This window comes from Caretta caretta, chromosome 20 (genome assembly GCF_965140235.1).
Source record: "Caretta caretta isolate rCarCar2 chromosome 20, rCarCar1.hap1, whole genome shotgun sequence".
Lineage (NCBI taxonomy): Eukaryota > Metazoa > Chordata > Testudines > Cheloniidae > Caretta > Caretta caretta.
In genome coordinates this window covers 3,027,402-3,147,816 of record NC_134225.1, presented here as the reverse complement: position 1 = coordinate 3,147,816, position 120,415 = coordinate 3,027,402, and the positions used below count along the sequence as shown (strand labels likewise).

Sequence of the window (120,415 nt, the reverse complement as noted above, 5' to 3'; positions counted from 1 at the left end):
TACAGTTTGAAACCGAAAACCGAAATGTTTTCATTTTGAACCCACAAAATTAAGGTTGCCAAAAATAGGGGGGGGGACAGTTTTGGAGTGTCTGGGATTTCAGATTGAAAACCTGGATAACTGAGTCAAAAAGGTTTGTCTATTCAAAACCAGTTTTTGACAAAGACAGTTTTTCAATGAAAAGCCTTTCATCGGTTTTTGTTAGAAACAGCCCTCCTGTAACGATCCGCACGCACGCTAGCATCATGACAGCGATGCCGACAGGATCTGAAAAGGACCCAGAGCATACGGCTGGCTGGATAGCTGTAGACACGGACCGAAGATGCAGGCTGCCACCGACGTAAGAATGGCGGCCCTCACTCGTCATGGGCTGAGAGAAGTGACCCCAGGATCCTGGCTTAACGAAGTAACAGTTTGCAGACCCCTGGGGAAACAGGAACCCATGGGAAAGCCCAGCCTGCCAGCCATGGCAGTGGGACACCCCGTTCCAACCATCCTCTGCACATACCCTGGGTGAGAAACATCCCCAGCTGGGTGAAGGGGTGGGCTTGCTTCCCTCCCCAGTGGTTGGGGGGCTGATTGTTGGCTGCTAGTCCCAAGGTGACATGTAGTACATCTGGGATTCCCAGCTGGCCCACAGGACCCAGCCTGGCAGTATGGGGCTTCCATCCGGACAGCAGGAGAGATGAGGTGCACGAGCAGCTGAGATAACCCATTCCAGCCTCTCTGTGGAAGCGCCAGCTCATGCCAGACATCGCAGGCAGGCGCTGGGGTCAAGCTCAGCTGGCCAAGCAGCTGTCAGTCTGCTGAGACCCACCCTGCAGCAAGGTGGGGTGAGGCGGGCCTCGCTGCTGTAGGGAGCAGCCTGTTTTCTCTCTCTCTGTTTTGGGGTTTTGCGCCTGAAGGTTCTGGATTGTAAGCAATAAAGTAGTGGGGGGGCATCACAACCTTCCCATGAGAGAGTTTGAGGTTTTAATGTAAGGTCTCAGTTTGTGCGTGTGTGCGTGTGCACAGTGAAACGTAACAGCACGGAGGTCGAGTGTCTGGAACTAACGCTCACGCTCAGTGCCAGCCACGCCGTTGTCTAAAATGCCGCATGGGTTAAAATCAAAACGCAGACGTGTGGCGGCAGAGACACTTGTCCCAAGCACACGTGACAGTTCCGAGGCCAGGGGCTCGGGAGCAGAATGGGATTAGACATTTACATGTAGCCTAACCACACCGGTGGCTGTCACAGTAGCTGGGATTGGCACTGATATGGGAAATCCGCTCAGGCGCGGCGGGGCACCCAGCTGCTGGGCGTTGGGGAATCTGTCCCCCGGAGGCATGTGAATGCAAACGCTGTGATGGGGCCCACAGCGCCCTGTCCTGAAACAGCTGCTTTGGCCCCTGGAGACGGTGCTGGCTGGACCTGAGGCTGAGGTGGATCTTAAAGTCGATTCTGTGGTCTCCATTATGTCCACTTAGGGGCCCTGCTAAACCCCAGGGAGGCCATGGAAAGTCTCCCCTAGACTTCGCCAGGCTTTGGCTGGGCTCCTTCTTACAGCTGGTGTTTATTCAGCTTGGTTGTACTGGTCGGTCTTTACAAGGCCTCGCGACCACATTCATGGGTACAGGCCCCTGGCTGCACCCCACCCTGCTGAGACCCGCTGCAGACAATGGCAAAGCCACGCTGGGGACAAGGGACGAAGGGTCCGGTCCCACACGCAGGAACGGGTCAGCAGGTAGAGTCCGGGTTCTGGGGCACAGGGGACACTGATTCCTCTCAATAGGAGTGTCTGTCTGTACAGGGATGGGGGATGGGGTGGGGGGCGTACGGGGGCAGAGCTATAAAGGAGGGTGTACAGGGATACAGTGATGGGGCTATAAAGGGGGGTGTACAGGGATGGGGTGAGGGGTGTACGGGGACAGAGCGATGGAGATATAAAGGGGGGTGTACAGGGATGGGGTGGGGGGCGTACTGGGACAGAGCTATAAAGGGGGGTGTACAGGATAGAGCGATGGGGGTATAAAGGGGGGTGTACAGGGATGGGGTGGGGAGCATACGGGGATACAGCAATGAAGGTATAAAGGGAGGTGTACAGGGATGGGGTGGGGGGGTGTACAGAATAGAGCGATGGGGGTATAAAGGGGGGTGTTCGGGGATGGGGTTGGGGGCATACGGGGATACAGCGATGGAGGTATAAAGGGGGGTGTACGGGGATGGGGGGGCGTACGGGAGCAGAGCTATAAAGGGGGTGCATGGGGCTAGAGAGGCAAAGAGACCAGCCGCTGTTCATTTTCCTCTCCTCTGGGGGGCAGCAGGCTGCCGTGTGACCTCACAGTGCAACCATAAAAATCACACTCATCTCTATGGCAACCTCTAGTGACCTCACGTCTTCGGAACGATGACATCACAGCCCCAGTGGGACCCCGGGAGCCGCGAGGGGGCCGGTGGCGGTGGGCACAGGGAAAGCGGCTTCGTGCCGCCGTACAGACGCCGTCGGGGCAGGACACTGCTGCACCAGCTGTTCCCCCCGGGCAGCGCCTGGCCCCCGGGGAGTGCTCACGCTGCCCGCCCCTTCACTGTCTGGGGCACGTCCCGTTTCCAAAGAGCAGGCCGGGGGCGGGAGGGGCGGGGGGGCAGGGTTACGCAAGCCCAGCTCTCCGGCCTTTGGAGCCGACGGGTGCTGGACAGCTGGTGAACGCCATTGGCCCAATTCCCATCCGCTCCCTCCGGGCCAGCCGTCCACCCCCGCATGGTCAGCAGCGAGGACGTTAACCCCGCTAGCCCCAGCTGCAGCCCACGCTCGGGCCAGTCCACGCTCCTAAAATGCTGCCCTGCTTGCCAGGGCCCGGCCTGAAAGAGCCCCATTGATTTGCAACGAGTGGACCCGAAATGCCGCCCGCCCATGATAATGGAGGGCTGGCATTTCAGGTTATTGATCCCTCCTCTAGTTCCTGCCTTCCCCACGCCACGACGCCCTGCTCTGTGGCGTTATGGGGGCTCAGCGGCATGGTATATTTACACCCCAGAGGTGGCTGCATTTTAGTGGTGGGGAAATGGATGCCCCTTCCCGCAGAGCACGGAAGGGGCCCCGGGGCCCCCTGCAGGAGGCCTCTGTGTTGCTCTGGGACCCTGCTGGTTTCAGGACAGCTGGTGGAGCATGGCAGATGCCCCCTGAGCTAGAGGAAGGTGAGCACCGAGCCGAGCCCTCAGCCGGAGCTGGCCCGGCGCTGGTATCCAAGCACCGCCCTGGGCGGTCATATCCCCCCGCAGGGCAAGTCACTGGCCGGCCCAGCGCCTGGGCCTTTGCCCTTCATGCCCAGGTCAATCCTTGGCAGGTTTTTCCCGCACAGCCCCCACCAGGCAAAGCTGGCGGCTGGTTGTACACCGGTCCCACTGGTCTGTGAGCAATGGGCTGATCCTGAGCCCCCTCCAGGCCACTGCCCGCTGCAGGATGGGGCTGGGGGCTGCTGATCCAGGACCCCGATGGGGCAGGGCAGCGCCTGAGCTGGGGCCATTTGGTCCCAGGCAAACCGAGCAGATAGGAGGGAGCGAAGAGAGCAAGGTTCAGAGCTCAAGGCCCATACAGCAGCGCTGGGTTTGCTCCCTCCCCACTCGCCCGCCAAGCCCTGCCTGGGGCTGAGGCCATCCCAGCGGCCCCTCGGGGGAATCTCTGGTGCCACAACTGGCTTCCCAGCTAGGATCCCTTGCAAGGACAGCCCGGCTGGCCAGGGGATCAGCTGTCCCCTCCAGCGCAGCCCGGAGTGAGACCGGCTGCCCTGACACACGCGGCCGCACGGCAGCGTCCAATTGCACCGCCAGGGTCCAATTTCAGAATCAGCACGGGCTCAGGGAACCGCCAGAGGCCTGGATAACCCCCCTGGGCAGAGGCAGTGAAAAGCCGGGGCTTGTTTCCCGAGGAGAGGCGAGGGAGAGGGGACAGCCTATAAGGCTATCAACTAAACGGTCTGGATGGAGAGGCCGGGGGAGATCATTCGGGAGCATTTGTTCTTTCCGTCTTGCAGCACAGGGACAAAGGGATGCTCAGTAACATTAAAAAGGTGGGAAATTCAAAATCGCTTGAGGGAAAGGCTTTCTCCACAGGATGTGTGATTAGCCGGCGGAACTCACTGCGACATGATGTCGTCGAGGCCAAGGATTTAGCAAGATCCAAAGAGGGATGCGACGTTCGTGTAGGTAACCGGAATAGCCAGAGGATAAAATGTCATGCTTCAGAGGTAAAGCCGGTATCTTACGATTTGGTATTAGATGAAACCTTCATGGGGGTGGATGATTCTGCGACCACCACTGCAGGGTTCTTACAGCTTCCTCTGCAGCGTCTGGCATTGCCCGCTGTCAGAGATGGGATACTGGGCTGGATGAGCCTCAAGTCTGACCCAGCCTGGCACTTCCTATGTTCCTGTGCAGTCCACCCGGCTGCAGAGGGTCTCACCCAAGGCTTTCATCCCCAATGCACACAGAGGGGAAAAATCTCCTTCCTGACCACTGCGGCCAGGGTGTCCTGAAGCATGAGATTACCCCACTCTGAGCTCAAAGAACTCCCGAGGCTGATCACTGGCCCTAAAACTCTCCAGTCCTTTTTTGAACCCCCACCCCAGCTCTGTGATCGGAATTCGCCTCCAGCCCCTCCCTTGCGTTATCTGGTTAGATGACACCCCCGGAATTTTTCTCTTTCTTCTTGCAGATGAGATTGATCCGTGGAGAGAGAAAAGCCCTGATTCCCAGGTCCGATCACATCCCGCATCCTCAGTTGTTTCACCATCTGATCCCGTATCATTGCCCCTTGCCGGAGCTCAGACCCACCTGCCTCTCATTTCCTGGCTCCTCCATCGCTGCTTTCTTAAAGATCTAACCGGGGGCACAGGGAGATAGGGTTTGATTCTTCCAGCCCCTTACAACGGTCCCGCTCTCCCAGAATCTATTAAAGGGGCTCCTCCCCCACCCTGTCCTTGTGACACCAGCCTCCCAGACGTCTCCCTCCGGCCTGTGCCGCTCTGCGGCTTTATCTGCCAGCAGCAGGAATTTCTTCCCCCTCTGGAGGCGGCTTCATTTGTCTCTCCGCAGGGCCCCAGCCCTGACATCTCGCCTTTCTTGTCCCTGCAACTGCAGGACCCTTGGGTGATTATTCCACCCGTTCCCTTTAAGATCGTATTGAATGCAGCTCACTTTGGGGCAGGTAGCTCAGGTGAGGGGTGGAGAAGGGGGCTTCGGGGCTGGGCCTGGTGTGACCAAACTGCCCACTGATTTCACTGCTGCACCAGACGCTGCTGCCACTAGGGGGCATCATTCAGCCCAGTTTGGGGAGCACACACCGCTCCCCATTGCCCAGCCTCACCTCCCCTCCCATTCGCCACCTTCAAGCGCCTCTTGTTAGAGCCACCTCGGGGCTGCTCTAACTTACACGCTGCGCCCTCAACCTGCCCCCTAGGATGGGAGCAGGGCTGACACAGAACCCTTATGCCAGCTGCATGCTGCGGGGCAGGGAAATCCTGCATGGGGGGATTTTTAGGGAGCTGTTTCCACCTGCTTTGAGGCCCCCTGAGAGGGACTGGGTGGGCCCCTGAGAGGGACTCAGAATCAGGCCCTATCTGCAAATAGCTCCCCATGTCATAGGCTCAAGAGGCTGAGCCAGGAAAATGTCCACTTCTGGGCGACCTCACCGGACTGGAATCACAGCTGAAGTCTCTCCATGAGCACCCCCCACCTTCTTCTTCACATGGTCACGTGCCTGGCAGCCCCTTGCTCCCAGCCCCATTCCCCCTCCAGCCCCAGATCTCAGCCTGGCCCATGGCTCAGGACCATTTCCCTGGGGTTAAGCTGCAGAGGGAGACATGGGGGCAGGGAAGGAGCAAACTGCAGAGATGAAAGGGGCCCGTCTGTACCCAGCGTGGGGGCTGCGGCGGGCCAGGGCTGACCCCCGGCTTTGAGCCCTGCCTGTGGAGAGTGGGCTGGAAACCTCGGCTCCCCAGTCGCTCTGCCGAGCCCAATCAGGCCCACTGTGCCAGCCGGGCAGACGGCACCGCGGCTGCACTGGCCTCACGGGACACGAATGGGCTGCGGGGCAGCCCTGATCCTTTGCCAGAGTCGCCCCCCTCCAGCTGGGCTGGGAGGAGCTGCCCTACCCCAGTTTCTGAGTCGCCCCACTTGGGCCAGGGCACTCACAGCCACCCAGATCTGGTCTCGGTGTCACCCCCCATTGGGCTGAGCGGGTAGGAGCCATCCTGGGCCGGTCTCCGGCATCCAGCCCGCTACAAACCCCGTGCAGTGTTACTTTCAGGAGGGACCTGCCTCCCGGCTCACTGGGCATGGGGGGTGAGACGGGCACAGCCAGAGACCCTGGCCCATCGCCGTGCCCCCGCTGCCCCTGGCCATTCACACGCCAAGCCAGTGCCTCGGGCCGCAGGTTCAATTCCAACTGGAGATTTGGCAAAGGGGTGACACTCCCAAGCTGTCAACGGGAGAGGACCTGCTTGGTCCTGCTGGGTGTGGGGGAAACCAGGCAGGTCGAGGCTGGAGCAGGGGCACCCCGCTTACTAAGGGGGAGGTGACTACAACGTGGGGGGGTGGATGACGGAGAAACCGCTGCAGGGGGAAGGGCGGCACCGCAGGCCACATCTGCTTCTCATAAAGGCCACGAGCGATGAACGTGGCAGCCCCGGCTGTGAAAAGCAATGCCAGGAATGTGGAGAATTGCAGAAAGGCTCAGCCATTCACACCCCCACCGCCTACCCCCACCCACGTGCCACCCCGGTGGGAACCGCTACGGGGTGTGAATGGCTGGGCCGCTTGGACCCCTCCCAAGTGCCAGGGGTTGGACTCACAGCTGGCCCCGGGGGCGGGGGGCCAGGAGACGGTTGTTTAACAGATTACATTTTCAGCGGGGTCGGCCTGTCAGAAATTCCTTCCTGAGGCTGCCGCAAACCGCCCCCGCCTCCCCGGTCCTGCTTCGGGAAAGGGCGGAGGCCGAGACGACGGCTGGGCAGAACAGCTCTGGCCTGTAGGGGGTGCTGCCCTCTGGAACTAGTAGCATCTAGAGGATCCAGCTGACATCAGGGCCCCGTTGTACCGGCGCGCCACAAATAGATAAGGGGATGGTGGGGAAACTGAGGCACGGCTCAGCCATGGGCTCTCCCAGCTCTGCCAGTGCCCCTAACTCCCGACCCGCAGCCCCCCCATGTGCTCACCTGCTTTGGCTCTCCACTGGACCAGCAGGAAGCCCTGTCCCCCACGAAACAAGCCAGCGCGTCTCGGAGTTGCCACTGAGTCGCTGGGGAGGGCAGGGAGCCCCTGCCCATACAGAGAGCTGAAGGTGCATGCTGCATTTTGGGGCTGCGTCTCCTCCACATCAGCACCCCCCCCTCCTCAGCCTCACTCCCCTGCTGCAGCGTGTGGGTGGCTGTGGGACCCCTCCTCCCCTTCCCCCCGCCATGCAGCTCTGCTCCGGCCTGGGCCTGTTTTCAAGCAGCCACAAGAGCGGCCCAAGGCCAGGGAGCTGGGACCCCTCGGGGGCGGCTCTAAGGAAAGGGGCACAAGTGCAGAGACCGGGGACCTGTCAGGGGCCTCCAGGGCTGGGCCGGTCCAAGGGGAGCCCCCAGAGTCTCTTCCCCATCAGAGGCCAGGTTGCTGGAGCTGGCAGTGCACAATCGCCCCCTGGTGGCATCAGGATGGATAACGAGGAGGTTTTACGGATGAAGGGAAACACAGGCCCGGGGGCGGCGGGGCGTAAAACCCTTTTCTGCCCGTGCCCCAGGTATAGCTGGCTGCTCTGCTCTGACAGCACTGGGCTGGCAGCTTCCCACAGGAGAGAGGGAGGAAGGAGAAACCAAGGAAACGAACAAGGGCCCATGGGTTGGAAAAACACAAGCTCCTTCCCTTCCCGAGATGCACCGCGGACCTCCTGCCGGGCTGGGAGTAAGGCCGCTTCGGCACAGGACAGCCACATGGCTTCAGCGTCACCTCTCGGGCCTCACCCAGAGTAAGCAAAGGGAGCCGCTCCAGCTGGCAGCAGTAGCGAGCTCTTAGCCTCTGAGTGGACCAGGCACGAGGAGGAGGAAGTGGGACATGGCTTTCGCTTTGCAACCCTGAACTACCCCGGCAGATGGAACCCCAGCTGACGGCAGGTCTTCATTAGCTTTGCTGGCAAAGCGTGGCTATCACAGCAAGCCCTCCTGCCGTACACACTCCTTGCACTGGCGTAAAGAGAGTTGGGTTTTGCCAGGATCATTTACGCTGAACGAAATCAACTGTATCAGCAAAAATGCCTTTCTGCTGGTGTAATGGTGGCTGCATTCGGGCTTTTTTCGGGACAGAATGGTTGCAAAAAACTCACCCCTTTCCGCGCCAGACATTGCTATACCGGCAAAAGCTTCCAGCGCAGAGAACTTAATTCACGTGGGGTTGCAAAGCAGGGATTTTGGTTTATTATTTGACCTCTGTTTAGAAGTGGGTGGGGACAATTCTGCTCCCCCCCTCCGGCCCCCCAATTAAGAGCTCAGCAGAGTGCATGGGGGTGGGCGGGGGACACTCCATGCCTTAAGGGAGGGCATTGTATTCGCATTCCTAAAACTCCCACCCATGAAACAGGGAGGCCGGGGGAGTGGACTTGGTAGGACCTTAATGATTCGAGGTTTGGAATAAGCCCACTAGATGTCAGCATGGAGCTAAGCCCAGGCCTGGGGGAGGGGTGTTTTTACAAGGCTGCTGATGCAGCCCGTGGGTGTCATTTCCCACCCCCCGGCCACCTACGCCACCCCCATTGCCTGGCAAATACAAACAGAAGCACTTGGCACGGGTGTGAAGGGCACTAGCTAGGTTCTGGGCACTGGGCTAGCTAGGTTCTTATCTCAGCACCTGTGCCGAAGTGGGAGATCCGTGGGTTGTGTTTTAAAAAGCATGGGGCACACCCCCGGGGGTCTGTTCAGGGTGGGTGACTTGCTGTGGAGTTAGAGCCAAAGGGGTTGTCAGGAGCGGTAAAACCAGAGAGCACCCCCACCCAGACACGCGCCAGGCCCGGTGTATAGCCCCAGGGGACGGTGGTTTCACCCTGGCTAGAAAAAGAAAAGGAGGACTTGTGGCACCTTAGAGACTAACACAGTTATTTGAGCATTAGCTCTCCTGAGCTACAGCTCACTTCATCGGATGCATTCAGTGGAAAATACAGTGGGGAGATTTATATACACAGAGAACATGAAACCATGGGTGTTACCATACACTGAGCTGTAGCTCACGAAAGCTTATGCTCAAATAAATTGGTTAGTCTCTAAGGTGCCACAAGTCCTCCTTTTCTTTTTGCGAATACAGACTAACACGGCTGTTCCTCTGAAAACTGTAACCAGAGTGATCAGGTAAGGTGAGCTATTACCAGCAGGAGAGCTGGGGGGTGGGGGGCGGTGGTAACACCTCTGCCCAGGAATGTGAACAGAGGCTGCAGGAGAGAGCCTGCTAAGGGGGGTTTAGTTTCAGTTTGGTGCTGGGTGGTGGAACGCAGGGAACCCCAGGGCTGGGGTCTAAGCTCCCTGCTCCCCCAGAAGGACTTGACTGAGGAATACTGGTTGTACCCACAAGCTCTGTTTGAGACTGTCCCTGTTGTCCAATAAACCTTCTGTTTTACTGGCTGGCTGAGAGTCTCAGTGAATCCCAGGAAGAGGGGTGCAGGGCCTGGACTCCCCCACGCTCCGTGACAACTGGTGGTAGCAGTGGGATCTACTGCACCGCCGTGGACGACGCTTCCTTCAGTAAGTGACTGGGGAACAGTAACACGAAGGGGGATTGACGGGGACCAGGTGTCCTAAAGATTCAGAGAGATGATTTCAGGGGGCGGTTAACCCCTGGGAGTGTGTGACCAGAGAGAAGGACTTTTGCAGTAACAGGGTCCCCCGTGGGATTGCAGCGAGCGGTCCCAGGGGTGGAGGAGTCTGCTGCTCGACCCTGGCAAAGAGGTGGTGACCTCAAGAAGGACTGGCACCCTAGGGGTTTTTCCTGGAAACCGTGGGAAGCTGCCCAGGCCTGCGAGTGGCCAGCAGGGAGACGTACGCTAAACACCTTAAGAGTGACCTGGTGGAGCTGTGCAGGCAGAGGGGGCTGCGCATTGAGAGGTCCACCAAGGAACAGCTGATTGCCCAGTTGGAGGAGAGGGATCGCTTGGATGACCCGATCCCTGTCCCTGAGGGAAGCCCAGCGAATACCGAGGGCACCCTGACCCCGGCAGCCAGCAGGGGATCCTCCCACTGGAGCTCCCCATCCCTGGAGCGGAGGCGGCTGGAATGGGAGAGGGAGATGAAAATGAGGGAGCTGGAGGATCATGAAAAGCAACGTCAACATGAGGAGAAACAACGTCAACATGAGCAGGAGGAGAAGGAGAAACAACGTCAACATGAGCAGGAGGAGAAGGAGAGGGAGCGTCAGGAGAAGGAGCGGGAACGTCAGGAGAAGGAGAGGCAACGTAGGCATGAGCAGGAGGAGAAGGAGAAACAAAGACAGCATGAACTGGAGGTGGCCAGGCTGAAGAGCAGTGGGGCCCCGGCTGTGGTGAGTGCGGGGGGACCCAAGACTGCAAGGAGCTTTGATAAGTGCTTCCTGGCCCAGCGTAAGGAGGGGGAGGACATAGATAGCTTCCTGACGGCCTTTGAAAATGCCTGCGAGCTGCACAGGATTGACCCTGCAGACAGGCTCCAGTTTCTCACCCCCTTACTGGACCCCAAAGCCGTGGAGGTGTACAGCCGAATGACAGGGGTGGAGGCAGGGGACTATGAACTGTTCAAACAGGCCCTGCTCCGTGAGTTTGGGCTGACCCCCGAGATGTACCGGAGAAGGTTCCGGAGTCAGCGTAAAATGCCTGAGGTCACCTACCTACAACTGGGTCAACCGGATGCAGGGATATGCCCGCAAGTGGACAGCTGGGGCCCAAGCTAAAGAGGACCTGCTTGACCTAATCGTACTGGAGCAACTGTATGAACAGTGCCCTTCCGACCTGAGGCTGTGGTTGGTGGACAAAAAGCTCGAGAACCCGCAGCACGTAGGGCAGCTGGCCGACGAGTTTGTGAACAGTTGGTCAGGGGGTAGCCGGGAGGAGTCCCAAAAGAACAGCCCCCCCCCCCCCCCCCCCCTCGATGCAGAGAGAGAGTCACCATGGGACCTCCCAGCGGGGAAATGTGGAGAACCACTTCCCCAGGGGAACGCCTGGCGTCAGGACCATCTGACCCGCTCGAGGGGACCAACGTGACCTGAGCTGCTATCACTGTGGCCAGAGAGGCCACGTACGGACCCAGTGCCCCAGGCTCAGGGACAGGCTGAGCAGACCCAACCTACCCAGGGTTAACTGGGTAGGGACCCAGCTGGATGAGGGGCAGACGGCCCAGGCAAGGGGGGCTGCCAGCTTACCACCTGCTCAGGAGGGAAGAGGACCCCAGGGCAGCTCCACCAGAGGGAAGGAGGCTCTGGTCAGTGGCCCAGTTCTGGCAAACCCAGACTTTGACAAGCCCTTTGTGGTGTTCACCGACACCTCAGACACGGGGCTGGCGGTGTTAATGCAGGAGGATGGAAAGGGGGAGAGACACCTGTTAGGGGGCTTATTCCTTCACCCACTCTCTTCCCTGGTCCTTCTCGCATGAACAGAGAGCAACAATACCCGAAGTCCAAAGGTGCAAACAATTTGATGTTTATTGGGGTGAACTTCCAGCAAGCATGATTCCAGTTTCCTTCCGTAGTATCCTCCTTCCCAGCTCTGACACCACAGAGCCTTACACCTGTGTCCCTGTTCCCATTCCTGCCCTTAGCCAAACATGATTCCAATTTCCTTACCCCCATTCCCTGTTCCCATTTCCCCCACCCGCATGCCCACCCCCACCCCCCTACTTCCTGATTGACTGCAGACTATATAATAAAACTTGACTTCTGCTTTGCTATACCTTAACCAATCATGTTCCTGAAATTTAACTAACCAATCCTAACATATTGTAACATGATTATGCACCCAATTATATCCCACCACCTTAATTAGTTTACACCCAGCAAAATTAATTATACAGCAGACAGAAACAATCACAGAACCAGACAGAGATTATACAGACAAACAACAGCAAAGTGGGAACTATAATGACAAAACAATACAGAAGTGAGGATTTCACATCCCAGCTATTGATAAGTGAGTTCTTGCCAGACAGGATGCTATCAAACTAAGTTTCCTTTTACATTTTCTAGGCACTTCCCTTTCTCTGGAGGCGATAGGCATTATCAGGACAGGATTGTGTTCCTAACAGCCCAATAGCACCTTATTTCAATGTGACCGTTCACTTCCCTGCTTATGGCTGCCTCTGCTGCTTAGCCAAAGGCCTTAGCCTAAGAACAGGGCCTCAGACTGTCACAGTAAGAGAAGGCCTTTACATCGGCAGACAGTGATTTTGATTCTCTTTTGTACCTCTATAACTAGCCAAGTGATAAGAATACACCTAAATTCTTAGAGCATAGGCCTTTACAGACAGGCCTGAATATCTATATCCTAACAACACCCCATCGTGTACCTGAGCAAGAAGTTGCTACCCCGGGAGCAACACTACGCGGCCATCGAGAAGGAGTGCCTGGCCATGGTGTGGGCCCTCAAGAAACTAGAGCCCTATCTCTTCGGGCGACACTTCACCGTCTACACCGACCACTCTCCCCTGACCTGGCTGCACCAGATGAAAGGAGACAACACCAAACTCCTGAGATGGAGCCTGCTCCTGCAGGATTACGACATGGACGTGGTCCACGTGAAGGGAAGTGCCAACCTGATAGCGGACGCGCTGTCCCGGAGAGGGGCCCCCGAACTTCCCCAGGTCACTGGTCAGAGTGACCCTGCTCAGTTCAGTCTCGAAGGGGGGGGAGATGGTGTGACAAAGTGGGACTGTTCTTAATGTTTCCTCTGAATAGTGTGGGGGTGCCTCAGTTTCCCCTAGGCAGTTCTTGAGTGTCTGGGTGGTGGGGTAAGGGTGGATGATCACTGCAGAGCCCTAGAGGGCAGGTGTGTGCAGGAGTCTGGACACAGAGAATGGCCGACACCCTGTTTCCTGGCCACTGATGGCCTGGGCCCTTCCCCCCTGCAAGGTGAGAGCTGAAGGGTGGTTGTGACGATGTGACTCAGCAGGGAGGGGGGAGTGTTGACCTGGGAATGTGCCCTGGGGATGGGAGACCTGAGAGCCTGTCACCTGAGCCAGGAGGGGGAGGGGGAGGTAACACCTCTGCCCAGGAATGTGAACAGAGGCTGCAGCAGGGAACCTGCGGGGTGAGTTTAGTTGGCAGTTTGGAGGCTGGGGGGGAGGAACACAGGGAACCCCAGGGCTGGGGTCTAAGCTCCCTGCTCCCCCAGAAGGACGTGATTGAGGGGTCCTGGTTGTACCCACAAGCTCTGTTGTGGACTGTGTTCCTGTTGTCCAATAAACCTTCTGTTTTACTGGCTGGCTGAGAGTCTCAGTGGATCCCAGGAAGAGGGGTGCAGGGCCTGGACTCCCCCACACTCCGTGACAACTGAGGACTGGCCAAGCAAGCCCCAGACCGCCCTGGTTGTGACCCGTAGCCAGAGCCGGCGAGGGCCACTGCTCCCTGACCTCGGGGAGGGTACCGCACCGGAGGCGCAGGACCCTACCCTGGTGGGAAGGGAGGGCCGAGGGGCACGGCTCAGAGAGGCTGAGGCCTCAGACCTGGCCACTGAGGGGGAACCGGTCCCCATCCCTTCCCCAGCCGCTGAGTTCCAGGCCGAGTTGAGGAAAGATCCCTCCTTGCGGAAGCTCAGGGACCTGGCCGACCTCAGGGTGGTACGGACCATGAGCAGAGGCTGCCAGGAGAGGTTCCTGTGGGAGAAGGGGTTCCTATACCGAGAATGGGCTCCCACAAGGGAAGTAGAGTCCTGTGGGATCAGGAGGCAGCTGGTGGTCCCCCAGAAGTATCGCCGCAAGCTCCTGTACCTGGCCCATGACATCCCCCTCGCAGGGCACCAGGGAATCCGGCGCACCCGGCAGAGGTTGCTACAGAACTTTTACTGGCCCGGGGTCTTTACCACGGTCCGGCAGTATTGCCGATCCTGTGACCCCTGTCAGAGGGTGGGGAAGGCCCGGGACAAGGGGAAAGCGGCTTTGAGACCTTTGCCCATCATAGAGGAGCCTTTCCAGAAGGTGGCCATGGACATTGTGGGGCCTCTCAGCAGGACGACCCGGTCGGGGAAGAAATACATTCTGGTGGTGGTAGATTTTGCCACCCGCTACCCCGAGGCAGTGCCCTTAGCTTCCATTGAAGCAGACACCGTGGCCGATGCGCTCCTGACCATTTTCAGCCGAGTGGGGTTCCCCAAGGAAGTCTTGACAGACCAAGGCTCCAACTTCATGTCGGCCCTGCTCCGGTGCTTGTGGGAGAAATGTGGGGTCCGGCACGACTGGGCCTCAGCTTATCACCCCCAGTCCAACGGGCTGGTGGAGAGGTTTAACGGGACGCTAAAGATGATGCTGAAAACCTTTATGAACCAGCACCCACAGGATTGGGACAAGTACTTACCTCACCTGCTGTTCGCGTACAGGGAGGTGCCACAGGAGTCTACCGGATTTTCGCCTTTCGAACTGTTATATGGAAGGAGGGTGAGGGGCCCCCTGGACCTGATGAGAGACGAGTGGGAGGGGAAGGCCACTCCCGATGGAGAGTCAGTGGTGGAGTATGTCCTGATCTTCCAAGAGAGACTTGCTGAACTCATGGGCCTGGCCAGGGAGAATCTGGCCATAGCCCAGAAGAAGCAGAAGGTCTGGTATGACCGCACGGCAAGGGCCCGTGCCTACGCCACCGGGGATCCGGTGATGGTTCTCATCCCAGTGAGAAAGAACAAACTACAGGCCGCCTGGGAGGGCCCTTTCAAGGTCGTCAAGCCGCTCAATGAGGTAAACTATGTGGTGGAGCTGTCGAACCGGGCGCACCACCGCCGGGTGTACCATGTGAATATGATGAAGCCATATTATGCCAGGGGGAATGTGGTGTTGGCCATGTGTGGACAGTGGGAAGAGCAGGGAGATGACCCTTTAGTGGATCTATTCCCTGGGACTAGAGCTGGTTCCCCCCTGGAAACAATTCCCCTCTCGGATCAGCTAACCCCTGCCCAGCAAGCTGAGGTCAGGGGGGTGCTGCATCCGTACCGACAGCTGTTTTCCAACCAGCCTGGACGCACTAATCTGACTGTCCACCGGGTGCAGACAGGGTCGCACCCGCCGATAAGATGCTCCCCCTTCCGAGTCACAGGGAAAACTGCTCAGGACCTGGAAAGAGAGGTCCGGGACATGCTGGCTTTGGGGGTGATCCAGCCATCTGCCAGCCCTTGGGCCTCGCCGGTGGTGCTGGTCCCCAAAAAGGACGGGTCAGTCCGGTTCTGCGTGGACTATCGGAAGCTCAATGCCATCACTGTATCTGATGCCTACCCCATGCCCAGGCCGGACGAGCTCCTAGACAAGCTGGGAGGAGCTCGGTACCTTACCACCATGGACCTTACAAAGGGCTACTGGCAAGTGCCGCTGGATGCAGATGCCCGGCTGAAATCGGCCTTTATCACCCCTCTGGGGCTCTACGAGTTCCTGACCCTGCCTTTCGGCCTCAAGGGAGCGCCGGCCACCTTCCAGTGCCTGGTGGACCAGCTCCTGAGGGGGATGGAGAGTTTTGCCGTGGCGTATATTGATGACATCTGTGTCTTTAGCCAGACCTGGGAGGACCACGTGTCCCAGGTTAGACAAGTGCTGGACCGACTCCAGGGGGCTGGGCTGACTGTAAAAGCGGAGAAGTGCAAGGTGGGGATGGCGGAAGTGTCTTACCTGGGCCATCGGGTGGGGAGCGGCCGCCTAAAGCCGGAACCAGCCAAGGTGGAGGTGATCAGAGACTGGCCCGCTCCCCACACCAAAAAGCAGGTCCAAGCCTTTATTGGGATGGCAGGATACTACCGAAGATTTGTGCCTCACTTTAGCGCCATAGCCACCCCCATCACTGAGCTATGCAAGAAGGGGAAGCCAGACAAGGTGGTCTGGACCGAGCAGTGCCAGGAGGCTTTCCGGGCGCTGAAGGAGGCTCTGGTCAGTGGCCCAGTTCTGGCAAACCCAGACTTTGACAAGCCCTTTGTGGTGTTCACCGACGCCTCCGACACGGGACTGGGGGCGGTGTTAATGCAGGAGGATGAAAAGGGGGAGAGACACCCCATCGTGTACCTGAGCAAGAAGTTGCTACCCCGGGAGCAACACTACGCGGCCATCGAGAAGGAGTGCCTGGCCATGGTGTGGGCCCTCAAGAAACTAGAGCCCTATCTCTTCGGGCGGCACTTCACCGTGTACACCGACCACTCGCCCCTGACCTGGCTGCACCAGATGAAAGGAGCCAACGCCAAGCTCCTGAGATGGAGCCTGCTCCTGCAGGATTACGACATGGACGTGGTCCACGTGAAGGGAAGTGCCAACCTGATAGCGGATGCGCTGTCCCGGAGAGGGGGCCCCGAACTTCCCCAGGTCACTGGTCACAGTGACCCCGCTCAGTTCAGTTCGAAGGGGGGAGAGATGTGACGATGTGACTCAGCAGGGAGGGGGGAGTGTTGACCTGGGAATGTGCCCTGGGGATGGGAGACCTGAGAGCCTGTCACCTGAGCCAGGAGGGGGAGGGGGAGGTGACACCTCTGCCCAGGAATGTGAACAGAGGCTGCAGCAGGGAACCTGCGGGGTGAGTTTAGTTGGCAGTTGGGAGGCTGGGGGGGAGGAACACAGGGAACCCCAGGGCTGGGGTCTAAGCTCCCTGCTCCCCCAGAAGGACGTGATTGAGGGGTCCTGGTTGTACCCACAAGCTCTGTTGGGGGCTGTGTTCCTGTTGTCCAATAAACCTTCTGTTTTACTGGCTGGCTGAGAGTCTCAGTGGATCCCAGGAAGAGGGGTGCAGGGCCTGGACTCCCCCACACTCCGTGACAGTGGTAGAACAAAGGAATCCGGTGACCTCCTGGCCCGGGAAAGGAACAAAGCCCAGAGGAGGAGGGGCTGGAGGGAGAGGCAGTTTGGGGCTAGCTGGGACATGGAGTGAAGTGCAGACATGGTTGTCTGGCTCACTGCCCCCCAAAATGGACCCAGCTGATGGGTCCTGTTCTCTGCACCTGCAAGCTCTGTTTTAGACCATGTTCCTGTCGTCTAATAAACCTTCTGTTTTACTGGCTGGCTGAGAGTCCCGTCTGACTGCGAAGTTGGGGGGCAGGACCCTCTGGCTTCCCCAGGAGCCCCGCCTGAGCGGACTCGCTGTGGGAAGCGCACGGAGGGGCAGAGGATGCTGAATGCTCCGAGGTCAGACCCAGGAAGGTGGAGCCGGGTGAGCTGTGTGTCCTGAAGACAGGCTGCTCAGAGAGGAGACTTCCCCAGAGTCCTGCCTGGCTTCATGGGGAGCAGTTCCAGAGCATCACCCGGGGACGCCCTGACAGATGGGACGCAGCAGGGAGGGGGGAGTGTCGACCTGGGAATGTGGCAGGGGAGTTTCAATGGGAGACCTGAGAGCCTGTAACCTGAGCCAGGAGGGGGAGGGAGAGGTGACACCTCTGCCCGGGAATGTGGACAAAGGCTGCAGGAGAGAGCCTGCTAAGGGGGGTTTAGTTTCAGTTTGGGGCTGGGTGGTGGAACGCAGGGAACCCCAGTAAGCTCCCTGCTCCCCCTGAAGGACTTGACTGAGGGGTCCTGGTTGTACCCACAAGCTCTGTTTGAGACTGTGTCCCTGTTGTCCAATAAACCTTCCGTTCTACTGGCTGGCTGAGAGTCTCAGTGAATCCCAGGAAGAGGGGTGCAGGGCCTGGACTCCCCCACGCTCCGTGACACACCTTCAACTTCCCCTGCAGCCCCATCCTTTGCTAGGAGGGCTGTAAAAATATGTGTCAACAGTGATGGCTGTTGGTGTGTGGAGATTCCTGCCGCTTGCACGGATCAGCACTGTCTCATTGTTTGCTTGTACTCCCCTGCCTCTCTGCGTCCATCTAGATTGGAAGCTCCTTGGGGTAGGAACCATCTTTATGTTCTGTGTTTGCCTGGCACCGTAGAGTTCTGGCCCGTGAGCGGGGCTTCTAGGACTTGGACACAGAGACAGGATACCGGGTTCATGGCCCCTTGGTCTGATTGCATCTAGACATTCCCATGCCCAAGGGGACAGTCAGATAAATGGTAAGGCAGCAAATTTCAAACCGAATGCCTTCTTCACGCAAGTAGCCTGCGAAACTCACCGCCACAGGACATTGTCAAAGCTGAGACCGCAGGCAAGATTCAAAGAGTCACTGATGAGGACAGCAAGGATATCCAGTGTTGGAATAATTAATACTAATTTAGCCGCTGCCTTCTCAGCTGCCAGCCTGGGGATTGAACCGGGGACTTCCAAAGCAGGAAGGATGAGGTGCTGGAGCTTGAAGGCTCTCTAGCTGGGGGCAGTGAGGGGGAGTCATCACATACGCTCAGCAGTGGGTTGCACTAAAAGAGCTTTGGGTTGGAGGGGGAGGTAACAGGGCCTGCAGAAGTGCATTGAATAGATACTTCATGGCTTACCCAGTTGAACTGTTGGGAAGTCGAATGAGACCTTCCTGTGGGTGGGGGGGGTGGATTACCCCATCTCTGCCATTTTGGGGTTCTGACACAGTCTGTGGTGCTAGCCGCAGTCGGGGACAGACAAGTGGCTCTGACAGATGTGGCAACTTCCTGCAACATCCTTGAGATACCTCACTGAATTCAGTGTCTCTGGGGTGCCTTGTACTCCATGCATAGGTTCTGTATTGCAGGGGGCCGGGCGGCACTTTGTTTGTAATGAAAGAGGTGCCAGGGCTCAAGCAATTGTTTTACACTCATAACTGATGTGGCAAGCTCAGAGGTGCCGGGGCTACAACCCGCCAGGGCTCTGAACCGCCAGGCCCAGAGGCGCCGGGGCTATGTGACGAACTTGGACTGTTCTTAATGTTTCCTCTGAATAGTGTGGGGGTGCCTCAGTTTCCACTATGCAGTTCTTAAGTATCTAGGTGGTGGGGTAAGGGTGTATGATCATTGCAGAGCCCTAGAGGGCAGGTGTGTGCAGGAGTCTGGACACAGAGAATGGCCGACACCCTGTTTCCTGACAACTGATGACCTGGGCCCTTCCCCCCTGCAAGGTGAGAGCTAAAGGGTTGGAGAACAAAGGAATCCGGTGACCTCCTGGCCTGGGAAAGGGACAAAGCCCAGAGGAGATGGGGCTGGAGAGAGTTTCAGTTTGGGTTTGGCTGGGGACATGGAGTGAAGGGCAGTCGTGGTTGTCTGGCTCACTGCCCCCCAAAATGGACCCAGCTGAGGGGTCCTGTTCTCTGCACCTACAAGCTCTGTGTTAGACCATGTCCCTGTCGTCTAATAAATCTTCTGGTTTACTGGCTGGCTGGGAGTCCCGTCTGACTGCGAAGTTGGGGTGCAGGACCCTCTGGCTTCCCCAGGACCCCGCCTGGGCGGACTCGCTGAGGGAAGTGCACGGAGAGGCAGAGGATGCTGAATGCTCCGAGGTCAGACCCAGGAAGGTGGAAGCTGTGTGAGCTGTGTGTCCTGAAGACAGTCTGCTCACAGAAAGGAGACTTCCCCAGAGTCCTGCCTGGCTTCGTAGGGAGCAGTTCCAGAGCATCGCCTGGGGACTCCATGACAACTGGTGGCAGAGGTGGGATGTACTGCACCCCGCGGATGGCACTTCCTGCAGTAAGTGACGGGGGAGCAGTAAAACGAAGGGGGATTGACAAGGACCAGGCGTGCTGAAGGCTCAGAGAGGAGTGGTTTCAGGGGGCGGTTAACCCCTGGGAGTGTGTGACCAGTGAGAAGGACTGTGCAGTAATGGGGTCCCTCTCTCAGGGGCGGAGGAGCCTGCGGCTTGGCCCTGGGAGAGAGAACGACTTTAGTAGTAACAGGGTTCCTTTGGGGATTGCAGCGAGCGGTCCAAGGGACAGAGGAGTCTGCCTCTCAACCCTGGCAAAGAGGTGGTGACCTCGAGAAGGGCTGGCACACTAGGGGTTCTCCTTGAAAACCGTGGGGAGCTGAGAGCACACAGGCCTGTGAGTCCACAACAACTTGGGAAGAGCGGAGTGATGGCCTGTCACCGTCTCCTTAAGAAGGACATTGTAACCCTGTGCAGAAAGAGAGGGTTAAGCATTGGAAAGTTCACCAAAGCACAGTTCATCGTGCAGCTGGAGGAGGATGACCGCTCTAAGAAGCAGATTCCTGCCCCCAAATGGGGCTATAGCAGGATCAGGGAGCAGCTGGAGTAGTAGCCAAGACTCCTGTCCCCAACCAGACGGAGGTCTTCACGATCGGGTTCCCCATCTGGAGATTGGAGACGGATGGGATTGGAGCTGAGTCCGAGAGAGCGAGAGGACCGTGAGAGCCAGCGAGAGCCCAAGAAAGAGCTGCAGAAGCAGCAGCAGCATGAACTGGCGGTGGGGGAGCGGAGAGGCCTAGGGGACCTCCCAGGGGTGAGTGGGGATAGACCCCGGGGGGCCAGTTCCGCAGGGAACCTCGAGATTAAATTGCTGCCCCTGGTTAAGGAGGGGGGGATGTGGATGCCCACCTCACTGCCTTTGAGCAGGCTGGCGATCTGAACTAGGGGGACCCTGTGGAACAGTCCCGGTGTCTAGCTCCCTTGCTGGGTCCCAAGGCCATAGACTCCGTCAGCCAGATGGGTGGGGAGGTGGACGGGCTCCCACTCCTGGTCCCAACCGATATGTCTGTGTGGAGTCTCCTGGCCGCAGGCCCCTCGGCCCTCCAGTGGGAGCGGAAGGTGATGGTCAATGGGGAGACATTCCTGGGATGGCGAGATCCTGGGACAGAGAGAACTGTTGTCAGGCCCGGGTGGTGCAGCCTCAGATGCTGAGGGGCTGTGTGAGCTGGGTGAGGGTCCCAGGGACGAAGCCCCTCGCCCTGCCTATGGCCCAGATCCCTGTGCAGACCCAGGAGGGGTGGGGCTGGCTGGTCGTTGGGGTTCTCCAGGATACCAGCTGCGAGACCCTGCTGTGGGGTGACTGTGTCTCTTTGGGACAGGATCCAGGCCCTGCTCCTGTAACGGCCGAGGGTTTGAATTTGAATCCAGGGAACCAATCGGTGGAGAGGGAAATGGTCAGTGAAAATGCAGATGACCTGGCTGGCGGGGGGAGGAGCGGCTAGGATCAGGATACCTGCCTGCCTGTAAGCAGACCCCTGGGGCTGGGTGGGACAGAGAGATGCTCCCCGCCCCCTTGCACACCGGAGAGGGGGCTCAGGGGGCTCACGCTGGCTCTGATGCAGTGAGGAAAGCAGGGAGCTCGCTGCCTACTCCCACTGGGACAGCAAGGGCAGCGCTGAGCACAGGGGAAGGGGAGACCCCAGCTGAGTGGGGGGAGACACAGGCAGGGCAGGGGATCTGTGGGGAGTGGCAAGGTGCTTGGTAAGGAAAGTTTGGATGAGCCTAGGCAGCCTTGTGAGCTGATGGCTGTGTCTAGTCAGCAGGGTGGGAAGGCGAGGAGGGTGGAAGATGAGTGTCCCTGGACCTTACCTGTTAGCTGGGTGGAGAAGTGTGACAGGGAAGGAAACGTGCGTGTGTCTATCAGGGGTATTGACTTGCCTATGGAGGGAGCTACCCCGGTCTCCAAGCAGTTGTCTGTGACCAGCCTTGTGTGCTGGGACAAGGGGAATGAGATCCCAAGCTGTGGGTCTGGGAGAGGAGAAAGTGTGTCCGGCTCTTCTTTGTCTGTGGAGCAGACTGAAGGGGCCTTTCAGCCTGTGATGGTTGAGAATAGTGCAGTTGTCTCAGCCCTGGTCTACACTAGGACTTTAGGTCGAATTTAGCAGCGTTAAGTCGATGTAAACCTGCACCCGTCCACACGATGAAGCCCTTTTTTTCGACTTAAAGGGCTCTTAAAATCGATTTCCTTACTCCACCCCGACAAGTGGATTAGCACTTAAATCGGCCTTGCCGGGACGAATTTGGGGTACTGTGGACACAATTTGACGGTATTGGCCTCCGGGAGCTATCCCAGAGTGCTCCATTGTGACCGCTCTGGACAGCACTCTCAACTCAGATGCACTGGCCAGGTAGACAGGAAAAGAACCGCGAACTTTTGAATCTCATTTCCTGTTTGGCCAGCGTGGCAAGCTGCAGGTGACCATGCAGAGCTCATCAGCAGAGGTGACCATGATGGAGTCCCAGAATCGCAAAAGAGCTCCAGCATGGACCGAACGGGAGGTACGGGATCTGGTCGCTGTTTGGGGAGAGGAATCCGTGCTATCAGAACTCCGTTCCAGTTTTCAAAATGCCAAAACCTTTGTCAAAATCTCCCAGGGCATGAAGGACAGAGGCCATAACAGGGACCCGAAGCAGTGCCGCATGAAACTTAAGGAGCATAGGCAAGCCTACCAGAAAACCAGAGAGGCGAACGGCCGCTCTGGGTCAGAGCCCCAAACATGCCGCTTCTGTGATGAGCTGCATGCCATTTTAGGGGGTTCAGCCACCACTACCCCAGCCGTGTTGTTTGACTCCTTCAATGGAGATGGAGGCAACACAGAAGCAGGTTTTGGGGACGAAGAAGATGATGATGATGATGACGTTGTAGATAGCTCACAGCAAGCAAGCGGAGAAACCGGTTTTCCCGACAGCCAGGAACTGTTTCTCACCCTGGACCTGGAGCCAGTACCCCCGAACCCACCCAAGGCTGCTTCCTGGACCCGGCAGGCAGAGAAGGGACCTCCGGTGAGTGTACCTTTTAAAATACTACACATGGTTTAAAAGCAAGCATGTGAAAGGATTAATTTGCCCTGGCATTCGCGGCTCTCCTGGATATGCTCCCAAAGCCTTTGCAAAAGGTTTCTGGGGAGGGCAGCCTTATTGCATCCTCCATGGTAGGACACTTTACCACTCCAGGCCAGTAACACGTACTCGGGAATCATTGTACAACAAAGCATTGCAGTGTATATTTGCTGGCATTCAAACAACATCCGTTCTTCATCTCTCTGTGTTATCCTCAGGAGAGTGAGATATCATTCATGGTCACCTGGTTGAAATAGGGTGCTTTTCTTCAGGAGACACTCAGAGGTGCCCGTTCCTGCTGGGCTGTTTGCCTGTGGGTGAACAGAAATGTTCCCCACTGTTAGCCACGGGGAGGGAGGAGGGTTGAGGGGGTAGCCACGCGGTGGGGGGAGGCAAAATGCGACCTTGTAACGAAAGCATATGTGCTATGTATGTAATGTTAACAGCAAGGTTTACCCTGAAAGAGTGTAGCCACTGTTTTATAAAATGTGTCTTTTTAAATACCGCTGTCCCTTTTTTTTTCTCCACCAGCTGCATGTGTTTCAATGATCACAGGATCTTCTCCTTCCCAGAGGCTAGTGAAGATTAGAAAGAAAAAAAACGCACTCGTGATGAAATGTTCTCTGAGCTTATGCTGTCCTCCCACTCTGACAGAGCACAGACGAATGCGTGAAGGCAAATAATGTCAGAGTGCAGGAAAGCACAAAATGACCGGGAGGAGAGGTGGCGGGCTGAAGAGAGTAAGTGGCGGGCTGAAGACAGGGCTGAAGCTCAAATGTGGCGGCAGCGTGATGAGAGGAGGCAGGATTCAATGCTGAGGCTGCTGGAGGATCAAACCAGTATGCTCCAGTGTATGGTTGAGCTGCAGCAAAGGCAGCAGGAGCACAGACTGCCACTGCAGCCCCTGTGTAACTAACCGCCCTCCTCCCCAAGTTCCATAGCCTCCACACCCAGACACCCAAGAACGCGGTGGGGGAGCCTCCGGCCAACCAGCCACTCCACCACAGAGGATTGCCCAAGCAACAGAAGGCTGGCATTCAATAAATTTTAAAGTTGTAAACTTTTAAAGTGCTGTGTGGCATTTTCCTTCCCTCCTCCACCACCCCTCCTGGGCTACCTTGGTAGTCATCCCCCTATTTGTGTGATGAATGAATAAAGAATGCATGAATGTGAAGCAACAATGACTTTATTGCCTCTGCAAGCGGTGATCGAAGGGAGGAGGGGAGGGTGGTTAGCCTACAGGGAAGTAGAGTGAACCAAGGGGCAGGGGGTTTCATCAGGGAGAAACAAACAGAACTTTCACACTGTAGCCTGTGCAGTCATGAAACTGGTTTTCAAAGCTTCTCTGATGCGCACCGCGCCCTCCTGTGCTCTTCTAACCGCCCTGGTGTCTGGCCACGCGTAACCAGCAGCCAGGCGATTTGCCTCAACCTCCCACCCCGCCATAAATGTCTCCCCCTTACTCTCACAGATATTGCGGAGCGCACAGCAAGCAGTAATAACAGTGGGAATATTGGTTTCGCTGAGGTCTAAGCGAGTCAGTAAACTGCGCCAGCGCGCCTTTAAACGTCCAAATGCACATTCTACCACCATTCTGCACTTGCTCAGCCTGTAGTTGAACAGCTCCTGACTACTGTCCAGGCTGCCTGTGTACGGCTTCATGAGCCATGGCGTTAAGGGGTAGGCTGGGTCCCCAAGGATACATATAGGCATTTCAACATCCCCAACAGTTATTTTCTGGTCTGGGAATAAAGTCCCTTCCTGCAGCTTTTGAAACAGACCAGAGTTCCTGAAGATGCGAGCGTCATGCACCTTTCCCGGCCATCCCACGTTGATGTTGGTGAAACGTCCCTTGTGATCCACCAGAGCTTGCAGCACTATTGAAAAGTACCCCTTGCGGTTTATGTACTCGGCGGCTTGGTGCTCCGGTGCCAAGATAGGGATATGGGTTCCGTCTATAGCCCCACCACAGTTAGGGAATCCCATTGCAGCAAAGCCATCCACTATGACCTGCACATTTCCCAGGGTCACTACCCTCGATATCAGCAGATCTTTGATTGCGTGGGCTACTTGCATCACAGCAGCCCCCACAGTAGATTTGCCCACTCCAAATTGATTCCCGACTGACCGGTAGCTGTCTGGTGTTGCAAGCTTCCACAGGGCTATCGCCACTCGCTTCTCAACTGTGAGGGCTGCTCTCATCTTGGTATTCATGCGCTTCAGGGCAGGGGAAAGCAAGTCACAAAGTTCCATGAAAGTGCCCTTACGCATGCGAAAGTTTTGCAGCCACTGGGAATCATCCCAGACCTGCAACACTGTGCGGTCCCACCAGTCTGTGCTTGTTTCCCGAGCCCAGAATCGGCGTTCCACAGCATGAGCCTGCCCCATTAGCACCATGATGCATGCATTGGCAGGGCCCATGCTTTCAGAGAAATCTGTGTCCATGTCCTGATCACTCACGTGACCGCGCTGACGTCGCCTCCTCACCCGGTATCACGTTGCCAGGTTCTGGTGCTGCATATACTGCTGGATAATGCGTGTGGTGTTTAATGTGCTCCTAATTGCCAAAGTGAGCTGAGCGGCCTCCATGCTTGCCTTGGGATGGCGTCCGCACAGAAAAAAGGCGCGGAACAATTGTCTGCCGTTGCTCTGACGGAGGGAGGGGCGACTGACGACATGGCTTACAGGGTTGGCTTACAGGGAATTAAAATCAACAAAGGGGGTGGCTTTACATCAAGGAGTATTTCAGGCAGGACTTCACGGAGGGTTCCAATAAGAAATGGTGCACCTAAGTAATTGTTCTTATTGGAACAAGCAGGTTGGTCTGGCCTCTGATTGATACATGACTAGATTTACCTCGCTGCACCTTCTCTGTGAGTGACTGCAGTGTGACCTAGAGGAATGAGTCCCCTAGACAGGGGAGGGGGGGAAGCAAACGAGTACAAAACAAATCTGGTCTATTTCTTGTTTTGATCCACTCCATCTATCTTTTACATCTTTGGCTGGCAGCAGACGGTGCAGAAGGACTGCAAGCCATCCACATCTCATGGCTGCTCGGCAGAAGACGGTGCAGTAGGACTGCTAGCCATCCTCATCTCTTGCCTGCTTGGCAGAAGATGGTACAGTAGGACTGCTAGCAATCCGTATCGCCTGCCTGCTCACCATAAGATGGTTCGATAGGACTGACTGCAGGACTAAAGAGAATGACCTGGTCAAGTCACTTCTAATGTAGTCCCTGCACCCATGTCTGGCCAGGAGCACCTCGGACATGACGATGACGGCTACCAGTCCTACTGCACCGTCTGCTGCCACAAGGCAAGGGGTTACTGCTGCTGTGTAGCAATGCCGTACCACGTCTGCCAGCACCCAGGAGACATACAGTGACGGTTACCTGAGCGGGCTCCATGCTTGCCGTGGTATGGCGTCTGCACAGGTAACTCAAGAAAAAAGGCGCAAAACGATTGTCTGCTGCTGCTTTCACGGAGGGAGGGAGGGAACGGGGGCCTGACGATATGTACCCAGAACCACCCGCGACAAAGTTTTAGCCCCATCAGGCATTGGGATCTCAACCCAGAATTCCAATGGGCAGCGGAGACTGCGGGAACTGTGGGATAGCTACCCACAGTGCAACGCTCCGGAAGTCGACGCTTGCCTCGGTACTGTGGACGCACTCCGCCGAGTTAATGCACTTAGAGCATTTTCTGTGGGGACACACACACTCGAATATATAAAAACGATTTCTAAAAAAACGACTTCTATAAATTCGACCTAATTTCGTAGTGTAGACATACCCTCAGAGTTGGTTCTGGATTCAGCTAAAGCCCAGGAAGGGAAGGGTCCTAAGTTTGTGTCTGGTCGGGAGAATGGCCCTGTAACTAGGTCGCATCCAGTTAGCGTCTATGCAAAATCCCAGAGACCACACAATTCTGGTGCTTGTATTTTGCCCGTAGCTAGTGTGGTGTTGGGAAAGGGTGTCACAACTCTGTCTGATCAGGGTGAGATCCTAGCCAGGGCACAAGGAGAGCAGGAAGGTGATTTGATTGTGTTACCTACTGAGGGTGTGGAAACCTGTAGCAAGAAGGAAAAGATTCCTGAACTTGTGTGTGGCAAAGGGAAGGAGAATGCTTCTAACCTTTTATCTAGGAAGTCTGTAAATTTGCCTGAAAGGGGATTGTGTAGGAATCCACCAGATGGGCCAGAGGTAATTCTGGATGTAAGTGAGACCCAGAAAGAGTCTGTTGTTGCTCAGGAAAGTGTTCCTCTAGAGCAAGCCCTAGGTGAAGAGGGTAAGGGCAGAATTTCTCAAAAAGAAAAGGAGTACTTGTGACACCTTAGAGACTAACCAATTTATTTGAGCATAAGCTTTCGTGAGCTACAGCTCACTTCATCGGATGCATACTGTGGAAAGTACAGAAGATCTTTTTATACACACAAACCATGAAAAAATGGGTGTTTACCACTACAAAAGGTTTTCTCTCCCCCCACCCCACTCTCCTGCTGGTAATAGCTTATCTAAAGTGATCACTCTCCTTACAATGTGTATGATAATCAAGTTGGGCCATTTCCAGCACAAATCCAGGTCCCCCCCCCCCCCCCCCCACAAACCCACTCTCCTGTTGGTAATAGCTTATCTAAAGTGATCACTCTCCTTACCATGTATATGATAATCAAGGTGGGCCATTTCCAGCACAAATCCAGGGTTTAACAAGAACGTCTGGGGAGGAGGGGGAGGAAAAAACAAGGGGAAATAGAATTTCTGTGAAGGGTGAACTGTTGCATAGAAAAGCCCTAGGGAAAGGAATCCTCATGGAGTCTTTGCAAGTAGTTTACTGCCACTGAAGGGTGTGAAAGTGATTTAATCAAGAAAGTTTCAGTTCCTAACAGCCAGAAATGTTCTGTTGTGAATGGATCCACTGACTTTCCTGTTGAAGGATCCAGTGTGGATAGCTTTGAGAAGGTCTCCAAGGGAGTGAAAGCTGTTAAGAAAGTTAAACAGTCCTCTAACCAAGTGGCTGTGTTTGGCCAGCTTGTTGGGGAGACAAGGTTGTTGAGAAAGGGATGTCTCCGTGCTAGTTCTGTCAGTGAACAGTATGTGGCCCAGGTCAAGATGGGGGCTCTTAACCAAGAGAGCCCGAATTGCAGCCCTCCAGACTGGAGCGCTGGGAGAAGACCCGATCCCAGTTTGACCCCCGGGGGTTTTGGGGTGGCAAAAGGGCACTGGCCGCATAAACCTTCCCACATGCATGGGCATGCGAGTGCTATTGACCAACAACAACCTAAGGGAGGGCGTGAAACTGGAAGGGTCTGGTGTAACTCCCACCAAGGAACGGGAGAGATGCTGGGGCATCCATGGGAACATTGGTGGCTTTGAACTTCCCCAGGTCACCAGCTAATGTGACCCCGCTCAGTTCGGTCTCGAAGGGGGGAGAGATGTGACGAAGCGGGACTGTTCTTAATGTTTCCTCTGAATATTGTGGGGGTGCCTCAGTTTCCACTAGGCAGTTCTTAAGTATCTAGGTGGTGGGATAAGGGTGTATGATCATTGCAGAGCCCTAGAGGGCAGGTGTGTGCAGGGGTCTGGACACAGAGAATGGCTGACACCCTCTTTCCTGGCAACTGATGGCCTGGCCCTCCTGCAAGGTGAGAACTAACCTGGAAATCCTGGACGCCACATCATCTCAGGCATTGGCACCCTGACAGCAGGATTGTCTGGCTATGTAGACTCCCTCCTCAGGCCCTACGCTACCAGCACTCCCAGCTATCTTCGAGACACCACTGACTTCCTGAGGAAACTACAATCCATCGGTGATCTTCCTGAAAACACCATCCCGGCCACTATGGATGTAGAAGCCCTCTACACCAACATTCCACACAAAGATGGACTACAAGCCGTCAGGAACAGTATCCCCGATAATGTCACGGCTAACCTGGTGGCTGAACTTTGTGACTTTGTCCTCACCCATAACTATTTCACATTTGGGGACAATGTATACCTTCAAATCAGCGGCACTGCTATGGGTACCCGCATGGCCCCACAGTATGCCAACATTTTTATGGCTGACTTAGAACAAGGCTTTCTCAGCTCTCGTCCCCTAATGCCCCTACTCTACTTCCGCTATATTGATGACATCTTCATCATCTGGACCCATGGAAAAGAAGCCCTTGAGGAATTCCACCATGATTTCAACAATTTCCATCCCACCATCAACCTCAGCCTGGACCAGTCCAGACAAGAGATCCACTTCCTGGACACTACGGTGCTAATAAGCGATGGTCACATCACCACCACCCTATACCGGAAACCTACTGACCGCCATACTTATCTACATGCCTCCAGCTTTCATCCAGACCACACCACACGATCCATTGTCTACAGCCAAGCTCTGCGATACAACTGCATTTGCTCCAACCCCTCAGACAGAGACAAACACCTACAAGATCTCTACCAAGCGTTCTTACTACTACAATACCCACCTGCGGAAGTGAAGAAACAGATTGACAGAGCCAGAAGAGTTCCCAGAAGTCACCTACTACAGGACAGGCCCAACAGAGAAAACAACAGAACGCCGCTAGCCATCACCTTCAGCCCCCAGCTAAAACCTCTCCAACGCACCATCAAGGATCTACAACCTATCCTGAAGGAGGACCCATCACTCTCATGGATCTTGGGAGACAGGCCAGTCCTTGCCTACAGACAGCCCCCCAACCTGAAGCAAATACTCACCAGCAACCACACACCACACAACAGAACCACTAACGCAGGAACCTATCCTTGCAACAAAGCCCGTTGCCAATTGTGTCCACATATCTATTCAGGGGACACCATCATAGGGCCTAATAACATCAGCCACACTATCAGAGGCTCGTTCACCTGCACATCTACCAATGTGATAGATGCCATCATGTGCCAGCAATGCCCCTCTGCCATGTACGTTGGCCAAATCGGACAGTCTCTACGTAAAAGAATAAATGGACACAAATCAGATGTCAAGAATTATAACTTCATAAACCAGTCAGAGAACACTTCAATCTCTCTGGTCACCCGATTACAGACCTAAAAGTCGCAATATTACAACAAAAACAGACTCCAACGAGAGACTGCTGAATTGGAATTAATTTGCAAACTGGATACAATTAATTTAGGCTTGAATAGAGACTGGGAGTGGATGAGTCATTACACAAAGTAAAACTATTTCCCCATGTTTATTTCCCCCCCCCCCCACTGTTCCTCAGAGGTTCTTGTTAACTGCTGGAAATGGCCCACTTTGATTATCACTACAAAATGTTTTCTTACCCCCCCCAGCCCCCCGCTCTCCTGCTGGTAATAGCTCATCTTAAGTGATCACTCTCCTTACAGTGTGTATGGTAACACCCATTTTTTCATGTTCTCTGTGTATATAAATCTCCTCACTGTATTTTCCACTGAATGCATCTGATGAAGTGAGCTGTAGCTCACGAAAGCTTATGCTCAAATAAATTGGTTAGTCTTTAAGGTGCCACAAGTACTCCTTTTCTTTTTGTGAATACAGACTAACACGGCTGCTGCTCTGAAACCCTAACCCTAATCCTAACTCCATGCCTGGGCTAGTCACAGGAACTATCCTCCTGCCTGCCGCCCCCTTCCCCCTGACCCCTCGCAGTCCTTGACAGAAGACCCAGCCTTTGCTTCTCAGCTGCATCTGATAATAACAAGGCTGGCCCACCACGGGCTCTCCCAGGACAGACCAGGTTTGAGCTGATTTTGTCCGCATGGGAGCTGGCCCTGATTGAACTCAGACCCATTTTACAAAGGATTGAGGTGAGGCTGGTGCCGTGTATAATGCAGACAAGGGATTAGCGCGCGCCAGGGGGGACGCGCGCTGCGCCCCAGCCTCGAGGTGTTGGGTAAGTTCGGGTCTGTGTTTGTGCGGGTGTGTACATCCCTGGGGCTGTGTCTGTGTGTACGTACATGTATGGCGGAGTGGGTCTGCATGGGTGGATACATGTGTATGGCCATATGTGTGCGTGGATTTAGGTATTCATATATGTGTATGTACATGTATGGCTATACGTGTGCTTGGGTGCATACGTGTGTCTGTGTGTATGGACATGGGTGGCTATTTGGGGGCATGGGGGCATGTATGTATCTGTGTGCATGTTCGTGTGTGCATGTTCGTGTGTGCATGTACCCGTGTGGGTCTGTGGGTCTTTGTGCACATGCGTGTGACATGTCACAAGGCATACCCAGGAGTGGGAGGGGGCTCTCTGGTCATTTAAGCCTCAATGCTGCAGCTCCAACCTCCCTGGAGCCAGCCCCCCCCCCCCGAGTGCTCCCCCCTCGTTCCAGTCCAGTCAGTTGGTCGGTTTCCCATCTGCAGTGCGAGCACTGGCTGGCATCCAACCAGCCTGGGCATTGCGCATCAGCAAACACAGGCCAGGATGCCAATGCCGGCGCGCCGATGGCCCGACGGGTTAACCCCCTAACCGCCCGCCCGGACGGATCCGGGCTGCCTGGCCACGGGCAGACCTGGGGGTGAACCGTGGGGTTCAGCTGAGTGATCATTCCAGCCATCAGGGCACATTCCTGGGGCTCTTGGCCTATCCAGTGGGAGCAAGACCTGGTGGTTGTGTGAGCCAAGTGCTGCTGGGGGACAGGACCGGGCAGGCGGTTGGGGAGGGGGCAGATTGGTTTGATGCAGTGGTTTGATTTCCCAAAGAAGCACAGGGAGAGGTGGGTGAGTGTCCCTCCCTCTCCCTCTGCCCCCGCCGGCAGAGGGTGCCGCCCCTGGCTGCTGGATTGGACCCGAGCCAAGAGATCAGATCAAATTGCAGCTGCAAGCCAACATTCCTGCGGGCTGCGCCTCTTGGCACCCTGCCACCTCCTTGGCTGTTGCTAGAAAATGAACTAAACTTTCCACAGGGTGCTCCCTTGCCTGAGCTGGAGTGTGTGTGTCTGGAAAGCAGGGCGGGAGGGACATTGCAGGGCATCACCAGAGCTGTGGTGTGAGGCAGGAGGCCAGGGCTGCAGGTCGGGAGTGAGGGTCACCGGCAGGGCTGGGGGGGTCCCGCGCAGGGCTGCGGTAGCAGGGGCTGCGGGCGGGGAGTGAGGGGCACGGGCAGGGCTGGGTGGGGGGAGCCCAGGCCTGGGCTGGCAGGGGCTGCGGGTGGGGAGTGAGGGGCACGGGCAGGGCTGGGTGGGGGGAGCCCAGGCCTGGGCTGGCAGGGGCTGCGGGTGGGGAGTGAGGGGCACGGGCAGGGCTGGGTGGGGGGAGCCCAGGCCTGGGCTGGCAGGGGCTGCGGGTGGGGAGTGAGGGGCACGGGCAGGGCTGGGTGGGGGGAGCCCAGGCCTGGGCTGACAGGGGCTGCGGGTGGGGAGTGAGGGGCACGGGCAGGGCTGGAAGGCCGAGGTCACCGTCCGGCTCACGCCAGGCCTGTCTCCAGCCGTTCTGGCTTGTCCTTGACCTGCCGAGGGGGCCCAGTGGGGCAGTGTGTGCGGGGGGAGGCCCGGAGGGGCACGGGTGCGCTGTGGGCAGGACTCCGGCCGAACCCAGGAGCTGCAAGCGGGGCAGAGTATGACCCGCCCCCCCTACTTCGCAGGCCTCCTCCCCCTTCCTGCCTTTCGTTACTTTCAGTTACAGTCTGGAGCCTCTGATGTCAGCCTGCGGGAGCCTCTCCCCACGTCAATCGCCACCTGGCTCTCCGACAAACCCTGCGAAGCCGGAAACACAACTGCAAACCCAAACCGGGGAGCGGGCCGGGGGGGCGGAGAAGCCCTGGCCCCGACGCCCCGACCCGCCAGCTCCCGCCCCCTCCGGGGCAGGATGGATTAAACAGACGCGTCCCCCTGGAAGCGACGGTCGAGGCTCGGCACAAGGTAACGGGGAGGCTGGACGAACGCCACCCCCCCACACCTCCCGGAACGGGGCCGGGGCCCAGGGATGGGAGCTCGGGAGCTCGACAGGCCGGGACCCGCTGGCCTCTCCAGCCAGGGGCGAGCATGAGGGTGAGGACGGGGGTCCGATCGCCGGGACCATGCGTCCGAGGAGCAGGCTCGAGGCCTGCACGGGGAACGAGGGTCACGCCCTCTGGCTGCCTGGTCAGGCCGCTGCTCTGCCGGGAGCAAAGGCTGGGTTTAAAATCTGCAGGCTGCTGAGGAAGCTCGCTGCTTCCCCCGGGCTCCGTGCCAAGCCGGGGCCCCGTGGAAGGACAGACAGTGAGGGAGGGGTCACCCAACCCCTGGAGTTGCTGTTTTATTTACAGATGTTACCCAGTCCAGCAGGCGATGAGGTTGGGCTGGGGCAATGCTCCTGAGGTTAGAGAGAGTGGGGTCTAGTGGTTGGAACAGGGGGCTGGGAGCCAGGATGCCTGGGTTCTATCCCCTGCTAGGGGAGGCTACTGGGTTAGAGTGGCGGGGCTGGGAAACAGGACTCCTGGGTTCTAATCCCCACTCTGGGCTGGGGTCTAGTGGGCTAAGACAGGGTGCGGTGGGGTGGGATGAGGCTGGGAGCCAGGACTCCTGGGTCCTATCCCCAGCTCTGGGGTGGGGGTGGGGAAGAGGCTGAACCACCCAGGAGCCACGCTTAGCATGTCCCAGCTGGAAGCGTCTCCCTGGAGCTCTCAGCCCCTTGGGTGTTTCTTGTGATCACGTAGGTGCAGCTGGGTAACGTCCCTGCTGGGCTTCACCCGCAGCTGTGGTGAAGTCCTAAGAGCTTCCCTCACAGGAGGGGGCGGGGTGGTGTGTGTTTAGCCCTTTAAGGGAAGTCATCCTCCAGCTCCGACCCTGGAAACAAGGGATTCTGGGACTTGGAGTCCAGGGGCACCATGGATGTTGTAGGCTGGCCAACAGTGCATGCTGGGAAAGGGAGCAGGGCTATAAAAGAGCTCCCTTTTTACCACTCAGGGAAAGCTTGGAGATGGGAGCAGTGTGAGCATCAGGGGAGCAGGGTCTGCTGGGAGGAATGGTCCTGTCCCCAGCTCCTGCTGCTCTTTGGCTGACGAGGGTGTGGTGCGATGAAGATCTGCGACGTAGGCCCACTCCTCTGGGAGGGGGCTAGATGTTGTCCCCCCCCATCTGCCCCCCAAGCTCTCTGTGCCTGGTGCTTTGTAGGTCTGAGCCCCCTAACCAGGAAAAAACAGCACTGGGTTCTCCCATGCTGCCTGCAGCTTTCGAGAGGAGTCGCAGGACGCTGGGGGCAGAACCGCTGTGGCATGGGGACAAGCCTGGGCCCAAACCAGCGTGGCGTCTGTAGGGGGAAACCGGGCCTCTCTAACTCAGGAGGAAGCGAACAGGAAATTGGCGATGGGTGCTGCCACCCTCCAGTTGTTTCTTGTGGCTTAAAAAAAAGAGGATGGCCGGGGAGGGGTAGAAAGCAGGGAGGGGGAAAAAAGGCTTTGGATCCCGTAAAGTCTGGCCAAAGTTGAGTTCATCTCTGCTCTAGGCTCCTCTGTGTATTCACCCCTCTTCTTCTCCATCCCTCTCTGTGGGCCTAAGTGTCCCTTCCTGAAAGATACAGTCTTCCCCCCCCATTGGCAGGTGCCCTGCAGGAGTGGGTGGGGCCAGTGAACTGTATGGCACTTTTCCATGGCCCCGTTACAGTTTCTCTGCCTCCTGGTCTTTAATCTAGCCTTGCATGCCCTCCCTGCGCGGCGGGGCAGTGCCCCATCCTTCCTGCTCCCTCACAAGCCTGGGGGAGCTTCGGGCTGGGCAAGGCGAAGCTGAAGGAGGCTAGGTTGAAATTCTCTGGGCGACTGGCTCTGAACCTGGCGGTGTGGATGCGGCTGGGCAGGGCGTCTGGGGAAAGGCAAATGGGATGGTCTTGGTCGGGCAAAGAGGGAGCCAAGTGGGGGCGATGCTCGGTTGCGTCGCCATCCAAGGCTCCAGGTCCGATCAGCTGGAGCAGGATCTGGCAGGGGTGGGTAAGTCGTGGGTCACACCAGGCCTGGCCTGGGAGCGCCGGAGCAGGGGAGCGGGCGGTGAGAGGCTGCTGACATCCCTGCACAGAGCTCCACCCCTCTTGAGCCCTTTTACGGCGGCTGGGCGGCATGGGAGGGAAACCCTGCTTTTCCTGGCACACAGTGGGCAGCGGCTGCCGCGGGAATCCCACTAGCTGTGGCGTTTCAGGGGTCAAGCAGCCGTACCCCAGGTGACGAAGGGGAACGGCTGATGGGGGAAGAGCCTGGCAATGTGAATTTCCTCATGGCTCTTCCACCTGCGAGTCATGAAATCTCCCACACGAGGGTGGGAGCACACACGGCAGGGACAGGCTGTGGCATCCTCCCGGGCGGGGAGGGGGCAAAATGGGGACCAGCTTCCCTGGCAGTACCACAAAACACCCCCTGTTGTCATGCGTTCCCCACACAAGCACAGGCAGCCGTGGCTCCTAGCGAAATGCACGTGGGTTGTAAAATTCAAGGAGGAGGATCTGGGGGGGGGCTTCTGTTATCCTCTCGGGTATCCCAGCTCCACCCTGTACCCTAGGCTTCAGCTCCCCTGGTACCGTGCCAGTCTTCTGGCTCACTGCCTCCCCTGATCAATCCTCTCCAGCCCCTGCCCCTTGGGGCTGCTCCTTCCTTACCCCTGGGCGGGGAGATCATAGCTCTTATCTAGACGGTCGGATGTGTGCTGGGGATGTTCCCATTATTCATCTAAGGAGGGTCATGTTAGAAATTCTGCCAGGTGTGACAAAATCATGTGGCAGTCAGTTCCGCAGGCGTGCCGGGGCATGTTCAAAACCACAGCCAGCATGCTGTCTGGTGCTGAGAGTACCGATCTCTCTGAAAGTCACCAGTGATTCTACTATTAGAAACTGCCCTGATCCTCTTGCGGGCTAAAGGCAAGCACTGGACGCTTTGCCGAGCGTCAGGCCCGAGTGGGGTCACCTGGGGAAGCCCCGGTCTCTCTCTCTCTCTCTCTGAATCAGCAGGGCTTTCACTGCCATATGAACTGGTGTCTGTGGCTCTTTTGCTGCAATCTGTGGCTTCCCGTCTGCTTCACACCGTGCAAGGGTGCGGATCTGCCAGCCTGTGAGAGAGATGTTGGCTTGGCAGCTTTCTCACGGCTCTTATCACCCTGAAATCTGAGCCTCAGGGGGCTGAATCATCCCTCTCCCCACAGCAAAGAGAGGGAAACTGAGGCTCGGAGAAGAGGAGTGATGGGAGTGAGTGGAGCCAGGACTAGATCTCAGGTCTCCTGGGCTTTACCCACTGGGAATTCCTTCCTCCGCGAGCGGCTCCCCTGAAATCTCTGCTGGCTTCTCCCCTCCAAGAAAAAAAACAAGAAAGCTCTGCATGCTGGGTGCGTCCTGTTCCGGGAGCCAAACGGGGTGTCGGGGGGGGGGGGGCTGTGCACGGAGCTGGCCCCTGGCTCTCCCCACCGCCCCCGATCCTGAGCGGCGAGCTGCCTCGCTGTGCCAGGAACTGTGGGCGTGCGGGGGACTCGGAGTCATGTGTTGTTCCAGGGAGCGTTGTGGGAGGGGAAGGGCCCAGCTGGGGTGCCCCCTGTCCCTGCAGCACAGGTGCCTTCCTGCCCAAAGACTGATTGTCGGGGGCGGGTGAAGGGGGTCCATGGAACTGGGGGGGGGTGCAGGGGGGGGTTGTGCCTCGTGTTGTCAGGAAATGACAGAGCATCTCATGAGTAATTGCCGTCTCCAGGGCTGGGACGCAGCCTCGGCTTCCCAATGCGCTATGACTAAGTAGAAAGCCCACGGAGGCCTCTATTCTTCCCAAATGGGCTGTGCCCCCCCTCCACCTTTCCCTGGGGGGTCAGGGAGTGCCCCCCCCGCTGTGGGGGAGATTAAAATGGCCTCTTCAGCAGCTGCCAGTCACCAGAAAGGGAAGCGAAACTGATTGCCCCCATGGAGGAACCCGCGGGGGAGATTCCTGCCCTGGCTGTTCCTCTGATGCGCCCCCAAAACATGAGGCAATTGTCGCCAGCTGCGCAGGTCGCTGGTCCATGGAAACGTGTAACGACCGGTTGAGTCAGCGACGGTCTGAAGGGAACATAATGAGCGGCAGGTCTGGAGCAGCAGCCTCTGAGCGGCCGCACGCCCCCAGCACTGCGGGCGAACGGCCCCGGTGGGTGCAGGGAGCAGGAGCCAGGGAACCAGCAGGAAGGTGTCGCATGCCAGCCAGTGCAGATGCAAACTGCTTCATGGATGGCTGATCTCCAAAATCAACAGGAGCTAATCCCAGCGCTCTGCAGGGAGACGGGTGCGGCTGGCCAAATTTCGGCTGGTGCAGGATTGGAACCACAGATCCCCAGCCTGAGCTAAAGGAGTGCTCCCCCTGCCTGCAGAATAGTAGTAGGTCTCTTATCTGCTAAGTGGTCCCGGACACTAGAGGGCAGTATTGTTCAGGCTCGCCAGCGCGGCAGGGGACAGGTGGCTTAAAGCACTGAGTGGCAGCCTCACGGGGTTGGGACAGTGCCAGGCGGGATGTGTGATTTCATTCCGGGTTGAATGAGAGACCACGGTGATGGGCACGCAAGGGTCCAATGTCCCTCCCACTGGTAACTGCATGTTTGATTTGGCTTGTGATGCATCCCCTCCTGCCCAGGGGAGCAGGTTAACACCCGCCCAGCTGTGTTTGATCTGCAAACGTTCTTGAGCATCCCTGAGATACACAAACTCCAGGGAGTTGTTCTCCTGGGAGCTCTCCTTAGAGGGTTTGGGGAAGTTGACACTGAATGCTGGCCGTTTTGTACAGGAACAGAGATTGCAGTGGAGAATGGTGGTTACCACATGAGGTGTGGAGTAATAACTTCTCAACAGGGACAGTCGGCGGGAGACAGAATTCACACGCCGCTGAATTGAGGCTCTCTGGGTCCTAGGTACAACACACTTGGAGGGGACACTGTGGTCCTGCCCCTGCACCATAACCCCACCTTTCATTGGTGTGGCCGTGGCTTTTAGAGTCAAGCTAAGCATGGTGGAGCTATTGTTTCTGGCTCTCTGCAAACTCAGGTAGGGATGGGTTCCACTTGGGTCCTGTTCTCTAGCTTTTCTTCGCCCACATGAGGGTCAGAAACAGAATGCTGAAGTTCTGATCCCTCCTGGGACTCTGGGGTCTAGACTATGATGTAACCCGGCCCTATGCATGCACATGTAAGCTTTAAATGGAGGGGGACTGGCTCTTTCTCGGGGGGCCGGGGAGCAAGATACCCATCTTTTTTCCCCTTTTTGTTCTATTTAGGTTCTTACATCCTGAGCATCCCTATGGTATCTGGGCACTACACACTCTGATTCTCACTCAGAAGCTCCTCAGCGCCACTCCAGACAGGCAGGGCCATCTGAGAATCCGCCAGTGCTGGAAGTTTCCTTAGTATGGCACTGACATAAGGGCTCTGTGCCATGCCCTGCTCTTGGGCTCCCATTCACCCCCAGTGCACAGGGCAGAGCTGGCTTGGCTGGCACAGATTGGGCTACAGCTTATTCTCTGCCCCCCCAGGGCCCACGTGATAGGAGGTAGATGGGGGGGCCCATGGCCGGAGCTACCCTCCACTGCCAGGCCCATGGCGCAGCGTCCGTGTTGAACCGAGCTCTGCAAAGTGGGAGGAGATCGCTGGGGCGAACCTGCGGGTATTTACCAGCATGCACTGGCTCTGTTCCTGTAGGCTGAGCCTTATCAGCATTGGGAGATTGAAATGATCAGACTATGTTGCATTCGAGCCAGTATCCCTTGGTCAAAAATTAACCTGTTTCAGGAATCCCCGGGCCCAGCTCGCGCTGGGACAGCGGCATTGCCAGCTTTACGCTGAGGGGAGTGGGTGAGGGCTGAGCCCTGCTGATTTCAGCGAGCCCCGGAGGAGACAGGTGAGATTTAAGGGCTTTGCTTCTTCCTTAAGTGGCTTCTCCACACGTGGATTCTCCCCACCCCTCCGCCCCCGGCCGAAGGCGTGCAAAGTGGGTGGCAAATGCTAGCAGATCAGAAGCCTTTTCCATCTGCTCGGCAGGAGCGTAGGAGACAATGCCAGCAGAAGGGAGAAAAAGGCCCTGGGTTTTTGCCAGCGTCCCCTGTCAGACACACAAAGCCACTTCCCCAAAGCAGGCAAGCCTGGCTGGTTTTGTTTGTTTCCTCCGAGATGCTGCTTATGTTGTAATCCTGGTCTGGTTTCCTGGCCTTGCCCGCGGCCTCCTCAAGGCCTTTGCAAACTCCACCTCTTCTCGTACTTTGCTTCTGTTATTGTTTGGTAACAGTCACTAGTCCGGGCCCTTGGTTGCCGTCTCTGGGGGCCCCTGGCTGCTCACTCTCGCATGCAGCCCAAGCCAAAAGCCGCTCCTTGGCTTGGATCCCAGAAGGAGCAAAATCCTGCCAGGGTTTCCGCTCGCTGCCTCCCCTCCGAGCAGCGACGTGCAAAAGATCTGTCTTGAGGGGAAGAAATAACAGCCAGATCAGGAGCTGGTGCAAACCAGAGCAGCTCTATGGAAACCGAGCGGTGGTGAAGCTGATCGACACTAACTGAGGATCTGGCCTGAAGTGTGTCTGGTTTTCATTGCAAACGGGGAGTCCTGTTGCAGGGCCCCGGCGGGATTTCCCTGCTGGGAACCGACAGCAGAACTTGCCCTGTTCCTGGACCCTGGAAGGAATAAGAGGACACAAGGATGCAAGACTGTAGTGGATCCTTGATCTGTCTGTCTCCACCAGAAGCCAGGACCTGAGGCTTCAGGGGAGGTGAAGAAACCTCTGCAGGAAGCAGATATAGAATAAACTGTCTCTGGGGGAAGTTTCTTCCTGACCTCCAGAAGTTAGAGGGCGGCATTTGTCCTGGAGCATGAGGATTTATAGCCCGGCCACAACTCTTCTCATTACAGCTCCTGTTCTATAAAGGGTCATGAGTTCTTGAGTTCCAAGAAATCTCGTGTCAATGAATCCCACCAGCTTGTTAAGTGTTGCTGGGATGGTGTGCGGCGCGGGGAGGGGGGCACTCCCCAGGGGCTGGATGCTCCCACGCTGGGGGAGATAAGGGAGAACTGGTGCAAGGGATGGGGGTGGACAGGGATAACAGGCTTTGGAAATGATTTTCTGGCCCTTGAGCTGATAGGGTGATCCCAGGGACAGCTAAGCAGGGCTAGATGGGACAGATGTGCTGCCAGCCCCACATGCCCCAACTCCCTCTGACCTAGACTTTAAAATCAACAACCTGTCTTAGGTACTTCTCTGCCCCCCGCCATTACTGTAGTATCTGAGCTCCAAACTTTGAGGTATTTATCCCCACAACCTTCCCCAGTGAGGCAGTGCTATTCTCCCTATTGTAGAGATGGGGAAACCGAGGCACATGAGGTCATGCAGGGGCGGAGCAGGGAATTGAACTGGGGTCTAGCAGTATAACGACCGGGTCACCCGTTCTTTCTTTCTCTATAATTTGTCACTGGCCCCGGCACATAATAACAATGCTGAGCTCTTCTCTTTGAAGCACTTTGCAAAGGAGGTCAGTTGCATTGTCCCCCAATTCACAGATGGGGGGAAACTGAGGCACGGAGAGGGGAAGTGACTTGCCCAAGGCCACTCCGGAGGCCAGCAGCAGAGCCAGAAATAGAGCCCGGGTTTCCTGAGGCCTAGTTCAGGATACTCTCTCTCCACTTGGCCATGCTGCTCTTTCCAGAGGTCCCTGAGGGAGACACCAGGGACTCGGGTCGTTTGCAGGGAAGGCTTGAGGGGTTAACCATGAATAGTTGGAGGCCCGGCTCACGCCGCCTTCTCCTATCTATTTTTAGCCCCATAGGCGGCCAGCTCCAAGATGTCCCTGTGGAGCCTCGTCTCCCACATGCCTCCAGAGCACTTCAGTGGCCTCTTCGGGGAGTTCCCACGTGACCTGCGGAGTCTGCTGGCGGACTGGCTGGAAAACCAGCCGTGGTGAGTGGGGAACGCCCATCCCTCGCTCCCTACGACAAACGCCCCACTGCCCAGCCTCTCTTGGGCCTCCCGTCTTGTCTGCACAAGCTCAGGGCAGGAGGAATCCAAGTGGTTCCTTCCTCCTGGAGGAGTGGAGCAGCGTCTCCCGCTCAGAAAATCCCAAGCTGGGCCCCCGAAGTCGTGAGACAGCCCAGTCGAGGTTCGGTTCTCCCAGTTGGGCTGGCCAGGGGAGGCCGGGACGTCTGCACTCGTTCATCTCTCCCTCCCTTTCTCTCTTGCCCTTTCCTCCGCTGCCAGGGAGTTCATCACCGGCACCGACTCCTTCTGCATCAGCGCGGCCGGCGTGCTGCTCTCCGCCATGGTGGAAAAGGTCCGTGGCCTTGCCGGCGGCAACGAGCAGCAGCGTCAGGTCCTCCAGCTCGTCAGTAACCTGGAGGTATGGCCCGGAGGCTGTGTGTGAGTGGGGGGTTAGGGTTAGGGTTATTTATTTCGGCTTATAACCCCCCAGCCAACCCCCTCCCCCCATGGCTTTGGTCCCAGACACTGGTTAACATTCACACTCAACAGCGCCTCCCACTGCAGCATCAAGTATTACAGCCAATATTACAACCCCCCCACCCCCCAATGACGTTTTTGGGGCAAAGCAAATATTTTTTTCAGAAAATTTGCATTTTGGGTGACACTCTTGGTTTTGGGTTTTTTTTTTTAATGACGTCCAATTTTTTGATAAAAATTTGTGGGATTTTTTGTTTTGTTTTTATTTAAAATGTTGCGGGGGGGGAGGGGTTGGCTCTCAAAATCCAGCGTGTGTTTTGGGGTTTTTTTACTGAAAACTTGAAAGGTTTTTGGTTTTTCGTCGATCAAATTACTTTTTTTTTCCTGCTAGGAAATTAAAAAAACAACAAAAAAAGAATCTTTGAAATTTTCCCACCAAAAAAATCATTAAGTTCTATTAAATACAAAGAGGCGATTAAATCTTGGATCAAACTATCCTTTTCCCTGGAAAAAATTTAAGCCCTGACTGGGCCATGAGCAGTGCATGGACACAGGGCTTTCCTTAAAGGATCGGGGCTTTTCTGAAGATATATTTTGAAATATTAGCCCTATCTACGTTACATGCCTGGAGTACTTCAGTGCTAATAGCAGAGTCTAGAGTAGCTTAAAATCACAGCTGCTGTGTGGCCAATCTTGGAACTTTTACGACAGACTCTTCTGTTTTGATTTTTAGCTGCTTTGGAATATTCAGAGCTGGTCAAAAAACCAGCCGGAGCACATCAGGAATTTTTAACTGAAATGCTTTTTGGTCAGAAAACGTCAATTCCTTAGAACGGAAACTGCCCACGAGAAAGGGGATTGTTTCACCAAAGCTCCTGCTTTCAAAAAACTGCCAAAAAGACAGTTTTTTAAAAAAATTTTCCCCACGATTCAAAACAAGTTTTTTGCTTTTGCCATTTTAGTTATTTTATACGAACAAAATCAAAACAAAACATTTTCAAGCTGTTGAAATGAAACTTTTCGACTGAGCCACTCCAGGGTTGTTGTTGTTTTTTTTTTTTTTCTGGATTATTGGTTTGCAAAGATGTTCAAGATTTTGAATTTTTGTCCTGTTTTGGGGTGGAGGAAAAATTCTGAAACCTCAAACTCCTGGGGGATGGGAAAACCATTTCTCACCCAACCCTGTAACCAACCCACGTGGGCCTACAGCCAAATTTGAACCTACAGAGGTCAAACCCTGAGCCTCTGCTGTTTGAAGCATGGGTGTCTATCGTGGCCTTATGAGCCTCTCTGTGGATGAACTACTGGGGGAGACAAAGACCTGTGGGCACCTAGCTGCCGTGCCCACGAACAGGTGCTGTTTTGCACCAATTCGCACAAGTGTGACTGAGGATGCAGGGTGCCGGAGTCAGGGGGAGAGTGGGAATTCTCCCTCTATTAATGCTAACCATGTCCCCCTGCCCTCCCATTCCAGAATACGTATCGGAGAGACCCGCTGAGGCTGGTGGCAGTCGTGAAAGGAATTCTGGAGGGCGAGAGAGCAGCCTTGCTCAAACGGGCAAGTGACTCACACCTGTGCGGGCACAAACCCGTGATAAACGACTGCACCTTGTCCTCCATCCCAGCCTGTACTGTAGCTTTTCCCGGCCCCTCCATAGCTGGGCGGCTGGTGGTGTCTGTCGGCCTGTATGTTGGCTGGGGAGGATTTGGGCCCTAGATGGAGGTCACATCAGTGCCGGTCAGCCCTGTTGGCCTATCAGTTGGCCAGTGTAGGGGTCTGTGCAAGGTGATTTCCCAGGGGACTGCGGGGGCACGGCTAGGTAGATGCTGCTTGAATTACATAGGGCCTTGTGGTCTCCTTGCTGGTCCCACGTGGGTCTTGCAGCCATGGGACAGCCAGCAGCGGTTTGGGCCATGTGGTTTGCGGGATGATCGCTCACCTCTGGGTAAATGAGCCCCTCCAGCTCCTCCGTGTCCTCCTGCCAGGCGCTGCTGTCCCAGAGAAGCGCCTGACGCCAAAGCATCAGAACTTAAAAAGCCGCAGGAGCCCGGTGGAGGACCCGGTTCCCTGCAGGGATGGGGAGGTTGTCCCACCACAGGGGGGCTCGTGGGGGGGACATTCGGCTCATGTTTTACCCCCACCCCCTTTGCCGTTCCCCTAGGATCGCCACCTGCCGCTCAGCTTCCACCGCAGGCAGGAGGAACTGAAGTTTGGGCTGGACCTGCAGAGGCTCCAGCACCGAGTCGGGGAGATCCAGGTGCTCCAGGAACGGTGGAAGCAGAAGGGAGACGGGACCAGAGGTGAGAGAGGGTGAGGGGCTGGAGGAGTGATGGGGAGGAGTTAGAAGGGGCTGGAGGTGTGAAGAGGGGGGTGGAGTTAGGAGGGGCTGGAAGGGGATTGGACGACAGAGGGTGGGTGGGGCTGGAGGTGTGAAGAGGGGACGGAGTTGGGAGGGGCTGGAAGGGGATTGGACGACAGGGTGGGCGGGGCTGGAGGTGTGAAGAGGGGGGCGGAGTTGGGAGGGGCTGGAAGGGGATTGGACGCAGGGTGGGCGGGGCTGGAGGTGTAAAGGGGGGGCGGAGTTGGGAGGGGCTGGAAGGGGATTGGACGACAGAGGGTGGGCGGGCTGGAGGTGTGAAGAAGGGGGTGGAGTTGGGAGGGGCTGGAAGGGGATTGGACGACAGGGTGGGCGGGGCTGGAGGTGTGAAGGGGGCGGAGTTGGGAGGGGCTGGAAGGGGATTGACGACAGAGTGGGTGGGGCTGGAGGTGTGAAGAGGGGGGTGGAGTTGGGAGGGGCTGGAAGGGGATTGGACGACAGGGTGGGCGGGGCTGGAGGTGTGAAGGGGGGCGGAGTTGGGAGGGGCTGGAAGGGGATTGATGACAGGGTGGGCAGGGCTGGAGGTGTGAAGAGGGGGGCGGAGTTGGGAGGGGCTGGAAGGGGATTGGACGACAGGGTGGGCGGGGCTGGAGGTGTGAAGGGGGCGGAGTTGGGAGGGGCTGGAAGGGGATTGGACGACAGAGGGTGGGCGGGCTGGAGGTGTGCAGATGGGGTGGAGTCGGGGGCGGTGCACCGGGGCGTGTCTCCCCAGCTCTGACCTTGACCCCGGTTCCCTGACACAAACCCCAGTGACCAGGCTAATTATGCAATCGCCATGGCAATGGCTGGACAGGCCCCACTAGACCCATCTGGGCCTGGGCTGGGTTTGTTCCCTCCACCGCTTGCCCTGCCTGGTTCGAAATGTGCCCCCGGCCCAGCTCGGCCTCCACGCTATGGGGACAGGGGCTCCCTCCCAGCCTGGGCATGGGGCCCTTCAGCTCCATTTTCTCTCTGTCTCCCTTCAATCCCGCTCCGCCCCATGGCCTGCCCCCGGACACGTCCCCTCCTCCCCCCTCAGAGCTGGGAGCCGGCTTCTCTCCTGTCACTTTGCCCAAAGACACCGATCGCGGGGCCTCGACTGTGGCCTGGACCCTCAGCAGGGCTGAGCCCTCGCGGTGCGGTCCTGACACGCAGGGCACTGAAAATCACGGCCCCGTGCGGGGAACGTGGCTGCGGGATCGTTTATCCACCCCCACATCAGCACCCGCTGCCCTCTCGCCAGCCATCTCTCCCCTCCGGTTGCTCAGTATCTTCTTGGCATCTCGCTCGTCTCCCGTTTCCAGGGTTCACGCCCCAGCTCCTTCTCCTGCTAGAAATTGCATGACGCTGGGGATCATGGGCCTGGGCTGGGGACTGAACCCAGGAACTGTCCTGAGCGGACAGCATGATCTGCTCCAGCTAGAGCTGCGACCGACTCCTCTCCCTCTGGATTGGGCACCCAGAAGCCCCGCTGCGCCGGGGCGGGGGGGGAATCCGGAAGCAGCCCCCTGGCAGTTTGTTTTCTGGGCTCGGATATTAACCAGGGCTTTACCACTCCTCCTCCCGCAGCCTGCCGGCAGACGAATCTGCAGGAATCCCAGATGAAGACAGACGGGAAACTCCAGGGGAACGTGAGTAATGGAGGCTGGGGTTGGGGAGTGACAAGGCTGAAAATGGGGTGGGGGGGCTGAAGCTGGGGTAGCTGGACCGACCGGTGAGCGCAGATCCGGTCGCTTGTAGGGATGGAGGATGTAAAGCAACTGGATTTCCCAAGGGAGGCGCAAGGTGTTAGGGTCGAGGGGCGTGGGGGGAGGCGGGGGGAGGTTACATGTGATCAGTTGCAGCCTTGGGAAGCTGTCAGCAAAGAGCAGCTGGTCTCCTGCTGTGGTGATGCAAAGGAGGCTGGAAGCTGCATTACACAGTCAGCTGGTGTGTGAGTGGATGCGGGGCTGGGGACACCGCAGCCAGCCATATCCTCGCTCGTGACGGCCCCTCCGCTGAGGCCTGGTGGGGAGGGCAGAGATGGGCGCCGGCCAGGGCACCATGCCCTCCTTCTCCCTAGGATGCGCGTGTGGGGCAGGAGGCCAAGGTGGCTTCGTGTCAGCTGCTCCATCCCTCACCCATTTCATCCCGCCGGGCTCAGCTGCCGTGGGGGGCAGGCCCACGCGTTGCTCCAAGGCAGGGGGTGCCAGGTACCGCACCAGGCCCCATCCGCCCGGCTCGTCGCCTCCCCCCCCAGCAAGCCGCCCGCCTTGTCTCGCCCCAGGATCTGCCCGCTCTCATCCTGGAGGCCATGAAGGAGCTGGAAGGCGCCAAGCTGCAGGTGCTGAAGAGGCTCCACATCTGGAAGCGGCAGCAGCAGCTGGCGGGGAACGGGGCTGTCTTCGAGGAGAACCTGGCTCCGCTCCAGAAGAGGTGAGCCCCAGAGGATGGGGGGGGCCGAGCCTCACAGCCTGGGGTGTGGCAGAGGTGTTTCTCCCCACTTCTTGGGGGCTCCAGAGGGGGCACAGATCCCCTCCTTCTCCCAGTTGCCGGCGGCCCCACTGGGATTCGAGCCCCTCTCCCTCCTGCCTGGGGGTGGGAAGGGCTCCTGGCTGGACTGGTCTCCGGCCATGGTGGTGGTAGGGCTGCAGGGGGTCAAGCTGAGATGCAGAGAGATCAGCTGCCGCCTTTCTCTCAGAGCCCCTGGTCTGTTGGGCACTAGGTGGCGCTCCTGAGACAGGGTGGGATCCGTCGGCACAGACCAGGCTCCGGCCCCAGCCCGGGGACGGTAGCTGGGCCGTCCTTGTCGGCTCAGACATGTCCCCTGCCCGGCTGCTTTTTCGGCAGGTGCGAGAATCTGGTGGACATTTATTTCCAGCTGCAGCAGCAGGTGGTGGCGGTCGGCGGGGAGCTGGGCTCCGACCTACTCTCCCGGCTCCTGGAGCGGCTCAACACGGTGCTGAGTGCCCTGGTTGAAAGGTACTGCGGGGCAGGGGGGGCAGTAGCATGCCAGGGGGGCTGGACTTGATGACTTCCCCTGCTATAAGCACTAGACCCCACTTCTCTCCCAGAGCCAGGGATAGAACCCAGGAGTCCTGGCTGCCAGCCCCCTGCTCTAACCACGAGACCCCAGTCCTCTCCCAGAGCCAGGGATAGAACCCAGGCGTCCTGGGTCCCAGCTCCCTGCGCTAACCATCCAGTCTTGTTGCCTCCCCTGCCAGAAGGGCGAACGTGGCCCCAGCCCCATGCTCTAATCTGGCTCAGGTGGGACGGGGGGCTCGGAGCAGAACAGGGTGGGTTTGGGAGGTTGGGACAGTTCGGACCAGGGCAGGGTTAACATCTCAGCCTTGTGGGGACCCTGCTCCTGGGCCAGGACACCAGGAGCTTCAGTCTATCAGCTCCTGCGTCCGCACCGGCGTCAGTGGCTACTTCTGGCTAAGCTATGGGCAGCCGTTGACCCCCTTTCTGCCCCCACCCCAGCTCCTTCCTGGTGGAGAAGCAGCCCCCACAGGTGCTTAAGACCCAGACCAAGTTCCAGGCCAGTGTACGTTTCCTGCTGGGCCCCCGGCTGCTCCAGCCCTCGGCGAAGCCCTTCGTGGTCAAAGCCGACATGGTGACAGAGAAGCAGGCCCGGGAGCTGGCCCTCGGCGGCTATGGCAACCCGCTCAGGTGAGCTGATCCTGCCTGGGTGGCAGGAGAGGGGAAAAACTCCTTCTCCCCGCCCCCCTCCCCCACTGTACGACCTGCCCCACCCTCCGGGGGCCATTAACCCCTCGCTGACCGCCCTCCCTCTCCCTGCTCCAGTGAAAACACGGGGGAGATCGTGCACAATACGGTCGCCCTGGAGATCAACTCCACCAGCGCCACGTCCTGCGCCACCTTCAAGAACATGGTGAGTCCGGCGGGGGTACCCCCCGCCCCTCCCCCATGGCGACAAGCCGGTGCTTGGGCCCCAGAGTCAACCAGGGCAGTTTGGGGGAAGGGAGAAGTAGCAGGGGGCTGTGGATTGGGACTGAGGGGCGTCAGCCAAGCTGAGATGGGGGGAGCCCAGGGCTGGGCTTGTGGAGGCTGCGGGTCGGGAGTGAGGGGCACTGGCAGAGCTGGGCGGGAGTCCAGGGCTGGGCTGGGCTGGGCTAGGGGGGGCTGTGGGTCAGGAGTGAGGGGCATAGTAGGGGGGAGCCCAGGGCTGGGTTGGCAGGGGCTGTGGGTCGGGAGTGAGGGGCACCGGCAGAGCTGGGTGCCAGGAGCTCTGGTAACGCCAAGGGAAGGAGTTTGCGCCCCTTGCTGGGGGGACCCTGTCGCTGCAGGCCCTGGGGTGACTCTCTCTCTGTCCTGGCAGCTGCTGAAGAAGATCAAGCGCTGCGAACGCAAGGGCTCCGAGTCGGTAACGGAGGAGAAATGCGCCGCGCTCTTCAGCACCGATGTCACCTTGGGTCCCGGCAACCTGGCCTTCCACCTGCAGGTACCGGGCTGGTGTGCCGGGGGAGGGTGGCTTCCGGCTCCCTGTCCTGCCCCTGGACCCTGGCGGCGGGGGTGGGGGAGGGAGCAGAGCTGGGGGGTCCCCACCAGGACGCCTGGGTCCATTTGCATTGTGGGCCAGGAGTCGGGTCTGTTCCTCCGAGGCTGCTGGACACAGACCGACCCCGGGCTCTCGCCCCCAGCCGGCGTTGCCCAGTCTCACCACTGGGGGGTGCCGCTGAGCCCTACGGACCCCACCTGGGGCCTGTGCCTACCCCGGTGCTGGTTTGTGCTCCTGCTGGGCCGTCACCCAGCCTGATGCCATGGCTGGGGTGGGCATGGGGGTCCCATCCCGCCCCCCCAGTGACGGGCCAGCGCTCCGTGCTCCCCCCTCCAGGCCCTGTCTCTGCCGATTGTGGTCATTGTGCACGGGAATCAAGACAACAATGCCAAGGCAACGGTCCTGTGGGACAACGCCTTCTCCGAGCTCGTGAGTGTGGGGAGCGGGGGGGCGTGGCGTCGGGGCTGCTTCAGCTGACTGTTGCCACAGCTGGGAGATGGGATGCTAGTGATTAGAGCAGTGGGGGCTGGGAGCTAGGACTCCTGGGTTCTTTACCCAGAACTGGGAAGGTAGTGGGCTCCGGTCGTTAGAGCAAAGGGGACAAGGAGTCAGGACTCTTGGGTTCTATCCCTAGCTTTGGGAGGGGAATCGCGTCTAGTGGTTAAAGCTGGGGGCTGGGAACCAGGACTTCTGGGTTCACTCACTGATCTTGGCTGGGCTGCTCCCCACTAATGAATGAACAAGGAGGAGAGTTTAACTCCGAACTCAGTGGCTGCCAAGCGCTCGCGGGGTCTGGGCCAGTTGGTGCCCAGACGTGGCCACCCCGAGAGCATGGAACCCCAGCGGCCCGCCTCCTGGTATGGCGGGGGGCCGGGGCTGGTGCCTGACCCTCCCTCCATGCCCTGGGGCAGGAGCGGGTCCCATTCGTGGTGGCCGAGCGGGTACCCTGGGAGAAGATGTGCGAGACCCTCAACCTGCGGTTCATGGCGGAGGTGCAGACCAACAAGGGACTGCTGCCGGAGCATTACTTCTTCCTGGCCCAGAAAATCTTCAACAACAGCAGCGCCAGCCCCGAGGACTTCCACAACCGCAGCGTCTCCTGGGCCCAGTTCAACAAGGTGAGGGGCGGGGGTGGGCCAGGGCAGGCGGAGGGGGGGCAGGCTCTGCCCTTGGGGACCCAGCCTCACTCCCTCTCTCCGGCTGCTCACAGGAGATCCTGCCTGGCCGGGGATTCACCTTCTGGCAGTGGTTTGACGGGGTCCTCGACCTCACCAAGAGGTGCCTCAAAAGCTACTGGTCGGACAGGTGGGTGCCTCGGGGTTGCCCCGGTAAAGACTGAATGGGAGGGGACGTAGCGGTTCACCTCAAGAGAGGCAGACCCAAGGTAGAAGCCAAGCGTCCTGGCTCCCAGCCCCCTGCTCTATTAAGCACCGCTGCCCTCCTGGGACTGGGGACAGAATCCAGCCATCCTGATTCCCAGCCCCCCTCCTCCCCCCCGCGTTAACCAAGAGACCCCACTCTCCTCCCAGAGCGAGGAATAGAACCCAGGCGTCCTGACTCCCAGCCCCTCCCCCCCACGCATTAACCAAGAGACCCCACTCTCCTCCCAGAGCGAGGAATAGAACCCAGGCGTCCTGACCCCCAGCCCCTCCTGTTTCCCTTGCCCAGTGAAATGGGAGGGGAGGGAGGCCAGAGAGGGCAGGTGGAGTTCAGCCGAGGTGACAGCTTGCTCTCTGGTCTGTCCATCCATCCATGTCGTTCCCCCCCGCCCCCAATTACCCCTCTCCCCCCCCAGGCTCATCGTCGGCTTCATCAGCAAGCAGTACGTCAGCAAGCTGCTGGGCCCGGAGCCCGACGGGACCTTCCTGCTGCGGTTCAGCGACTCGGAGATTGGCGGCATCACCATCGCCCACGTCATCCGCGGCAAGGACGGTAGGAGGGGGTGCCCCCTGCCCTGCCCCCCCGGCTCGGTGCTCGCTGGAGGTGGGGGGGGGCATGAAGGGAGCAGGAGAGCTGAGCCCCGGGACAGGGGTAAGGGGCAGGGCCCCAGCCTGTGCTGCCCCCGGAGCACTGGGGCCCCCCCGCCCACTCTGAGCCGCCGCGCTGTGCTCCCCCCCCCAGGCTCCAGCCAGGTGGAGAACATCCAGCCCTTCTCCGCCAAGGACCTCCACATCCGCTCCCTGGGCGACCGCATCCGAGACCTGGGCCAGCTCCGAAACCTCTATCCCAACCAGCCCAAGGACCAGGTGTTTGGGAGCCACTACAACAGTGAGTGTCCAGGGGCCGCCCCGGTGCCCTGGGGCACCCCCGGGCACCTCCAGGGCCTTATCCGGACTCCTGGACCCCCTGCTGCTGTGGGGTCACCCCCTGCAACTGCAGCTGGGCCTATGGGATGGGTGACTGCAAAGCCATATCTGCCCCCGTCCCTTGTAGGCCCCCGAAAGGGGCAAGATCAAATCCAGGCCTGGGCAACATGCCCCGGCGGGGGCGATGGGGGCATTGCCACAGCGGATCGGCCCTGGGTTGGCATCCCGCCGGCAGGATCGGTGCAGCAGTGCCGGGCCCGGCCCCAGAACATAAAGCCCACAAGCGATTGGGTGGGCCGAGGAGGTCACATGGCCCTCCCCACCCAAAGCTGAAGTCGCAGAGTGTGTCGACCGCCCCCCCGCCCCGCCTCGCTTCCCTGGGTTTGGCTCCCAGGAGTTTTACTTGCTGTTTCCTCCTGTAGAGGAGCAGATGGGGAAGGATGGCCGAGGCTATGTCTCCACTGCCATCAAGATGACGGTGGAAAGTGAAAGGTAGGTTGGGGAGGGCTGTGGGGTGGGGGGCTGAGGGCAGCCTTGCCCCAGGCTGTGTGCCGCAGCTGTTCCCGGGGGCCCGGGGCCGGCCGCCCGTCAGCTGTTCCCGGGGGCCCGGGGCCGGCCGCTGGTGGGAGACGCTGCGGGGAGGGTGGAGAGGAGCCAGTGGCTGGGGTGGGGGGGGGGCCTTGGGGGAGAGGGCAGGAAGAGGCGGAGTGAGGGTGGGGCCTTGGGGGAAGGGGCGGAGTGGGGGCAGAGCCAGGGTGGAGCATGTACCAAAGTCTCTGCCTGTGCCCCCCGAGGCCCTGACAGCCCCTCTCGCTGCCCGTCTCTCTGCCCCCCCCGTCGTGCCACTCCCATGAACGGTGGTGATGTGTCTCCACAGGGATCAGAAGCTGGCCCCCCAGGAGTCTCCCCAAGCTGTCCCACCCCCCGCCCCTACGAACATATACAGCTTGCCGGGGCAACCGCCCGAGCAGCCCATGGACCACCTGCACCTGCCTGACATGCGGTAAGATCCCAGCGCCCACCCTGCTGCTTTCAGTAAGTGCCCGGTCACTATGTCAGCCCCAGGAGCAGGGGCCAGCAGGTCGGGCTGCCGTTTCATGCCCACGGGTTGGATGAAGCCAGCCAAGCTTGTGCCAAGAGGGGACCCAAGCCAGGTGTTAACCCCAGATGGCCACGGGCGAGAGACCAGCGCCCTGCGGCATCCAGCCCCAGAGGCTGTGGTTCAGCCTGTGCCCCCTGCTGCTGTGTCGCTCCCTGGGGCAATTAGAGCAGCCCCAGGGCTGCTCTAACTTAGGCTCTTTGACCTAGGCATGTGGAGAATAACCATAATGCTGTGTGCTCCAGCCATGCCCCCTACGCTGGGGGGTTGTTGCCGGAGTGGCCTGGGGGGGGGGGGGGGCCCTGAGACTCTGACCCAGTGCTAAGGCCGTGTGCATCTGTGTTTGCTGCCAGCTCTTCTGCGTTCCCTGCCCAGATGGTCCTGCCCCAGTTCCACGCCCCCGAGGAGGCCAGCATGAGCATGGGCATCCCCAGTGCCTCTCCTTTCCACAGGTAGGTGCCGTGCCGCCCACACCAGGCTCTGGGGTGCAGTGGGCCGCTCCGCACGCAGCGGGCAGGGCTGCTCAGGGGAGGGGGGGGCCGGTGCCGATTTGAGCTGCGTAGGGCATGGGCGGCAGATGCCGGCGGGACCAGGCAAGGCCGGCATAGCTCTGTGTCTTCCTGTAGGGACAACAGAGTCCGTGTGCAATGTACGAGAGAAACCAGGGCCAATGCACCTGCTCCGTCAGCTTCTCCAGGCCGGCCTGATGCTCCTCCATCCACTCAAGCCTCTTAGAGGGGAAAAACCCCAAATCCTAGTTCCCTGCCCTGCCCTCAGCCAGCCAGACCGAGCCCTGGGGTTATCGAAGGCCCCATGCCCCATTCCCTGCCCCCGAGCCAGACAGTCCCCCACCCTGGTGGTGCTGGACGGGAGCTGGTGCCCCTGTTGGGAAAGGCCCCAGGCCACATTTCCCCCTGCCCCGAGCCAGCCAATCCCTGCCCTGGGGCCAGATGGGAGCTGATGCCCCCTCGAGGGGAAAGGCCCCGTGCCCCGTTCCCCACCCCGAGCCAGCCAGTACAGCTTGCAGCGAGGGAGGGCTTGACCCCCCGGGCAGGGTTTCACTCTAGGACCTTTCAGGGGCATTTGCTGAGGGGGCAGTGGTGTCGCCCGGTCCCCAGAGAGCAAGGGGTTAATCTTGCCTTACCCGCCTCCCGCACCCCTTTACAAACTCCCCGTTTTTGTCCTTGCCGCAGCCCCCCGACGCTCCTCCCAGCGCCCGTGAGCACCCCGGCCACCGCGCTGCCCCTCGGCCCCAACGTCGCCTTCAGCTGCCAGCCTCTGTCGCCGTAAGACAACCGGCCCCCGCCTCTGCCAGCCCCCTGCTGGTAGAGCCCCCTAGACCAGCCCTGCCCCAGAGTCCCCCCGCCCTGGGGCCACCAGGGAGCTGGCGCCCCCTAGAGGCAAAAGGCCCGTCCCACTCCCCACCTCCCTGAGCCATCCAATCCCTGCCCCGGGGCCAGATCGGAGCCAGCGCCCCCTACAGGTGAAAGGCCCTGGGTCCCCTTCCCCACTGGCACCCCCTAGAGGGGAAAGGCCCTGTGTCCCGTTCTCTCCCACCCAGCCCCGAGCCTGCAAGTCTGGGGCTAGCGTGGGAACTGAGGCCCACATCTCCCCCGGCTCCCTCTCACCGGCTGCTCCGTGCCCCGCAGGGATTTGCTGCCCTACGGGTACTTGCCAGGGGACCTCATCCTGGACGACCTGTCTCCCGACCCCATGGACGAGGAGATGCCGGAAATCACCCCCTTCTCGCCCGCTCGCCATATCTCGCCCTTCAGGCCCCTCCTGCCGGCCCCTCCCCAGCTGTTGGCGACGAGGTAAGTGCCCCCGAAGGCGCGGGGAGGGTGGGACAGGGGGCTGGGCCGTGGCTGCCTTCCCAACGCACCTCCTGTTCTCTTCCTGGCCAGTTTGGGCAACAACGTGGACTTGCCCTCGGAAGATGAGATCACCCAGCTCTTGTACGAGGCCCAGATGGAGGAGGGGCTCCAGCCCCCCAGCTACAGCGACCCCATGGCCAACCCCAGCTGGTGACCTCGCTGCAGGGGTGCCCCCTGCTGGACACTTTGGAGAATGGCGCCCATCCAGGAGAGACGTGCAAAGGGGCTGGGGTGGTCTCAGCTGGGACTCTCGGGGCCTGGCCCAGACGGACTGGAGTCTGGGGCTGAGCTGCGCTTGGGGGCTTTGCTAGGTGTGGGGGAGCAGTGTGGCACTTGGGAGCCATCACTGCCCCCCCCCCATCACTGCCTTGTGTTAACCATGTACAAACGCCGCACCATGGAACACGCTGAACCCCCCGCAACCCCGTCCTGGGGCTGGCAACCACAGCAGCAGGGGCAGCCCCCCTTTTCCCCACCCCCAGCTGGGCAGCTGTGGAGTGGGGAAGGACACACACTGGAAGAGGGGCTCTGGGAGGCCTGGATTTCAGCCTGGGAGGGGGCCATGTTGTGGGGGTGCTGATTCCCCCCACGGAGGGGGAGGGGCAAGGGGTGCCCAGTGGCAGGGGGTGAGGTCTGGCTGGCTGTGTGCCCCCCCCCCCCCGCCCCATCTCTGCAGCCTATGGAAGGCCATGGGCATGAGCAGCTGGGGTGAGCAGCCGGGGCTGGGGGGAGCAGCCAGACCTCCCTTCCCCCAGTGAGGTCTGACTCCCTCTGGGCCTGGGTAGCACCCTTAGGGATCAACACCCCCCCCCCCAGCTTGCCCCTTGCTTTGGACCCCACATGAGGGGCCCCCTGTGGCTGGTCGCCTGTGATCAGAGAGGACCCCAGCGGTGCAATGGGCCAGGCAGAGCGGGGAGAGACACGCAGCAGACGCCCCCTACCCTCTTCTCCAGAGCTGGGGGGGCAGAACCAGGGCCCTGCTGGAGGAGCAGGGGTGGGCAGGGGAAAGGCTCAGCGGGGGCTGGGCGCTGGTTTAAAGGGCCTGTACCTCACTGCTATCCTTCCCTGCCCACCCCCCGCTGGGGGCTTGACCCTCCTCCCTCTCAATTCACAGGCCCTGCCCAGGGTCCGGCCTAAAGGCCCCAGCCTGGCTGACGATAGAGCTGGATGTTGGCCTGCCCCACGTGCCCCAAGAGGGATGCTACTAAATGCTATAGAAAGAGATTCTGCCTCAGTTTCCCCACCACCACCCACAGGCCCCTGCTAGCCCTGCCCTGAGCTCCCCCCACCCCTAGCTCTGCTGGTGCCCCTCACTCCTGACCCGCAGCCCCCTGCTAGCCCAGCTCTGGGCTCCCCACCCCCCCAGCTCGGCCAGTGCCCCTCACTCCTGACCCGCAGCCCCCTGCTAGCCCAGCCCTGCCCCCCACCTTTGCTGCTGCCCCTCTTCTATTGCACCCTGTGCTCTGCCGCCCACCCCCCCACCACCTCGCAGTTGGGGAGCGGGGAGGAGATTAAGCCATAAAATAAAGTTTTATTCCAAAATAACAAAATAAATAATCTACTGTACACGTTGCAAAGGAAAAGTCACTAATGCTCTAAGCCCTCGGCCTACGGGAGCGTGAACGGGTCTCAAACCAGCGCTGCTAGGAACTGGGGAGGGGTGCGTCACCAACAGGGGCTCCAAAGTGCAGCCTGCCCCCCTCCAGCGAGTCACAGGGAGGGGAACAGCCTCCTGTGGAATATGCGGGGGGCAGTGACACTGGTTCTGAGGGGACCCCCCCCATCATTCCCTGGTGCTCCCTGCTCTATAGCTGGGCCGTTGTGCCAGCCAGGTGGCTTTTTAATCTGTTCTGCCACCCCTGTGATGGTGACATGGGGGGGGGTACCCTGATTGTCCCTTTAAATCCCCCCCCTTCCCAATGCCCTCCATGCTGGGGGCTGGGGCAGGGTTCCTGGTTGGGGGGGTGGAATTGTCTACCCTGTGCTGTGTGCAAACAGCCAGCACCAGAGTCCCTGGGCTGGGGATACAGCTGATGCTGGGTGTGTTATGTGGGGGGGGGGTTGGTGCTGGTGTGCAAAAGACAGCACATTCCCCCCTCCCCAGCCCAGCGGGAGTGGTCGTCTGGGCGAGGCAGGAGCAGGGACGGGGTTAGATTGGGGGGGGGGGGGTCTTGCAGCCTGGGACGATCGCCTCTGTTCAGACACCACTGGGCCAGTGAATTTGGGGTGGGAGATGCGGAGTGGTGGGGCAGTGGTGGAAGGGGAAATTTTTTTGGGGAGGTAGGGTGCCCTTAGGACTGGAAGGTAAGGCCTGGCTTAGCCTCCCTGCCCGCAGCCCCAGCCCATCACCCACAGCCCCGGCAGGTTGGTTCCCCTCCATTGCTCCTGGGGGAGGCTGGGCCAGACCCTCGGAACTCAGAAACCTCCTCCTAGCCCCCCAGGCCCCTTCAGCCCCCCTTGGTCTTGTGCTTTGCCTGCAACAGCCTCTTCCCTCTTCCTGGGGTCCCCCCCAGCTCCTTTCTTCTCCCTGCCTCTTGGGGGGGGGTGTGTAGGTCACCCCCCCCCCCTTAAAACATCCAGGAACTGAAGAGTTAAAGTTCACATCACCCCCGTGGTGCGGGAAAGGGGAGCTGGCTAGGGGGGAAACCCAGGGCTAAAGCAGCCAGCTGTGAGGGCAGGGGGCGGCTTTGGAGGGGGCGGCTGCAGGGGGCTGGAGCTCCAGGCCGGCTGGTGGCAGTTGGAACGTGACCAGCTGGTTACATTAACCGCACTGCGCCCTCCCTGCGGGCACGGGCGGGCACAGACCTTCCCTTCTCCCTGGGCACGGAGATATTGCTGTGGTGGCCAGCTGTGGCCAGCCTCCCGGTGCCCACGGGCATTGGGCCCCCAGGCCTGGCTCTCTGGGGGGCAGACGGGGAGGGGATGCTCCGGCTCCAGGAGAGATCACGGTGCGGGGGCCCCACCACCCGTTCTCCCCTGCCCCAGTCCTGTGGTTATTGCTTGGTTAGTGGAGGGGGGGAGCCGCTGTGGGCCCCACACCCCAACCAGGGGGGCTTCCGCAGCTCACTGCCGGCTGGTCTCCGGCTCCACCTTGATGCTGCTCCGGCGGGACTCGGCCTGGGCCGGGGGGCCCCCCTCCGCCAGCCCGTCCTCGAACTCTGCAGGGAGACAGGGCCAGGGTCAGCCTGAGGGCCCCGTCCCCTCGGGCAACTGCCCCCAGGATCGACCCCCCCTGGAGCAGCCTTCTCTGGAGGAAACACCCTCCCTCCACCCCCACAGGTTCCACTGGGGTTCCCAGGACGTCAGCCGCCCCCGCCCGCCCCCCCTCCCCGCCCCCGCTTCCTTCCTCTCCTGTCTGGGCAGGCGGGCGGGCGGTGGGGGGTGGAATTTCCACAATTGTTTCTTTTTTCCATTCAGTAACGGGTGAGACGAAGAGCAAACAACAGAGCTGGGCCCGGGCCCCCCAGCTCCACCGGTGCCCCCCACTCCTGACCCGCAGCCCCTGCTAGCCCAGCCCTGGGCTCCCCACCTCTGAGCCCCAAGCACACCTGGTCTCTCCAGGGCCGCATAGTCCTGAGCTGGGTGGGTATAAACCCTGGGCGGGGCTGACCCTCTTCCCCCCACCCCCAGCCTTGCACCACCCCAAGGAGCCTTCCCCACCCCCGCTATCCCACCTCTGACCTCCTGGGCACAGACCCCATGACCCTCTTTCACCCCTCCCGGGAGCGGGGCTGGTGGGGGCAGCTCACCTGGGCCTGGGGCCTTGCCCGGCAGACAGGGGCTGAGGTGCCCGACCCGCTCATGGGACACTAGCCGGGCCAGGCGCAGCCCCTCGTCCATCAGCGTCTGCTGCAGGATGTGACGGCTCCAGAGCCCGTGGGGGGGAAGGCTGAGGGGCAGGTCGGGGGCGGCACTGGGGGGCGGCGTGAGGCGGGGGCAGGATCCCGCGGCTGCAGAGAGAAACACGTGTCAGTGGGGGGCTGGGTCAGGGGGCCCCATGGCAGGGGAGGAGTCAGATAGGTGCCAGGGGGTGCAGTTTCTGCCTCCCCATAGTAGCTATGGGGGGATAGATGCATGGGCACCCTGCCCCCCACACCCCATAACGCAAGGGCTGTCTGCGTCCTGCCCTGGGTCTGGGCGAGTGCCCTTGCCTGGGGAAGGTCTCTGTGGGGCTGACGGGGTTAATCAGTACAAAGCCCCCACCCCCCAGCCACGCTCCCCCCTCACCCTGCAGATGCCCATCCAGGCTCTCTCCCGACAGGCTGGCCGCATCCTCCTCCAGGCTGGCTCGGTACGGGGGGGCGTAGGACTCCGACCCCCCTGGCAGCTGCAGGAGCTCGGGGCGGCTCTGCTCACCCACCTGCGGGGCGAGGGGGCGGTTAGAGAGGCGGGTGCTGGGGGGGGGGGTCCAAGCTCACGCAGCGCCGCCGGGTCTGCAGGCCCAGGGAGCCGGGATGGGGGGGAGCCGGCCCCAGCCCACGTGGGCACGGGGCCCAGGCCACGCTGTCCTGAGGGCAATGCACCGAGACGGCTTGGGGCCCCGGCTGGGCCTGGGGCCCCGGCTGGGCCTGGGGCAGGATGGCACCGTGGGCTGGGAATCCCCCAGCAGGCAGCTCAGAGCCTGGGGCAGACCCTGGCGAAGAAGGGTGACACCCACCTCCCCAGTGCCAGCTCCTCTCCCTCGCCCGCTGCTCCTGCGCCCCCAAAGCCAGCTGTCGTCCCCCGTGCCTGGCGCTCAGCCGCACGTAGCCCAGCGGCACCCCCGGGACACAGGCACGGGCGTCCACCCGCCCAGCACCCACCTCCTGCTTCAGCTTCTTGGGCTGCGCGGCTCCACTCTCGTCCGGATGCGACCTGCACGGAAGTAGCAGGACAAACAGCGTCAGGGGCCGGGCGGCGCCGCCGGGAGCCCCCCTGGGGCAGGTGGGCTCAGACCCCAGCTCGAGGGGCAGGCAGAGACCCCGCAGCCCGGGGCTGGGGGGTACCGGAGCCGACGGGCCACAGCGCTGTTCCAATGCCGGGATTCCTCTGGTTCGGCCACCCATCGCTCCCTAGGGGGCGGGAGGGAGGGACCAGCCCCGGGGCCGGAGCCGGCTCATCCAGGGCGAGGCGGGGGTTGCAACCCAGCACCCATGGCCTCTCCTGGGCACCTCTCAGCCCCATCCCAGGGGCGCCTCTGATGTTGCTCTCCCCGGGACGCGGTGGCTCAGATGGAAAATGACCAAAGCGAAAGAGGAACTCGGGGGCCGGGCTGCAGGGCAGGTGGGCGGCTGGCTCGGGGGGCGGGGAGGAAGAGGAGGCTGAGGAAGGCGGCTTCCAATGCCCCCTCTCCCCCCAAGAGGGAGCGGGCAGGGCAGCTCCGCTGGGCACTGGGGGCAGGAGTCTGCAGCAGCCTCCCCGCAGCCTGGTGTCCCCTGTGCCCAGCTCCTTGCCCCACTGCCCTCCCCCGGGCCCCACCCCACTCCTCTGCACCCCACTACCCTCCCTGTCGCCCCCACCCCACGCTCTGCTCCCCCCCCCGCCTGGCCCAGGGGCCCCACGGGAGGGGCCCAGCTCACCTGGCTCCCTTGAGCGAGGACAGGTAGGTGCTTTCCCGGGCCACCTGGCGCGACAGAGAGAACAGCTCCACCCGGCGCAGCAGCAGCGTGTGGTCACGCAGGCAGAACTGAGCCGCTGCCTCGTTGATGGTCAGCTGGGGGGCCCGAGAGGGAGGCCGTTAGCGTGGGAGCCGAGACACGGGCCCCGGGAGGGGGCCCCAGGAGCCTCGACACCACGGGGAGGGGCAGAGAGACAGGAACGGGGCAGAGACGGGCCAAAGGCAAGATAAAAGGATCCAGGGATGGATACATAGAGGGAGGGCCGGCAAGACGCCAGGAATAGAACCCAGGCGTCCTGGCTGCCAGCCCCCGCTGCTCTCACCACCGTCCACGGACTGTTGCAGTCGGATACAGGATTCCCCTTCCCGAGCCATCCCACCCCAGAGGTGGCTGCATTCGGGGGGGCGGGGAGGGTCTGGGCAAGGGCTCCCCTGTGGCCCCCATTGCTGCCAAGCCCCCCTCCCCAGTGGTGTGCGCTGCCCCCGGCCATTGCCCCGCCCCCGCGGCTCACCTCATGCAGCGTGAGCGGCTTGCCGTCGCGGCGCCGGGCCTCGCCCCGCCCGTAGATGGCGCTGTGCCGCCGGATCTCCTCCTCCTTGCGCCGGTCCCCGTCGCCCAGCTGGAAGATGTGCCCGACCGCCTTGGCCAGCTTCTTGTTGAGCTTCAGGAGGGCACGCAGCTCGGGCTCGCCCCCCCGCGGACAGCTCTGCAGCAGCCGCTCCACGCTCTCCGCCACCGTCCGCGCCAGCTCCGGGTCCAGCTGCTCCGGGGCCGCCTCCCCCCCTGCCCCCGGCGAGAAGGGGGGCGGCCCCCCGTCCTCCTCCGCACCGCCCCCCTCCGACTCCGGGGTGCTCCGGCCCGGCCACTGCGGGGCGGGCAGGGGGGAGAGCTTCTCCCCCGGCTCCGAGGGGCTGCGGGCGGGCGGCGTGGCCAGCCCGCTGCCCCCCTTGCCCGCGGCCTCGCCGGGGCTGGCGTGTCCGTTGCTGAGCGACTTGCGCCCGCCGGTCTCGGAGATCTTGAAGAGGGGGATGCTGCTGACGGGCAGGGAGGCCATGGGCTGGCTGAAGAGGCCGGGGTTGGAGGCCCACTCCCGCAAGGCCTTCTGGAGGCGCCGGACGTGCAGGGGCTTGGTGGCCATGCCGACCAGCGCCATGATCTCCAGGAACTCCTCCTCGCCCGCCTCACACAGCTGCTGCACGTCGTCCCCGCCCTGCTGGATGAAGGTCTCGTAGTAGGAGAGCAGGTTGGCCCGCTGCAACACCCGGTACAGCTGCAGCTCGCCCAGGGTGCGGGGCAGGGCCATGGCGTGGGGCAGGCCTGTGGGGGGAGGGGGAGAAGAGGCGTCAGTGCCAGGACAGGGCATGGGGGAGGTGAATGGAGACCCAGCCACCACCCCGAGTTCACCACAGCTGGGAGAGTCGGGGTCCCCGACCCAGCCCTCGGGAGAGGGAAGGGCACCAGCCGGTGTATGGTAAGAGCCTGGGGCACTGTACCAACCTCCCTGCACCCAGCACCCTGACCTCCCGGCACTGCACGGCTGCACCCCCCACTGCACTACACACTGCACCCCCAACCTCCCTGCACCCAGACCTCCCAGCACTGCATGGCTGCACCTGCCACTGCACTACACACCGCACCCCCAACCTCCCTGCACCGCACCCAGCACCCCGACCTCCCAGCACTGCGTGGCTGCACCCCCCACTGCACTACACACCGCACCCCCAACCTCCCTGCACTGCACCCAGCACCCAGACCTCCTGGCACTGCATAGCTGCACCTGCCACTGCACTACACATGGCACCCCCAACCTCCCTGCACCGCACCCAGCACCCCGACCTCCCAGCACTGCATGGCTGCACCCCCCACTGCACTACACACCGCACCCCCAACCTCCCTGCACTGCACCCAGCACCCAGACCTCCCAGCACTGCATGGCTGCACCCCCCACTGCACTACACACTGCACCCCCAACCTCCCTGCACTGCACCCAGCACCCAGACCTCCCAGCACTGCATGGCTGCACCCCCCACTGCACTACACACTGCACCCTAACCTCCCTGCACCGCACCCAGCACCCCGACCTCCCAGCACTGCATGGCTGCACCCCCCACTGCACTACACACCGCACCCCCAACCTCCCTGCACCCAGCACCCAGACCTCCCGGCACTGCACAGCTGCACCTGCCAGTGCACTACACACCGCACCCCCAACCTCCCTGCACTGCACCCAGCACCCTGACCTCCCGGCACTGCATGGCTGCACCCCCCACTGCACTACACACCGCACCCCCAACCTCCCTGCACTGCACCCAGCACCCAGACCTCCCAGCACTGCATGGCTGCACCCCCCACTGCACTACACACTGCACCCCAACCTCCCTGCACCGCACCCAGCACCCCGACCTCCCAGCACTGCATGGCTGCACCCCCCACTGCACTACACACCGCACCCCCAACCTCCCTGCACCCAGCACCCAGACCTCCCGGCACTGCACGGCTGCACCTGCCACTGCACTACACACCGCACCCCCAACCTCCCTGCACTGCACCCAGCACCCTGACCTCCCGGCACTGCATGGCTGCACCCCCCACTGCACTACACACCGCACCCCCAACCTCCCTGCACCCAGCACCCTGACCTCCCGGCACTGCACGGCTGCACCCCCACTGCACTACACACTGCACCCCAACCTCCCTGCACTGCACCCAGCACCCCAACCTCCCTGCACTGCACGGCTGCAACCCCTCACTGCACCCGGCCAGCCCCCCACACTACACCCAGCACCTCCTTCACACTCTCCCAGTGTAACCCAGACCCCACTAAGTGGCACCCCCATGCCCGCACAGAGAATCCTGCCTTTGTTTCCCGCAGGCTCCGGGGAGATGTCCATGGATTCAGGGCAACGGGCATGCTTGGTGCAGCGTTTTGGGGGCTCCTCTAGTGATCAGCACCGCTCCCCTCCCTCGGCACACAGGCCTTGGGAGCTCAGCTGGACTCCTCCGAATCCGGCACCTTTGCAGCCCCCGGAGCCGGAGCAGTTGGCAACTGGCTCTTGGAGATCCCGATCAGCAGGATCTCCCCTCCCCCACCAGTCCCACTACAGTGCAATCTGGGGGGGGGGGGGGTGTCTCTCTCCTTCAGCCAAGAGAAGGCCCCCAGCAGCAGCGGCGGGCCCCAGACAGGTGGGCACAAGGCTGGAAGGGTCACCCCACCACCCACGGGGGGGGGGTTGCCTGGGATACGTCCCCCGCACCCAGCCTCTTCCCCCCCAGGGGACAATGCCCCACATAGGGTGCTGCCCTGGCACCCCAACCGCTACGGCGCTGGGGCTGTATGGCAGGGATGTGCCAATGCGGGGCGGGGGGGGGGGTCCCCAGCTCCATCCCTGAATGGGGAAGGAAGGAACCACCCCAGGGACTCCCCCATCCACGTTCCCCAGCATCCCATCAGGAAGCTTTGAGCAGCAACGGGGGGGGCACTGTCCTGAGATTCCCCCCCCCCAGCCTGACTTTGGAGCGGGGCAGCCAGCCCCCCAGGAGACGTCTCAGCACCTGGAGAGTGAGGGGCAAATATGGCACCAGGCCATGGGGGGGATGGGGCAACAGCTTCCACGACCTCCCGGATTCCGGGAGACCTCCATGGTCCATTGTCAGGGAAACCAGACACCCCCCCCCCATGCCATCCTGTGTCCCTCCTGCCCCAGGCTTCCCTCCCCAGTACCAGACCCAGCTCCCCACACCCTGTCCCCACTCTCTGGCCTCCGCCCCCCCAGCCCGGACTCCCCACTCCCGCAGCGCCAGCCCAAGCGCCTTCTGCCCCCAGGCTTCTGCCCCATGCCAAACCCCTGCCCCCCAACTCTCCCTGCTGCAGCAGCCCCTCAGCACTAGCCCCCCATGCCAGCCACCGACCCAGCACTAATCCCCCACCCCAGCTTCCCCCGCACCAGCCCCCCACCTACCCAGCTCCCTGTCATGCCAGCCCCCCGCCCAGCTCTCCCCATCATGCCAGCCCAGCTCTCCCCGCCGTGCCAGCCCCCCTCGCTTACTGGCCTGGCTGGAGCCGCGCCCCGCCGCTCTCGCTCCCAACTCCCCGGCGCCTGGCTCGCCCCGCCCGGGCATGCACGGCGGCGGGGGCCGGGGCCGGGGCCGGGGCCGGGGCGGGGGCTCTCCGGGGGTCCCCGCAGCCCCGGGCCGGCTGGATCGCGCCGCCGCTACCCCGCTCGGCGCTGGCCGCTCGCTGCCTCCGCCGCTGCGCTCTGCGCGCCGCCCACACCGGATTTACAGAGAAATAGCAGCGCCCGGCTGCGCTGCGCGGCGCGTGGGAGGCTCCGGGGGCGGGTTCCAGCGGCGCCTCCCTCCGCCCCGCCGGCCCCGGGAGCGGGCAGGGCCGGAGCGCCCGGGGAGGGGGGCGCAGGGGAAGGGGAGGCGGATGGTGCGGGGGGCCCGGGGGGAAAGAGGGCGCAGGCTGGGTAGGGGCGGCGCAGGGGGCATCCTTACAGGGTCCAGAGGAAGCGCAAGGGGGGGGGGTCCCCGGGGAAAGTGGGGGCGCAGGCAGGACACAGAGGAGAGCAGGGGGGCAGACCCAGAGAGCTGGGGGACCACGCCCAGGGGGACAAGGAGCATGCCCGGGGGGCAGCTGGGGGAGTCCACCCAGAGCAAGGCCGGGATGGCTTCTCCCGTGTTTTCTCCACCTGGGGAGTGTGGGTCACGGCGGCCTCCCATACCCCTCGGTGTCGCTGGGTGGGAGGCCTGGGGCAGTGTCTGACGAGCCCCCGCCAAGGGACCTGAAGCGGGGGCTGGTTCCCTGGGGGGCCCAAATGGGCCCTAGGTGATTCTAGCCTGGTACACGGTGGGGACGCAGCACCCCACCCACCCATTTACTACTCCCCCGGTGAAGAGAACCCCCCTAATGCCTGGGGTGCCGTTGCCAGAGCTCCCCCCCCAAGCGTCTTTCTGGCTGCCCTGGCTAGGAGGATAACAGCCTTATACTGCCGCTGCCCGCCAAGGGCACTCCTCGTCTAGCTCCTTTAGTGCAGAAGGCCCTGGGTTGGGCCCGGCTGGGGGACAGCTGGGGAGGCAGGGACCCAGCCCAGCACTCAGTGCCGCCCACGGGCACTGCGTGGGCTCTGGCCTTTGCCGGGGCAGAGGGAGTAGTGATTCATCTTGCTAACAGAGGTCACAGCATGGGCTGTCTCTGCCCCCTCCTTCCCTCTGCCCTGTGGGGGTGGGGGGGGAGCCCCACAGCTGGGGGCATGTCCAGAGATGTGATGAGGGGTTGAGAGGGGGAGGTTGGAGGTGGCGGCCTAGCAAAAGGTCCAGGAAGGGTCCCCCTGCCTCCAGTCGTTTGGGCATGAGCAGAGAATTAAGACCCCCGATGGCTCCATCCCTGCACAGGGGAAGGGGGGATTTTAAACCACCTGTGGGCTCCCACATTCTGGGTCCCTGGGTGTCGATTAGAGCAGCCTCTGGGCTGCTCTCCCTTATGCTCCTCTGCCCATGCCCCTGGGATGCAGAGAATACCCACAATGCACTGTGGTCTGGCCATGCCTTCTGCCTGCCCTCCAGAGCCCTTCTGCCAGTTCTCTGCAGGTCGGAGAGGCCCCTGTACGGGGGGGGCTCAAGCAACCATTTGCGCCTATTTTAAGGCCTCTCTATGGTGCTGGCACAGTAGAGGGGCATGAGGCCTTCATCCCTTCCCGGCTGCCCCCGCTTTCGAGTGCTGAGCGGAGGGAGGAAGGTGGCTGGGCGACAGGACTGGTGCCATGTGGAAGCTTTGGTTCACATGCATCCCTGCTTGTTATAGTAACCCTGAGCCACCTCCTCCTCCTCATCTCGGCATTGACAGGGTTACTACGGTGCTCCATGCCGGGCCTGGGAACCACATGTGCAGCAAGGCCCAGGATGGACACAACAGCTGAATGTCCAGTGCAGACTGCCGCGAGTGGAGGGGTGGGGTGGGAAGCAGCGGGGCTTGGAGCTAATTTGGGGGGTGGGGTGAGGAAATGGGGGAAGCCCCAGAGTAGTGGTGAAATCGGTCAATTTCTGGGTATTACTTCTGGGGCCAGTCTTGGTAGCATCTAGGCACCAGCTAGTAATGAAGATGTTTAACAACCATCATTAGGTTTCAGAGTCAACGTCTCCTGGAGCTGAGTGGCCAGTGCCTGTCTGCAGACTCGAGCTGAGCTGTTTTTGGTGCTGCCGGCGATGGCTAGACATTGAACTGTGAACTTAAAATGGGGAGCAGCTGCCTGAGAATGGCAGCTTGGGGCCCGATTCCCCAGGACCCTGCTGTTCATGCCAACCCTCAGCACCAGTGCAAAGCCCCCCAGCTGGTGTGAATGGGCCGTGGCTCCATCGGGGTCAATTTGGCCGGAACCCCGGCTGTCGTGAATGGGCCGTAGCTCTATCGGGGTCAATGGGGCCGGATCCCCGGCCGGCGTGAATGGGCCGTGGCTCCATCGGGGTCAATGGGGCCGGATCCCCGGCCGGCGTGAATGGGCCGTGGCTCCATCGGGGTCAATGGGGCCGGATCCCCGGCCGGCGTGAATGGGCCGTGGCTCCATCGGGGTCAATGGGGCCGGATCCCCGGCCGGCGTGAATGGGCCGTGGCTCCATCGGGGTCAATGGGGCCGGATCCCCGGCTGGCGTGAATGGGCCGTGGCTTCATCGGGGTCAATGGGGCCGGATCCCCGGCTGGCGTGAATGGGCCGTGCTTTCATCGGGGTCAATGAGGCCGGAACCCCGGCTGGCGTGAATGGGCCGTGGCTCCATCGGGGTCAATGGGGCCGGATCCCCGGCTGGCGTGAATGGGCCGTGGCTTCATCGGGGTCAATGGGGCCGGATCCCCGGCTGGCGTGAATGGGCCGTGGCTTCATCGGGGTCAATGGGGCCGGATCCCCGGCTGGCGTGAATGGGCCGTGGCTTCATCGGGGTCAATGGGGCCGGATCCCCGGCTGGCGTGAATGGGCCGTGGCTCCATCGGGGTCAATGGGGCCGGATCCCTGGCTGGCGTGAATGGGCCGTGGCTCCATCGGGGTCAATGGGGCCGGAACCCCGGCTGGCGTGAATGGGCCGTGGCTCCATCGGGGTCAATGGGGCCGGAACCCCGGCTGGCGTGAATGGGCCGTGGCTCCATCGGGGTCAATGGGGCCGGATCCCCGGCTGGCGTGAATGGGCCGTGGCTCCATCGGGGTCAATGAGGCCAGATCCCCGGCTGGCGTGAATGGGCCGTGGCTCCATCGGGGTCAATGGGGCCGGATCCCCGGCTGGCGTGAATGGGCCGTGGCTCCATCGGGGTCAATGGGGCCGGATCCCCGGCTGGCGTGAATGGGCCGTGGCTCCATCGGGGTCAATGAGGCCAGATCCCCGGCTGGCGTGAATGGGCCGTGGCTCCATCGGGGTCAATGGGGTCACCCCGGCTGGCATGAACCCAGGCTGCTCCATTGGAGTCAGTGATGTTGAAGCTGCACCACTTCACAGCAGCTGAGGATCTGGCCCCTCATTCATGGTTAACCCCTTGGGGTCCCCTGCCCTCCACTCTCCTCTCGGATATAAGTTTTTTTCTTCCCCAAACACATCGTGTCGCCCACCTGGAGCTGGGTTGTTATCGTAGGGTTGCCTGCGAGCCCCACCCCATCGTTGCAGGCGGGGGATGGGGGCTGCAGGGAGCTTGTGTGAGGCTGCCGGGCAGGGCTGAGCTGGGGGCAACATGGGAAGCAGGGATGGGCACTGGGGGGCTGATGAGCAGATGCCCTGTGGCCTTTTTCTCTTCTCCCTGCTGCTGTAAGAGGGGAAGCCCCTGCTCCCCACCCCCCTCAGCCAGCCCCCTGCCCCCCCATTCCCCCTCTCCCACACCTCCTGCCCCCACTCCGCTGCCCATTCCCCCAGCCATGCTCCCACCCCTGTTCCCCGCCCCACATCCCCTGCCTCCCCATTCCTCCTCTCCCACACCCCCTGCCCATCCCCCCAGCCTCCGCCTGCCCCCTTGCTCCATTGCGCCCACGCAGCTCATTCAGCCGCGCTCTGGCAGCTATTTATAGCCCCGCTCAGGTCCCCGGCGCAGGCTGGTGGCTCCACGATGGCAGGGCCGGGACTGCCTGGCAGGCGCCCAAATCCACCCACTCCTCGTCATGCCTCAGGAGCAGCATCTCCTGGTCCCAGCTCCCCAGGGCCCAGCCAAGCACAGGCTGGTCTGGAGCTGGGGGCAGGGGACCTGGCGGGTTTGCAACGTGTGTGCACAGGGACATGTATGAACTAAGGATGGGACTTTCTGCGGAGCAGCGTCATTTACACATGCTGTACCCCGCAGCCCCCCGCTAGCCCAGCCCTGGGCTCCCCACTGCCAGCTCTGCCGGTGCCCCTCACTCCCGACCCGCAGCCCCCTGGTACCAGCCCTGGGCTCCCCACCGCCAGCTCTGCCGGTGCCCCTCACTCCCGACCCGCAGCCCCCTGCTAGCCCAGCCCTGGGCTCCCCCCAGCTCTGCCGGTGCCCCTCACTCCCGACCCGCAGCCCCCCGCTAGCCCAGCCCTGGGCTCCCCACTGCCAGCTCTGCCGGTGCCCCTCACTCCCGACCCGCAGCCCCCTGCTAACCCAGCCCTGGGCTCCCCACCGCCAGCTCTGCCGGTGCCCCTCACTCCCGACCCGCAGCCCCCTGGTACCAGCCCTGGGCTCCCCACCGCCAGCTCTGCCGGTGCCCCTCACTCCCGACCCGCAGCCCCCTGCTAGCCCAGCCCTGGGCTCCCCACCGCCAGCTCTGCCGGTGCCCCTCACTCCCGACCCGCAGCCCCCTGGTACCAGCCCTGGGCTCCCCACCGCCAGCTCTGCCGGTGCCCCTCACTCCCGACCCGCAGCCCCCCGCTAGCCCAGCCCTGGGCTCCCCACTGCCAGCTCTGCCGGTGCCCCTCACTCCCGACCCGCAGCCCCCCGCTAGCCCAGCCCTGGGCTCCCCACCGCCAGCTCTGCCGGTGCCCCTCACTCCCGACCCGCAGCCCCCCGCTAGCCCAGCCCTGGGCTCCCCACCGCCAGCTCTGCCGGTGCCCCTCACTCCCGACCCGCAGCCCCCCGCTAGCCCAGCCCTGGGCTCCCCACCGCCAGCTCTGCCGGTGCCCCTCACTCCCGACCCGCAGCCCCCCGCTAGCCCAGCCCTGGGCTCCCCACCGCCAGCTCTGCCGGTGCCCCTCACTCCCGACCCGCAGCCCCCCGCTAGCCCAGCCCTGGGCTCCCCACCGCCAGCTCTGCCGGTGCCCCTCACTCCCGACCCGCAGCCCCCCGCTAGCCCAGCCCTGGGCTCCCCACTGCCAGCTCTGCCGGTGCCCCTCACTCCCGACCCGCAGCCCCCTGCTAGCCCAGCCCTGGGCTCCCTGCAGCCCTGCTGGTGCCCCTCAGTTCTGAGCAGCAGTTGTTCTGTGGGGCAGACCCCACCCTACTCTTGGGCGGGGCGGAAGTCACAGCTCTCACGTGAGGACCGTGCAGTTGGGCAGAGGCCAGGGCTGACTCAAGAAGTCAGACGAGATGATGCCCCATGTGGCTTCGCCCCCTCATCATTAATAACGGTCTAGGGCAGTTTGCAAAGGTTTGTGAATCCTCACAACCCCCTCCCCCAAGTTGCATTATCATTACTGTCCTTGTGTTATGGAGAGGGAAACTGAGGCAGGGGACTCCCCTCCTCCTCATGGCCACAGGACCAGTCAATGGCAGCCCTGGGGATAAAACCCAGCAGTCTCTCCTGCCCTAACCCACTAGATCCCATGCCCCTCTCACAGCGGGAGATGGAACCCAGGGGTCCTGGGCGGTGGGCTGCTCTAGGCCCTTCTGAGGATGTGGGGATTGGGGTGGCCCCCAGAGGGCTGAAGAGATGGAGGCAGGGATCTAGTCCACCATGTGAATCCAGCCCAACTCTACTCCCCTCCCCTGGGCTGTGGGGATCAGGGCAGCTGCGTAGGGCTGAGGGGTGCTAGTCCTCCCTGGGAATGGAGGTTTGCAAGATCCATGGGGATGTGGGTTCAGGCCCCAGAGGGATCTGGGGTTCTATCCCCCCTCAGGGACGGAGGCTCTAGCCCCCCAGTGGGATGGCAGATTGGGGGCCCCAGAGGGATCTGGGGTTCTATCCCCCCAGAGGGATGAGGGTTCTGGCCCCCCCATGGGATTGGGGTCCCCGGAGGGATCTGGGGTTCTATCCCCTCTCAGGGATGGGGGCTCTAGGTCTGCAGCGGGATGTGGGGATCAGGGTCTCTGGAGGCCCGGCCCTGCCCCCCGCCTCGGGAGCTAGTCGGGGCCGGCCGGGCTGGAATTCACTGGCCCGTTCCCACGTGCAGCTCGCCCCCTCGCTGACGCACATCCCCCGCCCACGCGGCCGGAGCTGGCTCCTCGAGCCCGGCACCAGCCGCCCACGGGCCGGGCCCAGCTGGGCGGGGGGAGGGTGACCTGCAGCCCGCGAGCAGCGGCGCCCCCCCCCCCCGCTCCGGGCAGCCCCCCCGCCCCCCGCCCGCTCCAACCACTGAGCCGCAGGCCCCTCCTGCAGCCCGGGATGGAACCCAGGAGTCCTGGCTCTGGGAGGGGAGTGGGGGCTACTGGTTAGAGCAGGAAACAGGTATCTGGACTCCTAGGTTCAGTTCCCAGCTCTGGGAGGGGGAGCCAGGACTCCTGGGTTCTATTCCTGGCAGGCAAGTTTCCTGCGGCATGAGCCCCACAGTGGGATAATGGGGGCAGCCTGGCCGGGGACCAGCGAGACCCCTAGACTCTACGCCCCCGCATGACCCAGGCCAGCGGGGTTCATACTGAGCACGGAGCTGGCGTGGAAGGGGGACGGGTGAGCAGGGAGCCCCCCCATCTCCCAGCCTGCAACCCAGGGGGGGCGAACTCACGGACAGCTCAGGGAGCAGGCGAAGGCCCACCCTGGCGCCCAGTGAGAGCCGGGCACTGTGGGCAGTGCGTGGGCACGGCCCTGCCAGCTCCCTGAGCGAGAATATATTTGGCATGAAAGTGCCAGGCGGGGGCTGGGAACAGCAGGATCGCCAAGAATCTGCCTGTGCCCCCTCCCCCCTGGGGGAGCCACAGGGGGGCTCCCCTCTCCTGTACCCCCTCCTCTCAGACCCCCTCCCCCTCTGCTCCCCCACTTCCCTTGTATGCCCCCCGCACTCCAAATGGAACATGAGAAAAAAGGGGACAAGGGGGGAGTCTGTGAACCCCACGCTGCCCATGCTTCTGGTTAAACTCCCCTCCCTGGGGGCCCACTTTCCCCTGCCATTCCGCTGCTGTCCCTAGCCCGTTCTCCGCTGCCATATGTTCACTGTCAGCCAGCTGCTGTGTGCCACCTTAGAGGCAGCTGCATTTCAGCCCTGGGCGAGGGGTCCCCTGACAAACAGCTGCCACGCTGTGAGCCAGAGGGGGCTGCATCTCAGTGCTGGGGGAGGGATCCCCATGTAAGTAGGTACCATGCCACACTCCAGAAGTGGCTGCATCTCAGTGTCGGTGGAGCGATCCCTGGGCCCACTGCTGCTGTCCCACTTTCCAGAGGCGGCGCATTGCACCGGCAGAGACAGCGATTCTGGGACAAAAGGTGGGAGTTTACTTGGAGGGCTGTGTGGGCATTGTGGGGGATGAACTAGGAGAATGTAATGACTGTATTAATAATTTCACCCAGTTTCAGAATAAAATAAATGCCAATAAACATAATATGTCTGATCTAAGGGACAGGCCACACGGTCTAACGGAAAGGCTGCTGGCCTCAGACTCATAAGACCTGGCTTCTGTTCCTTGCTCCGCCACAGACCTGCTGGGTGACCTTCCCCGCACCACCGTGACTCAGTTTCCCCTCCAATCCTTTCTCAGTGGTAAGCGCTTTGGGGCAGCGACTCTCTCTCCCTGACCTTGAATGGGTGTGGCCAGAGATAACACCAATCTGCCCCATGCTCAGCAACGCCGTTCTCCTGGGGACGCCCCTGCGAGGGCTTGGCGGGGGCTCCTCTCGCTAATTTCAAACCCCCACAGCAAAGGCCTGTGTACGTTTGGCACCTGCTCAGCCCTCCTCCCCTGGCAGGGGACGCTGAGTAACAGAGCAGGGAGCCCAAAGTGTAGCGACAAACGGAGCAGAGAGTGGGAGGGAGAGAAAGATGTGCAATCCTCACCACCCACTTTTACCTAGGGGAATTACCCTCCGCGAAAAGCCCCTGGGTTTAAATTGCAGGCAGGGAAAAGGTTTGTGAATTGCGCCTTGTGCTCAGTTTGCATTGAAAGACGTGCTGGGGCTCCAGCCATTTTTCACATCCGTAACTGATGCAGCAAGCGGCTTCGAGCACAGGTGTCGGGGCTCTGAACAGCCAAGCCTAGAGGTGCCGGGGCTCAGGCCTGGCAAAAATTAAGCACTGCCCGGCCCTTATTACGGCGGGTCACAAACCCCAGGGCCCTGCGCCAGGCGGCAGGACTGCAGCCCCGGATTGACGTTGCCTGCAGCAGCATGGGCTGGGGGAGGCTGCGGGGAGAGTATGATTCATGGCCGCGCCGGCTGCCGTTTGCTGGCGTGCCCTGTGTTTTTCCAAGCTCTGGCACATCACGAGCCCAATGGGCAGGGAGGAGGGCACAGCAGGAGGGCACAGACCCTGGCACGGGCTGACCCGAACCCCAGCGCGTCAGCCGGTCGGTTTGACTCTGTCACCTCCGGCGGATGGTGCGGGGTCACCCCATTATGACCAGAACAGGGGCCTGTGAAACCAGTTGGGACTTTAATTCATTCACTACAATTGGGATGAGATTTGGGGGGAAGGCAGGGATGGGGCAAATTCAGGATTTGTCAAATCATCGGTCCATCCCAGCAGCCTGCCTGTCGCCATCTAACCACTAGGCATGATAGCCCCCCAGACTAAAATCCTCCCCCACCCCCACACCTGGACACTGGTGCATTTCTCCACCTGAGCCCCTGCCTGCATTAGTTGCCATCCTGTAGCCCCGGGTTCCATTGCTCCACCTTATTGTAGTTTGTGGCACACTGTTGCACCTTGTTCTACCCAGCAGCTATGTCTAATCAGAGCCTAGCTTGAGATACAGTGCAGAATAAAAGCTCCCAGAGCCAGAAAACTGGAAAAGTCACAGAAAGAGCATTGCGCACACACTCCCTCAAAATCCAGCGGCTCGGGTTCTATATTTTAGCCCAAACCATCTGTATTTCCCCCTTTAAAGCGAGTAATTGAGTCACTGCCATGCTAGAAATGATCCTTCTGAACCCAGATTAACTTTCTTTTTTTAAAGCCCTTTTGCAGAAACCAGGAGCCTCCTGAACGCAGGGAACGTCACAGGTCATGCCGGAAATATAGCCGGCTGCTCCACTTTGGGGGTATAGAGACGCCGGCTTCCTCGCCACTTTTCAGGGGCCACCTTTGCTGCACTGAAGGGGCCTAAGACCACCCTACCCCCTTCAGTCTAAGTCCGATGACCTCAGTGGCGTTTGCGGCTGGGAGCGAACACAGCCCGAGGCTCTCTGTTCAGCGTCACATCCGCCCACCCACACGCAGCATTGTGAGCTGGGGAGGTGGTCAGAGAAGCTCCTTGCCTCTGGGACTCCATTCAAGGCTGGGAGAGACCCATGAGCCAGAGCAAAAGGGAGAGGGACTGGGGACGCGTTGCCCCCCCCTTTGATCTACTGGGGTGATCTCTTTATTATTTGGCAGCGGTCTGCAGTGTCCAGAGGCCTCCGTCAGGGACAGAGCCCTAGTAGGTTAGGCACTGTTTGAGCATGGAGGAAGACACACTTTAAGAGACCAGAAAAAAGGGGAAACTGAGGCACAGAGGGGGGAAAGGACCTGCCCAAGGTCACAGGAATAGAACTCAAATGTCCTATCCACAGTGTCTGCGCTGATTAGCTTTGGCCCTGATCCTACAGACACGTGACTACTCCCCTAGCAGGGAGCTAGGCACGCGTGAGCTTGCCGGGCCGGGGGCTGCAGGAGCAAGTGGGCTGTGCCGGGCACATGGGAGGAAGGGGGGCATTCAATCGGATGCGATGGCTGTATTAATAGCTACAATTGTCACGCTATATATATCGACTCACAAAGAGCTGGAGGAAGAACCCACTTGCGCCAGCACTGGCTGGCTGATTTCTTGCAGGCGTCACAGCCCGTGCGGGGGGTGGGGGGGGACCCTCATAGCGGTGCAGAGGGACGGTTTCAAGACGGGTGCTCCATGCCTGTGGGGCAGCGTGGGAGATGGCATGGGGAGGGTTGTGTGAGCAGCGGGCAGGCGGACAAGGCTGGGCCCGCTGGCAGGGTGGACAGGGAGGGGCAGGGCTCTGAGGAGAGGGCGGGGGGGGGGGAACTCGCTTGCCCCCAGTGCAGTGAAGCACAGGCAGGAGGTGGAAGGACTTGGAACAGGGGGCGTTGTGGTCAGATGGCTGATGCAAGAGCCCCTACAATAACAACCCAGCCCCTCCCTCCACGAGGGACCCCACAATAACAACCCAGCCCCTCCCTCCACGAGGGACCCTACAATAACAACCCAGCCCCTCCCTCCACGAGGGACCCTACAATAACAACCCAGCCCCTCCCTCCACGAGGGACCCTACAATAACAATCCAGCCCCCCCACGAGGGACCCTACAATAACAATCCAGCCCCCCCACGAGGGACCCCACAATAACAACCCAGCCCCTCCCTCCACGAGGGACCCTACAATAACAATCCAGCCCCCCCACGAGGGACCCCACAATAACAACCCAGCCCCTCCCTCCACGAGGGACCCTACAATAACAACCCAGCCCCTCCCTCCACGAGGGACCCCACAATAACAACCCAGCCCTCCCCCCACGAGGGACCCTACAATCGGTTGGTTCAGCCATGAGTCAAACGTTGCCAAGGGACAAAGTCGTCTCGTGATAGGTGGAGAGGCCTGTCAATCAGCCTGGTTGTTAGGTTTCGGGCTGTATTGTGTTCTGATAGACTGGGGAAGCTGTCAGTCACCGTAGTTGCTAGGGGGAGGGTGTAAAGGTTACGATGGGACTGATTGGTTACTGAGGGCCGGTCTAAGGGTTACTATGGGGCTGAGCTGTCCTATCATAGGTTGTCTAGCGTGTCAGTCAGCGTGACGAGCGGTAAGCGGACGCTGGGCGTGGCCGTGACCTGAACCGCTCTCTGATAGGCTGAGGGGGGCTGTCGGCCAGCTCGGTTGGTAGGAGGCGGGAATTTACGTCACAGCAGACTTGGGCGCTCATAGGCCCGCGGCCCGCCCGTCCTCCTGGTTGCTAGGGCGGGCTGATGACGGTGCGGGCGGAAGTGCGTGGCGCGGCCATGGCGGGAGGGATGAAACCAGCCCCGGGGCGGCGGCGGCTCCTGGGGACCCTGGTGCTGCTGGCGCTGGCGGGGGGCGCAGGCGCAGCAGGTACCGGGGGGGCCCCAAGGGACCGGGGCGGGGGGCGCAGGGCGCAGACACTGGGGTGGGACAGAGATGGGGACCAGGGGAGTGGGAGGACTGGGGGGGACAGGCTGGGGGACCTGGGGTGTGGGGCGCAGGCACTGGGGGGCTGGGACTGGGGGAGACAGGCTGGGGGACCTGGGGTGTGGGGCGCAGGCACTGGGGGGCTGGGACCCGGGAGGGGGCAGGGACTGGGGTGGGACAGAGATGGGGAGTGGGGGATTTGGGGGGGGCTGGGGGGACAGGCTGGGGGACCTGGGGTGTGGGGTGCAGGCACTGGGGGGCAGGGACTGGGGTGGGACAGGGATGGGGAATTGGGGGGGGGGCAGGGACTGGGGGCTGGGGGAGACAGGCTGAGGGACCTGGGGTGTGGGGCGCAGGCACTGGGGGGCTGGGACCCGGGAGGGGGCAGGGACTGGGGTGGGACAGAGATGGGGAGTGGGGGATTTGGGGGGGGCTGGGACTGGGGGGACAGGCTGGGGGACCTGGGGTGTGGGGCGCAGGCACTGGGGGGCAGGGACTGGGGGAGACAGGCTGGGGGACCTGGGGTGTGGGGCGCAGGCACTGGGGGGCTGGGACTGGGGGAGACAGGCTGGGGGACCTGGGCTGTGGGGCGTAGGCACTGGGGGGCAGGGACTGGGGTGGGACAGAGATGGGGACCAGGGGACTGGGGGGGGTCAGGGACTGGGGGAGACAGGCTGGAGGACCTGGGGTGTGGGGCGCAGGCACTGGGGGGCTGGGACTGGGTAGAGATGGGGGCAGGGACCTGGGGTGTGGGGTGCAGGCACTGGGGGGCAGGGACTGGGGTCGGACAGAGGGGGACCAGGGGAGTGTGAGGACTTGGGGGGGGCAGGCTGGGGGACCTGGGGTGTGGGGCGCAGGCACTGGGGGGCTGGGACCGGGTGGGGGCAGGGACTGGGGTGGGACAGAGATGGGGAGTGGGGGAATTGGGGGAGCTGGGACTAGAGGCCGGGGGAGACAGGCTGGGGGACCTGGGGTGTGGGGCGCAGGCACTGGGGGGCTGGGACCGAGTGGGGGCAGGGACTGGGTAGAAATGGGGGCAGGGACTTGGGGTGTGGGGTGCAGGCACTGGGGGGCAGGGACTGGGGTGGGACAGGGATGGGGAATTGGGGGGGGCAGGGACTGGGGGCTGGGGGAGACAGGCTGAGGGACCTGGGGTGTGGGGCGCAGGCACTGGGGGGCTGGGACCCGGGAGGGGGCAGGGACTGGGGTGGGACAGAGATGGGGAGTGGGGGATTTGGGGGGGGCTGGGACTGGGGGAGACAGGCTGAGGGACCAGGGGTGTGGGGCGCAGGCACTGGGGGGCTGGGACTTGGGGCGTGAGGAAGGGGGGGCAGGTATGGGGGAGGATGGATGGGAACCCAGGGAGGCCCAGAGTCTGGGTGTGGGAGTGGGGCAGGTGTGGGGGCCCTTTCCTGAGGGCACCCGGCATGGGGTGTTGGTGAGCCGGGGGGATGCTGACTATAGGCCCATGGGGAACTGTGATTTTTTCCGAATCTTTCTCTCTTCTCCTCCCGCCCTGACTCCACTGGCTGCCCCTGTGCAGGGAGGCAGCAGGTAAATCCCCATCACCCTGCTCTGTCCCCTTCTGTCACCCCATCCTGGGAGCTCCTTGTAATCTCATCAGCGCTGCCTGCTGCTGTGTTAAATTGCCACCTCCCCCCCACCCCCCAAAAAAAATCCTAGCACTCGCTGCCCCACCCCACCTCACCTTGCCAGCAGATCCAGGCTGTTCTTTGGGGCTCACGTGCAGTGACTTGCGGGTGGGGAGAGACTTATGGGCGGTGGACCCAAATCAGTGAGACTGTGAACCCCTGGGGAGTTGGGGCGGGAGATTGGTGGGACAGGCGGGCACTGGCAGGCTGTGTACGGTGGGGGTTGAGACAGGGAAGGATGGTGCTGGTAGGCGGCATGGGGCTGGGTGGGGCGCTGGCAGGGCGGGGCAGGATCACCGCACAGTCTGGGGAATCACCTGAAGTGCGTTATGATGCACCATTTTAAATGCCTCCATTCCAAGTCAATCTTGTGAGCCCCTCAGTGGAGGGACTCGAGGGATGGGAATGACGCAGGATAAAAGAGGATGTTGGCAGAGGATGGGGGACATGTTGGCACTGGTGGGGAGGCAGGGGGCACCTTGTGCACAGCACCTTGTGCTATCAAACCATAATCCTGACCAGGTCCCCTTGAGGTGCCACCATAATACAAGTATCTGATAATCCTTTCTAGTTGGCTCCGTTCCCTCTCCATACAAACTGATTGATTCGTCTCTGCGCAAGGTGGGCAGAGATCGGAGGAAGCGTGGGCTGGTGGGTGAGGCACTGAACTGGCACTTGGGTTCAGCTCCTGGCTCTGCCCCAGATTTCCTTTTAAGTCCTTGATCTTTCTACGCCCCAGTTCTGCAGCGGTAAATTGATGATTCTTTGTCTCCCACTCCTTCTCTAGTTGAGACCGTGAACTCTTTGGGCCAGACACTGCTTGTGCAGTGCCCAGCACAATGGGACCTCAGTCTTAGTTAACGACCTCTAGGCCCTCGCCTCACAGAAGTGTCAGAGGTGGCAAAACCACTTTCATTGGTTGGGAGGAGGATGCCTTTCTGTGTGCACTTCCTACACATGCCGAAGCTAGAGGAAAACAAGCCAAGGCTTTTGATCTGTTTAGAAGACTCCAGAAAATTCCCACTTCAAAGCTAGAGAAAAGGAAAAGTTAAATCTAATTGTGTTTTGTGTTAACTGAGAAGTTTGGGGTGGTGGGTGTGTGGGGATGGTGGTGTGCCCAAAAGCATGTTAATTTGTGCATTGAAATCTCTGCTTCTGAGCCGCACTCTTTGAACTGTGAGTTATAAACAAAGTGCCAATTCCTTCTTGTGATAATCTCACTTCGTGGCTATGTTTGTGCCTCTCTAAGTGCCTGAGGATGCCCCGAAGGTGCTGTTAGCTTCTGTGGGAGTGTTTCTCTATTCGTGAGACTGTTAGTTTCTCTGGGGAGCAGAGAATGGATTGAATGGCAATGACCTCTGTCATGGGGTTAGCAGGCTCGCCAGTCTGTTTGCCTTGGTGGAGAAGGGAGTAGGGTATCTGATTGGAAACCCCAAAAATGTCGCTCGGGAGGCAGTGTGACCTAGTGGGTAGGGCACTGACTGGGCCTTGGAGACCTGGTTCTGCCACTGGCCTGCTGGGTGACCTCAGGCAAGTCATGTCCCTGCTCTGTGCCTCATTTTCCCCATCTATAAAAGTAAAGTGCTTTGAGATCTATGGATGAAAAGTGTTATAGGTGAGCGTGGTATTATTATTAACCACTAAGGATCATAGAATATCAGGCTTGGAAGGGACTCGGGGCGTCATCTAGTCCAACCCCCTGCTCAAAGCAGGACCAATCCCCAACTAAATCATGGATTATCATGACTGCCCTCCATCTAGGCACGTACTGCTCCTCTGCTAAAAATTGGGCTATGTGTAAAAGGTGCCTTGTTCGGTGTGAACAGGGCTGTGCCTAGCACAAAGGATTAACAAACATCCATTAATCCGTGTGAGCAGCACATGCTGTCTGGGCACACAACGTAGTGACTGTAGCATGGCGATTTTTAATGTAAGTCACGTTCTTTCCCTACTAAAGTTGTAGGTAGAGTAAAAAAAAAACAACATTAAGCTATCTAATGTCTCCCCTCTTGGGGAATAACACTTTTCTATGAACTTGAGCACGTTGGTAAATAGTTTAAAGTCACACAGCATTACTCAAACTCCCACTCTCTGCAGTGAATCTATACGCCTGAGCCATCTCCGTGGGAGATATGTGCGCCTGTTGAGAAAAGACTCTCGGGAGCCTCTTCACAACACACGCATGCATTGATGAAAGCCTGGGGTTTGGCTTTTTCCTAAGGAGGCTAGAGAAGAGGACTATCTCCTTGCAAAGGCACTTACAGATGCCAAGCCAGTTATAAATCAGGAGGAGTTCAATGGAATATCTTTTAAATGAACAAAGTTACTTATAGTGACCAAAAATAATGGCCACCCTCCTAGCTGATCAGAACTCCAGTATGCTTCCCCTTTCTACTGCCATCCTCTACCTACAGCGGTGCTGTATTATGACAGAGAAGGTAAACTGAGGCATGGTCTAAGGCTGTAGTTGACTGTAAAGCTACATCTGGCCTTGTTCCAGGAGTGAAGCTGAAGTTAATGAGTGTTTCCTTCTGCCTGCTGAGTGAAAATGGTCCTTAGTTCACCTCACAAGTTATAGGACTCAGTACTGGCAGAAATGGGGGATCCCCCCCGCCCCCCCGGCCATTCTCCTTCAGCCATAGACATTGGACCTGAAGCAGGAACTAATACAGGGAAGTTAGGACCTGTGTTATTCAGGAGATACCACATTGGTCCCTTCTGGCCTTAAACTCGGTGAATTTCTCTCACCGATGTGGTTGCTGAATAAATTCCCCCAGGGCTGTCTCTCGCAGAGTGGGTGTGCTTGCAACACACATGGAGGGCCAAAGAACGTCAGGCTCAGAGCTTCTTGGGGAGGCGATCACTGGGGAAAAATGTCGGGTGACTCCAAAATCCCAACCCTGCTCAGATGGCCACTGTCAGGCAGGATACTGGGCTAAGTGGACCACTGATCTTGCCCAGTATGGCCGTTCTTATGTAAACTCTAATGAGGTCTATGTGGGATGCACATTGGGCCCTGATCCTCTTGTTGTGTTAGTGTAAATCAGGAGAAATTGCACAGAAGTCAGTGGAACTGCACGAGTGAGCTTAGAATCAAATTCATGTTTTAGGAAGGCTCCATGCAATTAGTCTCTGGTTGGTGTTTCCCTTGACCTCGGCATTCCCAGGACAGCTTGTTTGGTGCTGGTGGTATCACCAAGTGCCCGATCCCTAGTTTCGGGGGACGTGTTTGCTCTTTCTTTAAACAGAATTGCTCCCAGAGAACTCACTGCCAGAGTCCCATGAGTCCTGGGGCTGTGGAACTGGCCATGAAATCCACCTATTGCTTGCGGGAATGTTCTCTAGGTTCTAAGTCTCCCCTTAAAAACAAGTTTCAGAGTAACAGCCGTGTTAGTCTGTATTCGCAAAAAGAAAAGGAGTACTTGTGGCACCTTAGAGACTAACCAATTTATTTGAGCATAAGCTTTCGTGAGCTACAGCTCACTTCATCGGATGCATACTGTGGAAAGCGTAGGAAGTCTTTTATACACACAAAGCATGAAAAAATACCTCCCCCCACCCCACTCTCCTGCTGGTAATAGCTTATCTAAGATAAGCTATTACCAGCAGGAGAGTGGGGTGGGGGGAGGTACTTTTAGCTATTACCAGCAGGAGAGTGGGGTGGAGGGAGGTATTTTTTCATGCTTTGTGTGTATATAATGTCTTCTGCAGTTTCCACAGTATGCATCCGATGAAGTGAGCTGTAGCTCACGAAAGCTTATGCTCAAATAAATTGGTTAGTCTCTAAGGTGCCACAAGTACTCCTTTCCCTTAAAAACAAGCCACCCACGATTGTTTCGTCCCTGGTGAGTGTGAAGAAAACCTGTAGCAACACGAGCCAAGGGTGAAGTGCTGCTGGGATGCCTTCCTGAGTCTGCAGAAAGCCTGAAACTGTAGCTCAGGACCTTTGAGCCCAAACACCCAGTTCAAGTGCCCATCTCTTGATCTCGGACCGTTTCCCCAGGGGCCACCTGTTATAAATGCCAAAACTTCCAGCTTCCCTCATCAGGGTGCGCCGAAGGTTGGGGAAAGGGCCCTGTGAAATCAATTGAATTGATATCAAAACAAACACAGTTCTTTTAAATGAAATTAAAGAGAACTCCCCCCCCTGTGTCTTGTGCCGGACACAGGACAGGCTCGCTCCCAGACACGAATGGGTATAGCTGCATCGGATCTAGTTTGTTACTAAATCTTTCTTATCCCTCTCCCCTGTCTAATGGAGGTGCTGAGAAGTCGGTGATCCAACTTGAAGAAGGGCATGTGAGCCATCTGACGCTCCCGCGGCAGTTCTGCTACACCAACGCGGTGATCCCAAAATGGCATGACATCTGGACCCGGATGCAGGTAGGAACCAGCGCCCACTTTGCCTGCTGCTGCAAAACCAGGTCTGCGTCTCTCTGCTGCCCCACTCCCATTATTTACATTCAAGCCAAGAGTCTGAATGAAAGAGGCTTTGTCGGGTTTGTGTGAACCAGCGAAAGAACCTCTCGGACCAAACCCCCTTATCTCTTTATCTCCTCTCCTTGGGGCGGGTGCGGTAGCAACAAGGTAAGGGCTGGTCCCTGGAGAGAAACTTCTTGCTTGGACCCCTACCTGTGTCTGAATGCTCCTGCTGCTGGCCAGTCCCAGATGTGTTCCCAGCCTTTGTTCCTTGCCCTTCTCGTCCTGTGGTTTATATGAGGTTAGGAGCCAGAATGTGCTGGGGCTGTACAGGCAGGAGAGAGCACAGTAAGGCCAAAAGACAACCACAGGTGTCCTAGGAATGCATTGTAGTGGTTAGAACCAGCAGGCTTGGTTTCAGGACTCCTGGGTTCTATTCCCAGTGTTGGGCGAAAGTGTCGTGGTGTGGTTAGAACAATGGACTGAGCGTCGGGAGTTCAGAGTTCTCTTTTCCCCCCCACCCTGCCACTCACTCTTGTGGCCTTGAGCAAGTCACTTAAGCTCTCTGGGTGTCAGCTGGAAACCGGGGATAAGGCCTGCTGCAGATGAGCGTTTTCTGGTGGGGAAGCCCTCCATGTTGCTGGCTGAAGGAGACACTGCTGTCAGCCGTAAGGCTCCTGTTTCCAGCAGTGTCAGACATAGGCTCAAAGTAGGGTCGCCCTGCTGCTCGTCAGGCAGAGGAGCCCCAGGGGCTACTCAGGGTAGGAAAAGCGAGAGGAACTGCTGTTTGGCAGCTGGCATGCGGGGGCTATCAAAGGGCCAGTGTTCATAGTGATACTCGAGGCTTCGTCAGACATCAGTGCAGGGCTGTTCCTCCCCCTGACGCCCCTTGTCACCCTGATCTCTCCTGCCACAGCGGGCAGACGCTGGCCTAGTTTCTCATGGCGGCTGCCCTGAGGCTGCATCTAATGTTGGCAGAAGTGGCAAGCGTCTGTCAGGACGCTTCGTGTCACGGTTTCTCGGTCTGTCGAGATCTGCGGCACTGTTCTTCACATCAGCCTCTTCTGGCCGGAGGTGGGGGGAAGGAATCGCATCAGAGAACCATGGGTTTTGTAATTTATTCCATAAAGCTATCAAAGGCGAAACTGCCTGATGAGCATGTCAGGGAATGACTAAAACAAGCCCACTGAGAGAAGTTTGTACAATCAGCGCTTAAGCTCCTTCCGTCTGAGAGACTCAGCAATTTTAACAAGGATGCTTCAATTCAGACCCCGGATGGGAGCATTATCCCCCAGTTACAGATGGGGAAACTGAGGCAATGGGAGGGGAAGTGACTTGCAAGTGCATGCAGGAAGCAAGCGGCAAAGGTAGGAACACTCTAGACTTTCTCGCTGCTGGTTCTGTGCCTTGAAATCCTCCCTCATCCTTCAACTGGTCCCCTGAAAATGTCTAACTGAGACCAGGTCTTCTTGCAACTCACATTTTTAGATGCTCATGGCCAGGGTTCTTGCTGATGAGAAAAGGAGGCATTGAGAGAGAGTCTGCAGCTGAGACGTGAAGGCGACTGTAGGCATGCAGGTGCAGGATGTGGATACACTTCCTGAGAAGTCAGTTATTGGCAACTGGGGGTTCGCAGACCTCTTCCAAAGGGTATGGCACCTGGTCTAGAGATTTGCCTGTCTTAAGAGCCTGTTGTAAAAAAGCACAAGCAAAGTCAGTACAAACTAAAATTTCATCCAGGCAATGATTTCATTACACTGCTCTGTATCCTGTACACTGAAATGTCAGTGCAATATTTATATTGTAATTATGGTGAAAATGAGAAAGGAAGCCGTTTTTCAGTAACAGTGTGGCTGTGACGCTTTTTTGTATTTTATGACTGATTTTGTAAGCAAAGTAGTTTTTAAGTGAGGTGAAACTTGGGGGTACACAAGACAAATCCCACTCCTGAAAGGGGTATGGTAGTCTGGAAAGGTTGAGAGCCACTGGTCTAACTGTTTTGGTAAGCTAGCTGTAGGTACATTTCCAAACTCACCAAAGTGAACTTTTGACTGTCACTTTGGTGAGTTTGGAAATGGTACCCTGTATCTCTAATAGCATTTCCAAGGCCGCCTCTTCTGGCAGTCTCACCAGATTAGCAGTGATTTCATTGTCCTGAGACCACTGATCAGGGAAGGGAACAAACCTGCCCCATGTACTGCGAGCTGACATATGGGAAGCCCCTCACAAAGTGCTAAGCAATATTTAGCTGTTAGCTGCACAGCTCCGATCCCCATCTAGTTTTGTCTCCTTCGCGCGCTGGCTTCATCGAAGACCCCGTTATGTCCACCCCTGCAGTGCAGCGTGGGTGTGCGAGTACCTCTCCTCTCCCGTCTGCAGATCCGAGTTGTCAGCAACAAGATGATCCGTGTCACCCAGGTGGAAAATGAGGAGAAGCTGAAAGAGCTGGAGGAGTTCAACGTGTGGAACTTCTTCTTCTCCTTCTTGAAAGAGAAGCTGAACGACACCTACATCCCAGTGGATCTCTACAGCGAGAAAACCTGCCTGAAAGTAGAGTTACTAGAGGCAAACACCAACTACAGCGTCGTCCTCTTCCGGTGTAAGCCATGCTGGGGGTCGGGCTGCCCCTCTCGGGGCTTTGTAGGCCTGCTCGGGGAAGGAGGTGCAATTCCTGCCACTTCGCTGAGGATGTGCTCCATCCAGCAGCGCAGAGTCAGGGTTACCTGGCTACTGCTGGGTGCCACGTTGTTTGGAAGAACCCAGCTAGTCTTACACGGGGGTGTCAGGGTGAGCACCCTGAAACTGCCCTTTGGGCCAATGGGGGGAATGGAGGAGATCTGAGGAGAAGGTTAAAAACAGGCAGGTGGTGGCACCCAACTCTGCAGGGAGCTTGGTCCAGCTGCTTTGGGCCTAGAACGGGCTCCTGGCGGTACCAGGTATCTGTTATAGGGCGTTATAGCACGTGTTAGCCCTAGGTCTAATGACTGAACCAGTTCCTTCTTTGCTTGGGAGGGGTGTGGGTGAGGGGATGGGGGTGGGAGAGAAGCACTCGCCCAACACGGGCTGTGTACGCCTCTGGAAGAGAAGCAGGGTGCATCCATCCGTTTCCTCCAGCCCCAGGTCAGTTTGGTGCCACCCACAGCAAAGCCGTGTTTGAATCCTTGGTCTGAGATTCACCAGGTTTATCCAGAGTCTGGGCCTTGGGGCCGTTTATACTGAGACGGGATCATAGAATATCAGGGTTGGAAGGGACCTCAGGAGGTCATCTCGTCCAACCCCCTGCTCAAAGCAAGACCAATCCCCAATTTTTGCACCAGATCCCTAAATGGCCCCCTCAAGGATTGAACTCACAACCCTGGGTTTAGCAGGCCAATGCTCAAACCACTGAGCTATCCAGGCATATCCAGCTCAGGGGTCTGCCTCTGTATGTTGTGCTGGGTATTTCCCAGCTGCTCCCCGTGGACTACTGGGACCGTGTCATGTTGTCATGTGGGCTCCAGCACAAAGTAACCAGGCTGGGGTCTTCTCTGATACTGTCTTGTCTCTTTTAGGGTTTGACACCAAGCTCTGCCTGGTTTCCTTCCTGGGCCTGGTCCTGTTTTTCTGCGGCGATTTGCTGAGCAGGTGGGTCGCCCCTTGCTGGAAGACCAGACCACTGCGTGTGCCATACCTGCTGTCCTGTGTGCTCGACCCCCCCCCCCCCCCATCTCTGTGTTAATGGCCTGGGCAACACGGAGGAAACGTGACCTCAGGGATGCTGCTGCGGCCAGGTGCAGCGGGGCACCTCGGAGCGGTGCCTGCCCCAGCCTAGCCTCTGTCCCTTAATAGCTATGTAAACAAAGGGCTGCTAACATCCACAGCTGGGAGGCCGCCTACGAGCTTTCAGGCTGTGGCCTGGTGTCCCGGCAGTTAAATCAGGGGGATCATCTCCCAACACTGCAAATCCCCTTGGCTCAGCCATGGAGCTTGGCTTTGCGCAGGCTGCTCTTACCAAGACACAGTGAATGCCACCCTAGCTCCCTTTTAATGATCCCGAGGCGCGTTGGCTTCCTGCTCTCCTGGGTGTGTCTGCTTGAAGCTCTGTTCGGCGTGTGTTTGTGCGGGTGGACATCTCTCAAACTCACCCGCCGTGCGTGATCTCCGCAGGAGTCAGCTCTTCCACTACTCAGCTGGGATAAGCATTGGCATGCTGGCCTCGCTGCTGATCCTCATCTACGTGATGGCCAAGGTGATGCCCAAGGTGAGGCTGCGGTCCGGGTCTGGGAATCGGGTGCTGCTGAGTGCGATGGAGCTGGAACTGACCACTCGGCGACTGGCTGGTTCAAGGACCGCGCCAAACTGCTGTAACTTGGGAATCTGGTTACAAACTCCCGCCCTCTGAGGCTCTCGGGTCCGGTCTATGCTGGGGGGAAACCCGAAAGAGCCTTTCAGGGCCCAGGCCCCAGAGGCAGGAATGCTGGGGTATGGTGGTTCCGGTGTCTAACCCCTGCTCTGAGCAAGGTAGTCGGTGGTTAAACCATCGCACTCGGCTGTAGCTCACACAGGTGGTAGCGGGTATGCAGAGGCACGCGCTAGTGCTAAAAACCCGCCGCCCCAGTGTGGAGGTGCTCTGGGTGTCAGGAGAGAGGAGGGAAGAACACCCACCCGGTCTGGCTCGTGTACAGTAGCACACCGCTGAGTTCAGGGCCCACTTGAGGCTGCGCAGCGAGTGATGGGCAGAGTCTGCAGTCGAAGGAGGCAAGGGGTGGGAGGGGAAAGCGGCCAAGGACCAGAGCCCCACAGACCTGGGACAGAACCCAGGTTTTGTACCTGGCCCGCTAGGCAACGCTGCCCTTTGACATAGGGCCTGTCTAGCAAACAGTCTTCCCCTGGGGTGAACATCAAACAGCGGCGGTTTGGCTCTAGTAGACACGTGTCTTATTCTTACGTCTTTCCATCTGCCCTAGAAAAGTCCCATCTACTTCATCCTAGTGGGAGGCTGGTCCTTCTCCCTCTACCTCATCCAGCTGGTCTTCAGAAACATACGAGAGATCTGCAAGTCCTACTGGCAATATCTCCTGGGTGAGTGTGTCTTGGCGCCTTACGCAAAGGCTGTTTGTATGACGGTGGCGTGGGAGATGCTGGGACTTCCACGCCCGTCTGCCTTCTACGCAGCTACAAACGGGGCTGTTCAGCAGCCGGCGGCCACTTCCCCTCCTCCCACCACGCTTTCCTGGGAGGCGGCCTGTCTGAGCAGCACCTTGGATTTTACTGCTGCAGATCTGCCCAGCTTAGCCACCCGAGCCGAGCTCAGCAGCCCCTGTCCAAATAGGATTTAGAGTCATTTGACCAGGAAGGGACCCGGGACTGTAGGAGCAGTGATGCCAGCAGCATGGGGACGGGGAAGGAGCGGTTATGTGGTACCTGCTGCATTGAGCACGGCCAGCGTGGCTGTGCTCCGCGCTTCCCGGAGCGGGCTGCACCAACGGTCAGGATGCTTCCTGCCCTGCCTGCTCCGTGCAGTCCTCGTTCTGTGGGGCAGGCGTGGAATTCCTGGCTGAGTTCGCAGGGGGTCTGGCCATGAACTTGCTGATGAGTCTGTGAGGGACCCTGGGCCCGAAAGGAGGCGGAGGTGCTGGGTGTCCGTCCTGTTCATAGCGGCCTCCGTTGACTTCCCTCGCCCAGGCTACGTGCTGCTGGTGGGCTTTGCCAGCTTCGCCATCTGCTACCGGTACGGCCCGCTGGAGAACGAGCGCAACATCAATCTGCTGACCTGGAGCTTGCAGCTCCTGGGCCTGCTGCTCATGTACTCGGGCATCCAAATCCGGCCCATTGCCCTGGCGCTGATCGCCATTGCCGTCTGCACCAAGAACCTGGAGTACCCCGTCCAGTGGCTCTACGCCACCTACAGGTGATTCCAGAGCTCCGGGCGCGCCAGCTGCTCCAGCCACAGGGTCTAGGCCAGCCACTGCTGGCGGGGAGGCAGCGAACGGCCAAGCAGGAGTCATCTGGTCCAGGCTAAGGAGCCAACTGGCTCTGTTAACAGGACGGCTGCGCCGTAGTGTGGCTGAATGAGAGTAGGGGATGCGGGGCCCTGGGTGCATTTGGCTAAAAAGGGAGTTCCCAAGCCAGAGACGTGGCCTGGTTTTGGCTGACACAGGGTGGGGAGGGAGGGATTGGCTGCATGAAACCGGAGCCCAGGAGCCAGTTGCTCATGCTTGGACGTTCATCGTTTACCAGAGGGGTCTCTGGCCAAGGGTCAGGAGCCCAGTTAGACTTTATGGCCTCGACTAAACTGTCCAACCCAACCTGGCCACTGTGTGGCACCAACACCTGCTTGGTGGTGGATGCTCTGGTCTTTAAGAACTGAATTTTCTCCTGTGTCCTCGCTGTTGCCTGGGGGTGTCTCTGTGTTCTGGGGCATGATGGGGTCACCCCTCTTAGGGCAGCGGTGACCAGCTCTCTGCCTCTGGTGCCGGTGGGGAAGCCGGCTTCCAAGCAGGGCTCGGCAGAGTTAAACAGGTGGGCAGAAAGCTTCATAGATCCATTCAGAGCCTCTGGCCCAGGCCAGCGGATTCCAGCCGGTAACTTCTGCTTCAGGCTCCTAGCTCCTCAGGTGCCCCAGCAGCTCTCCGTAAGGACTGAGCGCAGCCTCGAGGCAGGGAACTGCTGCTAATGCCACCGCTCTGCTGGCAGGAAGGTGCAGAAAGCCACAGCGAAGCCGAGCCCCCCTCGCCTGCTGACCGAGGAGGAGTACCGGCTCCAGGGGGAGCTGGAGACACGCAGGGCCCTGGAGGAGCTGCGCGGATACTGCAGCAGCCCAGAGTTCTCCGCCTGGACTGTGGTTTCCCGCATCCAGTCTCCGAAGAGGTAAAACGCCCTGGGAGTGCCGGCAACCCCCTTACGGTGCCCCCTGCCAGGGGGCCGCGGCTCTGCACACGTCCAGGCGAGGGCTGGCTGCGCTCTGACTGGGGCAATCTGTACTCTTCCAGCAGGGCAGCCTGCAGCTAAACTCCATACCTGCCAGGGCTGTAAAAACTCCCGGGGGTGCCAGGTGCAGTCTATGTCCTGACTGTGCTATCAGCAGCTAGCATCATTCGGGTATGTGTTAGCAGGGCCTGGAGCAGCTGAGCCTTTCATTGGCTGGGTGGCTGGCTCCTCATACTGGCCTAGCCTCATGCCTAAGTGACCCTAGTGGGCTGGGCTGGGCTGGGCTGGGCTGGACTGGTGGCTGGGACAGCAAGGCAGGACTTGCCAATTCTAGTGCCAGCTCTGTGTTACCTCGGGCCAATTGCTCCCATACCCCTGTGCCTCAGTTTCCCCATGGGGTTACTAATTCTTCTGTGGGGGTTGAGGCTTAATGGTGTCTAGGACCTTTAAGGGACATAATGGCCATACTGGGTCAGGCCAGTGGTCCGTCTAGCCCTGTATCCTGTCTTCCCACAGTGGAAGTTAATTGCTCCCCATCCTCGTTCACTTCCAGGTTTGCCGACTTTGTGGGCGGTGCCTCCCACCTCACCCCGAACGAGGTCTCTGTCCACGAGCAGGAGTACGGGCTGGGGGGCTTGTTCGTGGAGGACCAGCTCTTTGAGGAAGACGAAGACGACTCCTTCGAAGGGGAGGGTCATGCAGGGTTCTCCGTGTCCCAGAACCACCTGGGCTCTGAGTGAGGGAGCCGTGCGGACGGATTTGGTGGTAGAGCTGCGGGATACAATCCCCGCTCTCTGAGCGCCCCCATGAGTGCGCGTGTGTGTGTATAAAGCCCAGTCTGTCCGTGCGAGTGCACCAGAGCCAGCCAGGCTGGCAGCACCTCCTGCTGGAGCCAGTGACATGGGCAGTCAGGGGATTGAACTCCACCCGTCTAACCTGGCAGCACTTTGCCCTCTGGCTGGCACCAGACCTGGTCCCTCTCCTGCTGCACAGCACTTGTCCTTTTCCCGGCTTTCCCCAGTGGGGGAGATACCGAAGGAGGGGCGGGGAAGGGGTGTTCTGGGGGCACTTCCCTTCTGGGGAATCCACATGTTGCTTTGCAACTTGCCAGCAGAGCTTCCCCTAGCCCTGTCTGGGGCAGAGAGGAATAGGGGCTGCTGTCTGAGTCGCCCCAGCCTGACTTCAGTTGGACTGGGAAAGCCCCCCCCTCCAGCCTTCCCAAACCCGAGCAGGGTCTCTGTGGGGCAGGAGGGTTCTGCACAGGCCTGTGTTGTCTGTAGGGCACAGCGTCCAAATGGGACTCGTACCACCCATAACGTGGGGTGAGTCCCCCCCGTCTCCTGCTTGCAGCACTCTGGGCCTCGTTCAGCCACAGAGACAATTTCATTCTCCTGCTCCCCTGGGTCTCAGCTGTGCAGGAGGCGGGCAGCACCCGGGTGATGGCAGGGCGGTGGTGAAGAGCAGCTGGCATGCCTACAGGCTGCAAGAGCGCTCGGCCCGCTGCCCGTAGCAGGGTGGCTTTCCTGGGGCGCAGGGGTCCCCTGCCTCAGGTGCTGAGCTGAGCCCAACTGAAGAACTCAGCCCCTTTTCTCTGTCCATCCTGCCCCCAGTAGGAAAAATAACCCCACTTTCCACTGGCCCCTGCCCCCACCTCACTGTCCTGTGGCTACGGCTCCTGGACTGCTGCCCACTGCTGGCTGTCAGCGGGCTGGGGCGTTAGCTGGTTTGCAGGCCGGCGTGGGAGCGGTGGGAAGAGGCCGGCTGCTTGTGGGGAGAGCAACTTGATCTCTTCCTCCTCCCACTGGGAGCCAGCTTTGTTTGCACAAGAGGAGAACTTTAGACTTGCTGTAGTGACAGGTGCGTGCAGGGCAGCTGACTTCCTGTTCTCCTGCAAGGAAAGGCTGCCAGCTCCCCACCCTGTAACGGGTATGGGGGCAGGAACGGCATCTGTTCGTATGATCACCAAAGAGGACCGGAGGCCTCCGGGCGGTCAGCACCTCTGCTCAGCCCCTTTGGGGAGCCAGGGGGGCTTCGAGGGCTGACCGCATGGCTACAGGCGAGGCTGCTGGGCCTGCGCTGCCAACCCCTCCCCACCGTCTCCTGGTGCAGATCTTTATTTGATGTGGGCTGTGCCCCTGCAGCCGGTGGCTGGAGCACCAGACTGGCTTCCCTGTTGGTGCGGCCCAGGATTGGGACTGCTAACGGCCCCACTTAGGCCCAGCACCCTTGAGCGTCTCCCTGTGGACATGAGGAAAACCCTGGCTTCAGGATTTGTGTCTGAATGCGTCCTTCTCACCTGCTTTGGTTGTGGTTCATTTACTTACGTCCACAGTGCTCCGCAGCCAGAGACGCTTTCCCTGCTTAGGGCCCGAGCGGGTGCCCCCGTCTCTACCATGTCAGCATTATTCACGGGGCTCCCTGAGCCCCTATTCTAGACCCGACTCTTTCAGCCTTCTCTGCCTAGGGAGTCCCGTGCTAATGCAGTGTACGGCGAGGTGTCCCTGTCCCCCACAGCCTCCGGTTCGGCTCCACATCCCCTCTAACCTGTCTGCAAGTGGCTGGGTGGCCTGGCACATCCTGGGACGCTCCTGCCTGACCTGCTTCCATCTTTGCTGCTCCCTGGAGGAGTCCAGTCCCCTGAGCCGGGAAGCTAGTGCTGCTAGCCTGGGTTCCCTGCGGGCAGGGGGGAGCCTGAGCTCCTTGTGGGGCAGGAAGCCCGCGGGGGCTTGGCTGCACTGGGCAAGGGCAAGTCCCTGAACTCAGACCTGAAGAGCAGGGAGCAGAGGGAGACGCTGGCCCAACTCTCTCCAGATCCGGCTGTGGGGGGTGAACGTGGCGGCAGGTGAGGGGCTGCAGCCGAGCCCTCGGCCTGGCGTGGTCTCGTTCACGCCGCAGGTTCTTTGCTGGAGCAAAGGGGTGTTTGGAGCAGCTAGTTCTGAACCGCGGGGCCAGGGCCTTGGCCGTGCCTGAGGCTTTCCATGCTGCGTAGCCCATTCAGATGCATTGTAGTTAATGGGAGCTATGGGGCGAAGGGCGGGATTCTGAAGTTACCAGAGTGATTTAGGAGCACAAATCCCATTGATTCCAGCAGGGCTCGTGCTCCTAAGTCAATTGGGTGCTACTGAAAGTCTCCCCAGGATCGCTGCTTTGAAACCCGCCCCGTCGCAGAGTTCTCTTTATTTCCAAGAAGCTTCTCTTGGTAAATATAGCGAAACAAGCTCCTGGCCCCCAAGTCTGTCGTCTCTTGCAGTGATGCGCTCGAGGGTCTGCTTGGGGCTGGGGGAGAGACCCGCTAAACTAGGGGTGAGCTAAATGGTCAAAACTACTAGTGATGGGCAGGAGGCGTCCAACCTGCCACCCTCAAAGGAGTCCGACTCCCAGACTCTCTTTTTGCAAATCAGGCCCCTTTAAGTTGCAGCTGGCCCCCAACATCCCCACTGAACCCCGAAAGCCTGGAGGTTGCTTGTGCCTTAGCACTGAGCCAGTGCAGAAAGCAGCTGAGGTGTAGAGCCGCTGGGCAGGACTGTCCTGTCTCATCTGATGTGCGTTCATTTCATGACAGTGGCCCCGTGTGGGGCTTGTGTGACTATGCACAGTGTCTGGTTGTGAGCCGGAGTGAAAATGGAAGGGGACCAGGCCTGTGTGGAACTTGGCCCTTAGAAGAGAGCTGGGCATTTCCTGCTCGAGGGCTGCAACGTGCCCCAGGGCTCAGTTAACCCTTTGGCACTGGCGTCAGTGGGCAAGGCTGGCTGCCCGCCTGCCCTAGGTGGGGTAGGCTGTAGCTGGCCTGGATTGCCCGTCCCCCCCACCACTTCTAGCTCTGAACTCAGAGCAAACTGCGTCCCAGCTTCTGCCTCTGTCGTGCGAGGTGTGTGGGCCTGGCTGGCATGGCCTGGGTGATAGGCCTTCTCTTAAGCACAAATGGGGGGGAGGGTGCTCCTCAATCTCTATGCAACTATCTGAGCAATAACTGCCCTTGAGTGGCGCCTCTGGGGAAAGTGCTCCCCCCAGGGCCCGCATCCTGCTTGCTCCCCATGAAGTAATGTCACAGCAGTGAGCTTTTGTTCATTGTTGTGCCAGGCACTGCTGCAAAATAATCAGAGTGGGGGGGCACGCGCTGTCTGCAGGAGCAGCCTGCGCAATGCAATCCGGCTTGGCACTGCCTATAAGCCGCGTAACTGCTGGAGGTTATGGCCACGCTGGGTAATTCCCAGTTTAATTTTAAATATTTTCTTTTTGTTGCTGCGCCCCTTTTATTTCCCGCTCCCTGCTGTTGCAGAAAGCCAGCTCTCAGTGTTCGCCGCCGCAAGCGGCCACGGAGCCCAGAGTTTAGTTTTCTTGATGTTAATGCCAGTTCAGAATTTTAATAAAGTTTGTTTTTGTAGCCGTGCGTGTGTTAAACAAGGGTGTGAAAGCGGCGGTTCGGCTCGAAGCAGCTGAGAGGCTGGACAAAGCTGTCGTCGGTCCGTCTATCGCACAACCAAGGCTCATCAGCGGATTCCTTCCATCCCCTAACAGCCCCTGGCTCTCGTATCCTGCCCGAAGCATTAGGGGCCCCGTGGGTTAATGCTCTGGCTACTAGGGTTCTGCACCCAGTGTAGGTCACAGCGGGGAGGGGTGGGGGGCAGGCCTGGGCTGGAAGAAGGGGGGCTCCACATGGGTTAAGAGGTGCTGGAAGGACAAATCCCAGGTGCAGCTCAACACGAGTGAAGTGATTTTTTCCTCCTGGCCTGACTCTTCTGTTCCCATCCGCCGCGAACTCATTACCGGCCTCGCACATGGTGGGGGAGGTCCGAGCTTTTATTGGACCGACTTCTGGGGGTGAGCGAGACGAGCTTTCAAGCCCCCACCGAGCTGTTCTTCAGGGCTGTGATGCTGGCTCCCTGTCCCTGCTCCACACAAGATCCAGACCCCTGGTTTAGCGCACGGGGTGAACACGCGTTTCAGGGCCCTCTGCGAGGGGAAGGAGCAGGGGTAAGAAAGAGCGCTGCCTGTGGCCAGCCTTAGGCATTCCTGCGGGGTCAGTAACGGCGTGTACCTCGTACTAGCCCGGCTCCCAGTCTGCACCCTGCTCGCGGGCGCTCCGGAGCAAAGATCAGTTACTGCAATGGAACATTATGGGCAAATCTCCGGGGTTTTTGGGGTGCAAGCTAGCGTCCCGGTGCTCAGAGTCTGGGCGGTTAGCATCAGGGAGGAAGAGGCTTGGTCCCCTGGGCTTCTCTCCCAGCAGAGCTTGCAGTGGGCTCCTTGCAGCCAGCTCGTCTTGCCAGCTCAAACAAACCCCTCTTGTGCTGGCATCAAATTAGCCACTCAGCAGAGCAATAGCCCGGGGTCTGCTGGCTTTTCCTGGGGCTGATTCCCCTGGCGACCTTGGCCGGGTCACACAATGGGTTTTTGGCCCCGTTTCCCCAGCTGTAAAGCAGGGCTCGTAAAACCTCATCTCACCGGGCCGCTAAGGAGGAACTGATCTTCTGTGGCAGCTCTCGGGGTTTATGGCTTGGGCGGTGGCTGGGCCCTAAACGCCCTGGTGCATCTCATGCTCTCCACCTGTGGCCAGGCCCGTGGGGCGGTGGATCTCTGCCTGGCGTCGTGGGCCGTGCAAGGCGCCCCGGTCTGATCTCGCGGCGTGCGCCTCCAGCTGCGTGCGTCGGACACCCTGTTGGCTCGTGCTGGAGGGTGGCAGAAGAATTAACAGGCCGGCTTGGTGGTGAAATGGGTCCAGCCCCCCTTCTGGGGCTAGCCCAGTGCTTCCTGCCCCATGCAGCTGTTCTGCTGGCCTGGGTACACTGAACCCTGCCTCAGCGCGGGGGGGACGGACTCGGTGGCTTCTCGTGGGTTCCCCTCGTAGGTCCCTCCCAGCCCTACATCTCTGTGATGCACGGGGCGTCTTTCCGCAGGGCCCACCCCCAGTGGCTGTTCTCTGGAGCGTGTCCACGCGTGCCCGGGCTGGGGGCACGAGCCACATGCACACCTGCTGCATTACAGGGTGCGGGGCAGTGCTGGAGTGAGTGGAGATGCAGCGGGGGGGGGGGTAGTGTGGGGGGTTGGGCACAGGGCTGGGAGTGGGGGGGAGACCTGGCTTCAATTCCTAGCTCTGCCTGGGTGACCTTGACCAAGTCACTGACTCTCTCTGCCTCAGTTTCCCCAGCTGTAAAACTTGCCTTGGTTTCCCCAGCCATGAGGTGGGAAGACTTGCCCTGCCTTGGTCTAGTCAGGCTGCGAGCATTTTGGGGCAGGTGCTGTGTCTCACTGTGCATTTGTACAGCTCCTTGCACGCTGGGGCAGCGAGCTTGGCGGAGGTGCTTCCGTAATGCACCTAATAAAGAACAGGAGAGTCCAGCTGTGCCGGAGGCTGCCCCGCCTCGCAGCCTGGGGGAGGAAGTGGGTGGGGTGAGGACAGCGAGGGGGGTGGAGGCAGGGTGGCCCTGCCTCAGAGCTCCACATACCATGGACAGCTCCCTCTGAGCCAGGGCTGGGCTGGGTGGCACAGCTGGCTCCGTTCTGCCAAGCAACCCGCAGAACCGGCCCGACTTGCCGAGGTGCCAGCCACGCGGTGTCAGCAGGGAGGTGAGTACAGCTCCGGCTGGCTTTGCCCAACATCTCCGTCCCTTCCCCACCCTCTGCCAGTCTGCCTGGCGGCCCGCTGGCCCCTGGCGGGTGGCAAAGCCCCAGCCACAGGGTGGCTTCTGGGAGGGCATCCTCTCTGCATCCCTCCCCCCAGCTGCAGGAAATCCCCCTGCCCTCGCTGGCCACAGCTTCCAAGGGCGGCGACAAAACTTCTTTTCCTCCCCAGGCTTCCTGGGGAAACGGAGGGGGGGCCCTGCCGCCGGGCCGGCGGGATAGACGTAGTTCTGCTCTGGGAGCCAGGGGTCCAAGTGGGGCAGAGCAGGGGCTGGTGGGGGTCAGAGGCATGAGGCTGATGGTGTCGTGGTGTGGAGGCATTGTGCCCCATTCTGCCCTAACGGGGGGACCCCACTGTGATGGCAGAGGGGTCCTGCTCGGGGAAGAACCGGAGGCTGTCCTTGGTTATTTGCATTGAGACTGAACTTCCTCCTAAAACCCTTGGCTGAGCGTGAAAACAGACAAAGGGAAGATGGGTCTGGCTTCTGAGCCCCCTCCCTTCCCCTGTACCCCCCCCCAAACACATGCAGGCCTCGGAAACGGCCTTCCCCCCCACCCCCGGCTTTGAACCCGCTTTCTTCGCTCGCTGGGGGCCGAGATGAACTTTCTCCAGCAGGCCTGATAAGAGCCCCTGCGGTTTATGGCTCCGGGGCAGAGTCCGGGGCAGGCTGTAAATCGAAGGTGAAGGTTGGCTTGTATTTAAAAAACAAGCCCCTCTATAAAAGACGGGAAGGGTTTAAAATAGGAGCAGATGAGGCAGGACAGAGCAGACAGCTGCTGCTGCAGGCCCGGGGCCGTCAGGTGGAGCCCAGGGTCGCGGGCACGGAGCTGCGCCAGGATCCTGCTGCTAATAATATTTGCCGTCGCTCCTGACCTCCGCCCCAGCCCCCAGGGCTGCGTTTGCCCCCTGGTCAAAGCAGGGATCCCTCCGCGGCCCCGCTGGGGTGGAAGCTGGCTCGCGTGACTGGCCGTGGGCCCCCATCCTCAAAACCATTTTACGCTTCTAACTTCCACGGGACAAGCAGGAGGCTCTGGGGGTTGCCAGGGGTTGTGGAGGCAGAAACCGGGGGCCGCTCGGTTGCCTCTCCCCTCTTTGCCACTTCACCGCAGGGGGCGCGGCTGGGCCAGCGGGGTTCAGGGCCGACCCCGTGTGGCTGGCAGCGGGAGCTGCTGAGAGCTGGGGTGCCCGGCTGGGAGCAGAGCGCCCTGTAACCTCCCCCTCCAAGCGGTGGGGCTGGGACACCCTGAAGCCCAGGCCCCGAGCGGGCCCAGCGCTGGGCCCAGAGAAGGGCTAGCAGGGCTGGGGAGTGCAGCTCGGCCGACAGGCGGTGAAGCCTTAGATCGTCCCCCATGAGCTGGGACCAGCCAGCGCTGGCCGAGGGGGGCTGGGGCTTCTCTTCTAAGGGAGGAGTCTCCCCTCGCTCAATGACTATGCCATGGCCGTACCTGGGTGTGGGGGGGTGGAAGAATCAGGACCCCTGGGTTCTGTTCACGTGGGACTGACCACCCCCAACCTGCCCCTCCCCTTACAGCCATATGGCTGTGCCGACAGATCCCCAGGGCATGCGGCTCCTGGCAGGGGGGCTCTGGGGGCTGCTTTGGAGGGATAGGGTGGGGGCAGGGAGCAGAGCCGGGGACAGAGCGTGTCAGGGGGGCGCTGGACGGGAGGGGAGAACAGGGCCTGTGCAAGCCAGGAGATGGCCCAGCCAGTTCCTCCTCTCCCCAGCTGGCATCCTGCTCCAGCTGGCTTCCTGTCTTGACTCACTCCTTTCCTGGCTCCGGCATTAACCCCTCCGGCACTGGGCCCACCTGCTGCGGCGGGATCTCGCCCTTCCATGGGGACCTCGCTTGTTTCTGAGCCCTTGGGGTTTGTCCCCGCACCCACCGGCCTCCTCCTGCTCCTGCTGCGGCTTTTCCCTCGGGGCCTGGTGCTGGGGTCCCCAGCCCTGTAAGCCCCTGAGATCTCAGCTTGTCTTCTCATGTTCAAAGAACAAACCAGTTCCACATCTGTCCGCTGCACAATCAACAGCTGGGGAATGTGGGGTACCAAGGGGCAGGGGGGATGACACAGAGAACCCAGGTGTCCTGCATCCTAATTTCCTGCTTGACCCACTCACCTCCCCATGCCAAGCAGGGAACCCAGATGTCCTGACTCCCAGGCCCTTGCTCGAAATACCCAGTTCTAGGCACACCCCTGGGTCCTGCCACCCAGCATCACTGTTCTAACCACTGGGCCCTCCCCCCTCCCCTTTCCATCTGGCTGTGCTAGATTGGGGGGTCTAGTGTTGCCCAGACCCTCACACTGCTGCTGCCCTGGGAGCTCCTGGAGGCAGCTCAGCAAGAGGCCCATCGTTCAGGACCTGCTGCCGACGGGACGGGGCAGCCCTGCTGCTGGCGAAGGGGCACCTGGCTGCCTGGCCAAGCCCAGCCGGCATAAACGAGCCAGCTACACAAACACAAGACTCCCTTCTCCTCTCAGCTGCAGAGTGGGAATAGGATCTAGGCTGTCTGGCTCCCAGGCCTCCGTACCCTATTCTAACCCACCAGGCCCCCATCCCTTCCCAGAGCCAGGGATAGAACCCAGGAGTCCTGCCTCCCTGCCCCACCCTGTGCTCTAACCCACTAAGCCTGACTCCCTTCCCAGAGCCAGGGGAAGAACCCAGGAGTCCTGGCTCCCAGGCCCCCCTGTCAGAGGCAACGTGTGTGTGTGGGGCAGGGGAGGTCACATGCCCCACCCCAGATTTCTGCCAGGGTTTGCCAGCTGGGCCCCCTCCCTGGGCAGCAGCAAACAGCTGAGAGCTGCAAGGAGGGGCTGCTGAGGGTGAGGGGGGATGTGCCTGGGGGGAGTGTGACTCAAGCTATGTGGGGGGGAAGGGGACAAACTTTTAAATTGTGCCCCCCCCAACTATCAGCAGGTACCAGTCCTCTCTGCCCCCTGTGCTCTAACCAGTAGACCCCCACTCCCTTCCCCGAGCCAGGGATAGAACCCAGGAGTCCTGGCTCTCAGCCCCCCCTACTCTAACCACTAGACCCAACTCCTGTCCCAGAGCCCGGGATAGAACCCAGGAGTCCTGCCTCCCCGCCCTAACCACTAGACCCACTCCCTTCCCCGAGCCCGGGATAGAACCCAGGAGTCGTGGCTCCCCGTCCCCCTGCTCTAACCACTAGACCCAGGGACCTGGGCTCTCCTAGATGGATTGAGACAGGGACAGAGGCTGCCATTCACTAGCTATGATGTGAGCCGCGGCTGATCCTTAAATCGGGGGTGGGGGGGCGTGTCCCCCTGCTCAATCCGTGGGGCGCACTGCACCCCCTTTGCAGGGCTAAGTCCCTGGGCAGCAGGGACCCCTCCGCTCACTGCTCTCCCCTCTGCCCGTCTTCCCCTCCAGCGGCTGCCTCCCCACTGCCCGCTGGGGCCATGGAAGCCAATCTGCCCCTGCTGGACACCACCGGGGTGGGGGACCTGGTGCTGCTGGACCCCCTGTCGGAGGAGTCGCTGCTGCAGAACCTCAAGGAGCGGTTCGGGCACCAGGAGATTTACGTAGGTGTCGGAGGCTGCGCGGGGGCGGGGAGCAATGGGGCCGATCGGGGGCTCCTCCCCGCCCCAGGTGCCTGAAGACGGAGCTCTTGGGATACCGCCCCATGGGGAAGGATTGGTGCACGCCTGGCCCGGGTCCGGTCCCGTATGGCAGGGGTGGGTGAGGGGGACTCGATACAGGTGGGGGCGCGGCCTGTGGCAGACTGCCGGGCACCCGGCTCGCTCCCCGGCATGCTCCTGCATCCCGGATCTTCCCTTCTTTTCCTCCCTGGTGTGCTCAGCCCAGGCCCCGCACGCTTCGCGCTCTCCCCCGCACGCTCACGGCCTCTGCGTTCCCTCCCCAGACGTACATCGGGAACGTGGTGATCTCCGTGAACCCGTACCAGCCCCTGCCCATCTACTCCCCGCAGACGGTGGAGGAATACCGCAACTGCAACTTCTTCGCCGTCAAGCCGCACATGTGAGTGGGCCGGGCGGAGGCTGGTGGGGGCCATCGCTAAGCGAGGGGGGCGAACTGGGGAGTCAGGGAATGGGGCTCGGGGTCATTCCCCTCTACGGGGCGGCAGCTCTGATCTAGCCCCAGTGCGGGGACTGGCTGGCTCAGGGGGCAGGGAAGGGGGCATGGGGCCTTTCCCCTCTAGGGGGTGTCATGGAGTCCCCGGGCGATGCTCTGGGACGGCTCCCTACGAAGCCAGTCAGGACTCTGGGGAAGTCTCCTCCCTGGGAGCAGCCTGTCTGCAGGACACACAGCTCCCCCGGCTCCACCTTCCTGGGTCTGACCCCGGAGCATTCAGCCTCCTCTGCCCCTCCGTGCGCTTCCCACAGCGAGTCCGCCCAGGTGGGGTCCTGGGGCAGCCAGAGGGTCTGCCCCCCAACTCCGCAGTCAGACGGGACTCTCAGCCAGCCAGGAAACCAGAAGGTTTATTAGACGACAGGAATATGGTCTAACACAGAGCTTGTAGGTGCAGAGACCAGGACCCCTCAGTCAGGTCCGTCTTGGGGGGCAGTGAGCCAGACAACCACGTCTGCCCTTCACTCCATGTCCCCAGCCAGCCCCAAACTGAAACTCTCTCCAGCTCCCTCCCTTTCCCCCCCCTCCTCCTCTGGGCTTTGTTCCTTTCCCGGGCCAGGAGGTCACCGGATTCCTTTGTTCTCCAACCCTTCAGCTCTCACCTTGCAGGGGAAAGGGCCCAGGCCATCAGTTGCCAGGAGACAGAGTGTCGCCATTTATGGACCCTGGCCCTTTGCTCTGCAACAATCACACCCCCTTATCCCACCATCTAGAGACTTAAGAAATGCTGAGGGGAAACTGAGGCACCCCTACAGTATTCAGAGGAAACATTAAGAACAGTCCCACTTCGTCAAAGGGGGCACCAGCTCTGATCTAGCCCTAGTGCGGGGACTGGCTGGCTCAGGAAGGGGGGGAATGGGGCACGGGGTCTGTCCCCTCTAGGGGGCACCGGCTCAGATCTGGCCCCAGGTTGGCAGTGACTCAAAGCCCTCCAAGCCGTGGTGGCTGGTGTGGCACGAATCAGAGTCTTAAGCCGGTTCCCGGAGCTGGCGGCAAGGGCGGGTTCCCGGCCCGTCCTGTCCCAGGGTGGACGACGAGTCCATAAAGGGCTTATGTATAATTGAGTCAAACCTGGGGGTGCGCAGGGTCCCTGACTCCGCTTCAGCGCAGCTCGCAGGAGTGTTTGCTTGGGGGGCAGGGGGTAGGAACAAGCATTGTGTGATATGGTGCCCCTCATTCCTGACCCACAGCCCCCTGCTAGCCCAGCCGAGACCCCCAAGGCCGGGCCTCCAGCCAGGCTTCTGGGCTGGGGAGTGGGGAGCCCTGGCCGGGGGGGCGGGATCTGTCCCCTTCTAACCCCTCTCCCTTTACCCCCACCCACCCCCTCCTTATAGCTACGCGATCGCTGACGATGCCTATCACTCCCTGCGGGACCGCGACAAGGACCAGTGCATCCTGATCACGGGCGAGAGTGGCGCGGGCAAGACAGGTGAGGCGGGGACGCCCGCCCCCAGCCGAGCCTGGGGTTGTGGGGGCTAGGGATGGCGGGCGAACCCCTCGGGGTCGTCAGCCGAGTCATTCCCATGGGGGAAGTCATGCGGGGGTCCGTGACGGAGTCACCCCCCGTTCTGTGCAGCCAGGAGCCTGACAGGACCCAATGGCCGGGCTGTTGCTTGTCCCCGCAGAGGCCAGCAAGCAGGTGATGTCCTACGTGGCCGCCGTGTGTGGCAAGGGTGAGGAGGTGAACCAGGTGAAGGAGCAGCTGCTGCAGTCCAACCCGGTGCTGGAAGGTGGGTGCCCCCTGGCCCTGAGAAGAGCCCCTAGTTCCCCCGCCGGGGCCTGGCCGGTTCATGCCCCGGCCCCTGGCCCGGGAGGTGTCAGAGGCCATGGGGCTCCCAGGTGTTCTCCCCGCCAGGGCCTGGCCGGTTCGTGCCCCGGCCCCCGGCCCCCGGCCCAGGGGGTGTCAGAGGCCACGGGGCTCCCAGGTGTTCCCCCTGCCAGGACCTGGCCGGTTCGTGCCCCGGCCCTGGGGGTGTCAGAGGCCACGGGGCTCCCAGGTGTTCCCCCTGCCAGGGCCTGGCCGGTTCGTGCCCCGGTCCCCGGCCCGGGGGTGTCAGAGGCCACAGGGCTCCCAGGTGTTCCCCCTGCCGGGGCCTGGCCGGTTCGTGCCCCGGCTCTGGGGGTGTCAGAGGCCACGGGGCTCCCAGGTGTTCCCCCTGCCGGGGCCTGGCCGGTTCGTGCCCCGGCTCTGGGGGTGTCAGAGGCCACGGGGCTCCCAGGTGTTCCCCCTGCCAGGGCCTGGCCGGTTCGTGCCCCGGTCCCCGGCCCGGGGGGTGTCAGAGGCCACGGGGCTCCCAGGTGTTCTCCCCGCCGGGAGCCTGACCCGAGCTGGCTCTGCCCCAAGTTCGTCTGACCCTCCCTCCATACCAGCCTCGAACCCTGGCTGTGCCCCACAACGGGGAGCCCCCCGCGCTCTGCCCGTGGCACGTCCCCCACACCTGCTCCACCCTAGAGGGGCTGCCCTACCGCAGGTGAGGGGTGGGGGGAATCCCATGAAAGGTACAAATAATGATCCCGCCCCACCCCCCCGTTCTCGTTGCAGCCTTCGGTAACGCCAAGACCATCCGCAATGACAACTCCTCCAGATTCGTGAGTGGTTCTGCCTCCAGGCCCCCACTCCCCCTCGACTCCTGTCCCCCCAGAGTCTCCCTCCCGCACCCTCCCGACTCCTGTCCCCATCCCCCACAACTAATGTCCCCCCCCGCTTCCCCCTCCCCTACCCTCCCCACTCCTGTCCCCCTCCCCACGACTCCTGTCCCCCCAGTTTCCCCCTCCCCTACCTTCGTGACTCATGTCCCCCACAATGCCACCCTGCCCTGCGACTCCCATCCCCCCAACGTTCCCCTCCCCCACCCTCGCGACCCCCCGTCCTGTCCTGCCCCCTGACTCGTCCATCTCTGCCTCTCCCAGGGCAAGTACATGGACGTGGAGTTTGACTTCAAGGGCGAGCCCCTGGGCGGTGTCATCAGCAACTGTAAGTGCCCCCGAGCCCCCCGCGGGCCCGTGGGCAGGGGCCGGGCCGGGACCGGGGCCAGCAGCTCCGTGCAGGCCCGGCTGGAGAGGAGTGTGCGGGCACCATGCCCTCCAACCTGTGCCAGGGGAGTGCAGCGCGCCGGGACCCGGCAGGGACTGGGTTAAGGCCGGAGCGGGACCTTGGGGCCTCTGGGGCGGGGGGGGGTCCCAGCTGCTTCCACCCCTTAGCCGGAACTTCGGCTTCCTGCAGGGAGCAGGGCCACAGATCCGTTCCCAGCGCGGCACAATGGAACAATAGGGGCTGGACCCCCGCCCAGTACCCCTCCCCGAGCACCCGGCTCCCCGCCCCCTCCAGCACCAACTGGGGCCCAGAGTCTGTGCCCCCCTCCCCCCCAGTGACCCCCGGGGCACCGATTCTCCCCCCCCACCCCAGCAGCCTCCTGGGGACTGATCCCCTTGGCGGTGTTGTGGGTGACCCTAACGCTGAGCCGGGGCTCCCCCGTGTCTCCCCTCCGCTCTCCCTGCTGCAGACCTGCTGGAGAAATCCCGCGTCGTGAGACACGTCAAAGGGGAGAGGAATTTCCACATCTTCTACCAGCTCCTGGCCGGGGGATCTGACCAGCTCCTGAGTAAGGCTGGGGCCCCCTGGGCTGGGGGACGGGGATGGGGTTTTGGGGCTGTGTCGGGGGATGGGGTTTGGGCAGTGCCCCCACTGGGCTGGGGGCCGGAGGCAGGGTTTGGGGCCCATCGCTGCAACCCGGGCAGGGCCCCGGGGGGACCCAGGCAAGTGCCAGTTGTGGGGGACCCGGGCGGGAGGCTGCTCCTGGCTGAGCCGCAGCCTGTCCCCTCTCGCAGGGGAGCTGAAGCTGGAGCGGGACTGCAGACGCTATGGATACCTGGGCCAGGAGGATCGCAGCCTGCCGGGCGTGGACGACGCGGCCAACTTCCGAGCCATTCAGGTCCAGCCTCGGGGCGGGAGGCGGGTGAATCAGTCTGTCCGGGTAAAATGGGACCCCCTGAACTTGCCCCCCAAATCCCTACACTGCACCCCTGTCACGGGGCCCCAGGCCCGGTGCTCGGCACCTGCTCCAGATGAAGCTGCCCAGGACTCTGGGGCGGGGTCTCCCCCGGGGCAAGGAACCAGTTCGGTCACCCCGTGTGCTCCCTGCAGCAAGTCCCCCCCCGGGGGAGCCTGACACCCCCCCCAAAGGGCCCTGCCCCCCACCCGCAGCCGGCAGTGACTTCCAGCCAGTGGGCGACCGACGGGTTGCTAGTCGCTGGGGACCCAGCGTAGGACGGAGCTGGTTAGCACCCACCAGGGACTCTCCCCCGAGTCCCAACCCCGGAGAAGGACCCCTTCCAGCTGCCCAGCCGCAGTGTTCCCCCCCTTCCCCCTGCCCCCCCACTCTGGGCTTTGTCTCTTTCCCGGGCCAGCAGGTCACCTGGTCTCTAGCTGATCCTCGCAGAGGAGGGGCCTGGCTGCCACTTGCCACCCTTACCAGGCTACAGAGTGTCGGCCATTCTCTGCAGCCCGTTGGCCGTCACACCTGCCCCATAGGGGTCACTGTGAGGACACGCCCTTATCCTACACCGCCTAGATACTTGAGTAACACAGAGGGGAAACTGAGGCACACACACAGTATTCAGACAAAAGATTAAGAACATTCCCACTTCGTCACAGCCCCCAAACTCAGGTCCCCAAACCTGCACCCCAAACTCTGCACCCCCAAACCTGCACCCCACACTCAGACCCCCAAACTCTGCACTCCTCTGTCTCCCTGGCAGGAAGCCATGAAGGTCATCGGCTTCTCGCCAGCCGAGGTGCGGGCGCTGCTGGAGGTGACGGCCGTGGTGCTCAAGCTGGGGAACGTGCAGCTGGACAGCCAGTTCCAGGCCAGCGGGATGGAGTCCTGCAGCATCCAGGACACACGAGGTCAGGCAGGGGCCCGCGGTGGGACAGGACCCCTGCCCTCGGCCCAGGCACCCTGTTGGCACCGTCAGCCCAGGATTGGCTCCCCAGTCGCCCCTCCCGAGGCCCCCTCCCCTGGGTTTCACCCACCCCCTCCCTGATCCCGTGACGGTCTCGCCTCCTGCCCCCCAGCAGCCCCCCCCGGCGGCATTCCCCATGGAGCTAACCAGGCCTCTCCCCATGCAGCCGTGCGGGAGATCTGCGAGCTGATCCGCCTGCCGGAGCACGTCCTGGAACAGGCCCTGTGCTCCCGCACCGTGGAGGCCAAGCAGGAGAAGGTGGTGACGGCTCTGAGCGTGGCCCAGGTGAGCGAGGGGACGGGGCTGGAGGCCCAGAGCCAGACCCCTTCCCTTTGCCGCGCTCGGTGTGTGCAGACATCTCCATCAGCCCCCTGAACCCTGCAGCCCTGCATCTCCTCCCAGCGCCCCCCAGGTCCCAACAGGCGTCGCACCCCGTTAGCGGTGGGGCTGAGCCGCGTTCGCGCCCCCGCCTTTTACTCTCCCCAGCGACCGGCCTCCTCTTGCCAGGGCTGTCCCAGGCTCGGGGTTTTTCTGGCTCAGTCCCACGGCCGCGGGAGCTCCCTGGTGTCCAGCAGGGCCTGGATGGGGCCGGTGCCGAGACGTGAAGTTTCTTGTCTGACCCTCCCTTGCTCAGCTCCCTGGCTTGGGGCTGAAATCACCAGCTCAGGAGCAGGTTCTTCCCCCCCTGAGCGGGGCTGGCCCACGTGGGCCCAGCCCCAGGGTCCCTCTGAGCCGCCCTGCGTAGCCGCCAGCCTCCAGCCCCTTTGCCTCTGCTCCTAGGGCTGCTATGGGCGGGATGCCCTGGCGAAGAACATCTACAACCGGCTCTTCAACTGGCTGGTGACCCGCATCAATGAGAGCATCAAGGTGGGTGTGCTGGAGACGCCAGCCCCAGGTGGGGCTCGAACCCCTCTGTCATGGAGTCCCCGGGCGATGCTCCCTACGAAGCCAGGCAGGACTCTGGGGGAGCCTCCTTTCCCCAGGGGAAGCGTCCTATCTCCAGGGCAAGAAGCTCACACGGCTTCCCCCTTCCTGGGTCTGACCTCGGAGCATTCAGCATCCTCTGCCCCTCCGTGCGCTTCCCCCAGCGAGTCCGCCCAGGCGGGGTCCTGGGGCAGCCAGAGCGTCCTGCCCCCCAACTCCGCAGTCAGACGGGACCTTTAGCCAGCCAGTAAAAAAACAAAGTTTATTAGACGACAGGAACATGGTCTAACACAGAGCTTGCAGGTGCAGAGAACGGGACCCCCTCAGCTGGGTCCATTTTGGGGGGCAGTGAGCCAGACAACCACGTCTGCCCTTCACTCCATGTCTCCAGCCAGCCCCAAACTGAAACTCCCTCCAGCCCCTCCTCCTCTGGGCTTTGTTCCTTTCCCGGGCCAGGAGGTCACCGGATTCCTTTGTTCTCCAACCCTTCAGCTCTCACCTGGCAGGGGGGAAGGGCCCAGGCCATCAGTGGCCAGGAAACAGGGTGTCGGCCGTTCTCTGTGTCCAGACCCCTGCACACACCTGCCCTCTAGGGCTCTGCAATGATCATACACCCTTATCCCACCACCTAGATACTTAAGAACTGCCTAGGGGAAACTGAGGCACACCCACACTATTCAGATGAAACATTAAGAACAGTCCCACTTCGTCACATCCCCCCCACCTAGATACTTAAGAAATGCATAGGGGAAACTGAGGCACCCACACAGTATTCAGAGAAAACATTAAGAACATTCTCACTTTGTCACACCCTCGGAGCGGGAGCCCCCCGGCCAAGGTGCGGGAGCTGCTGTGTGTAGCCTGGCCAGCAGGGGGCTGGGGGGCTCCCTTCACCGCTGGACAGAGGCTATTGAATCCCCTGCTCTCATCCCGGGCCCCCCCCTTCCACCTCCCTGTCCTCCCATCTGCCGGCTTCTCCCCCCCACCTTGCCCTCACCCTGAGTCCTGCCCCCCTCCCTGGGCTTTGCTGGAGCTCTTGTGCTGAACCATCCAACGGCGCCCCCCGACCCCCCCCCCGATCCCTGCCCCCTCCCTGGAGCCCAGGCTGGGCCCTCGGGACGTGGCGAGTCCATGGGTAACGAGCCCCCCTGTTTGCCCAGGTGGACTCGAGCGAGCGGAGGAAGGTGATGGGAGTTCTGGACATTTACGGCTTCGAGATTTTCCAGGTTAGTGCTGGGTATGGCAGGCCGCTCGGCTTCCCCTGTGCAGGGCAGCGGGCAACTGGGGAGCCTAGGGTGGGGATAGCAGGGGCTGCGGGTCGAGAGCGAGGGGCACCGCAGAGCTGGGGGGAAAGCCCAGGGCTGGGCTAGTGGAAGGCTGAGGGGGGCTGCAGGTCGGGAGCGAGGGGCACCGCAGAGCTGGGGGGAAAGCGCAGGGCTGGGCTAGCGGGGGGCTGCAGATTGGGATTGAGGGGCCCTGCAGAGCTGGGGGCGGGGTGGTAAACTTGCCATACTCCCGGCTTCCTGGGTGCGGCACTCTCCTGCCTAGAGCAGCAGCCCCGGGGGGAGCAGGGAACGTGGCCGCGAACCCTCATCCCACGGGCCCTTCTGCCTTCTCCTTCTCGCCCAGAACAACAGCTTCGAACAGTTCGTCATCAACTACTGCAATGAGAAGCTGCAGCAGGCCTTCATCCTATTGACGCTGAAGGAGGAGCAGGAGGAATACGTGCGGGAGGTATCGGGGGCCCTGGGAAGCCGCCGGGCGGGCCCCATTGCCTGTAGTTCCCCTGCCGATACGACCCCCCTCGCCCAGCGCAGCGCTCCGATGGCCCCCCAGCGAACGGCACGCGGCCGACGGGCGACTGTTGGCACTGAAGTTACAGGCCTTTAGCCAGGGCAGTAAACAGCCTCAGCTGTCAGGAGAGGGGGGGTTGGAAATGACGTATCTCCCCCCCCCCGCCTCCGCGCCCCGGGTGTCCACAAGCTGCTCCAGCCACCCCACCCAGCAGCTGCCGGCAGCCTGGCCCCCAGCCCCCGCGGCCGGATTTGGCTGCACCCTAACAGGAAGGTTGGGAATAAACACGTGCAAAGCCCCGGGGCTCCGGACGTCCTGGTCCCCAGATCCCGCCGGAGCCCGAAGCCCCGAGTGAGAACTGCGGCCGGTGGGGTGATGGGCAGAGGCAGGCGGCGCGTGGTGACCGCGGGGCCCGACACGGTCACGGGGCCGGAGCAATGGGTCAGACAGATGCAGCCGCGGCTGCTTTGTTGGGTTCAGTTCCTGGCCCAGGGCCACCCCGTGGCATCCCTGCGAACCGGCCCTGTCCTGCTTCCTGCTCCTGGCGTCAACTCCGCCTGCTGGGGGTTTAAAAATCCCGCGCGGGCCTCTCTTGGCTCGGCCCCTCGACTTTCTCCAGACTGGGCCGGGAGCTCGGACTCCAGCTCCCCCACCCCCCGGCCTCTGGTGTGAGGCTCCCAGGCTCCCGCCGGTGCACCCCAGCCCCCACACCCAAATCCAGCTGGGCTTTGCAGCCTGGACTGGAAGTGGGGGGTTTAGCCAGTGAAATCCCGTGGGCGCCCCGGGCCGTCCCCCGTCAGCTGGACAGGCCTTTGCTGGTTTTCCCAGCTGGTGCCGCTGCCAGCCGGGTCAGGGTCCGACGGCCGCTCTCCTCCCCAGGGCATCCAGTGGACACCGGTGGACTTTTTTGACAACAGCATCATCTGCAGCTTGATTGAGGACGTGAGTTGCTGGTTGAGCACTGGCCGGTGGGGATGGGACCAGCTCTTGGCGGGAGGGGGCCTGCGGGCGGGGGCTCCCCACCCCTGGCCAGAGGAGCCAGGAGAAAACATGGGCACCACTTACCGGCCCTAAGCAGGGGCCAGGCCCAGTCCCTGCTAAGGGGGCAGTTCACCCCCTCAGCCTTTTCCCTGTATCGCCGGCACCTGCCCCCGCACACGTGGGCGACCTGGACCAGGGGCTGGTTTGGCACAATTGACCTTTTCTGTACTGGAAAGTAATAGCAGGGGGCTGCGGGTCGGGAGCGAGGGGCACCGGCAGAGCTGGGGGTTGGGGGTGGCCAGGGCTGGGCTAGCAGGGGCTGTGGGTCGGGAGTGCGGGGCACCGCGGAGCTGGGTGGGGAGCCCAGGGCTGGGCTAGCAGGGGGCTGCGGGTCGGGAGCGAGGGGCACCGGCAGAGCTGGGGGGGGTGGGGGAGCCCAGGGCTGGGAGCGCAGGGGGCTGCGGGTCGGGAATGCGGGGCACCGCGGAGCTGGGGGGGGAGCCCAGGGCTGGGCTAGCAGGGGCTGCGGGTCGGGAGCGAGGGGCACCGGCAGAGCTGGGGGGGGTGGGGGAGCCCAGGGCTGGGAGCGCAGGGGGCTGCGGGTCGGGAATGCGGGGCACCGCGGAGTTGGGAGAGGGGCCCAGGGCTGGGCTAGCAGGGGGCTGCGGGTCGGGAGTGCGGGGCACCGCGGAGCTGGGGGGGGGCCCAGGGCTGGGCTAGCAGGGGGCTGCGGGTCGGGAGTGCGGGGCGCTGCGGACCCGGCTGGCCCCAGGTCCGTGACCCGCCGGCTCTGCGCAGAGCAAGGTCGGGATCCTGGCCATGCTGGACGAGGAATGCCTGCGTCCCGGCCTGGTGACGGAGGAGACCTTCCTGGCCAAGCTGAGCCAGGTGTTTGCCAGCCACAAGCACTACGAGAGCAGAGCCACGCAGAACGCCCGGCACGTCACGGACGCCAGCCTGGCTGGGCCCTGCTTCCGCGTGCACCACTACGCCGGCAAGGTGAGGGGGGCACCCTCCAAACTCCCAGCATGCACTGCCCGGCGTGGGGGGGCCTTTGTGGGCTCCAGTGGTTAGACAAGGGAGCTCTGGGAGGGGAGTGGGGTCCAGGGGTTAGAGCAGGGCGGGCTGGGAACCAGGACTCCTGGGTTCTGTCCCTGGCTCTGTCAGGGGAGTGGGGTCCAGGGGTTAGAGCAGGGGGGACTGGGAGCCAGGACTCCTGGGTTCTGTCCCTGGCTCAGGGAGGGGAGTGGGGTCCAGGGGTTAGAGCAGGGGTGGCAGGGGCAGGCTGGGAGCCAGGACTCCTGGGTTCTGTCCCTGGCTCAGGGAGGGGAGCGGGGTCCAGGGGTTAGAGCAGGTAAGCCGTGAGCGGGCTGGGAGCCAGGACTCTCTACCTCGGGGTCCCTTCCACCTCCCAGCCCTGGGGAGTCAGGGGCGCCCCTTTCAGTGATGCTGTGGGTCCATCCCCCCGCAGGTGACCTACAACGTGTCGGGGTTCGTGGAGAAGAACAACGACCTGCTGTTCCGCGACCTCTCGCAGGCCATGTGGAAAGCTCAGCACGAGCTGTTGCGCTCCCTCTTCCCTGAGGGGGACCCCCAGAAAACCTCCCTCCGGCGCCCCCCCACCGCGGGCTCCCAGTTCAAGGCCTCGGTCGCCACGCTCATGAAGAACCTCTACTCCAAGAACCCCAACTACATCAGGTGGCCAGGGACGGGGCTCCCACAGGAAAGGGTGGGAGCAGGGCTACAGCTCAGCACCTGCCGCTTTCAAATCCAGGCACTATGGGAGAATCTCCCTGGCTGTGAGCAGTGTAGGGGCTCTGACACACAGTGGAGTGAGGAAGAAACTCCCCAGCTATGAGCAGTGTAGGGGCTTTGACACACAGCGGAGAGAGGGGAGAAACTCCCCAGCTATGAGCAGCGTAGGGGCTCTGACACACAGTGGAGTGAGGGGAGAAATTCCCCAGTTATGAGCCGCGTAGGGGCTCTGACACACAGCGGAACGAGGGAAGAAACTCCCCAGCTATGAGCAGTGTAGGGGCTTTGACACACAGTGGAGCGGGGGGAGAAACTCCCCAGCTATGAGCAGTATAGGGGCTTTGACACACAGCAGACAGAGGGGAGAAATTCCCTGGCTCTCAGCAGTGATGGGGCTTTGACATACACTGGCATGTGGGGAGATTCTCCCTGGGCTGTGAGCAGTGCAGGGGCTTTGACACACAGTGGAGCCCTCTCTAACCTTATCCCCTCTCCGGCCCAGGTGCATCAAACCCAACGACAACAAAGAGCCCGGCGTGTTCACGGACGGGCTGGTGCAGATGCAGGTCCGGTACCTGGGGCTACTGGAGAACGTGCGGGTGCGGCGGGCCGGCTACGCCTACCGGCAGGGCTATGAGCCATGCCTGGAGCGCTACAAGATGCTCTGCAAGCAGACCTGGCCCAAGTGGAAGGGCGGTGCCAGGTAGGGGGGGTGAGGAGCACGGGGGGGATTGTGGGGGCTGGGAGCACCCTGCTGGGAGGGGAGCTGGATGTGCCCCCTGGGGGGGATGCTGAGAAGGGGAGCGCTGGGGGGTGGGGAGATGTCAGCCCCACGCAGGGAGGGTTGGGGGGGGGCTGGAGGTATCAGAGGTGCCGGCAGTGCCCAGGGGGGAGGCTGTAGCACCAACTGGCTGAGCCCCATGGCGCTGCCCCCCCTCTTGCTCGTCACCACCCTGGCCCTGGCCTCCCCTGCCTGCCCCAGCCCTACTCCTGCAGTGGGGTGGCTTCCTGGGGGCCACCTCTTCCCCCTGGGAGTTTTCTGCAGGGGGTGGGGGGCCCGGAGCTCCAGCGACCCCCGGCGCGGAGCAGGAGCCTGAGTCCGGTCTTTGGCGCAGGGACGGCGTCCAGGCCCTGCTGACCGACCTGCGCGTCCCCCCGGGGGAGCTGGCCTACGGGCACACCAAGATCTTCATCCGCACCCCACGCACCGTGAGTCCCTGCCGGGCTGGGGTGGGGGTAGGAGAATGGGCTAATCTGAGACGGAGGGGGGAGGCTTGCTTGGGAACACCCCCGCTGTGTGTGGGGGGCAGTGGGGGCGCGGGTCCAGCTGCCAAGGCCGAGTCCTGCCCCCTTGCCCGGGAAGCTGTGGGGCATCCCTGGCCCTTCCAGCTGGCGTCCCGAGAGAGAGGGCGGCGGTCCTGGGCTGCCAGGGGCGACTGGCCTGGGGGCTGAGCTGTGGGGCGTCTAGGGCTGGAGGTGGGGCGGGGGCGGACCCTGAGTTCCAGCCCCGCTGAGATCAGATGCCAGGGAAAGGTCCCTGCCGACCCCTTTCGTCGCTGGGGTGTCCGTGCGAGGCCTCCTGCCGCAGGCAGCTCCTGAAGGGTTAACGTACTTTGGGGGGGGCCGTCCTGGCTCCCCAGCCTGGCTTTGACCCTCCTGCTGTCCCCCCCCCCAGCTGTTCGACCTGGAGGACAGGCGCCGGCTGCGCGTGGCTCAACTGGCCTCGCTGATCCAGGCCACCTACCGCAGCTGGAAGTGCCGTACTCACTACCAGCAGATGCGCAAGAGCCAGATCGTCATCTCGGCCTGGTTCCGGGGACAAGCGGTAACCCCGTCCCCCCCCCGTCCCCTCCCACTTCTCCTCAGCCCCGGGGGGGCCCTTAGTTTGGCTGCTCTCCCACCCGCTCTGGCTCGGGGCCCCTCCCTGACCCGGGCGGGACTTCGCTCAGGCTAACGCGACTTCCCGAGTGAAACCGCGGGGCATTTCTTAGGTGTGTTACCTGGCCGGGATCGGGGCCCCATTGCTGTACGGAGGGAGGGTCGCGGGCCAGGCCCTGCCCCACAGCGCTCGGCCTACACAGACAAGGGACGGAGGATCGTCCCCTTGCCCAAAGTCTGCGCTGAGCCAAGAAGAGGACCCAGGTGTCACGGAGTCCCTGGGCGATGCTCTGGAACTGCTCCCCATGAAGCCAGTCAGGACTCTGGGGCAGTCGCCTTTCTGTGAGCAGCCTGTCTTCAGGACACGCAGCTCACACAGCTTCCACCTTCCTGGGTCTGACCTCGGAGCATTCAGCATCCTCTGCCCCTCCGTGCACTTCCCCCAGCGAGTCCGCTCAGGCGGGGCTCCTGGGGAAGCCAGAGGGTCCTGCACCCCAACTTCGCAGTCAGATGTGACTCTCAGCCAGCCAGTAACACAGAAGGTTTATTAGATGACAGGAACATGGTCTAAAACAGAGCTTGCAGGTGCAGAGAACGGGACCCCTCAGCTGGGTCCATTTTGGGGGGCAGTGAGCCAGACAACCACGTCTGCACTTCACTCCATGTCCCAGCCAGCCCCAAACTGAAACCCCCCTCCAGCCCCTCCTCCTCTGGGCTTTGTTCCTTTCCCGGGCCAGGTGGTCACCTGATTCCTTTGTTCTCCAACCCTTCAGCTCTCACCTTGCAGGGGGGGAAGGGCCCAGGCCATCAGTTGCCAGGAAACAGGGTGTCGGCCATTCTCTGTGTCCAGACCCCTTCACACACCTGCCCTCTAGGGCTCTGCAATGATCATACACCCTTACTCCACCCCCTAGATACTTAAGAACTGCCTAGGGGAAACTGAGGCACCCCCACACTATTCAGAGGAAACATTAAGAACAGTCCCACTTCGTCACACCAGGTGTCCGGGATCCCCACCTTAGCTGCAAGACCGTCCTGCCCCTTAAATCCTCCGTTCGGACGCAGGGCTGCTCTGGGCCGGCACCGGGGTGTGTGCAAACCCACCAGGACGGGACCCGGGGGAAAGGTCTTCAGGGCCCCCAGTGCCCGGCTGCGAGAAGCCGTGCCCGGCCCTCGCTGGCATCTCAGCCTAGTTCCCTGCCCCGCCCGCCGTCGCCCGTTGCACACCCGGACTTTCCCCTTTGCAGCAAAAGAAGCGGTACGGGCAGATGAAGAGTTCGGCGCTGCTGATCCAGGCCTACGTCCGGGGATGGAAGGTGAGAGGGCAGTGCCTCTTGGAGAGCCCCCCCAGCCAGCGTCTCTCCGGGCCGGCAGCCCACGCGGGGCCTGCAGACGCACATGGGGGATGAGCCGTCGGGATGAGCCCAGCGGGCAGGGGGCATCTGGCCGGCGTGAGGGAGGCACCGATATTTGGCCCAGCGTGGTGGAAACCTTCGCCGGGGATCTTTGCAGGACGGCTAGGCAGGCCAAGTGGGACGGGGTGCTCGGCGCTGCTGGGGAGCCTAGGGTGGGGGGTGCGGGCCTGAGGGAGGGGGGCGGCAGATTGGTCCCAGAGTCCCGGTAAGAGGCCGGCTGGACCCCAGGGGAGCTGTGATTCCGGGGGGCACCGCCTCGCTGGAGCACATCGCCCCCTACAGGACCCTGGCCTGTGCCCCGCCCGAGTCGCTCCTCCCGGGGCCGGGCTCTGGTGCATCGGAGTCTCTCGGTCTGTCTCTCCGTGTCCGTCTGTCCTTCCTCCTCCTCCTCCTCCTCCTCAGGGCTCCGGCGGGGCTCTGATCTCTCGCCCTCTCCTCTCCGCAGTCTCGCAGGCTCCTGCGGGAGCTGAAGCACCAGAAACGCTGCAGCCAGGCCTCGGCCACCATTTCCGCCTACTGGAAAGGGTACAAGGTAACCGCAGCCCAGGTGCCGGCCCGGCGCCCCCGTGGGGCCTCTGTGCCATGGCTTCCGGTCAGCCTTTGCCCACGTCCACCCCGCTGTCGTGCCCCAGCTGCCCGCTCGGGGGCGCTGCCGGCGGCCGGGGAGCCGTTGGGCACCCAGTGCCCAGTCTAACACGTGCTTGACCCGTGACTTGATCCCAGGCCGAACGCCCACAACTTTCCCTGCCGGCTGGTCCTCCTGCACCTGCCTCTCTCGCGCTGTCCCCGGACTGTCCTGTCTTTCCGCCCTGGCCCTCTGTCGGGTTGGGGGCAGCTCGTCTTCTCTGCTCCCTGCCCTGCTCCAGAGCCCGGTCACGGCTGGGAACGGGGCTCTCCGGCGATGGCCGGCCCAGCCCGGGGTCTGGGGCAGCCAGGGAGGGGGCGCGGTGGGTTGGTTGCCCAGCGGGCTAGTCCAGGAGAAAAGCAAGTGGGGTTAGCCAGGAGAGAGGCGGGTTCCCTCCGTCGCCCAGCCATCTCACGCCCTGGCCCACCATGGGGCTGCTCACGGGGGTGTCTCCCTTTGCAGACGCGGAAGGAATACAAGAAATATTTCCGCTCTGGGGCGTCCACCACCCTGGCCAATTTCATCTACAGGAGACTGGTGAGTCGGAGCCTGCCCAGGGCTGAGGGAATGGACAACGGGCTGCAAATCTTCAAAGGGGGCGCTGAACCGCTTAAGGGATTGGGACTGGGACATGGGCCCTTTCCCTTCTAGGGGGCGCCGGCTCCAATCCGGCCCGAGGGCAGGGGACTGGATGGCTCCAGGGGGCGGGAAATGGGGCATGGGGTCTGTCCCCTCTAGGGGGCGTCAGCTCCGATCTGGCCCTAGGACAGGGACTGGATGGCTCCGGGGGGTGGGGGCGGGAATGGGACCCAAGGACTTTCCCAGTTGGGTTTTTAAAATGTCGAATTGTCTAAAATCAAAGCCTCCAGAACCATTTTCAAACCTCTAGAACAGGCCCTCTGGGGCGATCTAGCTCCCAGGTTTGAATCTAACCCATTTGAAAGCAGCCCCACTCTAGGACCTCGTCGGTTTCCCTCTAGACGGTTCTGCATTTTCACCCCCTGTGTTTTCTGCTCTCCGTCGCCCAAAGGTGCAAAAGTTTTTCCTGGGGCTGCAGACCAACCTTCCCCCCATGGTCGTGACAGATCGCAGCTGGCCCGCCGCCCCCTACAAGTTCCTGGCAAACACCAACGAGGAACTGAAGAAAATATTCTGCCTCTGGAAGGTCTGAGGCTACGCACGGCTCATGTCAGAGAAGAGGCCAAACCCCGGTCCTGGCTGCTTATCCCATGGCTGTCACCGTGGGGAGAGGGTCTGACCCCCTGATTCCCCAGCAGAGCTACGTCCTGCCTCCCGCAATTCCCTCCTTGCACTTCAGCGGGAGGCACTTTTCTGATCTTCCCCTCCTAACCATTAGGCAGCTGTTCATCAGCTGCCATGTCCACCCCAGAGGCGGCTGCATCTCAGTGCTGGGGAAGTGAATCCTGTGCAATAGCTGGTACCAACAGCTAGCGTGTCCCATCCTAGAGATGGCTGCATTGCAGTGCTGGGTGACCAGTCCCCGTTCAGCAAAGTTCCCCCTCCCGCTCCAGAGCTGGCTGCGTGCCTGTCCCTCAGCTGCCATGTCCCAATTCCAGAGGTGGCTGCATTTTAGTGGCAGGCGAAGCAACCTCTGTAGTTCCACTCTCCGCCCTGCCTCCCTCTGGGTTTTCTTGGTGCACCTGCCCAGTGCGTCATAAATAACAACGGCCCGTCAGCCCCTCGCTGCTCCTGGCCGGGGAGCTGCCCGCTGTGATTCCCCGCAGCTGTCTCCCTGCGTGCGTTGTGCTCGTTATTCACCTCCCCTAGGGTCCTGGTGGGCGCCCCCCACCCTTTGCCCTCTCTGCAGGCGGGATCTGGGTTCCGGTCCTGACCCGGCTTCCTCCTCCCCTCGGCAGGGTAAGAAGTACCGGGACCAGCTGACTCCGCAGAGGAAAGCTCTCCTGCAGGACAAGCTGTGTGCCAGTGAGCTCTTCAAAGACAAGAAGACCCTGTACGCCAAGAGGTTAGCATGGGGTGGGGGGGGGGGTCAGTCCTCCGGGGAGGGGGGGGGTTCGGTCCTCCAGTGCAGGGCTCCCAATCCCAGAGTCGGGGTGGGGCAGCAGGACTCCAGCTCGTGATTTAAAGCGAGGGGTTGGGGGTGGAGGGGGCAGCCGGGCGGCTCATGGGTCCCGCTTGGTCTCTTCCAGCCTCCAGCAGTCGTTCCAGGGCGAGTACCTGGGTCTCCGGAAGAACCCCAAGTACCGGGCGCTCCACACCGCGGCCGAGGGCAAACTGGTTCTGGCCGACACCGTGCGAAAAGTCAACCGGGCCAACGGCAAGGTAGGGCGGCCCCTCCCCGCCCCGGGCCGAAGGGCCCATGCACAGAGCCTCCCTGGGGGAACCAGCCTCCCCTTGGTCTCTGCTAGGAGCTTGCCCCAAGCCCCTGGCTTCCTGCTGTCTCCTCCGCCGGCCGGCTGCAGCGAGGTCTCCCCAGCACGGCCCTCTGCTGCCCCCCAACCTGCTCTGTGGGTCGCCCCGGTGTCCCCAGGCCCAGCTGGTCCCCGTCCCCCTCTCTGGGCAGGGGATAATAAATCCTCGCTCTTAGCTAGCGCTTTTCATCCAGAGATCTCCAAGCGTGCCCCAAAGGAGGTCAGTATAGTCATCCCTCTTTTATAGGGGGGAAACTGAGGCACTGAGCGGGGCAGTGACTTGCCCGAGGTTACCCCGGCCAGAGCTGGGAACAGAGCCCAGGTCACCTGTGTGCCCATCCTGGGCGCTCCTCTCTAGGCCACGCTGCTTGGGATCGGGCCCCGACGGGCCGTGCAGTGCACCTGAGCCGAGCGCCCTGTGTTGAGGCCTCCCGGGACTTGGTGTCTTGGCCCCTTTGGGGTTTACCGAGGTGCAGATTGGGGCGTGATGGCCCTCCCCCCCGAGTGTCTGGCAGCCCCTACCTGCCCTCACCCTCCTGCCGGCTCCTTTGCAGACGGTTCCCCGGCTCTTCCTGCTCACCAAGAATCACATCATCCTGGCCGACCCCAAGGCCGCTCAGCCCAAAACCGTGGTCAGCCTGAGCGACATCCGGAGCGTCTCGGTCACCCGCTTCTCCGACGGCTTCTTCGTCTTGCACCTCAATGAGGTACGGCCCCGGGGCCGGGGGGAGACGGGGCATAAGGGGCCCTGTAGGTGAAGGGCCAGCACTCGCGGCTGCCCGGGACCCTTTCAAACCCACACATGCTCCCAGCTGGGGCATGCTGGGGAAGTGTAACCAGCTTCCCCCACGGGATCTTGGGAAAGGATTTTCCGGGGGGGGGCTGTGCGTGACCCCCCACTTCCCACCAGTCCCCCTGGGTGCCCCTAAGGTTGTGTGGAGCAGTGCTGGAAAACTCTGTGATGCATTCCCAGAAGGCATTGCGGCTCGGGTGGGAGGTGGCCGGAGACCCCCGCCTCCCCGTACCAGCGAGCTAAAATGTGGGGGGGGGCCGTCCCTCTGTTTGCTCCCCCCCCTTAGACCTCCACAGTGGGAACCAAGGGGGACTTCCTCCTCGTCAGCGACCACCTGATCGAGCTCGTCACCAAGCTCCACCAGACGCTGCTGGAGACCACCGCCAAGACGCTCAACCTCCAAGTGGCTGATGAGTAAGGGCAGGGATTAGCCAGAACAGTGGGGGGGTGGAGCCTGAGCGGGGGGGGGGGGCAGGGGAAAAGGAGGCTTCTGATTGGGCCGATGGGCATGACTGTCACCTACCCTAGGTGCGTGACGGTCTCTGTCGCCCTCTGGTGGCTTGCCTGGAAGGGGATAAGAGTCTATTACCGCTGCTGGCTGAGGGACCCAATCCTCTAGCTCCAGTGGTTTGGAGGTTCGTGCTTCTAGCGCGATCTGGGCGTGGATTCAAATCCCGCTGTCAGCCCAAGAGGGTCACGGCCAGGGTCTCAGCCCAGATCTGCGATGGCCTGGGCAGGCCGGGCTCTGAGCCGCAGCTGTGGCAGCCTGGCACGGCTTGCAGCTCCGGCTTTTTCCCCAGCAGGGGGTGGTGTGTTGGGCGTCCTTGGGGGGAAGGGCGGGGTGGGACCGCGCCAGGGACCGGGGCAGGATCCTGCCGCTGATCTCAGAGCGCCCGGGGGTCCGTGCAGGTTCTCCACGCAGTTCAGCAAGGGCAGCATCGCCATCCGGATCGTGGAGACGGCTGAGAAGAACCACACAGCGCCCGTCTGCAAAAAGAAAGGCAGCCACAAGATGGAGGTCCTGGTCCACTGAAGCGCCAGGGCGCCTACGGGGCAGGACGGCTGGGAAGCCGCGATGCCAGCAGATGAGAACCTGATGCTCGAGGACCCATGACAGGGCGAGATCCCGCCCAGCTGGGGGCACGGACCTTTCTCTTTCCGCTCTGATCTCTGCCAGTCTCTCGGCAAACCCAGGCAGCCCGAGGCCAGGGTCATACCCGGCTGCTGAGAGCCCTTCCCTGTCCAGAGTGGGGCTGCGGGGGAATCATCTTCACTCCAGGCCGGCTCCCTGCTCTCTGGCGGGGATCGGCGCAAATAGCATTAAATATCGGAGCAAGTCGGCTGGGTTCTGCCACCGTTATGTGTTGTGGTCGCACCAGGCCCCGCTGTGCCAGGCACTGCTCAGACCCCCAGGGAGAGCCAGCCTGGCCCTAGGGGCTCCTGGAAATATCCCCATTTTGCAGCCCACGGGACTTGCCCTAGGCTAGGTCACTTGGGAAGCTCGTGGCGAAGCGGGGGATTGAACCCTGGCATCCTGAGTCAGGTGCCATTAATCAGACGCCAGGGAGACGGGGCACAGATGCCACCGGCCTTGGCTGAGGAGCAGAGAGGCCAGCGGTGGGGCCGGACCAGCTCCGAGAATAGTGACAGTTTTGCGGCTGCTTCGGGTACCCTGGGCAAGCAGAGGGGCCCCGGCACCATCCCAGCTGCTGGCTCTTCTCTGCCACCCTGGCTTTGTCTTTCCAAGCCAGCAGGTGGAGTAGTTGGCACAGCCCATCTCAAGCGGCGCCGTGGGGCGTAGACACCCACTTAGGAGCTGGGGGCTCGTCAGGCCGGGAGCTCGGGTTTCATTCCTGGCTCTGGGTGCAGGGGTCTAGTGGGTTAGCGCAGGGATGGGGCTGGGTGCCAGAACTCCTGGGTTCTATTCCCAGCTCTAGGAGAGGAGTGAGGGGAGGGGGGGTTAGTGGTTCTGAGGGGGGAGACTTGGGAACAGAGACTCTTTGATCAAATCTCATCCACTCTCTGCCTCAGTTTCCCCCTCTGCATACCAGGGATGATAATCCTACCACGTTGGGGGAGGGAATGAAACTTTGCACGGTGCTGTGAGATTTTGATGTGTGGGGTCTGGGGGGCACAGGCACCCCTGGGTCTTGCAACCAGCAGAGAAGGCCCCAAAGGGTGAGTGATCATCCCGTGATGGCCAGTGTGTCCCTATCACAACTACTGAGGGGCTTGGTTTACCCAGCTGTAGCTGGTCCCATCCAGCCGGGGAGGTTGAGCGTGGGGCGTCTCTGCGGGGAAGGCTGCATTCGAGGCGTTTTCTAGCTCTGATTATTACAGTAGTGTTCAGGAGACCTGGGTCATGCTGCGCCAGGTGCTGTACAGGGCCCTAGTCTCAAAGCACATAGGAGCTTCATAGGGAAGGGGTGGGAGGGGAAACTGAGGCATGGAGTGGGGCAGGAAGTGGCCTCCGTCTCGCCACAGGGCAGTAGTGCAGCTGGGACTTGAAGCCAGATGTCTGGTGTCCCCCCATATCCTATACAAGCCTCCCCCTGCCCCATATCCCTGCCCGGCCTCAGGCCCGGAGTCCCAGAGAACCAGGCCCGTGGTTGGTCGCGTGGTTCGCGAGCTGGGGCTGGGGGGTGCCGGGGGCCGCTGGGCTCTCAGGCCGAGTTAGGTGACAACGTGTGGATGGGTTGTGAGGGCTGGGGCGGGGGGACGCTGCAGCCACCAGCGGAGATAATTCGAGGGCGGGTTTCTCAGGGTGGGCGCGGGGAGGGTCCTGGCTCCAGCATGGCAGGGCTGAGTCCCCGGCGCGTCGAGCGCCAGCCTATGGGCAAGTGCAGGACCGAGTGCTGTGGGGCTAGGGGGGACGGGGGGCAGCAGCTTTTGCGCCCGCTCAGCCTCTCCTCAGTCCTTCCTCTTCCCTTGGTTCTCTGCCTGCCTCTCCTGGGTGGTGAACGGCCCTGTCTCGGGGTCCCCGGGCGATGCTCTGGGACGGCTCCCTACGAAGCCAGGCAGGACACACAGCTCACCCGGCTCCACCTTCCTGGGTCTGACCTCGGAGCATTCAGCCTCCTCTGCCCCTCCGTGCGATTCCCACAGCGAGTCCGCCCAGGCGGGGTCCTGGGGAAGCCAGAGGGCCTGCCCCCCAACTTCGCAGTCAGACGGGACTCTCAGCCAGCCAGTAAAACAGAGGTTTATTAGACAGGGACATGGTCTAACACAGAGCTTGTAGGTGCAGAGAACAGGACCCCTCAGCTGGGTCCATTTTGGGGGGCAGTGAGCCAGACAACCACGTCTGCACTTCACTCCATGTCCCCAGCCACCCCCCAAACTGAAACTCCCTCCAGCCCCCCCCCTCCTGTGGGTTTTGTCTCTTTCCCGGGCCAGATTCCTTGTTCTCACCGGATTCCTTTGTTCTCCAACCCTTCAGCTCTCACCTTGCAGGGGGGAAGGGCCCAGGCCATCAGTTGCCAGGAAACAGGGTGTCGGCCTTTGTCTGTGTCCAGACTCCTGCACACACCTGCCCTCTAGGGCTCTGCAATGATCATACCCCCTTACCCCACCCCCTAGAGACTTAAGAACTGCCTAGGGGAAACTGAGGCACCCCCACACTATTCAGAGGAAACATTAAGAACAGTCCCACTTCGTTACAGGCCCTGTCTCCGCCACCCCCATGCCAGCATCAGTTCCACCAGGAGAGACCCCCCCCGGCCCATGGGAATGCGGGGGCCACAGCACCAGGCTCCCCTCTCACCGGGCGGTTCCCTCCCTCGGGGGTCCCTCTGTCACCACAGCACCCGGCGCCGACAGCCAGACTTCAGCCCTCTCCTGGTGGCTGCCCCGCTGGGTGCAGGGGCGGGCTGGGTGCCAGCCTGGTAAGGGGCATTGCAGGTGGCATGTGCCAGATCTTCCAGCCCCGAGATCTTGGACTGAAAAGCCCTGGTCCAAACCACAGCCGCGGGTGGCTCTGGCTGCAACCTCCCCACGCCGCCTGGGTCCTGGGGCCAGGCTGGGGGGCTGCGTTGCCCGGCACTGGGAAGGAGGAGGGGGCATTGGGCGGTGCTGTCTCCCACGGGTGGGGGATCTTGGGGGTAGAGGCGGTTCCCCTAGGTGGTCAGGGTCTCCGGCCCTGCGCTAACAAAGGCGCCTGGTCCCTCCCGTGCCATCCGGGCCCACCTGTCGTGTCCCAGCAGCGGTGTGAGGTTGTTGCCAGAGCGCCCCGCACGCCCTCACTGACCAGCAGGGGCCGCTGCAGCCTGGGTGACGGGCCCCGGGGCGGCTCCGGCGCCCGGCTTCCAAGCCAGGACCTGGAGTTCTGCCCGCGGCTCTGGCACAGCTGCGCCCCCTCCCCTCCCCTCGCCCCCCGAGCCAAAGCCCCGTGCAGACGCAAATGCCAGAGTAATTAGGCTCTGTAATTACAGGCCAGCAGCTGGAACCAATGGGGGAGCCGGGCAGCGGGGCGCAGCTATCTGCGGGGGCCGGCCTCGCTTGCCAGCGAGGGTCCCAGCCCCCCCCCCCCATGAACAGCACCAGGCTCCCCCCGAATTGTGCCCTGCCTGGAGCCAGCTTCTGCCTGAAACGCAGGGCCGGGGAGCCGGCTTGGCCATGCCCCTGGCACCCAATCAGGCTGGAGCTGTATGTGGGGGGGGGCGTCTCTCTGGACTGCAGAGCAGCTGAGGCTGGGGGGGAGCGGGATACGTGGGGGTGTCCCCTGCGGAACTGATGATGGGGTGGCCCCTCGTATGTTGCCTTCGTGTCCTCTGCCTGCCCGGCACGTTTGGGAGAGGAGCAGGGAGCCAATAGGGCAAATCTGTCCCTCCCCAACTCAAGAGGGAAACGTGACAGCACCCCCCCCCTTGTGGGGTGCCAGGGTGGGCCCGTGCAGGGAACGTCCCTTCTGCAACGTCACGATGTGGTTTCGTTC

At 61.1% G+C, this 120,415-nt stretch overlaps 4 protein-coding genes across 9 annotated transcripts; 3 read left to right on the top strand and 1 right to left on the bottom strand.

The window, feature by feature from the left end:
- Positions 1-32,117: 32,117 nt before the first annotated feature.
- On the top strand, positions 32,118-54,807 carry STAT6 (signal transducer and activator of transcription 6). Of its 5 annotated transcripts, XM_048831724.2 has the most exons (23): positions 32,119-32,633; positions 38,460-38,568; positions 40,471-40,609; positions 40,907-41,045; positions 42,579-42,662; positions 43,267-43,405; positions 45,031-45,092; positions 45,728-45,876; positions 46,291-46,422; positions 46,924-47,112; positions 47,248-47,335; positions 47,783-47,905; positions 48,299-48,391; positions 48,874-49,080; positions 49,173-49,267; positions 49,758-49,894; positions 50,084-50,230; positions 50,691-50,760; positions 51,146-51,271; positions 51,721-51,819; positions 52,561-52,653; positions 53,017-53,181; positions 53,272-54,807. In XM_048831724.2, exons 3-23 carry the CDS (start codon positions 40,494-40,496, stop codon positions 53,393-53,395), a joined length of 2,577 nt encoding a protein of 858 aa, XP_048687681.1. In that variant the 5' UTR covers positions 32,119-32,633; positions 38,460-38,568; positions 40,471-40,493; the 3' UTR covers positions 53,396-54,807. The 5 variants fall into 5 exon arrangements, with proteins under 5 accessions (XP_048687684.1, XP_048687683.1, XP_048687681.1 ...); XM_048831723.2 differs by lacking the exon at positions 38,460-38,568; XM_075121840.1 differs by lacking the exons at positions 32,119-32,633; positions 38,460-38,568 and adding an exon at positions 32,744-32,762.
- NAB2 (NGFI-A binding protein 2) lies at positions 54,753-63,150 on the bottom strand. Its single transcript, XM_048831728.2, has 7 exons — positions 62,885-63,150; positions 59,350-60,155; positions 58,800-58,933; positions 58,044-58,095; positions 57,469-57,601; positions 56,991-57,191; positions 54,753-56,399 (listed from the first exon to the last, which is right to left on the bottom strand). The coding sequence occupies exons 1-7, from the start codon at positions 62,955-62,957 to the stop codon at positions 56,305-56,307; spliced, it is 1,494 nt and encodes a 497-aa protein (XP_048687685.1). The 5' UTR covers positions 62,958-63,150; the 3' UTR covers positions 54,753-56,304.
- Positions 63,151-74,077: 10,927 nt separating this feature from the next.
- NEMP1 (nuclear envelope integral membrane protein 1) lies at positions 74,078-91,622 on the top strand. The gene is made up of 9 exons (XM_048831969.2): positions 74,078-74,201; positions 80,172-80,293; positions 82,709-82,928; positions 83,881-83,953; positions 84,476-84,569; positions 85,276-85,390; positions 85,994-86,219; positions 87,005-87,178; positions 87,792-91,622. The coding sequence occupies exons 1-9, from the start codon at positions 74,078-74,080 to the stop codon at positions 87,976-87,978; spliced, it is 1,335 nt and encodes a 444-aa protein (XP_048687926.2). The 3' UTR covers positions 87,979-91,622.
- A 2,043-nt stretch (positions 91,623-93,665) lies between these two features.
- MYO1A (myosin IA) lies at positions 93,666-116,823 on the top strand. Of its 2 annotated transcripts, XM_048832398.2 has the most exons (29): positions 93,666-93,805; positions 97,249-97,400; positions 97,742-97,857; positions 99,303-99,397; positions 99,594-99,698; positions 100,511-100,557; positions 100,879-100,942; positions 101,472-101,570; positions 101,797-101,900; positions 102,727-102,874; positions 103,097-103,215; positions 103,711-103,797; positions 105,015-105,080; positions 105,484-105,588; positions 106,528-106,590; positions 107,428-107,628; positions 108,101-108,327; positions 108,887-109,087; positions 109,500-109,593; positions 110,060-110,209; positions 111,510-111,578; positions 112,123-112,209; positions 112,765-112,839; positions 113,333-113,467; positions 114,180-114,286; positions 114,471-114,603; positions 115,247-115,399; positions 115,772-115,899; positions 116,395-116,823. In XM_048832398.2, exons 2-29 carry the CDS (start codon positions 97,278-97,280, stop codon positions 116,516-116,518), a joined length of 3,225 nt encoding a protein of 1,074 aa, XP_048688355.2. In that variant the 5' UTR covers positions 93,666-93,805; positions 97,249-97,277; the 3' UTR covers positions 116,519-116,823. The 2 variants fall into 2 exon arrangements, with proteins under 2 accessions (XP_048688355.2, XP_048688356.2); XM_048832399.2 differs by lacking the exon at positions 112,123-112,209.
- The last annotated feature ends 3,592 nt before the right edge of the window (positions 116,824-120,415 follow it).

Excerpts from the sequence above, each read along its gene's own strand:
- NEMP1 (XM_048831969.2), top strand. The coding sequence starts at position 74,078 with ATGACGGTGCGGGCGGAAGTGCGTGGCGCGGCCATGGCGGGAGGGATG. Across the intron at positions 83,954-84,475 it reads TGCGGCGATTTGCTGAGCAG|GAGTCAGCTCTTCCACTACT; the intron begins GTGGGTCGCCCC and ends TGATCTCCGCAG. Across the intron at positions 87,179-87,791 it reads CGCATCCAGTCTCCGAAGAG|GTTTGCCGACTTTGTGGGCG; the intron begins GTAAAACGCCCT and ends GTTCACTTCCAG.
- MYO1A (XM_048832398.2), top strand. The coding sequence starts at position 97,278 with ATGGAAGCCAATCTGCCCCTGCTGGACACCACCGGGGTGGGGGACCTG. Across the intron at positions 109,088-109,499 it reads AAGTGGAAGGGCGGTGCCAG|GGACGGCGTCCAGGCCCTGC; the intron begins GTAGGGGGGGTG and ends TCTTTGGCGCAG. Across the intron at positions 112,840-113,332 it reads ATTTCATCTACAGGAGACTG|GTGCAAAAGTTTTTCCTGGG; the intron begins GTGAGTCGGAGC and ends CGTCGCCCAAAG.
- STAT6 (XM_048831723.2), top strand. The coding sequence starts at position 40,494 with ATGTCCCTGTGGAGCCTCGTCTCCCACATGCCTCCAGAGCACTTCAGT. Across the intron at positions 41,046-42,578 it reads AGCTCGTCAGTAACCTGGAG|AATACGTATCGGAGAGACCC; the intron begins GTATGGCCCGGA and ends CTCCCATTCCAG. Across the intron at positions 47,336-47,782 it reads GCGCCACCTTCAAGAACATG|CTGCTGAAGAAGATCAAGCG; the intron begins GTGAGTCCGGCG and ends CTGTCCTGGCAG.
- NAB2 (XM_048831728.2), bottom strand. The coding sequence starts at position 62,957 with ATGCCCGGGCGGGGCGAGCCAGGCGCCGGGGAGTTGGGAGCGAGAGCG. Across the intron at positions 60,156-62,884 it reads GCGCGGCTCCAGCCAGGCCA|GCCTGCCCCACGCCATGGCC; the intron begins GTAAGCGAGGGG and ends CTCCCCCCACAG. Across the intron at positions 58,934-59,349 it reads AGCCGCTCACGCTGCATGAG|CTGACCATCAACGAGGCAGC; the intron begins GTGAGCCGCGGG and ends CGGGCCCCCCAG.